Raw genomic sequence first — 144179 nt, 5'->3', positions numbered from 1 at the left:
ATTTTAATTAGTCATTTTCTTTTATTTTCAAAGCTGAACCAATATTTTGCTAAATGATATACAATTGAAAATCTATAAAAAAAGATGTTTAATTTCAGTATATTTTTATTCAAAGGTATATTAATAAAGTTTAATCTTTTAAGAATATATTAAAAAAATGAAATTAACTATTTTACATAAATTTATATATATTCTTGTTTAGCCTAAGTTATTGAAAACTCAAACCAAAAATCACCCAAAGCACTATATTGGATTGCATCCTTCTCATTTGCAGAAAGCTATTTGTATAGGTTGAAAAGAAAATGAAATACTCTCTATACACAGAACTAGACAAGACAGGGATGAAGAAATTCAAAGATATCTCTTCAAAATGATAATTCACAACAATAAGCATAAGCATGTACAAATTCAAAACATGAACTAAAGCATGAGAGTCACTTACGTAACAGACGCAACAATGATTGAATATCATTTGTAACGGGACTAATTCAGCGTTATTTTTTAGGATAGAATCAACTATCCACAATTCTTATTGTACTTGAGCCTAAATTGCCTAACTTCTAACCTACTGGCTATTGCTAACACCTGCGCACAGACTGCATAACTCTAAGGCTCACCCTAAGCACAGAAAATTAGCTACACAATGTACAGTTTCATTACAATCAAATGATATAATTTAAAACAAAAACAAGTTACAATATTTGTTATTTAAATATACCTTCCTCTCCACACCATGGCAAACCTTTAAGAACATCTCTCAAAGCATAATAATGGCTATCACATCTGTGGTCTGTGATAAAGTTTCCCGAAAAAACTATCTTCTGGAAATGCTCACCAGGTTCCCTCTTGTAAAGGGTAAAAAAATCCTTTCCAACTTCCTTTTTGGATCCCAAGTTCCTTTTAATATAGTAAACAGTCCCAGGTATAAATAACTCCTCGATTACTGGAGGTTTAGTTCCCGCCTCTTTCGTGACAACTGAATTCTCCTTTGCAGCTTTAGAGGGCATAGGAGTTTCTGTAGCAACTGTTTACACACACCAAAACATCTCATGATAAACATGTCAAAAAATGCAAAGCTAACATTTAGTTAACAATTCCTTCATTTTTTTATGTGTATATATAATACAATGTCTATATTATGAAATAACTGTTCTGTGTTTTCCTTTGGGTTCAAAGAAGCCAAAAGGATGTCCAAGCATTTAAAAATTTCTTTCACTTCTTGAATAATGCATGCACCATAAATTTATCTTGGGCACAAGAAAGAAGTTTGATTGACTCTTGAACATAATTAATGCCAACTCCTCATCAGTGGGAAGGGGTTGAAATGAAATTCTGCCTCTATACAGGGCTTAAAAGCGTAAGAAAAGTACTTCCCCAACAAGACATGGGAAAAAAGAAATGGTGCCACTGTACAAGAGGAATCTAGGTTCACTCTTCCAGAGACAATTAAGATTTGAACCAGTAAAGCAAAAAGGCTTACCAGCTAAACTTTTGTTTGTCCTGAAATTTGCATAATCAGCAAGTTTTTGAGCTACATCTTGTACTGAAGACACAACCTGCTTTGCATTTGTAACCAAATCCGTGACGCCTTTCCAGTCTTCTTTCTCAATTACACTCATCCTGAAGAAAAAATCATATCCATGATCAAACCTTTTGTTGTTTAACTACCCTATACATATTAAGCTTTGGAAGCTATAGATACCGAGTAGATTTCAGATATTGAAGCTCTACAGTGTTGCAGAAATTCTGTTAGAATAATCAGTCACCATATACACATGTTCCCCCTCACATCTCAGTTAGATATTATCCACTTCCAAAAACAACTAGTTTCCCATCTCTTTTAATAAAAGAATACGCATACAAAAACAACAAAACTATTGCAGAGCTGCAGTTGGTGCTTTCAGCATGCCCCGTCAATGGACAAGAGACGGGGGAGGGCTGCTTACTTCAAGATTATAAATTAAATGCCACTCACCAATCGGTTTGAGCAATTTCATTTCTGAATCTTGTTAGGGAAGCTACACTCAATCTAGGTATAATATCATCCTGTACATTTCCAAAAACAATGTCATAAGGAAATACAATAGATAAATACAGACAAAACTTGGGAAAAGAATATTACTCATCTCAGGAAAACCACAGATTTAATTACTTTCTTTCAGATCAAATATCGTTAAACACGCATTGAAAAATGTTATCACATACCTGCATCACAACTGTCGATACATAGCCAGAGCAGTTTTCAGCAAGTTCTTTGGAGACACATGGTGAAGTTCCATAGCCAACAGCAGATACAATGTCAGGGCTAAAACCCAGCTCCTTTGGTGATTTTCTATGGATCATTATTGCCAATAAAGAAGCTATAGCCCCTCCCAGAGAATGACCCACAAGTCTTAACTTAAATCCCTATTAAAGAGTTTGCCACATCTCATGCCATGAGAAAAACACAAACAAAGAAATGAAAAACAAAATAGATGAAGTAAGATCATCCCCACCTCATGTTTCTCCAAGCATTTTCTTACGATTTCAATCTCATTATGGAGAAACCAACGTGCAGATTCAGCAATTCCAAAGTGAGTTGAATAGCCTTCAAAGGTGACTTCACCATCACTTGAGGAAAGTATATCAGTGATAAGGTCATAAAAAGTATGTGTTCCCCTTATGCCTAAAATTACAAGCTTTTTACGCGTATCAATTCCAATATAGTATGCAGGTCTCATTACACTGGAGTTCTTAACAAATTTTTTGACATTACTTTCTCTTAGCATGCTGTTCCTTGAAAGAATGACAGGGCTATCCTTATAAGCACCTTTAGCCAACTCAATATGATATATGAGATCTTGAACCTGAAATTCAGAAAGATATATTGATAATACTAGAACATAATAACTTGCAATGATATGCTAACATTAATAGTGAAAGATCACAATGTCATGTGAACATATAAATATAATATATGCCGTCTTCCACTAAAATGCAGTTTCAGAAGTTACAATTGATTCTGACAATATCTGAATGCCTTTGATATCTTCAAATGGATGAGTAGAAGCTTGACGAAGATAGATCAAATACAAGCCAATTGTAAGGTCACTCAAGCTCCAATCCTGGATTCCAAGCTTGCTCCTTTTGATGCAGGCGATTATTTCTGTAAGGGATCGATTGCTTGGTGGGGGTTTCTTTCCAATTTCATATCCTGCATAACATGAAAAACTAAGTCAGTCTTGTTTTATTGTAAAGCAAATTGAGACATTATATGATCAAGTAGTGCTTATGGAGCACAGGAAAAGCATATGCTATAAATAATTTTTGTCATATAGTGTTAATGAGTCATGGGGACAAGCCTTAGAGCAACGGTAATGTTGTTTCTTGTGACCTGGAGGTCATAATTCAAATCTTAGAATAACTCTCTCCACTTGAAAGGGCAAAAGGCCGGGTACATCTACCTCCCTAGACCCCACCAAGAGAAGCCTTCAAGCCTCATGCACTGTGTCACCCTTTTATAATGTAACTGAGTCATATATATAACTCAACTTATTTATAAGAGATTATTTTAAAGGAAGGCACTCGCAATTTTGTAGTCATACTGACTGTCTAACTTCGTCAGATGAAAAATGTTATGACAATATGACTTAACACTTAACAGACCTGTTGGCAGAGCCCACCTACAAAATTGCAGAGCTGGTTCAAGTGTCCTTGAGAGCCAAGCCAGCTCTAACTTCCACTTACTATCCGAGGAATCTTCATCATCAGAACTGTATTTGCTAATCCCATAATTTCCATCCGCCTTCTTAACTGTAGATTTGGAAGAAATCTGTTGTGTTTCTTGCTCATCTTTTAGCTTATCTTCTACCTTGTCTGCTCTTGACCTTTGCAATTGAAGCTGGATAAAAACACTATTGTTCCAATGTGGTTTTTCACGGTTGAGAAAACTTTTTGTAGAATCTGCACATTCAATTGAATGTAATAGATATATAGCTATAAGAATATTGGATAGAATTTTCTAGCATGAAAATTGTATTAACAAAAACAAAAGAAACTTAAATACTAGGCAATAGAAACTTGGGACCCATTCTGATAATACATTTAGTGCAATCTGATCTTCATTAACCATTACGGCATCAACCCATAACCAGAGTGATAACACCAAATCTGATGTTGAAGACAGGGCATTGGGCATCTTTCAACTATTCTTTTGCATAAATGACATATACTCTACAACTATACAAATGTCCTATTGTCCTCTAGACACCGCCCAGTTGATCAAGCTATATGAGCCTATGACACGTGCAATGAGTATGTAGGTTCAGACAATGCAATAAACCCACCCAGCTTCCTTCCCAGGGAGGCCACCTGCGGGCTTCCCCAAGTTCCACATCAGTGGTGAGCCCTCACCCATGTATAATTATTTAAAAAGTAAAAAACAGGTGTTCCTATGATGCCCAATGATCATAGGATATCATCATTAGCAAAAGGCGGCAAACTGTGTTACGTGAATTATAGGTTCCAAGTATTTGTATCAGACATGTGAGTGTCCACAAAACAATTTCTTTAAAATTTATGATAAAGTTACATAAACCATATTAAAATAAAATATTAAGTGATATTCACAAATTAAAATCAATAAATTATTGTACTGTGATTTTAAGTCTTTAGCAGCTTAATGTGTATTAGGATGAGTGTTTGTAAATTTCACATTCAAAAATCTTGAATTTACAAAATTAATTTGGGTTAAAATTGGGTTTGAAACAAAGTAAATTGTGTTTGCACTAAAACATGTTTATAAGAAAGTTATCATATTTGGTTTTAAACAACGAAACACGATCTTTTCAGACAAAATCACATGCATTATTTATTGAGTAAATTAAATTACATTAACACTCCAGAGATTATTATTTTTTAAATAGAACTCGATACTTCTCTTTTTCCTTTCCCTACATTAACTCTCTTAATTGTTTAAAAAACATTACACCATCAACAATCTTTATATATCACACTAATCTCCTTAATTATTTGAAAAACACTAATCTCAGCAACCCTTATACATTTTGCTAGTCATCTTAATAAGCATTCCACTGTGTACTTTATAGAGAAGTTTTCGTCGTAACCATAGAAAATCAAGGGATTATTGTGCAATCAATATGAATAAAAAAATTAAGGGTCGGTGTAATTTATTCTATCATACAACAAGATAGAACTCAGGAAATGTGGACATACAAGAAGAATAAATGATGGTCTGGGTCCCTAAAAAAATCTCCATCCCAATTTCTAATCCACAATCTAAAAACAATGTTCAGCTTCTTTTCTACCAAATGACAATCCATGATTTTAATTTCCACAAATTGTGGGCAGACTAAAAACGTTGTTACTGAGATTGCAGTGTTCCAAATACAGCACTAGAATGAATCAAGGAGAAGTAAAATGGAGAAGAAAAGAAAGAGAACATACAGATATTACGGAGCAATTGCTTCACGTATTGGGTATTCATTTGGAAGAGGAATCGCGAATTTGATAGAACAAAGAGATAAAAAAAACAGAGAATAAGGTCTCAGACGCAAAAGGGAGGAACCGCAATGCGGCGTCGTAGAAGCAAGGCACCGCTTCAGGAATACTCTACAAATCTCACACCTGTTTTTGCAAATATACATATATATCTATTCAATTTATTATGATTATGAAATTTCTCAAAATTAGAAATTACTTTAATTAAACAAATGAATATTACGTAGTTTTCTATATTTTTAATATGACGAATTATTTAATTTTTGGTCAAAAATATTTTTTCCTTAAATAAGAAATAACAAAATATGTCACGCAATTTTTTGAAATTGATTTTTTTCTTTTCAAGGAAACCATCCAAATTAATTTTCTTCCTCTTTTATTTTCCTCCTTTCTTTTTATGAAACATACTCTTAAAAAAGATAAGTAGATTATTATAGAGTGTTTTTAATAAAATATTACATGAGAGTACATATTGTACTTGTGAATATAAAATTTGTTGAAATAAATTTAAAAAGATTGTTACAAATAGTAAGCTATTTTTAGAAGTTTAAATAGTTTATATAAAAATAATCGTAAAAATTACTTTTATCTTGAAACAATGTCATCCATCCACTCATGGTATCTATTTATATTTTATTAATTTACATTTATTTTCTCTTTTGTGTTTCTAAGTGTGGAAAAAAAAAATTCTTTTGACAAAGTATTACTCTCTTCACTCTGGTTAGTGTTGGTAGCAAATAGAAGGTTCCAAGTTAGGAATGTAAGGAATTACATTACCCATCATTTATACTCTATAAAATAATTCACCTTATTTCTTATGGATATGCATTTAAAAATTGCATATAGATTGTTTTAAATCTGCAGGTATATATGAATATATGCAGATTTTTTTAAAAAAATAATAAAATCTAAACAGAATTACAATCTAAAAATATAAGTTCAAATAAAATAATATTCCAAAGTTATATATAAAATAAAATTTAAAACATAAGTCCAAATTCATATTACTTTAAGCATAAATTCAAATAGTAATCTCAAAAACAATATTAATGTTTTCTTTATTAATATCTTCATTTTAATCACTTAATTCTTCAAACAGATAATATATAAATAAAACTCATGTGCAATTGACATATTGATATTATTAGAATTAAATATTTAAAAATATTGAGATGATTTTAAATTTTTAAATAAAAGCTTTCATGTTAGGCATCACTATGTCACTTAAGATCTCAGCTCAGCTAGGCTGACACTTCAAGTAACAACAATCATTTACCATGAAAAAAGTATTATTACACACACAAAAAATACAAAAATACGGGAGGACTAAACCAAAACTCATATGTTAACAAAAACGATACATAGGTAGACTATACCTATTCATAAAGAATTCTAAGAACAGACAAGATGGAAGCCTATTATATCAAGTTTCATCTTGTCCATTATCTATTTTGAAAGAAAAATAAAATTAATTCATTAATTATAATAATTAATTTGAATGAATATAAATATATATTTTTTTATAATTTGATGTAGTTGTTTTATTTACATCATTATGAACATGGTTATTTTTCATACACTTTCAAATTGGTTGCATATATATTAGTTTTATGGGTACATTTTATTTTAATTTTTATATATTTAAATTTAATAAGCAAATCTCATTTTTCAATTGAATTTTGATTACACTTTTACCCTTTTTAATTCGTACTAGGAAAAATATTTCCACATCATTTGCAACTAATTACTTTGATATATTCAATTTCAAAAATTATATACTTTTTAATATTATTTTCATTTTACAAATCAATTACTTTATAATTAATATTTTTAAATTTTAATTTACGTTCGTTATTATTAAATTTTAATCAAGATAATTTTATAATTAATTATATTATACTATTAATTTAATTTTTTATATATAATGAAGTCTATTACAAACTTTTCATTTATTTTTAAACTTCATTTAACATTGTAGTTTTGTTTTTATTTTTTTTATCAGATAATGCATATTAACTCCGTTAATGAGCGGATATATTTAAGATATCCATTTCTTATCCATAACAAAATTTATTTATGAATATTTATGAGTATATTTTTTTGTCATTAGTAAATAAAGATTCCAAAAATGTAATTAAAACATTTAAATTAAATTTTAGTTTCATTAAACATTATATCAATATATTCGACATTGATTCACACCCAATAATTTTCAATTATAGATTGAAAATTGTATTAAAAAAGTTTCACAACCATGTTCACCGGAACCTAAAATTTAAGATGAATTTAGTTTTGCATCTAACATTAATAAATGATTTTTTAATTACTTGTTTTATACCTAATTTATTATTTAGGTAACAGTTCTTTTAAATTTAAGTACTTATCCAATTCACAGTAAAAAATATCACCTATATAATATAAAGAAATCACCTACAATAAAATTAAAAAAAATATTTATTTCTATAATTAATTTTAATGAATTTATTTTATAATTTAATAATATTTTTTTCTTTAAAAATCATTGCAATAATAATTATTTTTTCATTATGATAACAAAAATATGACACAAATACAAGTAGGCACATGCACTTCCACTAGTTACAAATATTTTAGTTAATATAAAAAAATATTTTTTAATATAAGTAAAATCTTATATTAGAAAAATCAAAATAATATATTAGATAAACTATTTTCTATATTTAATCAGTAGTTTGACCTTTCTTATGTGCTAATATTTTTTTCTTACTAAAATATAACTTTTCAATTTTTAAAAAATGTTAAAAAATAATTAAAAAAATTATTATTACTTGGACTGGTTGGATCCAAGGTTGAGAAATTTGACTCGTAGCTACCTTAGAAAGAGCTTCCATAATTCCATACTTACCTACCAAACATTTAAAAAATCAAACTTTGTTATGTCATCACGGTTTTGTAGTTTGTGTTAGAACTAAAAAACTTTGTACATTTTTTTTATTATTCTCAACTTTCATTTTTACTTAACATGAAAGTATTTTTTTAAAGAAATAAAAAATTTCTTTTAAATTCCCACGATTATTTTTAAATATTAACTAAATTTTTCCAACAATTTCTATACACAAAATTTTATTCAATTATATTAAAAAATTAAAAAAGTACACTATCATGTTGGCCCAACAAGAGGCCCAATTGGGACTAAAATCCACGCCCAGAAAGGACCGTATTACCCTTATTCTCTCTTTTAATTTGAAATCTTCGTCTTTTTCTTTCTTTTTCTGTCTGAGGAAAAGTAGTAGAAAAAACACAGTGCCCTAGATTTGCTCTTCTCTGCTTCGGAAGAAAGTGAAACAAAACAACGCAAAATTGCAATGGCTTTCGCTTCTTTCCTTGGCAGAGTCCTCTTCGCTTCCGTCTTTATACTCTCTGCTTATCAAGAGTCAGTACTCTCTTTTTTTTCTTCATTTTTTCATATATTTTTCCTCAGTTGATTTGTTCCGTAAGATGTTGTTTGTGTAATTTTAATTCAAACAGATGAAGTAGTAAAAAGTTGTGGATTTTTCGTATGTTTGTTTAATAGATTCAGTTATTTACATGCTGCAGTAGTTGGATCCGTAACGTTTAAGGTTTGGAACCGTTTCTCCGAGTAAAATAACCGCGTAGATCTGCGTTTAGTTTGTGTTTTTTGTTCTACTTAGATTACGTAACGTTGTTGTCTTAGATTTCTTGTTTTTAATTTGAGGGAACTTGTGAACAAGTTATGCTCAGATTTGGTAGAAGTGCGAGGAACTCGATTCTATTTTTGCTTTTTAATATTCTTAATTGTGAGATTAGCCGTCAGTTATTGTCAAGTCTGCAGATTTGTATTTCTGGATTAGTTTTTATGGTGAAATATGGTATAGTTGTCGTTATGTTTGAAAGTTACCATATTTTTCCGTGTTTTTGTGCAATTCTGCGTTGACTTTATCCTGTTTTCTTTCTTACTGAATTGAGTTACTTTGAATTATTGAGTGTGACTTCATTATTACGATAAAATTGTGCTTGATTTAGAAATTATTCATTGTGAGTTTGGTGGGGGTGACGGTGTTGGTTGGTTGTACTAAATTATTCTTTACCTTTCTTTTTTATACAAGTATATATACAGTTCATCCCCTCTTTTTTGTGCTGAAGTGAAGTTTCTTTTTAACTCTGTCCTCTTCTTTACTATAGATTTAATGAATTTGGAGCTGATGGTGGGCCTGCAGCGAAAGCACTCAGACCAAAGTTTGATGCATTTACACATCGCGTGCATTCTCAAGTTGGCTTTCAACTTCCACAGATTGATGTTAGTCTCCCTTCTCTCTATCATTTGTATCTTTTTCTGGAAAATTAGGTCTGTTCATCGTGTCTTCATTTCAAAGTAATTGGTGAGTTAATTAAATACTATAATAAATATCTATTTAATACTTTCTCATAGAATTTGCAATTTATCTTGAACTTTTGCCCATACCAAATTTAGGGTCCTCGCCAGGCAAGATTTTTCAGTCTGTGTTGACCATGAAAAGTATTAGAGCTATCACCTTAGTTTACATAAAAAAATGTACTTTGTATCTGGCATGCATATTATATTATCTTGTATGGTAGAATTTATCTGATATTGTTGATGTCCTGAACAGACGAAACTTTTAATTGCTGGGGCTATTGCTCTGAAGGGCCTTGGAGGAGTTATTTTCATATTTGGCAGCTCTTTTGGAGCTCTCCTTCTGGTTTGTATTCAAATTTTCTTCAATACATTGGATTTCATATTCTTCTCACATGCTCCTTATTCTAGTTTTGACTCTTTATTTAATTTATTTATTGTGGCTGCAGCTCCTGCATCAGCTTATTGCGACTCCTATTCACTATGATTTCTACAATTATGAGAGTGAGGACAAAGAATTTACTCAACTTTTCATCAAATTTACACAGGTCAGAGAAGTAACTTATTTTTAAAAAAAATTATTTTCAATACAATGTTCCCAGATGTATACTTACACTTGTTAAATATATTATAATTCCTTGCAGAATATGGCTCTTTTTGGGGCTCTGTTGTTTTTCATTGGCATGAAGAACTCCATCCCTAAAAGGCAACACAAGAAGACCCCAAAAACAAAAACCTATTAGTAGCAGCAGCATTGGAGGACCCCCTTTCAAGGAGTGGGGGCTGTTGTTTCCTGGCTCTTCATCATATCCTCACAAATGTCCAGGATTTGTGTGGATATTCTCTTCTCTGGTTCAGAATCAATCTTCCTCCCTTTGAGTTTTGTAGTTTTTGGTTCACTTGGATTAAATTATTGTCTATTATTTTGTATGATCTTGTTATCACGGCTTTAGGAACTATCTTTCAGTTGCCCTTGTCTGTCAAAAATGAAAACAAAAGAATGAGAAGCCTTTACGCTTAAACTTCAGAATGTCAATTTCATTCTGTTCTATCTTTCTTGATGTAAGTCTTCAATGCCTGGCATTTGAAGTTATGTAACTTAACTAGAGTTCTCCACTTCAGCCCATGAGTGTGTGCCCGCTCTTCCCTTTTTGTTTCTTGTACCCATGTTTTATTTTTACCTACCTGTTGTTCTTCATTTCCAAAACAAGCTTATAATGTGTTGCGAATCGTGGAAAACTACGTGGACGGTTTGTATAAGCAAATTTAACTAGGTTATAACTTAATTTGGGAAATTTAGTAAATATCCGAAGAATTAATAATTTATGCCATTAAAATGAGAAATCAGAGATTGTCCTTTTTGAGTTTGTATATGCTAATTTGAATTTATGGGAGATATTTTATTTATATTATTTTTTAATCATTTTATTTTGTTCTCTCATAAATATTTATTAAAGTTTGTGTGAATTTTGATGTTGTATGTTTTGGCTTACGGTTTGGTTTAATAGTATTTTTGTTTCTTCAATCGTACTTAATTTTTTATTGTAATAATTTCAAATTGAATTTAGCTCTTTCGGTTTGAACCTGTTTATAATTCAAAATTTACAAATTTATCTTCTTCTTTTTTCTATGTAAAACGCTTACTTTTTTTTATGAGCTAACCTTATTATATTATTTTAAAACTGTTTTTATAAAAGATCAATTTTTAACCTTGCATTGATATAAACTTAATAAATATTTAAGTTTTGAAACATTTAAACGTTTTTAATCTCAAATTTATGTAACTTAGCTCTAGTAGTTAAGATTTTTCACTTAATTATAGTAATTAAAATATAAAGGAATTAATTCCAGAAAAGCTATATATCTAGAGATTAGAATAGTATACTACACATCCTATTAAATATTTTGCTCTTTAAAAATGAAGTAAAGTAAAATTTAGAGGAATTAATTCCAGAAAAGAAAACCAGAGATTAAAATTGTACATTTAAAACAATATAATTCAAAATCCTAACAAATCTTTTGTTTTTTAAGTTATAAAAGTATTTATAAATGAACAAGTTCCCAAGTTCAGTTAGACATGTCAGTTCTTATTCACTTGTATATATGAATTTGTGATCAAGTTCAGTTGTTTTTTTATAAGTATAATCAAGATCACTTAGGTTTGAAATTATTCTTTTCACGGGTTTTAGTTCATAACTTCTTTAACAGGAAGACTATATTAGATATGTCAATTCTTGATTCACATGTGTTACATGGATTTGTGATTTAAAAAAATGTTCCTTTTAAATTCTTCATATTAAAACAATTTGATGGGATTATTATGAAATGATTATCATTCGGTTTGGATTAGTGTTAATCTGATATTAAATTCATCTAATCTAATTTCATATTTTATGGCTTGAATCAGATTGAATAATTTTCTTATTAAATCCATTCAATCTAATTAATTTTTTAAGGTTTTTAGATTAAATAACTACATATTTGTATCAAATTTTAAATAAGTTTTGTACTAACGGGAAAAACAAGAAATTGTAACATCCTATAAATTCTATCAAATATAGTTATTGCTTGAGCGAAGATGTAACAGTAAATAACCTTATGCAACAACTCACACTACTTTCAAATTTCAACCAAAACCAATTCCATCAACTTCAACAATCTTAACATGTTCAAATTTAATCATATACCGCATTACTTCCACATTCATTCTTCTTTAAACATAATTGACCATACATGAGTTAATGTGTCATTCAAAATCAATTCAATTATGTGATGAAATCCTACATTTAAATTAATTTATCCTAATTCACAATTCTCGAACAAAATCAACTATATTAAAACTCATTCGCACATTAATTTAACTCAAAACTCCATTCAAAACTCAATCTAACATCTACTTCAAATTTCACAAACCAACTATTCAAAGGGTTGTGTTCAAAGAGGGGGTGTGTACTAAATTATCACAATTTTTCACTTTTTAGAATAAGAACCTTATCAAATCTTTTAATTTCATAATTTGATGATGACTTCATAGTAGTGCATTCAATAAAAAAATATAATAATTCAAGAATATGTGAAATTGTGTGATAGAGAGATGAAAACGACAAATTTTATAATGATTCACTTAATACCATACTAAGAATTACTATGGTTGTTCAGTTACAATCAACTAAACTTAGTATAATTTCAAAGTTTTACAAATACACAACCACAAAAGTAAAAGTTCAAACTATATATTTAACCCTACAAGATTTTACGGTTCACTTAGTAACACCATGTTAATACTTAGAAAACCTTATCCAAAAAGGATAGAAAGATTGAAAAATGATTTAAGAAACAAGAAAAAAGTCACCTCGAACATAATCATCACAACAAAAAAGAAAAACTCATGAGACGCATTATGCTTTTCAAATTAAGATATAACCATTCTATGAAATTTTGAACTCAATTTTTAACTCATTTTAATCTCTATCTCAGAAAGTAAAATATTTATAACTCTAAAAAAAATTATTAAAAAAAAATTAATCTTAAAGAAAAAAAAATAAAGGTAATTAACTAAAATCTTGATAATTAATTAATTATCAATTTAGAAACTATTTATCAATAATAAAAATAAATTTAAATAAATTCAGATATTTTTAATCTTTTAAAATAATCTTTTAAAATAGTATCTAATTTAATCAATATAACAAATAATTTTTTAGTTGATTTTGAAATGAGGAATGTATATAAGATCTAATATGACAATTTTAATAAATTAAAACACTTTTAATCAATTAAAATAAAGCCTCCAAAGATAGCAGAGTTTTAATAGATTAAAATTATGTTTTACATGAAATTAATTGATTAATTTATTATTTTAACATTAAAACAGAAAGGTCAAAACCATTTCACATCATCCATGAACACTTTAATAGATTAAAATACATTTTAACCAATCCAACAACAAAAATCTTATCATCAAATCAAAAGTATATATATATATATATATATATATATATATATATATATATATATCTCCAAGGGATTCCAAAATATTTAAAAAAAATAAATTAATCAAAATAGTAGGAGCAAAATATTTACCATCTTTGGTTCTAAAGGGTATTTGCAATGATACTTAAACATAAGTGAGAAGAAATTCTATATATAAAATCTATACAAAGTAGATATGAAAATGATAAGTCTAACTATTGATAATATTTCATTATATAATAAGAGATATTTCTTTTCATTTGTGGAAAAATAATAACCTCAAGGTTACATCTCTTTTACCATGATTATCCTTTAAAGTAAAATAAGCAAGATTACCAAACTTATATTTACCCCAACGTTTGTTCACAAGGTCCCTATATATGCAAACAGGTTATCAAAAAACTCCATGAATCACATCACATGTCACTCCTCCAACAGTATACATAACACAAGTAGTGAACACAGAAATGATACAGACAATAGATTATGGTTCGTACAAGACAATATGCACTAAAGGTCTTCTCAGACAGATGCATCGAACCATCTTCACCAAGCAATTCATAAGAGCAGAAACCTTACATGAATACCAAATAAAATAATTGCAAACTTAGCACCATCTTCAAATAACTACAAAAAGACTTGCCAATTAAAATTTATTACAAGGTAGAATATTAGAATTTGCAGGACCTCTTGAATCAATTAGATTCAGAAGCAAAAACCATACACAAATGGCCACAATCTTTGTACACCCTAACTGCACAGTTAGATACTTATATAGAAAAAAAAGAAACAAGATGAAAAAAAAGACTTGCAGAGCAAAAATACAAGAGAACAAAAGAAGAATAAGATGAAAACCTGGATACTGATAATGCACGCAGTGGGGCTTGGAAGGATGGTAACTTGAAGAATGGTTGCATTGGAGTCATTTCACTCACGGTAGATTTTTCATCTTCAAAATTTTCCGTAGAAAACAGGAATAACATTTTATGTATTTTCTGATTAGGGCTTAATTTAGAAAAAAAAAAATTGAGATTCCTTTTCTAAAATTCAACCAAACATGTATACATACATGTTTCTACTTTTATTGAAAAAGAAAAACATAAACAGGTCCTAACATTTGGAGTATAATTTCAAAGATTGAGTTACAACAGTCACTGAAGTAGCTTTATAAGTTTCCAAGAATCAAATGGATTTTATGAATGCATTGTGCTCTTGGATTGCAGTAATTGAACAAGCGGCCACAAGATATCCAATCTGTGTAAATTTCTGTTGTTTTGGCCCTGTGGCAGACAATTCACTTTGCATCAATCACTTGGTAGTTGAACGTAATGCAGTGAGTTTGTTTAATTGAATTAGAAATAAAGCTTACTTCTGATCTTCCCTCAACCACAAAACATATACATGTCTTCTCACCATGAGCTTCTGTTGCACCATTCAGTATTGTCAGCCCCATGCTTCTGATGGCTTCTGCTATCTCAAGAAAATGGCTGCACTCCTCACACAGCATCTGCACCATAAGTCATAATTAGCATATACAAGGGACATATCTGTGGTTAGTACAATTTTAGAAGGGATTCTTGCCTCCATTTCCCATATGGAGATTTTCTCTTGTTTATTCTAGAAAAATATATTAGATTATAATTTTCAACTCCTAACACACCTCAACTAGCATCTGGCCATTCTTATTAAGATTCTCCACTAATATGGAACAAACTTTCAGATGGCCTCCTACTTCCATTGCCCAACTTGAACCTTGTTGATAACTTGATGATCCGTTAATGTCTTTTTGAATGTGATGCAACTGCGCAAGTTCAATAGTGTGAAACAATGGAGATAGTATAATAAAAATGAAATCACTCATTCATAAATCATTCAAATGGAGCAAACCAAACTTTTGAAATGGGTCATTCGACAATCAACACTATAAAAACTTGCTAGCTTAAATAGCAATTGAACAAATACATAAAATTTTATGATCCTGCTAAAGGGAAAATGTTGAGAATTAATATCGTTTCTAGTAAAACACATTTTCTTCTGAGGCAAAAGATACGTAACTCAGTCACAGCATAAATCAATACCAAAGTTAAATATTCAGTAAAGATTATATTTTAATATATTAAAAAATAATTTTGAATTTAAAAAACTGAAGTTTTAGTGCGGAAAACACAACAAGTGTCCTCTAAAAAATGCCAAAATCTTATTTGTGCAAGACAAAGGCCAAATAAGAAACAAGTGTATTTATAGGAATTAAATATCAATACTCATTAACTAAAGTATAATCAGTGAACTTCTTTTCAGCCCTATGAAACAGAGGCAGACTTCTAAAACTCTATCAAACTGTACCTTCGTCTTTGTGTCCCCAAATTTATTTAGCTTGTCAGCATGCTTAGTTACATTCTTGAGAAAGAGCATGTGTTTTATGGTGCACTCCAGTAGCGAATCAATACTGCACTGTTGACATGACCATATGAAACATTTAGCTATCTGAATTGGAACAACCATAAAAAAAAATCAAAACTTACTGAGACAGGACTATATACGACAGATACCTTTGCTCCATTGGGTACCAGTTCCCTCAACTCCTTAATACGATCTTGGATAAGTTGTCTGTCCCTTGGTCTAGGCCTACAACTTTCACCAGGCCTAGCCCTCTTCTTGCTGTTCTTAGTTGGTTCAGAAGATCTCTCAAACTGTTCACTACATGAACTAGGACATGTAGAAGAAAAACCCTTTGGGGACATTATACCACATATCCCAGATGAACTCAAACTATAATGTTTTTCCTCTCTACCAAGATGAGGCTGATCTATGGAACAGCTTTCAGAATTAATAGTGTGCACAGTGTGGATGGAACCCTCAGGATTACCTCCTGAGGCTATTGCAGCCTGCATTGTTGCCGAAACTGACAACTTGCTATTGACATTATTATTATGGCCTATGTTAGCCACCATAGCTTCCAAGAGATGCTCTCGCTGAGGTTCAGACGTCAATTGGCTACAGCTAATCTCATCTGATATCTCAGTGGCTTTAACATCTTGATTTGCCTTCACAGCCCAATCAAAATATTTGCTCTCTTTTAGAAAACTTGGCCCAAGTGCTTCATGTAACTCATAGCCAGCAGGAAACTTCAATGTGTATGTGGTATCCTTGGAACAAGGTTCAGTCTGAAACTTTGACATCCCAGTATCTTTTTGGGAGTATGCATCTAAAGGTCTGGACCAGTTCTTCACTCCTTTTTGGTTGATATCTACATAATGAAACTTTTCACTCTCACAAACAACTGTATCAAGAAAGTCTGAAGAGAAGGATACAGAATTAACTCCAGCATTTTCAGATGGACATACTAAATCATTGACACCATTATTATCTGTAACCAAATTGTGTAAAAAAGATGACAATTTTTTTCCTGATTCCACACTTGTATCTTCACGGCCACTACTGTTCCCTTCAAACTTTCTCTCATTTACAGGTCTCATCCCTAAAAGTTTCTGCTGCTCCACATTCATCATATTAGACATTGACTGAAGCAAAATGGAACTTCCATCACTGTTTAATTCAGGCCCCTCATGCTTGGCCACATCAACAGTCGTTTTCTCATATACAGCATGAGGTGAATCATTGTTCCCAGGACATTGAAAGGGCATTATGTTATCCAGTAATTCATGCTTCATGGTTTTCTCTGTAGTCTGCAAGTAAGCAGGCACACTTTCTGAAGTTTCTGAATCCATCTGAAAGAGAAAGATGAAACAAATCTTATGATTATGCTCAATGCATCCGTGATAAAAAAAAAAAAAAAACTTTATACACATCATTTGCTCTGTTAGTGTGTGAAAAGATGTATATGTCAATGGTCACACAAGCACATTCATGCAGACTGAAGACACATACACAGAAAGAATGGAGAAAAATTACCACAGACGAAGAATTCTTCAGACTATTTTGTAATTGATTAGGAGCATGGCAAATTGTGTAATCTTGATTAGACAAAAAGAGACTTCGGATACATGTTATAACCCCCATATCTTCAGCAACCTGATATCAGGGATTACAGAAAAGGGGCGGATTATTAAATATTTCAATAATAAATAGACTTCTGCTTAAATATACATCTGAAAATATTCTAAATCTATCAATCATATCCATCTAAATCTTAATCAGAACATTAAGCACAAGGCCTACAAATTTACTGAATGCTTCCTTGTCAACGTGTTAGAATAGATCATAGAAGTAATTTCAGGAGTAAAAGGAACAACTAAGCACAAGTCTGTAATAAAAGCTAGAAAGCTTTCCCTAGATTAAGCAATCAACTTTCCAGCCAATTTACATAACAAAGAAAACAAAGACATGCCAAAAGCAAGGGGTTTCATTACCATTTAAATATGCAAGCATGTGATTTTCATAGTAGTAGCCTCAGTATTATTATATGTAGAATTGTATCCATAGAATCAGCACTAAAAAATCCATTTACATTTTATGGCCAACATGGACTACTAAGTTTACACAAATACAATTAGTGAAAAGGATTGACAAGTATTCAATCAATACCCTAATAACCACTCAAGCAGTTACCAAAATTAGATGGAGAAGAAATAAGAGGCAAATCATATTATTTGAATACTTATATTGTGATGGCAAATTACAAAAAAATCCAAACAAACTTTAAAATACTGAAACCAAACGTATGAAAGAGAATAGTGTATGATAACAGATGTGTTACTGAACTACAACAGCAACCACATTCACCAACAGCATGGGATTTAAGCACAAAAGTAAAAGAAAGAAGAATGTAGTCATCTTACTTTATTTAAGGAACCAAGTTGAACAACTCCAAGGGGGACTACGGCTATAACAACAATGGTCTACAATACAAAACAAAGGTCTGTCAATGAAAAATAATATTGCAGAAAAAATCATTCTCCAAAAGAGAACCACAGGTTTGCTAACAGAATACACTAGAAGTCCAGATTCCAGAAACCTAATTTTTCCTCACTTCATTACTATGCAACTACAGCAATCCGTCTATCATAGCACAAAAATCTAGCTCCATCTCCTTTATTTAAAAAATATAACTTTTAACAAATGAAGAGTCCTATTTAGGATCAAGTGAAGAACTCTAAGGCAAAATAATGTTACAAATTCATTGGCAATAGTGCAATACATGTGATTAATCAACATTTTATATAATTCTAAAATATGAATCACCAAAGCAGACTTTAATGCTCAGCAAGGTAAAATGATAACATGCAGATATCATTTGTTCATCTGAATCTACCAACTTTTGCAAATGCAGCACTCTAAATAAAAATGTACGGATGGGTTTGGTTGCAGCAAGTGAAATAGGAGCCAGGGTTCTTCTATGGCTAGATGATTTGTCATATCATCAAGTCCATTATCATAATAACTACTATTTTCCAAATATATTATTCAAACCAAACCATGCATTGAGCGTCATCCTTAGAAATGATAGGCAATTCCAATTTCTGGGTAAACATAGGAACTTCTGTCTAGCTATTTTCATTGAGATTGATTTCTTCACTGTGAGGATTATCTTACCCTAATTCCAGCAGAAAACTGAGATTGCCATCCATCAGCAAACTGAAAACAAACCAAAGAAGAGGGATGGAGATTGATTGGACGATTAGTTATGTACATTAAGCATCTTAGGTGTCAAGTTTCAATTATAGAATTTCAAATCTTACAAGGCAAAGAGAACACTAGTGTCTAGTGATAACATTTAAGAAGAATAATCTTCACCTCAAAAGATGGGACAGAGCTTGTAACTTGATTATCTACACAGATCCATCGATGTTTTCCTGTAACAGCTACCTGTCCAACAATTCTGTAAAAAGGAAGACATCAAGCTAAGAGCTGGAGCTACATAAGGATTATTTTTTTAATCTTAAGTATCCCACACATTCATTAGTTAAGTCATATACCCTTCCCCTAACGAATATACATGATATGACATCTTTGCCACAGCTAACCCTAGAGGATCATGCGAAAAATCTGCACTGCCAATCCGCTCCCATGTATTCTGGCAGCTCTTATTTTCAGAAGAGTCACAAATATTAGGATTGTCATAGTAAGCATCCTCCCATGTCAAGATCCTGAAGGCAAACATTACACCCAGAAAATAATTTGAGGAAATACGTTGAGTTTGAATCTTTAGCCTAAAGTACACGCAAGACCAACAAATCAATAGATGACTACACCCTACACAGTATCATAATAAAAACAATAAATGCAATCAAAAGGACGAAAACAGAGGACATCCAAGAGCAAACCCCTCCCGTTTGTCTCCTTCCAAAAATATTATGCATTCATGGATTCTGCATACTCAAGCTACGCCCTTTAGTTTAAATTCCAAAAGTAGATAATTCGAGCAAGTATCGTACATATATGCTCATACATGAAATCACCAAACTAAAATGAAGAAAACGTACTAAAAAGATGCAGTGAATAAATAAAACTAAAAAATAAGGTCAAGTTAAACTGAGAACATAAACCATACATCCGAGCCCGGTGTTTGAGCTTCCAAAAGATGGCATACTTCCAATCAGTACCCAAACAGAAGCTTCTGAGCAGTCGGTGCAAGTTGCTACCCATTTTCTCCTCCTTCACAAAATCAAAACTTTTTGACACCCTAAAAAGGGGTTGTCAATCAAAACCTCCAAAAAACCAAAACCACAACCACAAAACCAAAAACAACAACGACAACAACAAAACCCCTCCAAATCCCACTATACCACCTTTGCCTTAGCTTCCTCTATAAGACCCTCTTCCAGCCTGTTTCCTCCGCAGCCCTGCTCGCCGTTTTAATGGCGGTCCAACCGTCCCCGGTAGCAGCCGATCCCTACCCATTACTACTCACTCCACCAAGCTTCTAACTTTGCTACCTTAGGAGCTTCTAGAAGGACTCACACTGTCATTTGCTGCCACAAGAGATTCAACCAAACCCAACACACAGACACCAGCATTGCAAGCTTCCATGGCTGAATGCAGATTCCAAAGAGGTGAATGAAAAATCAAACTTAGCTTATATCTGAAGACATGGATGAAGCCAAAAAAAGAGAAAGCGTGAACTGAAGCCAGCAAGATATGTCAACTTAGAAAAAGAAGGTTATGGTGAAGATGGAAAAGAAAACACAAAGTTCAAGGCTTTATGGAAACTCAAATCATTAATTTCTACACTTTATGCTTCAATCGTTGGAAACAAGAATGCTGATTGTTTTACTTTCTTTCTCTAGAGAGAGAAACAGTTTCCTTCCGTAGCTAGAAATGCAGAAATGGAAGTGGTGGAAGAGAGTGTTTTATACTGGAGTTAACATGCGCACTTTGTTTCTTTCTAGCTTCTCAGTGGGGGGAAACGTGAGCACGCAGTGCACTTTAGCAAAGGGCAAGGGCATAATGGGCAACACATGCTTAACAATCAACACTACTGCTAATGAAGGGTTACATTAGAGGCTATAAAAAATTGAAGTGTAACACTGTAACCATGAGGCAAAAGGTGAAGGGAAGAGAGAAAATAATGAAGTTGTGGAACAACCCAATTGGGTTATGAGTAGGGTTTATGGTGTCAATTGATGTGGCCAACAACATCATACCAAATTGAGGAAAATGCATCCTTATCTTTTTCCATAAAATTTTCCCATCCATTTTTTTGAAACCCTGGTGAAGTTACTCCCTCTTGAGCCTTAACGTCCTTTTCAACAATGATCTTATAGCAGCAATGATCTTATTGGCCTAAAGTTGACACATTTTTCATCACATGTTGTAACCTTTTCCTACTTTATGCCTCATTATAATGTATATTCCTTAAGGATTCCTGGTCTTAATAAGTCATTTTTATCCCTTGAGGGTTCTCTTTGGGCCTACCCACATTCCATTTGTAGCGCTAGCAGCCATGCCCTGTGATCATGCCATGCACAGGTTTAACCGGGCAACTTCAATTTGATCCTGCTTCAAATGGGATAAGTCAAGCATGTTCGTCATTTCATTCAACAGGTTTTTTTCCAAGATGTTTTTCTCCTACCACCACCTTCAAATATGTACGTTTCCTTGCCCCGCACTAAACCCAACATCATTTTTTAAATCCCATTATTTGTTTTGACACTGCTTATTCAAGAGGGATTATTGCCATTGATCTTTAATCATTATATTTTTCTTCATCACATTGGTGATATATTAATTCATTTTGTTTTGGAGTAGTCTTTAGGGCAGTACTTCAAGCAGTATTTTAGAGATTCATAAACTTTCTAACTTTTTTTATATGGTTGAGTGTTTGATATGCAACTTCTATCATATACATTAAATGATTTTAATAAATTATTTAGTCTTTTATGGAATGTTGATTTAGGTAATGTAAAGATTCAATCTGTCGGGAGCAGTTAACTCATGGTTTCAGCAGTATTAAGGCACAATCACGCAACCTTGTATCTTGTTGCTTAAACATCTCACTGGACCCTAATAATGGCCCAGCATCTATCATCCCAAATTTGACTGCGAGAGAATGCTGCTGGAATTCAAATGGGTGTCTAGATATTGCTTCAAAATCTTATCTTGGTCAAAACCCACAAACAAAATAATTATACCAGTCTATAAAATATATAAACAAGCACAGCAGAGAGAAAAAAAATCATTACTATTATTTACCATAGCAGAATGAAAAAATAAAACAACTCTGAACAGCTGTTATTGTTGTTGTTATTATTACTTTGCAACAAATTTAATCTCAGTGTGATGAAAAGCTAGCTACAGGGTTGTGGTGATTGGATAAAGTCAACTAGGCTACATGCATGAATAAGCTTAGTGATAAGAAATGACTGTGGTTATCATGAATAATGCAAAGAGACAAACAACAATGATTTCTCCCTTGTGTTTTTTCTCCCTGTTTTCACCTAGAAAATTGAGTTTTTCTCTACTTTTACACTTTCCTTTTCAGTGGATTTCAATTAATTACCATGAGAAGGTAATGTAGTGGCAATATCATATCTGAGTTTTTTTCTTGCTTTTCCCTTTTTCTCTTGACATGGTTGGCAACCCAAATCATCGAAGTAGATCTTGTACTTGATCTTTTAACTAACACGTAATTTAAGGATGAGTCCTTAGCCTACAAAGTCATGAGTGGTAGTTTGATCTTCCTCTTCTCTCTCCTAGTCAATATAGATGGGCGTGAAAATGAACACCCATATGAAACTCAACCTTAAATATGATGAAACAAGTGACATTAGTGGCCACTACCTCAATCAATAATCTTTTACAAACAACTTAAGCAACCAACATTTACACTTTTAATGTCCAAACAAGATTTTTCTTTACCCTAACTTCCTTTTGCCAACACACTATCTTCAATACAATATTTCATTTTAACTTTTGCTTGTTTATTAAGCCCGTCCAACCAAAGTGACAAACACAGGGTATAAGGAATCCAAAGACTATCATCACCCTTCAAAATACTACACTCCTTCTTTGAACGAACTATGTTTCAAGTTTTGAGTGTAAAAGAAGATAGAAAAAGAAACTTAAGTTCTTGTAGGCCTTTGATTTATTTAGAAGAAAAAAAAGGTAAGTTTGATTAAAATTTTAAAAAAAGTGATTTTGATATATAATAGTCTATTAATTATTTTTTTTAGATTTAAAATATATGTATATATAATTTATGTTTGTTTACCAATTACAATAATAAAAATATTTTTTAAAAAGAAAGACCCTTGAACTTAATCACATCCAATTTTTTTATAATGGAAGATAATCTTTTTTTTATGAGAAAAAAAATAAATTTTATAAAAAACAACTGATTTGAATCAAAATGTATATTTATTTCAGCTTCGGTTTATATTAAAAAGTTAAGAAAATACTCGAAAAATTAAAAGAAATGGTATTTAAAAAAATTACAAAAGAAATTGTAACAGTACAAACATTTAATTTGAATAAGTTAACCATGCAAAAGAGTTGAGAAATGTTAGGAAGCCGTTTTCTATCCAATTTTTAAACAGGTTCTCTTTTATTAGTAAAAATTTATTTAAAAAATATGAGTAATACTGATCATTTTTATTATGATTTTATAACTTTTACTAAATTTTAACAAAAAATTTGAAAGTTATTCTTAGCATTCCTAAAAAATATTATATGTGTGACATTATTTAATTATAACTAGTATTACCTCATTTAATGAAATTATTGTTTGATGCATAAATTGTTGAAATTATTAGATGTGACCAGATATGTTGTGTTACTTAAAATTAAACTCTATAAAATGAATTTATTTTAATTTCCAGAAGGAATATCATAATTATATTTGCAAAATGTTGTAGTCCATTCAAGGACCACTAATAATAGTGTATGATGATAACAAGGACAGTTAAAATGGTCCAAAATCGAGTTGTCGCTTTCATGAAAGCTATATTTCTAATAGAATAATGAAGTTACTATTGATTTTTATTAGATTGTGCACAAAGTAGACATTGACCATATCCAACACCATGTTGTAATCTTAAATGATACAGTTGCAAGGAAAGTCAAGCATTATGTTGTTTTAAATTGATCAACTTTGGGCTAAAAGAGCTTATTCCTACCACCATGAAAGCTACAAATCCTTCTGTAACCAAACGTGATTTTGGCAAGATAAAGTGCTTCATAATCACATTCATCCCATACAAGACAAGCTAGGTTTAGTGGAATTTGTCACTTGTTAGATAGTGTCACCGATATTGTATACATCATATGCTCTCTTCTTTGTTTTATGTTAACTATTCAATGTTATTCACTCTCTTCTATATTTCTTACTTTAATAACTAAAACTGAAAATATTAGTCTTCTTACTTTAATAACTAAAACTGAAAATATTAGAATGCAAAGTTTTTTTCTTTTCCATGGTTATATCTAAAAGTTGAACTGTTCTTTCACATTATAACTAAAAATAAATTTGAAAATCTCACATTTACTAAATATAAGACCAAATTATAATATATAAGTGAAATAAATCTTTTTTTTATTGAATTCATTTAATGACGTTGAGTTAGGATTAAAATCATTATCCTTAATATGGTATTAGAGTCTACTATTATACAAGAGTTTATCATAGTCGAGATTTTGGACCTATGGTGCAACCTGCTATCGGATCCCATCGATTCTCATACTCGATGTCCTCAGCATGAATCTCACTTTAGTGAGTTGGTTTAGTATTAAAGTTACTCATGTGATGGTGTGAGAGTCACTACGAGTTTGTCCTAGTCGAGATTTGAGTCTAAAATATCATCTGTTATTGGGCCTCCATTGATTCCCACGTTCGATATCCTTGACGTGAGAGAATATATTGAAAATTTAGCACCATCTAAAGATAAGAGCAATTTGAAGTATATATAGATTAGGAAACACTTCACCTTATTAAATTAGGTTAGTGAGGTTGAATAAGGCATAAACTTCTTACATAAAATTAAAATATTTTTTTATAAAAAATAAATAAATTACTTTATTATTTTTAAAAATAATTTTAATTTAGATATAATTATTTCTTTGTAAGAGTAAGGTTTTGTTTTTTTCCTTCAAATTAAAAATTTATCCCCCTATAGATCTTATAGTTGATAAATTACTGTCTACTCATTTCACATTACAAGAAAATCATTAAATAGAAATTAATTTTACAGACCAAAATAATTAGTTATTATTTGACTAAATCAGAGATCATTTTTATAAACTAAAAAAATTATTGGTATCTAAAGTAGTTTCAATTATTAATAATAAATTATAAAATAGTTACTAAATTGTTATCTAACCATTAACTACCAAGATTTTAGCTACTTATTACTTTTTATTCTAAATTAGTTTTGTTAATATTTTAGAAACTAATTTATATATTAGAAACTAATCTTGGTATCTAATTTAGATACCAATGTTCAAACCATTTTATAAATTTTTATAAATAATAGAAATCACTTTAGATACGGTTACTTTTTTAGTTTCTAAAATAACATATAATTTAATTAATATAATGATTAATTATTTTTATCTTTAAATTTTATTGTTATTTAATGATTTTCTTGTAGTGTTATAGTAAACATAGTTAAAGATTTGAACTTATATAATTAAAAAGTTTTAAATTTTTTATTTAATAATTCACTTTCATTTGTATTTTTATCACTAAATATCCAATAATATATTTATTTTTATTTCAAAATATTTGCTTTGGGAAGAATATAAAAAACATTCTGGCACAGGACTAAACCAATTTCTTTTTCAAATTATAAGAACTAAAAATATTATTTAAATTTTAAAAGAAAAAAAAAACTTAACTCAAATATAAAGATTACAAATATATTAACTCATGTATAAGTTAATTTTAAAGTTAAATACATTTTTAAATTTCTCATATATAAGGATATTATGTTTTAGTTCTTCAAACTGCTTTTCTTTTATATTCTTTCAAAAAATTTAAATGATTTTTTCAAATTTTTGAATACTAATACCGTTAAAACGTTTGTGACTGACAAAATTAATGCCCGAATGTTGAATTTAATTATTTATTTACTATTGGTAATTTGTATCAATAAATTTCCAAGTGCAAGATTCTCAAGTTAATTGATTATTAACTTATATACTCACGTACGAAATTAATTAATTGATTATTTAATTATATAATATATTACTTTCTTCATAGGTTTTATAAGTACGTCTTAAAAGAAGTCATCTATATTGTTTGATATTGAGGTAAGAAGATCTAGATTCTCTGATGCTGAAATTGTTAAGTAACGGGTTTGTTTATTAACTAAGGACTATTCTAAGAGAGAATGTGTAGATACGCATCCATTAAAATTCCGTTTGATTTTGTGGCATTCATGGATATAGAGTTGCAGCAGTTTAATATGGGAGTTTGAACAATTGGATGGAGTTGGAGCAGTTTAATGTGGAGTTTGAACAATTTGATATAAAGTCATCTTCCTCCATAGTAATGTAGAAGAAAATATTCTGATGTTTTAATGAGAAGGTTTTGGAAAAACACAGAAGGAGAATTCAGCCTACAAACTGTAGAGATTCTTGTATATGATTTGGAGTCTCAAATAGAAGTGCAATAGATTTCATCAATTTATTGTCTCTCATGATGCATGTATTTATCATAAAATAGTTGAAAATCATTTCGAGATTTATCTTATGTCGTATTATGTATGATATGTTTAAAATGTTATTCATAAGTTTGAGATTTAAAAGTTGAAGTCACTATCCGTAAAATTCTAGGCATGAAAATCAGATGGGGTTGTGCTAAAAATAAGTTAAGTTACATTTAAGTATATTTAAAAGTTCTTGAGTTGTTTTGGCTGGTGTCAAGTTAGTTGCAATTTTTATGCTATTGTCTATTCATATATTTGTAATCAGTACCACTCTATTAGAGTCAAAGAAGGAATACATGACTTGTGTTTTTTATGCTAGTGCGGTATGGAGTTTGATGTACGCAATGGTGTGCACTAAACCAATTCTTGCTTAAGTAGTCAGTTTGATGAGTAGGTAAATGTTTAATCTTGATAAGGAGAATTGGTTGGTGGTGAAATGTATACTAAGGTACTTAAGGAGTATGTTTGACGTGGGTCTGATCTATAAGGGTGATATTTTGTGTATTCTCGTTGGATATTCTAATTCAGATTATATTGGTGATTTGGATGCAAAACGATCTATAACTGGTTACCCTTTCATAATGAAGAATTTGTTGGTCAGTTTGAATTCAATTTATAGTTTAAAGTGACTTTGTCTACTACTGAAGCATAATATATGGCTTTTTGCAAAGGTAATAAATAAACAAATATGGTTGAAGGGTCTCTTTAAAGTAGTTGAAGAAGATGAAGAACTAGGATACGAATTAATTCACACTAAAGTCATTCAACATCTTTAAACATTCTTTCATTATGCAATGTATGATCAATCGGTAAATCCGAGTCAACCGAGTCTTTGTTCATCAACTTTTCCTGCGACTGTTCTTTTTCTTTTCTTTACTCATTGGAACCCCATCAAACGTAAACTAGAACACCCTTGTGTGGTTGCAATGTTCAGAGACCTTCAGACAACATTACATAATGAACACTGTTGTTCGCCTCCGCAGCTTCCTCCTCCTCCAATGGCTCTATGTTACTTACCCACTCCAATCCCTAAAATCTAACAATAACTCTGAATGTTAAAGAAGAGTCAGAGATTTTTTTTTAAATAATAATAATAAGTATTATTATTAGGGTTACTCATATTTTTCGTGAAGGGAATGCATATGTTGATAAGTTGACTAATTTAGGATTTATTCATAGAGAATCAATTCATTGGTATAATAGAATTTCATCTAGTATGTGCTTACAATTCTTTATAAAAGAGTATAGTTATTACGAAGTGGACTTTAAACCTAACTCAACCCCATAAAATCGGCTCATGAGGTTCAGGTTTGCACCCACTTATATATAATGAAAGACTCTAATCTCTAGTCGATGTGAGATCTCCAACAATAGTCTATCTATGTATCGTTTTTGTTAACATATGAGTTTTGGTATAGTTTTCCCATATCTTTGTATTTTCTTTTTTTTCTTTTTTAATAATATTTTTTATGGGATGACAATGATTGTTGTTACTTGAGATGTAAAATTACATAGTAACACCTAACATAAAAACTTTTATTTTAAAAAAAAACTTGTCAAACTAGTGTGTTGAAAGTCAGTTTTTTTGTTAAATAATCAACTTGACAAATGACCCTAATTAAAAAGATAAAATATTGAGACATGATGTTAAAAGTCAATACGGATGAATGAAGAAAAAGAAAATACAAAGGAGATAAATAAATGAAAAAGAAAAAAAAAATTGACTTTTTGTCCCACAAAAATGCTTTTACCAAACTACACGTATTTAAAATAATGACTCTAGAGGCAGCTAAGTTTATGTTTGAAAAAAATATCTACATATACGATGCAAAACAAAAATAAGATATATGAAATAAATTAAAATTCATCCAATGGAAACAATGCATACACAATTTTATATTTTAAGTACTAGAATATTATAACGAGTTATAAAAATATCTTAATTTAATATCACAAAATTTTGTTCCCTTTTTTGAAAAAAAAATTCTCCAATTAAATACATACCAAAAAATTATAAAAAAATTCATTAAAATATCAATTATACACGTTTGACTTGAGATATGTATGGTTGAAATCTTTTAAATATTAAATAATACGAATTTTCCACTAGTTTTTTTTTTAATCTAAAAAATTTAGTTGATCTTTTAATTCAGAAGTAAAAAGTTGAATCTTATATATTTATTGCATAGTGATGTATTGAATGTGTATTTTTTTAGTTCCGATCACATGCATTGGACTAAAAACAACAATACATGATAATGATGACATAAAAGGCAACACATGCCAAACATAAGAATTACAGTTTGTAAAGTGTTTGGAGGTGTATTTAGCTTAAGTGTTAGGAAGTGTATTTTAAGTCTAACTCAACCTCATAAAACCGGTTTAATGAGACGAGGTTTGCATCCACTTATATATTATGAAAGACTATAATCTCTAGTTGATATACGATCTCCAACAAGTCTCCATCCAATTCTTGTACTGGCTTCATTGTTCTAGCATTGGAGAAAATCCAAAGTCACAACAATCATCTGCATAATTCTGAAACAATAGTTGTCACTACGTTAACTCAGTGGAAGCGTGGCACAGAACTGTGTAAGATGATGAGTTTCTGGTTCTGTCATTAGAGTTTAGACTGTTCAACATTCTTTGCCCTATGTAATGATGTAAATAGGCAAAAAAGAAGAAGCACTAGCCGCAAATATAGGTTTTTCACTGTGTAGATTCAGCTGTGCTTCTTTTTATTTACTACTTTTCTGAAATGGGGTTTTTGTTTTAAACAAAGTCATGATCTCAACAGTGAAATTCCTTGGATTTTAGCAACCCAAGAAGAAACTCTAGTTATGCAAGTTTTTAAGTATTTTTTTTTGTGTGTTTTCATAACTTATTATAATATTTGACATAATATTTTGTGTAATTACAACATCAACACCAAAAACATTTTATAAATTCTATCTACATTTTATTCCCTTGTTAACAAGTCCTTCAAGTTGCTTAAGATTTTAAAGGCAAAAGGATTTACTTAAGCTTTATATATGGGTAAAGTATTTACTTAGGAGTGATTTCATCCCATTAATCATAAAATATATTTTAAATATTTCACTTATTAAATGTTAAACGTTATTGTTTATATATTATATTCTATCAATATTTAGTAAATATAATACTTAAATTTATAAAAAAAAATAACAAATCACATTCATCAAATAATCTTAAACTAATATAATCCTCACTTTATATGTTAGTTTATAATGACAAGATTGATAAAACATGCAAGTCTTCTCATCAACTTTCCACTATCTTAAAAAAATATTCCGATATTACTCATGAAAAAATATTCTTTTTATCTTTAATATAAGATGTTTCTAACATAATCAAAATAAATCATAAAATCTAAACCAATTAAAATAAAGGTAAAAAAATATTTTAGATCCATATAAATTCTTAAAATATTAAATATATTTATAAAAAGTTAGTATTATTTTTATCCTTCTAAAAGTCAAACATATTTTTTCCTCTAAAAGATTTTCCACCTATTACTACTACTATTACTATCACTATTATTATTATTATTATTATTATTATTATTATTATTATTATTATTATTATTATTATATAACAATCACATTAGAAAAATATGTTTCAATTTTACAGCACAAAAACAATAGATTTTTTTTAGAAAAACATATTTGATACATTTGAATTTTTAAAAGGAGAACAAAACACATTTTACCCTAAAAATAATTAATTCAATTTATCTCAATATACCAAAATTTTCCTAATTATTAATCATTTCTAGAATTTTCTTATTGTTATATATTAATAAAAATGATCTATTAATAAAAATAGATATAATTATAATAGTTTTAATAGTAAAACTTAATATTTCATAAAGACAATGAAATGTATTATAAAAATAATTATCAATTTCTTTTAAAGTATGCTAAGGAGTAGATTATTATTTATTTCTCATATTTACACCACCGATCCTTTTCCTGTCATGATCAAATAACAATATTGCTCAACGAAAGAACATAAATTCAAATTAATAAATGTTAATTAGTTTCCATTGTGTATCTTAATTATTGTGAAACTAAAAGTCACAGGAAAGGAAAAGAAAGAATGACATTACAAAGTGAGCAACTTTTGAAAAGAAAAATAAATATATATTTTGGGTTATATTTTTAATTATATAATCTAAAAATATATTTTTAGTTTTAGATTACACAATTTGAAAACATATTTTGAATTATATAATTTATACTGAAAATTAGGCAATTGAAAATGTTTTCAATTCATCAGACAATTAAACTTTTTTTCACACCCATAAAGGTGCATAAAGAATATATGGAGGTGATAAAAGAAATTGTCCAAAATGAGGAAAGGAGTGTGTACATAAAGAGGGATAAAATAGAAAAGGGAAAAAAAAGTGGAACGTGAAAAGATGAACAAGGGGTGTCAATAGCATGGCCGTTCCTCATTACTCTTTTGGATCCAAGGAGACGTTTCACGTGCATTTTGTTGTGTTACTGTTTTTTAATCAACAACAATAACAATAATAATTATTATTATATTAATTATTATTATTCATCCGTATTTTGATTATACTAAAATTTAAGCTTTGTAACAAAAGTTGTTTTAAGAACTAAATTTTTTAAGAGAAATTATGTAGATAAAAGAAGACCACATTTGATCGAGTACATGAAACAACTCTTTTTATAAATGAGTATATTGCTTAATAAGTAATTATTAATAATTTTAACGTCCTAATTGTTACTTTAGTATAACAAATTTCAAAACTAAAATTAAAAAAAAACTACTTAAGAATAATAGTTTAATAGTCTCTTGAGAAATATTAAAATAATTAGCGTTAATGAATCATTTTAGAAATATAAAAAAACAATTGTAATTCTCATAAATTAATTTTAGAATAATTATTTTTAAAATTTTCATTTAAGGACGACAAAACAAATCATTTATATGTATCCATCTGATTCATTCATAAGAAAATACATTGAATCTCTTTATTAAAAAAATATAAAGAAAAATTATATCAAATTCATTCATTGAATTTTATAGATGATTAATATTTCATCAATTATTTATTAAAATCCAATCAATTTTCCTGTCAATACTTAACAAATAAAACAACCCAGCTATTTTTTTCATAATTAAACTGTTTTCCATGAATATACTTTTAAATTTGTTTTACAAATCTTACTTTTGAAAATATAATCTTTAAAGATATTTTAATTTTTTAAAATATTATTTTACCAATAGATTGAATATCCAATGAAAAAAAATCTTAATGGAGGATTGGAATATATTTTGATTAAATGAATTATGGACTTTACTTAGATCTATATGAATTATGGACTTTACTTTTATATTTTAGTGAAGAAAGGCTTCCCATGTATATCAAGAAAAAAAAAATCATATAATACACGAATGATTAATTATTATGCTTAAAACTAATCACACACATAAGATTGAAATTATAAAATTAATTCATCTTACATTCTTAGTTATGATTTCGCCCAAATGAAGCAACTCTCAAAATTGAGAAATTGTTGTTTCTATAGCATACAAATTGTGACTTAAGAATAACAGCATTTAGTGTGAATGAAGACATGTGATTCAATTTCAATCAAGACAAATTGGAAAACTCAAATTTGCTTGTTTGGGAATGATTAAAGGTGAGAAATAATAAGCTTTTTTTTTCCAGAAGTTCTCACAGGAAATTGCAAAAGTTAAGTGATTTTTTTTCTCAAATTATGTTGATAGCACGCACTAAATTGTTCCGCTGAGGTATCTAGCTAAAGCAGATATGAGAATAAAAACTTTTCAGGATGAAAGAGATTAGTTTTTTTTACAGAAGAAAGAGAGATTTAACAGCTGGATGGTGCAAACTTCCATTTGCATTAGGTGAGAAAATAACGTCATCAACTTAATGGAAGAAAGAAAGTTCTGATATAATTTTGTTCCTGATTTTATCTTTGATACACTCACCATCCATATACTAATAAAAATTGTAATAATATATAATCATTTCCTTTTGGTTGGGTGGATTTTGGTCCCTCTCATTTCAAGTATATTTTAGCAACACGAATTTCACTTAATGGTATAAAATTTTTAGATGAACCAGGAAATGTTGCAACTGCAGGAGAAATAGGAACATATTCCAGCGAATCTACTGATAGAAAAGGAAAGATTGCAGAGTTGGGAACTAAAAGCAGGAGAAGGGAAGGGAGAAGAAATGAAAAGCAAAGAAGAGTAGACGTTAGAAATATACATATTAGCACAAGATGTTCGCACAGATGAAATTTTGGCCTCTAGATATTTTGAATAAAAATGTTGAAAACAATGATGCACTAAAGAAAGAATCTGTTTTCCATCTTAGTTCTCTAGCCTAGATATTCCAACCAAGAAGAAATAACAATTTCCAGAAAATGGAAAAAGCTATGTTCATGCCATGGAATAAAATCTTTTGCATTACTTTGCATATTGGAGAAGCATAATTCAACGGCCTTAGTTTTAACTTCTACCTATGCATATCTGACATTTGCCACTCGGGAAACTTCAAAAGACCTTGAATCTGCTTTTCTTAATCACTACTTCCTCTAGCTCCTCTATATACCTCCGACAGAATATTTTTCACTTCACAAAAGACACAAAATATTGCTAAATTAAGGAGTAGTAAACTAGAAATACATTTGATAAACAATAAATAAATTACAACTCCTTTGTTTTTTTAAGATGTTGAATTTGTAGTATGTAACTGTATAATGAAAACTCACTTCATGACAACAAAGTGTACAACTTCTGTATCCTACTAGTTACTAGTGACAGTTCTTAACTCTTTGCATCTTTTGCTCTCTAATTGCTTAAGAATTAGTTCTGGGATGATATACATATACTTAAACTAATTTAAAACATTTTGCAGGACAAAGTAGTTAAATTTTAGTTTTTAATTAGCTGTTTTTATGGCAATTTGCTTATCATGAGAAGACTTACTCTTGGTGGATCAATCTAGAAGTTAGGGTGTAGGTGAAATTATTGGTACTAGTGTTTTAAATTGTTGTGGTGGTGGAGGTTATGTTGCAATGTTTGATATTGTGGAAAATTGCAAACAAATGCAAATACAATTGATGTTACCACAAACCAGATGTGGTTGTACAGAGCAGTTTAAAACAATGGTGACGAGACGACTAATTATTTTCTGTGATGACTATGATATGTGATCGAATCAGCCATCAACTTTCCAGGACAGTTTAAAGTTGAGACAAATATGCAAGAATATTATGAGAAAAGATCTTGCGTGTGTATAAATAAGTCTTAATATTTGCATCCCATGTTCACAAATAACCAGGGAGACCTAAGTTTAGTGCAGCATTCTTAAGCTATGTCTAACAATGAACGTGCATTTGGGGTGATGTGTGTGAAATTCAAGCCTCACCTTCTCATGTGTGTAATTCAGCTGCTTCTTTCGTTTCTCTATTTCCTAGTAGAGGCTTCATTAAACAAAGGGATGAACCCTCATGTCTTTGTTACCTATAGGCATGTTGTTGGGGGCATAGTTGTGCTTCCTTTTGCTTATGTTCGTGAAAGGTACATCCCATATATGTGTGTCATGTGCTTCCGATTGTTGTACATGCTCTTGCCTTCAAAAGTTTGCAAGAATAATGCTAGTTCATAGTTTATACTGCATATAAGTACTTTTTTCCATTTTAGCAACTAGCAAGTTATGTTTCAGCACTTGAAGAAGTACTCATGCTAGACCTATGACATTGTATGTTGATTAAAAGAACATACGCTCTGATCTCACATTTTCATCTTCAAGTGTTACCAATCATTCATATCTAACTTCCTTCTTTGCAGAAAATTATGGCCAAAGTTGACTATGACAATGTTCATTGAGCTATTTTTTCTTTCCCTCTTCGGGTACTCTTCTTAAGTCACGAGCTTTCACAGAAATACACAATTTAGTCTAACCAATTCAGGAAGAAACTTACATTTATCTTTGTTTTCCTTCATTGTGAAAAACAGGACCAGTCTTACCCTGAACATGTTTTTCGCAAGCTTGAAATATACCACTCCATCCTTTGATGCATCCATGACTAACACAATCTCATCCCTCACTTTTATAATTGCAGTTGCACTCAGGTGAGTAGCTGAAGTTAATATTATCAAAGTCTGACTACGAAAGTAGAGTTCTATTTTTGACTATTTTCATTCTTGCTTTCATGAATCTTGTAAACAGATTAGAGGTTGTTGATGTTAAGAAGCCTCGTGGAGTGGCTAAAGTTTTTGGAACCGTGTTATCTTTGTTTGGTGCATTCATAATGACTTTGTATAAAGGGCATACGATACAAAGCTTACGGGGTGCCCCGTTCCATGTCAGAGGCAATTTTGTTCATAATAACTGGATTAAAGGATCACTTTTGGCTGGTGCAAGTTGCATATCATGGTCTTTATGGTTCATACTACAGGTACTTTTATTTATCTATAATCAAGCTATTCACAGCATGGAAAATTGTGCAGTGTTTCATGAAGCAGCTTCAGAAAGCTTACAAGGGATTAAAATACCATTTATCTTAAATATACATGCATTCATAGATTTGGAAGAGTTTAAAATGTATGCACGTGGTTTTTGCTTGATTGTAGGCAATCATAGCGAAGAAATATCAAGCACAACTGTCACTTACAGCTTGGATAAATTGCATGGGTGCAGCACAGTCTGCTGTCTTCGCTGTACTCGTGCAACACAAGCCTAGAGCATGGTTCATTACATCCACTGTGGAACTCTGTTGCATCTTATATGCTGTAAGTAAAAAACATTAAGACGCTGAAATTGAAAACTAAGATGAAATTTTGAAAGAATTCTAACATAATCACACGTGAGTTATGGCAGGGAGCTATATGTGGCGGTTTGATTATATTCATCCAATTCTGGACTGCAGAACAAAAAGGGCCCGTCTTTGTCAGTATGTTTAATCCCCTTGGAACAATTTTGGTGGCTATCCTGGCATATTTTCTTTTTGGTGAACAACTCCACACGGGCAGGTAGAGAACATTTCAGATTTCACTGTTCAAGCACAACATCATGTTTTCGATTCAACAGTTTTTAATTGTGTTTGACTGTTACAGTTTATTGGGAGTAGTCATTGTCATTATTGGTCTGTACTTGCTGTTATGGGGAAAAGACAGTGATCAGGATTACAACTCACAGCAATCTTTAGCAACACACGTTGAGCAGAGAGAATGTAGGACACAAGTAAAGATTGCGATGGAGAAAGAGGTACCGCAGAGGAACGTATCACAGGACACCAATTAACGATGCCTGGTCCAAATAAGATGTTTTTGCTATACGATGATTACTAGACGTTGTTGGTTGACGGCACGATCAGTTGGTGATTATTAAATGTAACGTTAGGACTTAATGTGCACTTAGATGGAAAATATGGCCAAGGGACAAAGTGGTAAATTCAACTACCATTATTGAACCATGTGCATGTTATATAGATTGAAAAAAATCCCCGTGAACCTCTTATTCCTACCCAAGAATTCCATCTGTCCACTGCAGTTTTCTTTCTTTAATTTAAGTTTTTATTTAAGTATTTTCAATCAAAATTCATGAATAATACAGCTATTCAAAAGATGTACCAAATTATAATCATAAAGACAAAAATAACGTTTTAAAAATTGTAAAACAATTTTTTTGTTTGTTTGAACATTCAACCCAACATTACTCGGTTTAGTTCAATTAGAATGAAGTAAATATAAAGACAAGTATATTGAACAGCTAAAATTAGGATGCACAATATCCTGTACAAATAAAGGTCAATGATCAGGCTATTTTGCGACTCACCATTTACAAAAGCACAGCCTCATAAACTCCTAAAGGAAAATAAATTGTGCATCAAGGAGCAGCCCAAGGACTTTACAATACAGAATTTGCTTCCTATGTTGCTTCTTCAAGAGATGCCCGAATAGTTTCAGCGCTCAACATTTTGTTTATGCTACAAAAAATACAAGTCATAAAGTCAAAACAAGAACAAAGGGCAAGGTACATGGTTAAGATAGTAAATATAAAATAAATAACGCACTTAAACCAAAGCAACTTACAAGAATAGAAAATCTCCACTAGAGACCTGTTTCTCAGAAATCCAATCGGGTGCTAATTCTTGCAGCAAGCTTAGCTGCTCTTCCACTTCACCTAAGAATACAAACCAGACAAAATTGGTATATAGAAAAACTATAAAATACTAAATCACTTTCGCATAAAACAGAGACTTACTTCTGTCCACAATATCGCTGTGGCTTGAAATTATCTTCATTACAAGCTCATCTTTAGTGATACAGTTACGCTGTCGAAGCAATAGGCGAATCATATCAAAGAGCCTAGGGAGGTTAGCTATTATTTTTTTCCTTTTCTTTGCTCGAGTAATATCTGGGTCTCTTTCCTCCATCGCTATTCTTTCCTTTTCTCTAATCTGCAAGAGGCACAGTTAATGATGATCTCACTCATGCAAAGGGTTCATGAAGTAGACAAACAATTAGAAGTAGACAAACAAATATTGTTTTACTACATAATTCATCTATGCTTCATGGCACAATAAGTGGAGAAGCAAAGACTATAATACAAACAAGCAACATGTTTACTGCGAAAATAAATAAATAAATAACGATTATGTAGGGCATACCGATTGGATAAGTTTTCCAGGGAGGATGTCAAAAACGTCATCATCTATTGGTAAGGCACCAGCATTGCCTTCATTCACAGCCTCCTTGTTCTTCACTGGGGTGTCGAATTTCAATGACCTTGACCGAGGTGGTCGCCTAGCTAACTTGTTCAAAGAACTGATAGGGTGGTCATCTGGGCTCATATAATGTCTTTTGGGTGAAGACAATGCAGGTGTGGCACTCATCAACCTTGGAGTAGAAATAAGTTTGGTTGGTGTTGACATGGCATCAATGATTTTGGGAGAACCATCTTTGTTTACTGTGTATTCAATGACTTTTCTGGCTGGAGTAGAGAACGCATCTATGGTGGGAGACTCATATTTGTTTCCTGTGTCCTCAAATGTTTTTCTAGTGGGAGTTGAGAGGGCACCAATGCTGGTGAAAGCCCCATCTTCGTTTTCTGTGTACTCAATGGATTTGATTGGAGTAGCAAGGGGAGCACTGGATGATTCCAGAGAAGCGCAACTTGTTGGAGAATTTACAGAACTAGCTGCTTCCGACGCCAAATCGGATGGGGAAGGTTGTAATGAATCTAATGCAGAATTTTGTTGTATATCATCTGCTCCATCTAGTTTACATTTCAAAGAGAATCGAGCTCTATAGGATGGAGCAATGTGAGAAGGTGCTGTCAGATTTTCATTAGTCAACAATTTTTCATCTATATCAGCAGACTCTGTATTATTGACAATGTCAATGTAGCGCATGCAGGTTGACAATTTTGTTGGGAGACGAGTTTCCAACATGTCCAAAATATTATCTTTCTTCGGGCGATTGAATGGCTCAGGCAATGTTCCTTCTGGAATTTCATCACCCTACACATAGAAGAAACATTCAGAGCAAATAATACGCATGATTAAAAAGTAATTGATCCAATTGAGGTCGTGATTGCTCACTAAAAAAAAGCGGGATCGAGAACAAAGTAATTATTCTCATTGTGCTTATCATAAAAAATAACTGAATTCATTAAAAATCATCATATAAACTGTGAATTTCTAAACAGAGGACAAGACTAAAGTTGATACAACATCTCAAGCGCTTGGCCCCAGCAACAAAGAAACTTCAAGCAAACACTATACCATTAGGAAATCATAGCATTGCACACCCAAAATAATGTTGCACAGTAATCACAATCATGAACAAAACCAGTCAACCACTGAGTAATGTTAATCAAGGCAAATTTCAATCCAATTCAATCCAAAAGAAAAAATGCTTCAGGAAAAATTTCATTAAGCAGCTAAATGGTTTGGATGTGACTCACATCGGGATGAGATTCCAAAAAATCCCTTAGTCTCGCCTGAAACAACTTCTTTAACGACACTCTCCTCCGTTGTACTCTCGTATCAGACTCTACCGCCTCTACCGCCTCGGGGTTTAAAGAAATGTGAATGTCGGGCTTCATACAACAAGTCCGTTCGTCATGCACAAGAAACTTCTTAAGAACAATAGCCTCAGGTAAGATGTATTTCAATTGGGCTAGATGCCCAAGAGTAAACCTCCTAAACAAATAAAACACAATTTCATGATCGAATACGAAACTTAAAAATAATACCAAAATAATAAAAATGCAAAAACAATTTATTAAAACATGCACATCAAGAAAAACAAAAAAAACAACCCAATTGATCAGTACCTGTCAGTTAAAGATTCAATTCTAGAACTGATCTCTGTAAAGGATGGAGTCTTCCCTTTCAGGCGGAACATAGAAATCAAAGTATCCAAACGATCGAAGAACTGATTCAAAATCTCATATCTGCACACCAACCATAAAGCACAACAAATATCAGCAAAAAATTTAAAAAAATATCCTAAACTTTAAAAAATGAAAACGAGAGTTACTTTTCAGGAAGTTTGGAGGATTCATCTTCAGTAATCTTGGATTTACTGGGAGAAGAAGGCCACAGTGAGATCTGTCTCCTCACACTCTTGCTCTGCTGTGACGATGTCGCTTCACTGCGTCGGTTCATTTCCTGCAACCCTTTGCCGACTTTTCTTATGTCAGCTATTGAGAGCGCGACACCGCGGTTACGGATCCGCTGCGGCGGTTTCTCCGGCGTCTGAGAGGCGAAGCCAACAGGGTTTGGCGATTGGACCTTGGAGCTTGGGACATTGGGTTTCTTGGATCTGCCTTTGCGAGAAGGGGACGCGGCCATCGAGAATTTCTCCATGGCGCTGAAGAATCAGTGATGTGTGAGTACGGAAATGAAAAATTAGGGTCGATTCTTATATACACTACTTTTTTCGCGGGAAAACTGAGGTTGCGCGCCTCTTGTCTCGTGAGAGACGTTGCTTCCCGCCAAAAATGAACGTTGCCCTATAAATCCCCAAGCTAATAAGCCCGGCCCAGAAAAAGATGCCTCTTGTTTTGGGCTTCAACTTACCTTGATATTCGTCTCAAAAAACAAAATTATTATTATTCGTGTATATATAAATAAATATATATAACAATAAATAAAAACATTTTTACCCTTCAACGTATAATCAACACATTTATTTTAATAAATCTATTTTATCCTTCCATGCATTCGGTATATTTTATTCAAGAGATAAATTAATCCAAAATTTTGTTTTTTATTGATTCATTTAATAAATTTCAATTATTAAATTCTTTACGCTCCATTTATGTGACTCATGTTAAATCAATTTTTTTTTCCCAAACGCATGTAAAATTTTATTTATTTCATTAGTTGATTATAGATTATTATTAAAAAAATTTCATTTTTCATTTTTCAAATTGATGATTTGTATTAAATCAAATTTTTATCAAAATATTCTAAAAGTTTGCATGATAATAAATCTCAAGGATTAACTTTTATATGTTTACATGAGAACTGATATTAAATCTACTTATTTTCTTATCAAATTAATTTAATTAAAATTAAAATTATACTAAATTAAATATTTTTATAATATGTTTTTAAATCAAATCAATCTACTTTATACAGGAATACTACATCAAAGAAAAAATTATTAAAAAAAATATATATTTTGTTTCTTAATTTAGAATTCAAAATTCATTACTTACTAAATAAATCATATAATTCAATAAGGCGTTCTTTGTCATAAAAAAAATTCCAAAAAAAATACTATTATTTTACATGACCTCTAGATAGAATTATAGTATAACTATAAATACTTTGACATAGTTATGCCTACATCTCAAATAACAACAATTATTTGTTATTACATAAAATAAATATTATTAAAAAAAAAGTCAAATATTAACTTAAAAAAATAGATAGAATATTCACTAGTCATCTTAATAGGTTTAAAATTGAAACAAATAATTTAAAAATACAACTAAATCGAAATCAACTTTTTTATTTTTGCATCTAAGTTTCCTTATCTGTTGTTGATGGTGTCTTGTGCACAGTTTTAATAATACTGTATTAATAAAAACACAAATTTAATTTCTAAATATTGGTTTCATTTGTTTAAAATTTTATATTAAATTAAAAAAACTAAGGTAACAGCTTCAGTTTAATATTCTGTTAACAAAACAGATTATCATATACTTTTAATTAAATATAAAAGTAACAAATTATCATATTCTCTCCAACCTTATATTTTTAACTCTCAGTCTTTCTCTCAGAGTCTGTTTCTATATTTTCAACTTTCCTGATTTTCTGCTGATTTTCTATGTAATTTTATCTCTTCCCATCTTTTTTTTCCTTCTTCAGTTGTGATCATTCTTGTTTCGTGCAAGTTTCCGGATAATGTAACTTTGATGCCTCACTGGATTTTTCGGCTAATTTGTTTATACTATGCCACAGTCACTTCCCATTCTGAATTTCTGTTTTTTTATTTGCAAACAGAAAATCCAAATGGTTTTTCACCTGTGAAATTGAAATTTGCTACCTGTATCAGCCTCTTCAAGTTTCGGGTAGATGTGATTCTATTGTTTAGTCTGTGTACTTGTAGCATCATTGGCATATTGTGCAATGAGACTGTGCAATGATAGTTCTTTGCGGTTGGGTCTAATGTGTCCTATTATAGATATATATTAGCATGATGTCTCTATACAATTTTCTAGCCTCATTGTCCTTGTAAGATGCTGATAATGAACTGTGATGGTAATGGTTGGGTAGGATGCTTCTTGGTAGATAACACGGCTTAGAAATCACTGGTAATTAATGTTTTTCATGTGCTTGTTGAGCTGATTATATTTCTGTTGGGATTTGAAATTTGTAGCTTTTATTACATAAAATGGACCCAGTGCATTGGTAGCAACACCAAGCTTTAACAGTTGTGCTCCTAGTTTAATTTGGCAGTTTATTAGGCTAGAGTATGAAATACTTTCCCTTAATATCTCTCTCTAGAATGGAAGGCTAATATTGATTCTGTTGTGTTTGTAGAATCCTGTAATGAACATTTAGGTCTCTTTATGCCAATTGTCTGTCTGAAAAATGTTTAACTGGCCAAGAGATGTTAGTGCTTTTAATGCATTCAATTGGAAACGTCAAGGTGAATCATCTGAGAGAAAAGGTTTACTTCAGGATGTTCCAGCAGAGATTGAAATGTCGGATTATACAAGCATCCCAATTGCAGGTAGTGAGAGCCCTTCAAGCCTACTTGATGGTGAAAGCCTTAATGTGCAACCAATTGCCGATTTGGATTTCTTCTTTGAAAGGCTTTACAGCTATTACTGTGAGAAAGGGCTCTGGTGCATCATCATAAAGTGGATTGTTGAACTTCTGAGTCTCGGGTTCACCATATGTCTTTCAGGATTTATCTTTCTATATGTTGACTGGAATGGACTCCGTAATGCAAAGTGTGGAATGAATGCAGTTGAATCTGGAAGGGAGCCTTGTGATCTTGTTAAGGAAGCTCTTCATCAACACCCTTTAACCCCATTAACTTTAGGCAGAGCTATTATTGTTGGATACCTGGGAATATTTTTTGTCTTTTGGATATTTTGCTTCTTGAGATTCTTTGTTCAACTGAAGCATACACTGAAAATCCGTCAGTTTTACTACAACAAGTAAGTATGCATTGATAAACAATTGAAATATATTGATAAATTTTGTATGTGACTAAAGTTTTTCTGCCATAATTTACCTTGATCTTCTTGCAGTCTTCGTCTAACAGATAACGAAATTCAAACTATGCCCTGGGCTACAATTCTTGAAAAGACTGTTAATTTGCAAAACTCACAACAACTCTGTGTGGTAAAGAATCTTTCTGCTCATGACATTGTGATGAGGTTGATGCGAAAGGAGAACTACTTGATTGGGATGCTCAACAAGGGTGTGCTTGCTTTCCCCATTTCTAAGTGGGTTCCAGGTGCTGGATCAACAGTGAAATCTGGTCCTGACGGAACACAATATTGTGCAATACTAACCAGGACCCTTGAGTTGGCTTTAAATTGGTGCATCCTGCAAAGCATGTTTGACTGGTATGTTAATTATAGTACAAGTACCTTTTCATGCATAATCATTATATTCAGTATCACTTGATCCTGAAACTTGTAAATGTAAGGTCTTTCATCATCTGAGGTGTAGTTATTCATTTTTCTCTTTTGACCAGTTTTAGAATGGATGGGTTGGTCGGGCCATTTAGGTGCAGAATTATGACTCAGAACTTGATATAATAATAGAGTTTGTTCTGCATGTTTCAGGTTGAAAATTAAAATTTATTGTGGTGACAGTGGTTACTTTAAACAAGATTCTGGAAATATTGTGATATAAAGCTATTAATTGCCATTATGGAGATAAAAATGAGGTACCAAATGGCAATATCACAATAGCATGAGAGAGTAAAGATGGATATGGTCACCAAAGACTAATATGTGGTCCTGGGATTCGACTTCTGCTGACCAAATATATTAACACTTCAATTCTGGTAAACCTTACAACCACTAGGTCCAGAGGCTTGGTTAAGACATATTTAAGTCTAAAATTAAAAGTGAGATACCAAATGATAAAATCACAATCATAACTTGATGTTAAAGACATCTTTGAGGATAAACATTTGTTGTTGCACTATTTACTGGAAATAGAGTAAACTTGTGAACGTCTGGGTCTAAACTCACTTTGCAAGTTTTAAACAATCTAAAATCTGCATGCTGAAGAAACAAAGACAGGCTTAGGATATTATTATTTTTTATTAAAATATTTTTTTTAAGGAAAATTATGCTTTGATCATGTGAGAATTGTAGTGATAGATTTAGATATAAATATATATAATAAGAGATAAATTTGTAATTTAATAATATGAAAATATTAAAATTTTGTAATGTGATTGTTTAAAAGTTATGGATTATGTATTATGTATTATTATTATTTTTTAATTCTTTTATGTATAGATGGACGAAGGTAAATGAACTAGAAAAGTAGTCTCTATTTTTCTTTTTTAACTATTGGACTTTTGATATATTTTTATTTAATTGTCATTTTTAAAGTTCGATACATAAATTTCTTATATCATTTATATTCTTAGTATTCACCTAATTTTTTAATTAGTTTATATATATATATATATATGTGTGTGTGATTTATTGTGATATAGAAATAAAAAATAAAATAGAAATATTATAAAAGAAATTAAAATTAAAAAATTTGTTGCATTTTTTTGTTTTTCAGAAAATATCTTAAACGACACCTAAAAAGAATTGAAGAAAGTATTTGATATATTAATTTCTTGCTATCAAATGCTAAGGGGTTTCTATCCTGTGGTGAACTTATTATGGATTTTTAAATGAAAAGTAAAGCTTTTTAAGATTCCAAGGTATTAAATGCTCTGACTTTCATTAACTACTTTTTTATTTATTTTTGAGCTCCTTCTTAATAAAGTCTGCTTTCTGATATGTTTATTTAGAATAATTGAGATTCAACTAGTTTAAATGCAGTTTCTTTTACTGTCATTTCTCTACAGTAATTGGGACTCAACTAGTTTAAAATAAGTTCAACTGTAAGGCTTAAGTCCAGTTTGTTTTTGGTCTTTGAAAATATGATGCTGCCATTTTGTTTTAGTTATTATGGGTTTATAATTTTTGAGTAAAAACAAATTGAATTTAATTAGATACTAGTTTAAAGAAGACTTAATCTGAATCTCCAAGATAAGGATCTTAGCAAGAATCTTAAAGCTTAAAAGAAATCTCTATTAGAAGCTGATTTGATGACAGTCCTAAATTTCAGATTCTGGATGATAAAAATAATTCTATAACTGCATTAAAGTATAAAAAAAAAACTATAAAAAAATTAATTTTATCAGATCTTTGTCTTGGAACAATACTTGAAAAAGTATTAAAAGTGATGTGGTAAATAAGATTAATATAAAATAAAATAGCACATGATGATATGATATGATATAATATGATCCTTTCATAGAAGATAAACTAAGCAAAGACATGTTTAAGCCTAATATTAATTATACTATTGTGTTTTTGATGTTCGTTTTCTCCTTTGAATGTGCTTTGTCTGCAGGAACTTTTGTGTCAGAAAGAATTTTGTGTCAGATTCAAAGACATTAAAGAAAAGGCTTATGGTAGTAGGGATTGCAATGTTTTTACTTTCTCCATTTCTTGTCATATTCATGCTGGCACATCTCTTTCTGAGGTACGCTGAGCAATTTTATAATCAACCTAGCACAATATCATCTCGAAGATGGTCAAATTTGTCACGATGGGTCTTTAGGGAATTCAATGAGGTGCTGTTTTCTTTACTTTCACATTAATTAATGAATGGAATTATTGAAGAAATCCAATGAGTAACTAAACTATGTTGTATACGACAGGTTGGAAATTTTGTTGCATGCGTTTTATTGTAGTTTCACGATAAAATTATTACATTTGGAAGTGGTATTATTTATATATTAACCATTACTATTAGAAATTGGTTATAATTCCAAGCTCAGCAATAACCTGTTTTATAGGTTGATCATTTGTTCAAGCATCGGATGAATACCAGTGTATTTCATGCTTCTAACTATATCAAGCAATTCCCTTCACCAATCATATCTGTGATTGCAAAATTCATCTCATTTGTATCTGGTGGCTTTGTTGGGATTCTGATCAGCCTTGCTTTTTTAGAGGAGTCTCTGCTGGAGGGTCATGTAATATCTTTTTCCTTCTTTGCCAAAGAGTATTTGCACAGAGTTCATGACTGTCATTAATAATAATTTTTCTTTTTTAAACAAAAAATCAATGCAGATATTTGGTCGGAACTTGCTGTGGTATGCTGCTATTTTTGGAACTATAAATGCTCTTAGATGGGCTGCATTTACAGATAAGGAGCTTTTAGTCACTGATCCCAAAGGAACAATGTCAACAGTAGTTGACCATACACATTATATGCCCAAGAGATGGCGGGGCAAAGAAAGTACTGAAATGGTCCGGAATGAGTTTGAAACCTTATTCCAGGTACTCGGATGTCGGTTTAAAACATTTACATTAAACTAGACCCACCATTCTATGTTGTCATTGTGTTCATTATAACATAGTTTTGAACTACTACAATACTACTTATTATGCTAATAATATTTTTTTTGGTGGTGCAGTATAGTGTGATGATGTTACTTGAGGAGATGACTTCAATTTTCGTTACTCCATTCTTGCTTTTGTTTGTTGTCCCAGAGGTTATTGCTGTACTAGGACATAATAAGTTTCCCTATTTTTTATGCAGAAGAATAGAATTATATCTTAATTTATACACCATTTAGTATATTAAATATGTTTTGTTTTCATTTTGCAGCGGGTTGATGATATCTTGCAGTTTATTGAAAATTATACTGTATATGTCGAAGGTGTTGGTGATGTTTGCAGGTTGGCATGCAATGCAATGATTTCATCATTTAATTGTGTTTTTGGGACTTCTTATGTTAATTTGTCCAGGGTAAGCAAACCATATTATTTATCTTTTATTCTTTATTTTATCAGCTTTAGTGTCTTCAATTTTGAAGAGCATGGAAACAGAAGTTATGGCTCTCCATTTAATGTGCCTCGTAGCCAGAGGAGTTCTCAGGGGAAGTTGGAGAAATCATTCTTGAGGTATGTTCTTGGCAGAACTCATTACAGTCATGAGATTGATCTTTAAAAAGTTCCACTACAGTCTATTTTCATATATATGTATGTTGTGTAAAGGAAGATAAAGTAAGGCTGAAAAAGTTAATTATGATAATATTGAGTAGCAAATGAGGAGAAAGAGAGTAAGAAGGTTTTCTCTAGATGGAGTTTGGTATATACATCCAGAGATAACTTAAAAGTTTTGTTTAACTTCTGCTGTCATTGCAGCTTCCAGAGTAGTTACCCTTATTGGGAGCCAAATGCTGAGGGAAAGCAGTTTCTACAAAATCTGAGAACATTCAGAGATGATAAGTTTGTGACCAGCAATCGAAACAATCACCCTTATCTTTTAGATTGGTACTACATTTCCCAACCTCGTTATGCAACTCCCAGACACGTTTCAACTAATCATTCTGAAGTAACTCAGCATCGTTCCCCAGATAGGATGCTTTCCTTATTGGAACAAAATGAACATGAATATGAAGAATACATGAACAAGTTTTGCAATGAACGTGCTGGTTCATATCTAGGGGCTTCCACATCAACTTCCATCTTCAAGGAAAGCCTAATTGATGATCCACATTCCATTGATGTGCCTCTCACTACCAGGAGTCATTGGTGGCATAGAAGTCAACCCCGGATTGAACATGATCAGACGAGCTTTATGGATCCACCGGATTTCAATCACCAAAGAACATACAATTACCACGATAAATTTTCCGATAGAGGGTCAGAAGATCAATGTCAGGAACCTAGGTTTTTGGAGCCACCAGATTTCAATCACCGAACACCAGACAATTACCATGATAAGTTTTCTGATAACTGGCCAGAAGATCACGATGAGAAGCAATACTTGTACGGGGGAGATTATCACGAGCAATCTAGTATGGCACAAGCAGATAATTTAGATGCAAGAGAATTGAGTCTTCATTTTGGTGATGTTTATTGCAGCCCCCCCTAGAAAATCCCACTGTAAATTCAAGCACTGACTGAACCTTTTGAGTTATGACTTTGCCCTTCGTTATTTATTTTAGCTGGTTCTTTGTCTCTGGAATGCAAGAGTTCCCATGTCTAGTCCTCATTTCTCATTTCTACATTATTTATGTGAAATGGGAAAATGATAGATTAAGAATCTTTTATGCTATATTATTTTTTTTATAGGATGAGTTTAAAAATAAATATATATAATAAAAAATAAATTTATAATTAAATAATATAAAAAAATTAAAATAATAGTATTAGGAGTTATAATTTGATGATATAAAAATTTGGGATTGTGAAAATGAAAACTATTCTTTGCTTTTATGGACATATTTGAAACAAATTACATAAATAAAATGATAAGTTGGATTCCGATAGTGCTACGTCATTTTTAAGAAGTCATCATTTTCTAATACTTCTTTAATATAGTTGCAAAAATTTTCACAAAAGTTACTTAGACACCATACGAGTTTGGTTTGGTGGAGACCGAAGAAGTCGTGCTCACTGAGGATAACTTTATATAGTGTTAAATAATGTTAAATTTTTTATTTATTTAAAGTCGTCTGTAAAAAAATACACAAAAGTGGTGCATGAGACAAATGGGATGAATGACAGTTCCTAATGCAAATTTTTATTTTTTTATGATAAAAAGTTATTTTAATGATTTGTGGCAATATTGAAATGTCTAAACAGTATATTCATTAAACGAAGTATTTTATTAAAAAAATATTTATTAAATTTTTTAAAATTTTAATATAATTCTAGCATAATTTAAAAAAAAAACATTAATTTTTAAAAAATTCAAATTTATTATATCAATTTTATTATGATTATAAAAATAAAGAATAAATTAACATAAAAAATATCTCCTATTCCAAACAAAATTTAAAACTTGTAATAGTTATATAGTGTACACTTGTTTTGAGATAATAAAATGAATTAATTGAAAATTTAATAATAAAAAATGATGATATTCGTTTCTTTAAAAAAATTATTTTTCTTTCTAACTGAGTTTTATTTCTTTTTGTCTCTAAGTTCAAATTTAAAATAAAAAATAAAATATAATTTAGAAAATTATGAATTTTGAGGTACATAATTTGTCATTGTTATGAGATGTTATTTATTTAGAATTGTTATCGTTAATGCATAAGTTATTCATGAATATTAGTAAAAGTAATTTTTAATAATAAATTAACAAGAACCAAAAGTTAAAATTAACCAATTTTAAGTCTTTAAATTCCCAACTCATTCAGGCGAAGCACAGCATAAGTTTGAACTATATTTTTGAGATAAAACATGTAACATACGAGAAAACGACAGCGTTTGCAATGTTTTTCTACTCCCTTCCTTCCCTTTTACATTCTCCTTTCTCTCCCTTCCCTTCAATGGAGGGTTTTACGAAGGTTTAACCCAAACTTGAAGTGAACGATAAAGCTCCACAATTCACAAATATGAAAAAACTTTGGCATTCGTTGTCTCTCCTCGCTCGTCGGAGATCAATTTCTTCCTTCTCCAAATCGTACGCTTCCGATGCGCCCTTCAACCGCTGCACCAAAACCCATGAGTTACTGGTCCGACCCAACAAGTTTGTCACCACCCCATTTCGAAACATGGGCACCCTCGTCCAGAAAACATCTCCAATCCCCTCCAGACAGCGCAAAATCATGGAAAAATCGCAGCTTGAGGAGACTTTTGAATCCGCAGAAACCACCGAAGAAATGCTCAAGGCGTTCCGTAACATGGAAGAGGTTTTCGATGAGAGAGAGCTTGGCTTGGCTTCTTTGAAAATTGGCCTTAAACTTGATCACGAAGGTGAGGATCCCGAGAAAGCTCTTTCCTTTGCTAACAGAGCTTTGAAAGCTTTGGATAAAGATAATACCAGCCCTTCTCTACCTGTTGCCATGTGTTTGCAGTTATTGGGGTCTGTTAGTTTTAGGTTGAAAAGGTTTAGTGATAGTTTAGGGTACCTTAATAGGGCTAATAGGGTGTTGGGTAGGTTGCAGGATGAGGGTCTTGGTGTTGATGTGAGGCCTGTGCTGCATGCTGTGCAGCTTGAATTGGCCAATGTTAAGAATGCCATGGGGAGGAGGGAGGAGGCTCTTGAGAATCTTAGGAAGTGTTTGGAGATTAAGGAAATGACTTTTGAAGAGGGTAGTGGGGAGTTGGGTAAGGCCAACCGTGACTTGGCTGAGGCTTATGTCGCGGTTTTGCACTTTAAGGAGGCGCTTCCTTTTTGTTTGAAGGCGTTGGACATTCATACGAAGGGGTTGGGGCAGAACTCAGTGGAGGTTGCCCATGATAGGAAGCTTCTTGGGATTGTGTATAGCGGGTTGGAGGAGCACGAGAAGGCGCTGGAGCAGAACGTTTTGGCGCAGAGAATTTTGAAGAATTGGAATCTTAGTGCAGATTTGTTGCGCGCTGAGATTGATGCTGCAAATATGATGATTGCTCTGGGAAGGTATGATGAGGCCGTTGGTACTTTGAATGGTGTTGTGCATCAGACGGAGAAGGATAGTGAGACTCGAGCACTTGTGCTTGTGTCAATGGCGAAAGCATTGTGTAATCAAGAGAAGTTTGCGGAGTGCAAGAGGTGTTTGGTGGTTTCACTTGGGATTCTTGAAAAAAGAGAACGGATTTCACCTGTGGAAGTAGCCGAGGCATACTCGGAGATATCAATGCAGTATGAAACCATGAATGAGTTTGAAACTGCGATTCTGTTGCTGAAGAGAACACTAGCTTTGCTTGAGAAACAGCCACAAGAGCAGCACTCGGAGGGGAGTGTTTCTGCAAGAATAGGTTGGTTACTGTTGTTGACAGGCAAGGTGCAGCAGGCTATTCCTTATTTAGAAAGTGCTGCTGAAAGATTGAAAGATAGCTTTGGTCCCAAGCATTTTGGAGTGGGTTATATCTACAACAACTTGGGGGCAGCGTATTTAGAGTTGGATAGACCCCAGTCAGCAGCACAAATGTTTGCAGTAGCAAAGGATATCATGGATGTATCTCTTGGTTCACATCATGCTGATACAATTGAAGCATGCCAGAATCTTTCAAAATCTTATGGCGAGATGGGAAGGTATGACTGGTTTTATTGTTTTGACTTCATATGTTGATATCATTTCTCTTTATTTGTTGATTATGGGAACAATTTTTGTGTGTGCACTTATGATAGTTGTTAGAATAGGTTAAGTAGGTTTTATTCAAAAACAGCTTTTGGGTAGTACCTATCTGTTCCTAGGATTATTTGTCTTTTACTCTTTCCTTTCCCATCATTTTGTCACATATCCGTTGTATATAAAATGAGCACCCAAGGGAGACATTTTTAAGCTCTGTTCTCTTTTTGTTTATTTTCTCAAGTTGGTATTAGAGTCTATCCTTGGAAGATTTGGTGGAACAATCGTTCTACCTGCTATTAGACCACTCACCAATATTTAGTTTCACGCTCGAGATGTCCATTTCTTGACATGAGTCGGGTATGTTGGAGATCTAATATCGACTAGAGATATGAAATTATAATATATAAATAGGTGCAAAACTCATCTTACGAACCGATTTTGTGAAGTTGAATAATGAATCGAGTTAAACTTTAAGTCCCCTTTCTAAGAATAGTATATGATGTACTGCATCTGATGTAACTTTTCGGGTCTATCTAAACTCTAAACACTATACTTTTGAACATATACCCATTACCGTGCTATCCAGATTCCATTAGAACTACTGTTTTGGACTTGTGAATACCTGGATGGCTGAATTCTCATGCATTCTCCTTTAATAATTTATTACAGAGAAGAGTTTGTGATGATTAATAAGTCTTCTTGTGTTTTCACATTATGTTTACTGACAGCTTCCTTATAAGAATTATGCAACACTCATAGTCCTATACTTTGTGTCTTCCACTCGCCCTCTTATTATTTTTCATCAAACTACATTTTAGACTTTATTGCACTCTAAAAATGAATTAATTTGTAAACCATTATCCTGTGTTTTGTACTTAGCACAGGATTTCTGATTTGGGGCTACTGTAGAGTTCTATTCTTCAAATGTGAGATAGAATGTAATTGAGTTGAAAGAAAGGGATTATGTCCTTAGGAAAGGCTGCAAATGTAGACACCATACACGTTTTGCTTCTGTTCTGAATTTTCAGCCTAACACATCTCATGATTGAGCTTGGTCAGTTTGAGTGCCATTGCCAATGTTATTTTATTTAGTCTACAGAATTTTATTTTTGAAGTTGTTATGTAATGATCCTATACTGGGAATGTACGTTAGAATTATATCTATGTGGTGCAATTGTTGTTTGATGACCACACAATGGATGGATATAGAATATAAGGGCCTGTAGGAGAATCTGTTTGCCACCATCTCTGCATGTGTTTTTCCATATTTCTGCTAGTAAATGCAAAATGTCGTGTTAATTAAAAGATTGACGAGTTAATTTCTTTTGGTAAGCTACCTTTTATGTATAAAGTTTCTTGGGTGGTTCAGTTGGATGCATTATTTTAATGGAGATAGAGAAATAATTAATTGGATGACAAATTAGGAAGAAAAAAAAGTTACTACTTCATTGGAATGTGAAAACATCAGTCAATTTGAGAAATTTTTAGATGGCTAGAATTGCAGTCATTGTGAGATGGAGTAATATGATTTTAGCTGTTCTACCTGGTTACCTAAGATGCTTGAAATTGTTTAGTTTTGTTCATTGATGGATATATTTTACCTATTTTACGATAATTTTAGGAATTGGGAGGAATGCAATTATATTTGAATTTAGTTGTTCTTAGTTCTCAGCTTCTCTAGTAGTGATATAAAATGTAGCAAAACCCTCCTATTAGGTGAATGGAATGCACAATCATGTTCCTGTAACTATTTTTTCTCTGTTGTCCCTCTGGGGTATCTGATACATCATGCATATCTGACGAAAGGGATAAGTTCATACTTTTCTAAACAGTTGAATCTTGGAATTGCAGTTATGCCCTTGCAATTGAATTTCAACAGCAAGTCATTGATGCTTGGGAAAGCCATGGAGCAACTGCAGAAGATGAACTTAGAGAAGCCCATAGGCTTCTTGAACAATTGAAGAAAAAGGCCCATGGTCCCTCTGCAAATGAGCTTCCTATGAAGGCTTTGCCGTTGGGGAAAACACCTGCAACATCCAGGAACTCCAAGCTGGAATCATGACATAAATCCTCAGCAGTTTAGAAGACACTGCCATTCCTCATTGTAATGAACTTCTATGATACTGGTAACTGTTTACCAGTTTTGAGGCTTCCTCACAGATTTGTGGGGTAATTACTGAAATTAATTTGTTATACCTCAATCATATATATTTTGGATTTGCCATTATACCATTTAGATTTTATTTTTCTTTTAAATTCTAAGTCAGTACTCAGTTGTTTGTCACTAATAATATGGAAATTCCTCTCCAAATAATATACTTCATTCGCTAGTTGTTTTATAATGTTGCTAGTGTTCATGGGTTATATTGGAGTAAAATTTGAATTGATAGTGTTTAATTTGATTGATTTGCTTTGGAGTTTGGATATTTTTGTATTGATATGTTGATTTGGTTCAGGTTATTGGATTGTGATAAAAATAATATATTAACTTTTTATGTTTACTTTTTGGTTGTTTCTATATACTTTTTAAATTTAATTTTGATGTAAGGTAAAAATATTTATTATTTTTATAATAACTATTTATTATTTTGCTTTTCTATAGTTATTGCTTTTTTTTTTTTCTTTCTAAAATATGATGAAATGTTATATAATAAACATGACAATTAAGATATTTGGTAATGCTAGATAAACTAGAACAAAATTAAAAAAAGTATAAAAATAAAAGTTAAATATTAAAATGTATCAATTTAGATGTTTGAAAACCATCTACTTCAAGAAGATGAAGAATGAGAATTAAATAAATTGTAGTTAGTTCAGTTGGAATTTAGCGATAAAAACATCAAAACATGTCTCTTGCTTAGAATAGTTGAATTTATGGAATCTTATTGAATTGATGAATACCCTTTCAAAAGGGACTAGGATTACTCGCATTTAGAATATTGATTCCTATTTCTTCTAACACGAAGAAGGATATTAAAATGTACTTACTACAATATCAATGGGGTATTTTTTTAGCTCAGTGTGTCATAATTTTAAATGACCATTATTTTAAAATGGACGAAATATTAAATAACGAAGAACATTATTGACACTGAAATTTATTGAGACTGTTCATGACTCTCTTATTTTTTTACTGTTTACAGAATCTGTTGTATAGATATGGTGTAATGTTTTACAAATAAACAGTTAAAAAATGTAACCATAATGTTTCTCTTACGATTAAAGCATTGTAAGTGAAAGTTATTAGGAGAAATTTGATTAAAACATTTAATAGAATCCTATGTCTGAGAAGGTAGTTTTAACAGATGGTGAACAAGTAACAGAAGAAGTATTCATGAATGGAGTTTCCAAAACATATTGTAAATGGCAAAGCTTCATCTAACCATGAGAACTATTTACATATTATACCAGTCCGCAGCCTGACGATCCTACAATCTGAAGGATAGAAATCAATTGTCGGTTGCATGTATTCTCTTAGCCATTACAAGTACACATATTATTAAAAAAAAAATTAAAGTCCTTAGTTATTTTGTATCAGTATCCTTATGACAGTAGGATTGCAGTTTTTTGATTTGTGGGTGATATCTCTGGCATAAATCAGCTGGCTGCAACATTCCTGAAAAGTTGTGACATTAGAAAAGATGACTAACGCCTAGCCACGGGGAGATAGTGGTTAGGACCTATAAAGGGACAAGGACAAGCACAGTGTTAAAAAATTAAGCTACATTGAATGCTGTATCATGCAGTTGCCCCTTGTCCATATGATTGCAATGAGGCAAAAAGGTAGTATTAGTGATAATTTCAACAAAAGACATTTCTCATGCTTCTACTTATGGTTGCTCATTGCCTGGGTCCTATGCTCTCTGGCTTCCAATAAATAGCTTCTACTTATAACACATGCTTGCTTCTTCTACCCCCATACACATTATCCGGACCCAAATACAATGCACTCAAATCAAATAAAGGAAATGGAATAATGAGCATCATAGCATGCAGAAAAGAAGGACCCGGAATTATAATTCCCAAGTACTAGTGTACCCAGTGAAAACAATCAGTGTGAAAGTGATACACTCCTAACAATAATTTACATTCATCTCAGGGTAAAACCAAACTTTAGAAAAGAAAAATGCCCACGCCTTGTAATTTAAGCAAGGTACTAATTACTTATTCTAAAAGCAAAGCTTTTTGATTTTCTTTTTCACAACAATTCCACTGTCAGACTCACTAAGTCACTATCATTGCAAAAGTCACTCTACACTCAGCATTTGCTTCTGCCAATTTTCACCACTGGGATTCAAAGATCTTTGCTTCATTTGAATGACTAAGCCAACCCAAACTTGAAGATCTCCATTTTGATGACTGAAAGTAGAAAATAATACAAACTCCAATTCTGATGGAAGAACAACATATTTTTATAACTGCATCTAGGTTTTGTCCAAAAAACGCAAGAGATGAAAAAGAAAGGAAAACCTTCTCACACTAAACATCATTTTCCAAAGGAAGAACTGTCTTTTTGGATCCCTTTCCATAACAAAATGGGAAGAATGCTCTTCTACATTTGCTGTTACAGTACTCACTTGCACTAGCCTCATTCTGATGCCTGTTTTGTTGTATTATGACTTGAGCATCCAAGTAAGTTTGTCTATCATGTGCTGAATCCATTGAGAAAGATCTTCTAATTGGCTGAATGAAAAACTGGTCATCTTTTTTTCTGATATCAATACACTCATCACCCATGATGGAAACATGGTGGCACTTCCTTGGTTTCAAGTGCTCCACCTTCCTTGTAGAGTGGTTTCGATGTGCCAAGCTTCCCCTTGAGTCATTCCTCTCTTGTTGCACCTGTGGAAGCACTGCTCCAGGCTCTCCCCCCAGTTCAATAACCACAAAATCTTCATCACTACCCATATTGGAGAGCAACTGAGAATCCTGAGGAGAAGAACTTGGAGCTATGATATGATCCAATGGACAGTGTGAGTTGCCTGAAATGCTAGATCTGCAAAGCGGGCAATTGGAATTGGCCTGAAGCCACATATCAATGCAGTCCAAATGAAAGGCATGGTTGCAGTTGGGAAGAACTTTTAGCACATCATGTTCCTTAAACTCAGCCAAACAAACCACACAGCCATACACACTTTGGTCCTCACCTTCTCCTTTTATGAACTGAAACGTTGGGATTTCTCTGATGACAGATTCATCAAGCCCTCGGTTCCACATAGCAGGAGAAAATGCTATGAAGGGATCCTCATTGTGTCGCATTCGCAGGAGGGAAATCCATCTCATTGGGTTAACTTGACGCCAGTTTGAGCAGTATCTTGTTAAGAAAGTGAAGTAGCTGAGGAGCAACAAAACAGTGGCCAAGACACTGAGCACAACAATAACAAATATGGGAAAAGCATAGTCTGATGAAGCAGGTTGTGGGGGGTGTTGGAGTGTTTCAGCCTGGGCTTTGATGGGTGGGAGAGCTTCATATCCAAGCTTGTTGTTGTAGGAGTGGTTCTTGTTCAGTGCCATAAGCAAAGATGTGAATGAGAGATATGGGAATCACTTCATAAATAGCTTTGACTAACGTAGTTACCTTTTTTTATTTGGTTGAATGTAGATTAGGATCAAAGATTAACGTTATCTGTTAATCTTGTCACACCATGTTAATACAAATGATATAGCTAAGTAAAGAAAAAAAAGTCATGCCAGCAAGTGAATTACATTAATAAGAGAAATGATATTATATTAGTGATATTATTAGTCAAAGAAGAGTTGAGGAAAGTGTAAATAAAAGGTATGAAAGAAGAAATGGATTAGTTGTGAGTAACAACAGGTTAAGAAAGACACATGTGGTGATTAATTAGAAGGAAAAAAAAAGTTGTGAGATGAAGAGAAGCACGAGGGGTCAATGTTTGTAGCATGTTTTGGTCTGTTTTCAATGGTTTACTTATTCTTGGAGGTTTCTCTTTTCTCTTATATGAACCTTGCCTCCTCCTCAATCTCACTAGTGAGATCACATCTGATATCTATGATGGCCCTACCACCCCACAATTAATCACTCAACATGTTATCAGATCACATTCATCCTTCACAATAACATCAAATAACATGAAAATATGAAAAATTATGACACATCATGCTCACAGGGCTTCTCTTGTCTAACTATTCTTCTTTTAACAGAGTTCTCGGGGGACAAACTTTTTACTGCATCTTTGTTTGGATTCAACGTTCACACACTGCAAAATATTTTATGTTATCCCTTAATCATACAATATTATTACATTTATTAGGAACAACTTCTCACTGCCAATGCCTTTCACACACTCTTTTAATAATAAGATAATATCTGATTGAGTGGTAAGATTTGTAGTAATAACAGTCCCTGTGACTTTCAAATTATTTTTATAAGAGTCTCAAGTTTTCAATCATTATCAACAGCAGCAGTTTGTTTTTGTTTGTCTTCAATTTAATATGGGTTGGGCCGGCCAAACAAAAGTCTGGTAGCCTGAGAAACATCTTCTTGAGATAATTTTCTAAGCCTTATACAAAAATATTATATTATTTTAGGTATCAGATATCAATCGTGGACCAAACAAAATCGGAGGTATTTCTGATTTACTACCCAACATAAAAAATAATATAGTTTTTTAAAATTAGACAGCCGGCAAATGATTCTCTGCAAAAATAAGGAATAAATCATATTAATTGGGTCTCAAAATATATACTTCATTGGTTAAATCAATCGTTAATATTATGAATTGAGAAAAATACCTTAACATCGATTAATACTTAAAAAAATTATTATTTTATAGTATAATATTTTATTTTAATAAACGTGTCAAAAGAAACTTTATTAATAATTTAATGTACTTGATGGATCAACGTTTTCATCAAGTAGAGTCAAAAGGATATAGAAATTCACGACATGTATTTTTCTTGTTCCTCTTCAACATCAAGACATCCAGTTTTGGCTTTATAGTCTCACTGGTGAAACACAACCAAACTACTAAAATTAGATGGATAAACTTCTTTCAAGCCGGTTCAATCATGAATCTCTCCCTGGGGACTACATATTCCCACCAGAATTAAGACCAGGAGACCTCAAAATCCCCTTTAGCAGCAGTATTTCTGTAATTGATCTCAGTGAAGCACAAAATGGTGATAGAACCAACACAATTCAGAAAATTATCAAAGCTTCTCAGGAGTTTGGATTCTTTCAGGTTCAGATAATGATTTTTTTTTATTGCTGTTATGATATTATTTTGGGTAAAGATTAATATTTCTATGCAGAAGTTGAACATGTTATGGTATGGTAATGTTTAATGGAAAGTTATATGTATGATTAGAGCAGGTTATCAATCATGGAATTTCCGAGAATGCGATGAACGAAGTAAGAAGTGTTTTCAAGGAGTTATTTGAGATGCCCGAAGAGGAAAAGCAGAAACTGTGTTCAAATGATCCTTCCAAGAAATGCAAGATGTTCACTAGCAGTGTCAATTATGCAACTGAAAAGGTTCATCTGTGGAGAGACAATTTTAGGCACCCATGTCATCCTTTGGAGCAGTGGCAACACCTCTGGCCTGAAAATCCATCTAGATACAGGTAAATGAAAGTGGGAAATTATAAAACTTGAATCTTTTCATTTGAGTTGAAGAATTGTTTTTGCTGCATTCAAATTAAAAAGTTCTATTCAATCAAATAGTTACTACTAGTGTAGGGTTGTTTTCAGATAAATGGAGTTCAAGTCTTAGCTGTGTAAATATTTAAATGATTTGTCTTCTACAGTAGTCTTGTTCATCTTTTGCAGAGAGTGTGTTGGGTCGTTTTCAGTTGAAGTAAAGATGTTGGCTTCTAGGATCTTGAGTTTGATAAGTGAAGGGCTTGGTCTAGAGTGTGGATATTTTGAGAAGGGTCTTACTGAGTCTGTATTTCTTTCAATTAATCATTATCCACCATGCCCTGAACCAAGTTTGGCACTGGGAATAACAAAGCACTCAGATCCTAATCTCATAACCATTTTACTCCAAGATCATGTATGTGGCCTTCAAGTGTTCAAGGATGGAAACTGGATCGCAGTTGAGCCTATTCCCAATGCATTTGTGATAAACATAGGCTACCAGTTGCAGGTACATTTCTCTTAATTCATCAAACACTTTCATCAAGAAAATTGGAGATGTGATAAATAATGTGCATGATGGAGAAACACAGATATATAAAATAACACTGTGCTAGAAACTTTGTATGTTTCCACTTGTTATTTTTTTTCAAGTTGCAATTTCTTTCACTAAACTTGCGGTGGGAAAATTTTGTTGATGTGTTACATTGGAATACAGGTAATAAGTAATGGAAAGTTAATAAGTGCTGAGCACCGTGCTGTGACAAATTCACATGATACACGTACCTCTGCTGCTTTCTTCGTTGCTCCTTCAGATGAATGTATCATAGAGCCAGCAGAAGCTCTCACTGATGAACATCACCCTCCAATCTATAAGGCCTTCAACTACAAGGATTTCAACTCTCACTACTTTGCCAAATATGGTAATACAGACATAGTGCTGAAATCATTTGAAGTACAAAAGGGTTAAGTGAAATGTGGAAAGGTAAAGGAATATGGAGTGATGTAATAAAGGGAAACTTCAATTTGTCATCTTTCACTCTGTTGGCTTTGCTTAATGGTAGAGAAGATCCTTCATGAATAAATGAAGTTCCTCAGTTTGGTATAGTAAGAATTTCTCCTATTTTAAAGCACTGTATTTCCATTGTTTGCAAATTTATAGATGCAAGATATGAATATTATTGATGAATATAGTTAACCATGTGATATTCAGTCTTATAAAGTACTATCCACCTGTACAATTAGAGTTGTTTATTAATATATATATATATATATATATATATATATATATATATATATTTGGAAGCCTACCTTCCTATTACAATTTCAAAAGGACGGCATAAGTTTTTTTTAAAGAGTTTAATTGAAATACATAGATAATGTAAACATTTTTTACACCATTAGTCAATTATAAAAATATCATATATACTAATTTATAATTTTTTTTATAATAATTATCTTATAAATTATATTTAAATTATTTTCTAATTGATTGTAATGTTTACAAAATTCACACTTTGATTCTTAACAACCTCCTCCTCGAGTGTGAGTATCTTTCACATTGGCGTTTTCAACCACAAATAGTTAACTAGTTCCCTTTATTTGTATTGTCATTTTATCACAACAATGGGCCACACTTGTTGAAACCCGTACTAGAAAGACTTTCAATATAAGAAGTTCACCGTCTATGATTCTTCACCCACGTACTTTTTCGAGTTGGTCACCAAGATGAACCAGGATTTGATACCACTACTAAATCTTTCGAGGGAGACACACTAAGGAGATTTGACATCAATGAGCTATGAGTCAAACTCGTATAGAGATCATGGTACCACCTTTAACCTAAAACAAATCACTACAAAAAAATTATTAAATAACAACCAAATTTAGAGATAAAAAAAATTAGTCACTATATTGACTAAATTATATATTATTTTAGAGTCTAAAAATGTTCGATATCTAAAGTAATTTCTATTATTAATAAAAATTTATAAAATAGTTTCTAAATTGGTATCTAAATTAACTATCAAGGTTTTAATTACTAATAGTTTAGATTCTAAATTAGTCTTTAAAAGACTAATAGAGACTAATTTAGAATATAAAATAGTTAGTAGCTAAAACCTTGATAGCTAATGATTAGATACTAATTTAGAAACTACTCTATTAGTTTTTATTAATAATAGAAACTACTATAGATATCAATAATTTTTTAATTTATAAAATGATCTCTAAGTTAGTCAATGTAGTAACTAATTATTTTGCTCTCTAAAATTAGTTTCTATTTAATGAATTTCTTGTAGTGATTAAGGCAATAAGTTTGTGGGTCTTTCTCCTTATATTGCTCAACTTTCTCATTTCTACTTAATGTGAGACTCAAACTCACACTTGGATTCTTAACACCATTAATAATAAAATATTACAAGTATTGTTTGATCCCATTCATGGCTTGCATTGAGTATACAAAAAACTACTCCTAATTATCCCTTTATTTCCCCCTAAAATAAACATAATATTCTTTGATGCTAAGACACTTTTGGAATTCCCAAATACTTTATATCTACCACTCCTAACTTACAATAAAAGTTGTTTATATAGAGATTACAAGAAAAATCTTAGTAGAAAGGACATGATTTTTAAACACTTCTTGCTAGAGCGAAATACTTCATGAAGTGAAGAATTTACAAATAAAAGACACTCTTTATACCGTCTAATAGATAATTTGTATGATTTTTCACTTAAAAACTTTTCAAATGTTGTTGCATGTAGAGTAATAAATAGTAATATAGAATGGTTAAAATTTTCTTGTCATTTTTGGATGGAAATTTTTTATTTATAAACATTTGTGAAAGACTTTGGGGTTTGGATTAAGATTCTTTATCCTTGTGTCAATGTTTTATCATAATATGATTTTCTTTTGGTAAACATATTTTTTTGTAACACTCAACTTGCTATGCGTAGGACAACTTTTTCTTTAAAAACCCTTTTTAAGTGCTAGCAACACTAAATTGAGCATATAATAATAAAAAAAGATTTGTTCACTTTGTTATAATCTACTTGACATTTGTTTCTCAAATTGCATACATAATATACAAGCTATTTATTCAAAATTACGTCTTATGATATTTACGTGTGTATAATATCTACTTTTTATGGTTGATATCATCTAGTCACTTTGTGTTTCTTATGCTTTGTGTCTAGTCTTTATCCTTTTTTAGACTTTCATTTCTTTTGTTCGTGTTGTTTAATATTTATGTAGTCTTTTATAACATCTAATTTTCATCTAGCATCTAGTTATTTTGAGCTTTAGAATAAACATATGATCTTTCATGGGTTTTTCTAACTTTTATCACAAAAACTTATTTTTTATTATCATGATTACACTATAAAAAAATATGTTTTATGGTGACGGTTATTGTTGTACATATTGTAAAGAGAGATGCTTGTAAACGTCATTATTGTTGTTAGTATTATTTTATCGGCAAATAAAAATCATGAAATGAAAGTATTTAAGGATACATCTGTTGAACAAGATGCTTTGATGTCTCCAAATCCAAGAGAAAAGCTTGAAGACCTTGCTGCTGGGTGTTTGTGTGTGTTGTCCAGTTGTTTGAAACTTGTTAATTCACTCCTTAAGATGATCCAAGTTCATTTGAATCTTTAACCTTTTGAAAAGATGAGTTTTATAAAATGTTGTTGAAATTTCAACAAGTTGTTTTTTGAAACAACAGGTTGTTTTACCTTAGTAGTTTCAACATGTTGAAATTTCGAAAACAGGTTGTTTTACTTTAACAGTTTTTGTAAAGGTTTTGAAAAACTTGACTTTGTTGTTAAGTCAATTCAACCGATTGTTTCAACAAAACAATTGATTGTTTTTATGAAAACCTTAACATAATTCTGTTAAGTGGTTTTAATATGTTTTAAATGATCATAACTACCTTGACTCCTTTATTAAATGTTTTTGACCACTTGGTTGGTATATATAAAGGTAGTTTTACGCTCCTAATCTTGGAGTAAGAGAAAGAGTTTATCAAAACAGTTTTTCCAAGATTTGAAAGAACTTTGGATCATTCTGAAGTGTGTGGAATAGGATTGGGTAGTAATTCTGAACTTTAAGCTTTGTAATACCCAGGTGTATTCTATTCTCTTATTCATTGATTACTGTATTTCTGTATTTGTGTTGCCAATGAGTGTTGTGTGTTCTTGAGGTATTCAAGATCAACATTCTTGGTGTGGTTTGCCAAAGGTAGTGTGTTTCTTGAGGGGTTCAAGGTCACTACTTTGGTGTGTGGTGTTTGTAATTTGGTTTTGATTGTATAGTGGTTTTCCCAGTGGTTTCTGGAGACTGGATGTAGCTCTTGGTGTAAGAGTGAACCAATATAAATTGCTTGTGTGCTTATCTCTTACCCTTAACTCTTTAAATTCTATTTTTAAGTTGTTTAAGTTCTAACTAGTATAAACAACCGATTGTTTTTATGATATCATCTTAAAACAATTTTGGGTCTTTGTTTCCTTGATTCTTTTCTCTGTAATTCAGCATTGAATTTCATTATACCTTTAAAGTTTGCGGAAATCTCTTATAAACAATTCACTCCCCTCTTCTTTAAAGCCATATATTCTAACAACTTCAATCATGATTAAAAAAGCCATATATTCCTACATAAAACCCAAATAAGATCCAACATGATCCAAAGAAATAAACCCTCAAAGACTAGATGCACACGATTTGTAACGTGCATCAGACATAAAAATCATGGTCATTGTTGTTATAATCTGACTTTTTTTTATAATAAATTTTAAAATGTAATACGTGATTTCCAACTAGGGTAATTTGAATATTAAATTATTAAATTTTAAAATGTAACATGTATAAGTTTTTTTCAGTGTAACTATTAAGGTATTATTTTCATCATTTAACTATAAGAAAATCATTAAATATAAATCAATTTAGAGACAAAAATTAATTAGTTGTTATATTGACTAAATTAGATATTATTTTAGAGACTAAAAAATTGTTGATATCTAAATTAGTTTCTATTATTGATAAATAATTTCTAAATTGGTATCTAATTAACTACCAATATTTATCTAAAAACTTTGTAGGTAAATCAACATTACCTACAAATTACCCACCGATCAAAATTCATATGTAATGTGGATGTAGGTAATTTACCTACAGACAGTGTGTTTGTGGGTAACAGAAAGAGTAGTTACCTACCAACTTCAGTCCCTCGATAAATTAATAGGTAATTCAACATATTTTATTTTTAATTTTTTAATTTTTTTTATTACATATTATTAATATTAATAATATTTAATATTATAAATATTATTTATATTATTACCTATTATTAATATTATTAAATATTATTTATGTTATTAATATTATTAATATTATTCTATATTACTAATATTATAAATAAATAAATAAATATAAATATAGGTGGATTGGGATTCTTTTCGTGCAGCATAATGATCCGAGGAACCACTTTGAGAGTTTCTCTTTAGATCACATCAACTCTAAACAAACAAAATAGTATTTAAGTTACATATGGCGCAACTCAAGTCTTGATTATGGCTGGCTAAAATACAGGAAGAAATCATTCACGTACTCCCTCTCATAATGGATTATTCCTAAGTGTATTAAAAGTTGTCATTAAAAAAGAAGTTGGGCAGGGGTGTGCAAAGGAGTAGAAAACAGCAGGGGAGGGTCTGGTCTGAGGGGGCTGGGGCATTTAAAAACGCACACAAGTGCTCTTAAAAGTGTGTATGCTGTTATGAGTGATTTTAGTCTTAGTAATGATCTTAACTAAAGACTAGGAAAGGTTACTTATTTGTGCAGGGTGACAAGGATTGGAAGGAAGGGATCGTGAAGTAAAATAAATGAATTAACTTATCAAATTCTTCAAGCCGCAGCAGAGGACGATGTGTGCGACTATGGTTGGCGATGATTAACATGGGTGGATGAAGGAGTGCTGGGCTGCATTGATAATATCAGTCTTTTTTTGGTGTATTTTTTAGGTTGGACTGTATGACTAACATAATTTGTATGTTTTGGTGATATGTACAGGGCCATAAGTGAAGCCAATTAAATCATTCCCAGCCAAAACAACTCCATTTTACCACTGTTAAAATGATTTTTTGTGGCTAGGAATGGTCTCTTGTAAACAGGTGGTAGTTGGGGAAGGATGAGGAGATGAAAAGGATGCATATCTTTTGCAGCAACAGTAGTTTCAAACAGTAGAAAGACTTTGTAGAGTTGGTGCTGTTGCTGTAGGAAAAAAGGAAAGCTATGACTTAAAAGAGAAGAATTCCTGGACCAATTACAGGGATATCACAAGGAGAAGGTTACAGTGATCAAAACCCACCCAAATTTACGAAGAGGAAAAAGAGAAGGGTAGTTCCTTTTGATGCATAGGCGTCTAGTGCTCATATGGGGAATGCCTAATAACCCTCATTTGGTTTGAGCAATCTTGTTACAAGTGTATAGAATACCTAAAAGGTGGAATGTATAAAAGGATTGTGAGACCAAAAGTATCACATTTTAATTTAATTTATTTTTGTTGATAATTTTTTTTAATATTATTAAATATTAATAATATTATAAATAGTATCAATATTATAATAGTATTAATATTATATATAATAATAATATTTTTTTATTAATATTATTAATAGTAATATTATTCGTAATAATATTATTAATAGTAATATTATTTTTATTAATATTATTCGTAATAATATTATTTTCATTAATATTATTAGTAATAATATTATTTTTATTTTTATTAATATTATGATTAATATTATTTATATTATTAAAACTTTTAAAACTATTAAGATTATTTATATTCTTAATAAAAATATTTATGTTAATAATTAATAATAATATTTAATTTATTTTAGATATAGATTCGTGGTTAAAATTTGTAGATAATGTAAAATTTACCTACGAATAGAGATCTGTGGGTAATAATATGTAAGTAATAATCTGTAAGTAAAGTTGAATTTACTTACATATTGAGATTCGTGAATAATATCAGTAGGTAATGATTCGTGAATAATATCGGTAAATAATGATGAATTTACCTATGGATTCAAATCAATAAATAATATGTGTAAATAATATTAAATTTATTCACGGATTTAATTTAGTTAATAAAAACTAATTATTTTTAATTTTTAAAATTATTTTTTTTAATAATTTTCTAGTAATGTTTGTACCTCTATTAAAAAAAACTTAGTTGTTGTATACATATAGTTTTGTCTGCTCATAAATGTAATTGGTTCACTACACAAATTTGTTTGAGAAATATTTAAAGCTTTGTTAAAAAAATTAATTATTTCAATAGAATTTTCAATGGATGCCCATTATAACAATTTTTTTTCAGTAAAAGTAATGTTATGAAAATATTAAATTCATCAGTTTAATGCAAATTTGCAGGTAATTATAATACGGGATAATTATGGACAAACATTAAAGAAATGATTTTTTTTGACGAAATTAGTTATCAATTAATTTTTATATTTGATTATAACAACTACCTTTTTATGTTACCAAATGTTTTATATATTTTCGAATAATTTTCAGTTTTTTCTGTTGGTGAAGATATACTAATTTTCAGTTGCTTTTTGACCAATGTTTGTGGCATAGTTGGTCGGTCAAGTGGCTCTGTAGTAGGGCTCCTTTGTCGGCCCTAATGGGCCACAAGTGAGAGAAGATGAAGCTGGAAAATGGGTGGCTGAGAATGTATGCAAGGACCAAACTTAGTACTTCTTTCACTCCTAAAGTCATCACATATAGGTACCTATAATAGTTGCCTTACAACATTCACCTTCTGTTCAACTACCATAATCTTATCTAACTATAATAGTGAAAATTATATTTCTGATTTATAAACACAATGATCACTTACAATACAGTTATAATACGATGTCTGTTACAGAAAATAAACCATGTTTTGATGCCCTTTTGTATTGCTTAAAATTGAAGAGCAGTTTATTGTGTTTGCATATGTTTGAACAAAGCTACATCGGAGACAGCAAAATCTCTGAGGTGAAAACCATGACGAGGACCGTTCCAATTTCCACCCAAATCCAATGATGTAAGACATGATGCTACAGCTGCTACCGAAGTTCAATGTTTCACCTTAGAATAATATATTACCCACACATGATGAACAAAAAGTTATTATTTTATTAATTTCATGATCTTTGTCCAATCCAACCCTCAGCTTCACAATGATAATAATATTCAGGTAACCCAATCAGAACTCTACAACAAAACTTTTTGTTCCTTAATTCACTGCAACTAAATTCTGGTTGAAAGAGATGAATTAATTTGATCATTTTCTATTTTCAAACATTTTATTTGAATGACTCACGTAGCATAACCCCTTCTGTATAATGTATCATCCTTGTGACCTCACCTTCAATCTGGTTGAGAACCAGAAATTCTAACATTCATTTATGAATAACTCCAAAAAAATTGTTTGAGGTGACCCTCCGCAGGCCTTTTAGCCATCACCAAAATTTGTGATACATCCACATACGTTGAACTCTCTAAAACAATCTCAATCACAGGGTATCAGCATATTCATTACTTTTCCAATGCATTGAACCTATGGTGAATTTGGCACTTATGTGTAGCAAGTATAAATAAAATGGTAGATGTAACAAGGGTTAATAATTTTTTGGTGAGCCACAATGGAAGAGGACTCCTCTAAGGACAAAAACTTGCACACCAAGAAAGAGCCACACTATAGAGGAGTCCGGCAGCGGCCGTGGGGGAAGTTCGCCGCCGAAATTCGGGACCCCACCAAGCATGGTGGCCGAGTGTGGCTGGGCACATTCCTCACGGCGGAGGAGGCTGCCAGAGCTTATGACCGTGCTGCCTTTGAGATGAGAGGTGCTTCAGCCGTTCTCAATTTTCCAAATGAGTATCCTTCATGCTCTTCTATGAGCTCCTCTTCGTCATTAACACCTTCTTCTTCTTCTTCAATGCTTAAACATGATCATGGTAAACAAGTTATTGAGTTTGAGTGCTTGGATGACAAATTGTTAGAGGACCTTCTTGATTTTGATGACTATGCCTACGAGAAAGACTTGCCTAAGAAGTGAACATTAATTTGTGTGATCAAATTTCTATGCTATAGATCATTTCAATGCTCCTACCTACCATAATGTCTTCATCATAAATAATTTTATTTTAGCCAGTATTTTACTTTAGTGTGTTCTATTTGTAATATATTTAATTAAGAATGATATGACTGAACCTTTTAATTACTTTTATTGATGTCTCCAATTCTCAGAATAAAATAGAATAACTTGCATATCTGTTCACCATTGTGTAATATACTTAATCTTCCCTTTACCATTAAATTTCAATTTCTTTATTATTATTATAACATATATAAAATAAACATCTATAATAAAACAAAAACTACATCTTCCTATGGCAGGTGACATGTATAGTTTACTTTATTTTAATTAAAAATATTTAAGCACTATAGTATTAAAAATAAGAAAGTCTGCATATAAAGGTATGAGTCGGTTTTCACTTGAGTCACCTGAGCAATCAGCATCACAGAGAAGTCAGCAAGATTAAGAAATTGTATTAACTTTTTTGGACATAATATCAAATCATTCCGTTATTTTCTATTCATTCTTTACTTTACATGTCTTCTCTTTATATATAGAGAGAGATAAATAAATAAAATTAATTATTTAGTGGAGAATCACAAATAATGTTGGTTGTAGATGTGGCATTTACTAGTGATATATTCAACATGTAAGTTTTTAATTCCGACGTCAGTAAATATGATTAATATATAACATATGAAAAAAATGGGGCATGAGAGAAGTGATTTCCAGTTAGATAGATAGATAGATAAAATGAAAATGAACTAAAATAGTATTGGATGGTAAAACTGTGACAATTTTTTTTTTTATTGAATTATCCTAAGGTAAGTAAGTAATCATAGTTGAATCATAAAAAGCAAATTTTATTAGCTTTTAAAAGAAAATGTGATATAATTAAATTTATATTGATTCTACCAGTTTAATAGTCAATAAAAATATCATACTTAATTAAGTTTTAAGAACTTCATAAATTTAAGTCTTTTAATTAAGTTTTTATTGATTTTTTATTTATTTATATTTTTCAATTAAGTATCTTATTGTATGTTGATTGAGTAACATTATCCTATCTCGTCATTTTATCTTTTGTAATTAATATAAAGTGATGTGGTTATTACTGTAAACAATCAAAGTTACATGTTATCTTAAATTAACTAAAATATTTATCACATAATACATTAAAAAAAATCATTAAATAAAAACCAATTTTTAGAGATAAAAATAATTAGTTGTTATAGTGATTAAATTATAAACAATTTTAAAGACTGAACAAATTATTGATTTCTAAATTAATTTTTATTATTGATAAATAGTTTCTAAATTGGTATTTAATTAGCTACCAAGTTTTAACTACCAATTATTTATATTCTAAATTTGGTAGCAAAAACCTTGATAGCTAATTAGATACCAATTTATAAACTATTTATCAATAATAAAAACTAATTTAGAAAACAATTTTTTTAGTCTCTAAGATGATTTCTAATTTAGTCAATATAGCAACTAATTATTTTTTATTTGTAAAATTAATTTCTATTCAATGATTTTCTTGTAGTGATATTATTTTATATTAATTACAAAACATTTTATTTCTTAACACATAGAAAATAAATATGTATAATAACGGGATAAGATAATAACCACATCATCCAATTAAATAAAAACAATTAAGACTCAATTGAAAAATATAAAAAAATTTAAATATTTAATTGATAACTTTTTAAATAAAAATCCAATTAAAAATACATAAATTTATAAATCACTTAAAACTTAATTAAACCAAAATATTATAACTGTAGATATGCATGTTCTATTGTAATGTGGACTATAATATGAGCTAGTTAGTTTACTTTTCAGGAAGTTTGAATAGGAATAGGAGGGCTTAAATAGTAATACCCATTGGTGTCCGCCATTCCTAATCGGGTTATAAGTTCAGGACTCAAAACATAGGATTATTTTTTAAAAGTGGACCAACATGTTCATGTAATTGAAGGCAATTGCTTCCTGTACCATATCACTACAACCAATCACAGGGGAAAAACCAAAAATACCCTTGGGATACATATAAAATTACATTTCGGACTCCCTTTTTCAGAATACAATAATCTCTTCTAGATAAATTTTTTCGGAATGTATTATTTTCAGTTCCAGATTTTTACCCTTGATTGATTTTCCGAATTTTTATATCCGAAACACAAATATCTCTTCCGAATTTATTTTTCCAGAATACATTATTTTTAATTCTAGATTTTTATTTTCGGAATAAAGGGTATTTTCAGAATTTTTGAAATTATGTTGGGTGGAGGTTCAAAATGTTCAGGGAGCATTTGCCATAATTGAAACGTAACAAGCTTACAGATTTAGAGGACGATTCTATTTACACTTTTTATGTGTTTGGAAAATACTTTAATTTTACCTTCTTTAACGTTGTCCCTATTTTAGCATTTGCCTTATTCATTTAAACTAATTTTTGAAAGCCTAAAAATGTTAACAATTCCACAACTTAGTTATGCAAGTATTGCAACTTTTTACCTTTTTATAAATTTATTTATAAAATGTATTAAATATATATTTTTAAATCGAGACATATACTTATTTCCAAAATATTTTGAAAACGAGTTGTTAGAACATACAGAAACCAAAACCAGAGAGGGTGTGAAGAGAAAAAACAGGGGTGCAAGTAAAAGAACCCTTACCTTAAGTTAGATTAGGAGTTATTCTACATAATAATCAGTCATTATACACTATTTGAACGTGCATGCATGCACCCCAACTTAGGGTGTGTTTAAATAAACAGCTAAGTGTTTATTGAATTATTATTTATTACGCCAACACTTAAGTAAAAGCTATTTTAGTAATTAAAGAAATAAACTATTTTACGTAAGTTATAAGCAGTTTTCATAGGATATTCTAAATGCTTATAAAATAAGTCATTGTAAGTTGCACACTTCTAAACAAGTACTCCCAAACATTTTCACAATTGTTTATGATATAAAATATAAAAAAAAATCCAAATAAATTGTAAATTAACTCTTTCAAAGTCACCCTTATTTATGCAGCCTATTTGGATAATGCAAAAATAAAAAACCATTTGAAGATAAAAACACTAAGATTTTTACTAGAGAGTCATAAATTAACCATACAAATAAATCTCACACACCAAATTAAATTCAAAATCTTGAACACATTTTTAAAAACATTATCGTAAAAAGCATTGTTAACTGTATGTATAATACAGGTTGCAGTTTGGATAATTTATACACTCCGACAAAAACAGTTAACATTGTGTTGTTCATGGTTGTATGTGTATAGTACATCTAATACCGTATGGAATTTGTTTCATTTTTTTAAAAATTAAAATAATTTATGCTACGACATCTCACAATACACACAGGTGTGGCCACATGGTACTTTGTTTGGATCTCAAATCTATTAAAAATAAAATAAACTTTTGTAAAATTCAAGTCATAAATTATAAAACAGATATATTTTAATAAAATAATATTATGTAACATGGTAGCTTGAAGGAGGTATTATTAATTTACTATTGACAAAAGTAGTAAATTAAAATTATTAAGAGGACACAGAGGTGTATGCACATGGTGCTTTGTTTGGTCTGAATTCTATTTTAGTCAACATTTATGTAAGATGCAAGCTTCTAGATCGTGTTATTATACATTACTCCCAAAAATATTTAAAACATCAGCGTACCTGTTAAGTTGTTCTTCTGTACGATAATACATGATAGATACTTTTACCACTCTTGACCAAGAATATAGGGAGAGTATATAAAATAATATACTCAAATAGTTTTAATGTTTATTTTTTTTTTATGTAAAATCATTAAAATTCATTTTGTTTATTTATTTTAATCGCCATAATTTTATATAATATATTGGAGATGATATTATTTGCATATTTTAATAAATAGTTTTGCTTCTCTTAATAAATAGTTGTGCTTTTCTTTATTGCAGTGATTTGTTTATAAACTTTGGCGATTGATTTTTTGCAAAAACTATTAGTCAAGTGAAGACCTTTTAAAGAAAATTTTATTATGTCTTTTTAAATAGATAAAATATATTATTTAATTGTTTATATCTTATATAGACGAAATATTTGTTATAATTTCCTATAAATAATCTCTACAAAACAACTTGTTAATGAGTTCAAGTGAAGTTTCTTCTTTTTACCATGTTTTTTTATACAAACTTAAATTCAAACTCAATATTGTATATAAACAAACTTAATGGTGTAGATAAATCCATAACAATAAAATAAAAAGGGTCAGGGATTCACGTAAATTATTATTTTTAACTCAAGAAGTGAATCTTTCATAAAATTTCATATTCATAATAAATTATCATTAAGATGTTTACCTTAAAAATCCAAATTAATTAATACCTTAAAAACTGTGCTTTGAAACTTGGCTAATAAATTATAGCTGAGAGGGATGAAGAAACGACAAAACAGTTTCCTATTATGACAACTTTTCCTTTGTTTCAGAACCAGATTGGAACACGTTTCACGTGCCTTCAGAAATTTTGTTTGAATCATTGTCAAACAATCTAGATAAAGTCCACGTTTGACTTTCTTTCATTAAAAGAAAATAAGTACTTAACATCGATCTGTTAAAAACTGACAAATCTGATGTTAATTTGTTAAAAACTTACATTAACAGGTAAAATCTTTTCCTGATGATATTTAGTTAATAATGTTGGATATGCGTTTCATATGTATTAGACTTTAAACTATAGATGTTACTTTATTATTATTGATTGTTGAAGATTGATTCTAATTAATTTTAGTTAAATTGATACTAATTTATTATTAATTTATCATTAATTTTTAATTAAACAATTTAGTATGAATTAAGTTGACATTAATATATTTTATTTTAAAATTTATTTAATTTACATAAAATATATTTTTAATATTAATTTAATTTATATCGGTTTAATCGATGTTAATGATAATAATTTTTTTAAAAGAAATCTCAATGTCTTCATCTTTAACAAAATAATATCATTTTTTTTGAACTACTTGAAATGAGCATAAGTTTACCTCAGGACGTGTAGAACTCTGAATAAAATCAAGTGGCTCAAGTTGGGGGGATAGTTTTCGAAACTAGTAAGAAAGGATATGAAAACCCAACTTGAGACACTTGAACTAGTTTCAGAATTTTGCAGATTATGCAAACTTGTTGGACGAAATTCAAATATTAGAAAATCCGAGAGCATTAGGGTGGATTTGGTCCTATGGTTTGGTCGATTCGAGAGCAATGTTCTTGTTGGAAAAAATTCGGAGAATTAAAAACTTGAGAGCATTGGCTGCTGGGTGAGCCACTCTCATTGGGTGAATCTGGTTCCAATGGTTTGGTTGCTAGGCTAGCCTGAAATTCACTGGGGAATTTGGTTCCAGGGCTTGGTTATTAGGCGAGCTTGAGCCTCACTGGGTGAGAATGTTCTGTAAAGGGAATTATGATTGTGAAAGGTTCTAGTATATTTTAAAAGTTAAACTTGTAGATGATTGTATGATATATTGAGGTAGTGAATAAATTATGAATCATGTGAAAGTGTGATTGAGACGTAGTATTTTTAGGAAAGGGGAAACACCGTGTTGAGATTGTTTAGGATATGCATTGAATTAGAGATTTATCTAGAAGGAGATATCCCGATTATACTGATATATTTGAGTTATATAGATGAAAATTATTAGGTGGTGAGAGTTGAAGGAGGTTCATATGACTAAGTCTACAATTTAAAAGATAACTCGTCTGAAAAGTCATATGGATTTATCATGTCATATGGCATATGAGAGGACTTAGTTCCTTTGTTCATGTAGTTGTGTGGAGAGAAACTTAGTACGACAAATGTATAACTTTGAGTCAAATTCAAGACATGTGTCTTTTGGAAGTAGAGTAAATTGTTTATGTATGTATATCAGTTCTCTTATGAATAATATTAAATATAAATTATTTGTAAACACTATTGTTTAGTAAATCGTAACAAATAAACTATAAAATTTGAGATGTTTGTAACTTGTTTGAATTGAAATTGATGTTGATATCTTCTGAAATCTCTAGCTTATATTATTTCTTGTTATGTTTTTTTTTTAAAATATATGATGATCATGTATTAAAAAAATATGTTGCAAAGTGATTGTACACTACAATAATAGTAGTTAGAGTTTCAGTTTTTTTTTTGTCTTGTTTTGAGTATATATACATATTTAATATATATATATATTCAATAATTTAAAATAATTTTTGCATTCATTATTTTTAATTAAATATTTTTAATTCAGATGATTATACCAGTGATAATTTGTATTCACATATAATATAATTAATAGTACCTATTAATATTTGCAAGTATATACATTCAGAAAAAAATATGAATTTAAATAAATTTAATATTAATAATTAAATTATTATTATTATTATTATAACATTTTGGACTGTTATTTCCAACAAGAGCAAAAATTTGTCCATATAAAATTAATTTTAACAATTATCAAGTAAAATTATTTTTTAATTAAACAGGTATGCTATTTAATAGCAGTTGCAGATCTTTTTTCCATAAAAAATAGTGTTATTTCTGTAGTACAATTTTTAAATGAATACGAACAATTATAAAAGATAAAAGGATAATAAACTAATATTAATTATATTAATTTTTCTTTCTAGTTTTATAGTATTGACAATGAAAAAAGAATCATACAATAACATTTTTAAAATAGGAAAAAGTAAAAAAAAAATAGTTTTAATTTGTAAAATGATAGGTAATTAGTTTTTCTTTCAATAATATTATGTATTATGTAAAAAAATGTAATATTCTTCGTAATTATTATAAATTATTGAAATCATTGTTCGTATTAATTACTCCATTAAACAGTAGATACTAGTATAATGAAGGATTCAAATTGTAAAAATTTATTTGTCTAAAATAGTGTGAATGTTCACGTGTGCATTATTCCTTGCATAATGTTGTAAAAGAAATGCATATGGTGTCCAGAAGCAAGATATTATTATATAGAACAAGAAATTTTTTGGTTCAGCGATATTTAATGCATATGACGGCGTGGATGATAATTTGGAGAAGCAAGAAAGAATGAAGACAAAGAGAAGAAAGACATGACAAGTTGGCTAGATCCTCTTCCTGCTGCGCTGGGAATGCTAAAAAACTAAACAATTATACAAACCAAAAACTTCATCACACACTCACTTACTTATTTTATTTCAAACTCTTTCTACATTTTCTTTTGTATTATTTAACAATTTTTTTTCAGTAATGGAAAATATATTTTGTTGTTTTATGATTGGAATAGTAAGAACAAATTTTATTGCTAATATTATTCATAAAAAATGAATTCACAATAATACAAAATTACCAGCCTCCATTTAATCTTTGATTTATTTGACGAATGGGTCTGATTTTTCACCTTCAAAACATGATAAGGGAAAAATTACCTTCAAAACATGATAAGGGAAAAAACAAGAAAACAACATTACAATAAAATCATGAAATAGAAACCAATTTTTAGAGACAAAAATAATAATTAGTTGCAATAGTAACTAAATTAGATACCATTTTAGAAACTAAAAAATTTATAATTAGTAGTTAAAACATTGGTAACTAATTAGATACCAATTTAGAAACTATTTAACAATAATAAAAACTAATTTAGAAACCAAAATTTTGTTTAGTTTCTAAAATAGTTTTTAATTTAGTAACTATTACAACTAATTATTTTGGTCTTTAAAAATTGGTTTCTATTTGATGATTTTCTTGTAGTGCAAGAAACATGATAAGGGAAAAAACAAGAAAGCAACACTACAATAAAATCATGAAATAGAAACCAATTTTTAGAGACAAAAATAATAATTAGTTGCAATAGTAACTAAATTAGATACAATTTTAGAAACTAAAAAATTTATAATTAGTAGTTAAAACATTGGTAACTAATTAGATACCAATTTAGAAACTATTTAACAATAATAAAAACTAATTTAAAAACCAAAATTTTGTTTAGTTTCTAAAATAGTTTTTAATTTAGTAACTATTACAACTAATTATTTTGGTCTTTAAAAATTGGTTTCTATTTCATGATTTTCTTGTAGTGCAAGAAGCAATTGACTGTCAAAATACGTGTGATATAGGGATAAATTAAGGAAAAAATATTCCTAACACCGAAGAAAATTAATAATTTTTCAAACTGTACCTAATTTAAATTATTAATAATATAATAAATGGGTTGAGTTTGTTTAGAAGAAAATAAACTAGGCAATAAAAATAGTAAAAGGAAGCATGTTTTTTTTATCAGCAAAAGGAAGCATGTTGATTATCAAACTTTTTCAACAATGAATTCTTCGTGAGTTGATAAATATATATCATCATTAATCATCTAAATAAAATTGAATTGACCAAACATGCATAAGTTAAAGACAATTGAATATAATTAATGAAACATGTGCCTACTAATTTATTTAGTACCTTACTCATTTTCATACGTGTATTCTCTCTTGCGGAGGTGTAATGTACGCTTTAATCAGTTTTACAATATACACTCTTTACATAGAGTACTTACTTGAGCGGGAAGTACCTTTTTGAAGTCCACGACCTAACACCAATAATAAAAGGAGGAGACTTGAAGGAAGGAGCAGGGAGGCTACCGGCACATCAACAATTGTACAACCAGTTCCGGGTACTATCTAGACCCCTCTTTGTCCATACAAGTACATGGATGAAAGAGATGAGTGTAGATGAAAAAGATAAGTGCGGATGAAAGAGATGAGTGTGAGGAGATTTATATACGAATTGAGAGACGAAAATTATGAGATTTGTGATCTTTAAATTTAGACATTTGAATTAAAAAAAAATTTACATTCGTATTGTCACAATGACATACAAATTCATAACAATGCTTAACTGACACCAACTTTAATAAATATTGAAGATATTAATATTAGTAACCATAAATATAAAAACTTCTACTTAACCAACACTAATATTCATTTGTTTTACAAAATTTAAAATTTAAAATTTAAAAATTAAAACATTTAATATTATTAGGGTCGACTAAACCAATATACTATCTTTTCTTAAGATATTTTTATTATTAAATTATATTTAATATTATTAGAATTGATTTTTAAAAATATATTTAATATCATTAAAATAGGTTAAAATGATTTTAATATCTTTTATACATATTTGTAATTAGTAAAATATATATAATATTATTAGAATTGGTTAAAGTGAATTTAATATTTTTTAAAATATATTTAATAATATTAAAGTTATCTTAGCCAATTTTAATATTTTTTGAAATATTTTTATATATTATGAAATTTATAATAATTGTATATATTATATATTATTAAAAAATTATAAATATTTTGTGTTGAATCAAAGACAGTTTAACCTAATGTCTCATATACATCGACACTAAATTTTAAAAATGATCTGTACATTTTGTTGTAGCTTAATATTTTAACACTCATCTATGATGGGGTTTGCAGCCAAATAAATTAAAGGCAAAAATGGAAAGATGATGAACCGACAGAAAACAGTTGCCTTATACGACTTTGCCTATTTTTTTCAGAACCCAGATTGGAACATGTATGAGGAATCAATTAAACGATAAACAAAACAAAATGGGCATATTAAATTAAATATTTTGAATGATATTATTTAATAGCTTTGGATAAATGATATAATCCCTGAATTAAACAAATCAAATTAATATTGGAGCAAGAATCTGTACTTTGGTCTGAGGCAAATAAATTGAAGTCAAGAGGAGAAAGAAGACGAAGAAAGAGACCACAGTTAGTTGCCTACAAGCCTAGCTAGTAACATGACTTCTCCTTTCTTTCAGAGCCCATATTGGGACATGATCATGGAGATGCAAGAGCCTTCAGAAATTTTGTTCCAATCATTGTCAACCAATGATGTTCTTGACCCTCTACACGATTCTCTTTCCTTCGACATGGTTGACTTCTCCACAGCACCAACAGAAGGAAACCACAACGAGGCAAAGCAATTGGTGGTGGAGTCTCAAGAGCAGAATAGGGAAAGGTCATACATAGGTGTGAGGAAAAGGCCTTGGGGGAAATTTGCTGCAGAAATCCGAGATACAACCAGAAGGGGCACAAGGGTTTGGCTTGGAACCTTTGACAGTGCAGAAGCTGCTGCATTAGCTTATGACCAAGCTGCATTTTCCATGAGAGGCCATAATGCTGTACTCAATTTTCCTGTCAAAAGGGTTAAAGAATCTTTGCAAGAGATACAATATAGCTGCTTCAGTGGGTGCTCTCCTGCACTTGCACTCAAGGAGAGGCACTGCAAGCAAAAATACTTATCAAAAGCTAAAAAGTGTAAAGGGAAAGAGAAATCAAATTCAAATGTGGTGGTGTTAGAAGATTTGGGAGTTGACTACCTAGAGCAACTTCTAACCATATCTGATCAAAGTGCAAGCCCTAGCCACTTCAACTAAATCTTGCTCACTATTCTTTTGTTTCTTTTTCCTTCTTGTTTTTGGCCTTTTTACATAATCAACAATTTCCAGGTAGGGAGTGTGTATCTGTTATGACCTCTCTTTAATATACAAGTCCAGTGCCAATTCTTCTGTGATGGTTTCCACTTAGAAAATCCCTAAATGTATTATTTGATCTTTTAACAAAATGTTATAATAGTCAGTGATTGATCAATTGAATCTTTACTGCAGCAAAAGTGAATTAAATTTTGTCGACTCTCCTATTTGGTTGAACCTGAATTCATTCTGCCCGCAAATTTATGCTGGCACCTACATTTTCGATGCCCCTCTTATCATGATTCATATTTCAACACCCATCTCAAGAATTCTAATAAAGTCACTATCCACTCATGCAGAAAAAACCTTTCATCCTATTGCACCACTACTAAGACTTATAGTATCAATTATAGAGCATGAGTAGCAGAAACCTTATTGTCGAAAATGGTGTTTTTCCTATATGTAACTAGACTTCAGTCCAAATCACAACAAACCAAATCACATACCATGTTTTCTCAACTTTCTTTCCGTATATAGCACTTTTTAGATAGTAATTGGGAGAGAAAGATTTGATTGAAACATATTGAAATTGCTTTTACCATTCAGACCAGTGATTTCTCAAGCCTTTCTAAAAGCAAAACAAAAGGTTAAAAATAATTTGTTTATCTAACATATGTGATATAATCATAACACATCACAGATACAATTAATTAAAGATTTATATCCAGATAGAATCGAGTAATTTACTAATGATTTTAGGGGCCTTTTGTGTTATATCTAATATCCTTGTCCCTTAAACTTTGTAAATTGTGGTCAATCAATTCAATGAGGATTTTGCAATCACTGTAACCAGAAAGTATAATACTACAAACAAATGTTCTTAAACTCATTGAATACTTCAAGTGTAACGCAGGAAACCTAAAAGTCTATCGAATTAAGAAACTCAAAATATTGTGTCTGAATATATGAACACAGTGATTTATCATTTTCAACAAACACATATGACCCCCCAACAGTGTATTCCGTTCATAACACCACAAAAAACATAAAATAACAAAAAGCGAAACTTCATTATTTTCAGCTGAAGTATACATAATGGAGAAAATCTTATTTTCATAAATTTGTAATAAATCTTTAAATAGAAAATAAAGGAAAATAAGAAAATATTTCTGAAATAGGCCATCACTGCAATAAGAACCAATTCTGTATATACATTTCTTTAGCAGCACTTTGTAATTCAATACTTGTATCCAGAAAGACAAATAGATCTCAAGCTTCATATTTATGCATTCTACTTGTCAGCAGACTTGGGCGTATAACTTGTTACTGATTTGGAAGATGTTCAACTTAAATTATTTCTAGCTTTTATCAGTAAAAAATAAATTTAATTAAAATAAAATATCTGAGGAATACTCCAAATCTTATAAAGAAATGGTAGGAACAAACCAACCCATACCTATACATTTTTTTTTATCAGCAAATAGCACCCATACCTATACATGTTTCAGCTAAATCCTGCAGTTATGTTGAGCACTCACATCTAATCATTTTCTCTCTTATGATCTAGATCTCAAGAAGTAATATATAACAGTATAGCTTCATGAATTAAACAAGGGCATAGTAACATTTTACTCAGAAATAAGAATACTAGACCACAGAATAAAACTGACGTTTATAACGTTATAAGCACCAGATTTCTCAAACAGTTGTGTAATATTGGAAGAAAATTTTAAGGCAAATCTTAAGTATATTTATTGATTCAGAAGTTGCTATTTTACTGCTGAGTATACTAAGCATTATGCCTGTAAGAAACTATACATTCAAAATAACGCAAAGAATAATCAATGAAACCCCAATATTACCGATTCTCAAAATTTGAATCAGTAGGTCATTCCAATTCCTCCAGATATGCAACAAAAAAGAATGCTATGTCCTCTTTACGATGATGAAATTATTCCATTTCCTGAAATACCTGACAGAATCAACAAAAAAATGAACGAACAAAAAACAAACATACCTCTTAGTCCAACACTGTTTCTGTTGTTCCAGAAATATTTTCCTGAAAACGTTAAACGAAATAAATTCGCATCATTAATTTGACTTAGTTTTGAGGGAAAAATATTAAGGGTATCCTGGTTTGTAGTGAGGGATAGGGTTTAAAGGAGGCGGAAGAAGATAGAAGAGAGTAAGTTTCAAGTCCAAATCCCACAGTCAAGACAAAAGGTAACAGTTATTATTGTTTCCGTCTCAGAAAACGAAATTACTTAAAGAGAGTTTAATATTTATTATATATTATCATATTTATAATTACTTTTTGGGTACATACATTTATAATTAGTTCCCCTAAGAATACATTTTAAATCCTCGACTTAAATGCTAATATTTTTATTACTACTTATTGTACTGCTATTAAAAAAACTATTTATTGTACTGAGTAATGATTAAGGTACATCCTATTTCTGGGCGCGTAAACAGAGAAATACGAGGAAAAAGAGAAAAAAAGTAACAAATATAACAAAAGAGAAAAATATGATTGAAAATAGGGATAAGGAAAAAAAATGAGTGTATTATAATTGTTGTTTATTATTTTATCTAGTGAAAGGAAATAAAACAATCGAAAATGTTTTATTAACTCCTTCTACAAATTTGACATCATAGACGTAAGAATGTGGTAGTAGGATTTTTTGTAATTTTGATGGAAGTGATGTGTCATTGAGAGTAATTTTGTATAAGTGTATGAGTTTAGTGTTTGAGTGCGAGTGCAAAAGCGAGAGAGTTTGGAACGAAAGGAAGAAAGAAGCAACGAACTCGTCGAAGGGAGAGACAAAGAAGCAGCGAGAAACACAGACCATAACACTACAAGAAAATTATTAAATAAAAATCAATTTTAGAGACAAAAAATAATTAGTTACTATAGTGACTAAATTAGAGACCGTTTTAGAAACTATTTTTTTTTTGGTTTCTAAATCAGTTTCTAATATTGATAAATAGTTTCTAATTTGGTATCTAATTAGGTACCAAGGTTTTAACTACCAATTATTTAGATTCTAAATTTGGTAGCAAAAACCTTGGTAGGTAATTAGATACCAATTTAGAAATTATTCATCAATAATAGAAACTAATTTAGAAACCAATAATATTTTTAGTTTCTAAAACGGTCTCTAATTTAGTCACTATAGCAACTAATTATTTTTTGTCTCTAAAATCGGTTTCTATTTAGTGATTTTCTTGTAGTGTAAACGTCTTTCTTGTGCGGTTGTCGTTGCTTTTTTGTTTTTTGTTCAAGTGCTCAACATCATTGACTTCACTCATCAATCAGAACTGACCCTATATTACACCAATTACTTGACCCAACCACTGCAATATATGGCATAGCTTCCTACAGACCTACTGTCACAGCTAAAGTGGTTACCTGTGTGTGTAAGTGGCCACCTGTGTTATGTTTATGGCCACCAACTCTTCACAACATCAACTATCTCAAATGAGCTAGGAATTACTTTTGCATCACCCCCACAACATTAAAAACTCACTCTTACTCCGTAATCACTTTCAATTTCGTCATTACAACCCTTTCGGCTAACCACATGGTTACCCATGGCAGAACTGGACACCCACCCTACCAGAACTGGTTACCCAACCACAGGTTTCTCCACATGTACGTACTGGGACACGAAAAAATGGTTACCTGTGTGCTCGTAAGTGGTCACTTCTATGATGTTTATGGCCACCCACAATTCATGAAAAAATTCAAAAAGTTTTTGAATATGGGCCATATATTACACCCATGGCAGAACTTGACACACACCCTATCACAACTGGTTACCTAGCTACAGGTTCCTCCACATGTAATGGCACACACGCAAAACTGGTTACCCGTGTGCCTGTAAGTGGTCACTTTTGTGACGTTTATGGTCACCCGCTCTTCATGAAAAAAAATTCAAAAAGCTTTTGAATATGAACCATATATTACACCAGTTAGATGACTTAACTAGTGTAATATAGGTCATTCTAAGTAAAAAAAATATATATTACATTGGTTGTTACTAAGAACCAGTATAATATATTCATTTTTACCATATTTTAAAGCTCGCGTCTCACTGCTCATTAGCGCTACTACCTTATTTACTATGTCACATCATTGCCACGTCTGCAGTGTCAAATGTGTGTTATAGTGCGGACAATGTCAATATATCAAGACTCTAAAACAATTTAAGAAGAAAGGTTGACGATTCTACTTACTTTTGTTACATAAAAAGAATTATTTTTACTTTTTTTTTCCTCTAACATATCTCATCACAGAATATATTTTTTCTTTTCAAAAACGCATTTTGAAATGAATATACATAATAAATTTTATAAGAATTAAAACTAACATTTCAAATTATTTTAGAAATTAAAACATAAAAGATTTAAAGATAAGCCATAAGATAAAGAATGGCCTAACCCATCAGCATAGGTCTTTTGTAGAAGTTGGTCCTAATGCCCAAAAACTGATCCTACACAATCAACATGACCAAAGAGGAAATTTGATTTAAGAAGGAATATAGAATCCAAACATAACACCTAATCAAACAAAACTTAAAATAATAGAAGAGATCTGCAACTAAATCCTAATTTGTTCTTGCAGGGAAACCAAGCTGAGGCAAGGTGGAGAATGAAATAATAATCTTGAATGGATGTGGAAGATAGGATGGAGAAGGTGTTTGTTTGAATGGTAAAAGGAACAAGAGCAACAACTGATAATGTTGTTGGGAAGGAAAAGCTTAAATGAAGAAAAAGCGGACTCGTGGTTTGGAGAGATAGGGAATCCACAAAGTTTACAGTTTCAATCAGCTTACAGAGTGTTGAAAGGTGAAGGGCAGGTTGAAGGTGTTACTATGTATGAGGCGGGGAGGAATAAGGCACAACCATCAACTCATTTTATTGCTTGGAGAGTGTTGGAGGATAAGATAGTATCGAAAGTTAACCTGGTGAAAAAGGGGATAATTGTGGAAAACGGTGTTTGTAATATGTGTGGTGAGAGGAAACAATGTCTCACCTCTTTTGTACATGTCGAGTAGCTTGGCTTGTTTGGTCAAAATGTTATGAGTGGGTGTGCATGACATTGATGGTACACCAGGAGCCGAAATGCATTTTTCTCAGTTTAGGATGATTGAGCAAAGTGAAGTTGTTAATCAGATATGCATGTGTGTGTGGATAGTTATAGGGGAATTGTGGAAACAAAGAAATAACAAGATTTTAAAAAACGAACGCATAGATCATACCGAAATTTTACGATGGCGCAGCTGAAAGCTTGGTCATTAATAACCTTGAAGGTACAATTATCATGTTTTTCCTATTCTGATTGGTGTCTGGAACCATTGATGTGTATGAAATCTATTAAAAATAATATTGGTTAGAGAAGCGTGGGTCAACTATTGGATGTATGTAAGAGATTGGAGGTAAGGTAGGGAAGAGAAGGTTTGCTTAAATCTGGGTATTTTTTGTCTCTTGTATAAGGGTTAAGGTATTCCTGAAATACCTCTATTTATATATTCTTTTCTTGCTGTTAAAAAATCTGGAACTTAATGAATTTTTCCTAGTTCAACAATCATAACACCTAATAATCATAACTTAATCAAAATAAGAATTTTGCACCTAGAGCATAATTTTTCAACAATAGCGCAGTGGGAGAGAATTCATGACACCTAAACTCAACACAAATTTTCATTAGGTGTTCTCTCATTGCACTTAAACTTTCTTATTTTGACCTCAAATCTAATGCTTTGATTAGGCTCATTGCATTCAAAAAAGGGTTAATATTTTTTTTATAAGTCCCAACAAATTTTCTTCTTCCCAACTTAATTAAGGGGTATCAATAATCCAGCTCCCCTACAACAATCTGTTAACTTCTTAGCAGAAATTTCCTTGATCAACATGTCAGACTAGTTGCATTTGTATGAACCTTCTCTAGGTACAACTCTCCATCCTCCAAATCATTTCATATCCAATGATAACGATAATCAATGTGCTTTGTTCGAGAATGAAATGTAGGATTCTTAGTTTGGTGGATTGCATTTTGGTTGTCACAATGGAGAACATTCTTGAACATGACCCAATTCATGCAAGAAAAATTTCATATATTATACCTCTTTTCCAGCTTCAAATAACACATCTTTGTAACTTGGATTATCAAGATACAACTCCCCTACAAAAGTAGTTAGACCCGATGTGGATTTTTTGGAATCTACAAAAGTATTTCTTCCAATTGTAGTTCATGTTAAAACATTCCTATGCTTTGAAACTCATTAAACAGCATGCCATTATAACTGACTACTCAGGCATATGTGCAGGAAATTTTGAATGAAGGAATCAATAACCAGGTTTTCTACTTCATATACATACAGTGGCTGCAGTGCAGGATCGACAACAATAACAATAAGCAGCTTTGTGCCATCTGATTTGCTGGTTTTTGGTGTTGGAGAAGTTTGTATTTTGGTTCTGGTTTGTTGAGTTTTCTCTAATCTAATTATATGAGGAAGCCTAAGGTTGTTATATGTTATGTTACATCTTTAAGTTTATACTAGATGTTAGACTTTTGTTTTGATATTTGTAAAAACACTTTTTGAAATGACTCATTTACTTTCATTATTCTTTACTGATAAAAAAAAAACAATAAATATAAACTAACAGTACAATCAGAATACAAAGATAAACCAGCTTTTTAATCCTCCTAGTCCTGTCTTCATTCTTTGAAATATCTGACAGGGTTTATCATAGAAACATTCTAGAAGAAACAGAACAGAACAAAGAAAATTAGAATAACTCTTCAAGTTTGTTGATTATACTTACAAGTATATGTGTGTGCCTGGTTGCTGTAAGCTCCGTTATCATATCCAATGCTCGAAGTGCTGGTTGTCTTCATGGCACAACGCCTCTGCCATAGTTTTGAAAAGTTAACTATGACAAACATGAAGATGATTAAGACTAGAGAGCCTTCAATATAGGATTAGTGCTTATTACCTTTTTGACTCAGTCTTGGTGAACTTATAGCAGCCAAGTTCAGACAAATTAATTGTGATTGCGAACCAACCAATTTATGAGCGGGTGCTGTTACATATATACTCTAACAGTATGAATTGGAAAATCAAAAAGTGGCAATTACACAGGTGCATGCATCATTCTCGAACTTTGAAAAGGATTCAATTTGATATAGAGTGATGAGATGATGACGAGAGGCTGCGCGTTTGTGTAGAGCGTCCAGATACAGATTCATTCATTTGGGTGGTATTGCATGGTTCATAGATTTAGGTCTAAATCTGGCGAAGTCCACAATTTCATTTCAAAAAGCAAAAGCCCCCTTTGACACTAGTGCATAGGTGCAACAACTAGGTATATGTATACGATGAAACAACTGCTCAATACCTTGCATGTATCCACAATCTTGCACCCAATTTCGATTCTGACAATCCTATATATTGAAGCATGTGCTATAAACCATCCTACTAATTCTTCAGTTATTACCTTTAAATAAACAAAAAATTACAAGTTGGAGGGTTATGTGCAGTACCATATTTGTTACAGTATTACTTTTGATTAATATAAGACAAAACGATGTCTGCATCGGGAAATTTATATCTGCCATATAAAATATTTGGCACGCACTATGCAGAACTTTTTTTTTTCCTGCTATGCGCTACCTTTCTTTCTTTTTTCTTTCAAAAACCACTGTTTACGCTTAGTTTGATTCATCTTTGTTAATATTTTTATTATAGTTTAGTTAAAATTTTAGTACATATAAAATATTTTGATTCATCTAAAATATAATTTAAAGATAAAAATATTATTTATAAGAAAATTGTATGTAAGAAGAAAGAAGATGTTTTTATTATGTGTATTTACATCACTTTATTAGAAAATATATATTAGTGTAGGAAAATTTTCTCTTTTCAAATTACAATCTAATTAGATAGATCCACTCATCATGATATTCTATCATTATTAAATTATTGCATATAATTAGGTATCGTATTACAATATTGCATATAATAATTACGTATAATTTGATAATTTATTATTTCTTTAATATTATTTACGGTAGTTTTATTATATAAATAATTTATTACTCTATTTTATTCTTATTTACAACTCGGTAATGGAAGAAGAAGCCAAAAATAATACATATAGAAAAATATGCTTTTCACAACTTTGAAGTTGCATAAAAATCGTGATGTGAAGGTTTTAGAAATATATATATATATATATATATATATATATATATATATATTATTACAGATTCTTTTTCTTCTCTCATTTTCCCACTAATTTTGGTGAATATATACGTGAAAAGTTTTCAAGAGATAGGAAAGAAAGAGTAGAGAAAGTGTTCATAGCCAAGAAACTGAATTCGAGGGGAGAAAGACTTGGCTTCGTGAGATTGATAGGGTGCAGAATCCAAACGAACTAGAAAAGCAGCTAGACTCAGTAAGATCGAAAATACGAAGATTCACATGGAAAATACTATTAGAATATCATTAAATAAAAATTAATTATTAAATAAAATATAATTAGTTATTATATTAATTAAATTAAATATTATTTTATAAACTAAAAAATTATTAAAATTTAAAATAAATTTTAAATTTTTAACTTAACTTTTAAATTAGTATTTAATTAATTATCAAAACTTTAACTTCTAACTTTAGAATATAAAGGAATTTGTAGTTAAAATTGTAAGGTAAAAGTTAATCATGAGCGTTAAAAGATAAAAGTGTGAAGTATGAATTCATGTATGTGGTTCCTTTTCTTTGATATAATCATGTATCTAATGCATCATAAACAAGAATACAGGGCACATTCTAATGCGAAAGTGGGCTTTAATAAAAAAAAGGCATAGACCACAGTAGGCCCTAATGCAGGTTTAAGCAAGTGGCTCATTATTTATCTGCAAAATCTTTCCATTCGTTTCAATAAATAATTTTAACTCTCTCTTTCGCACTTCATTTTTTTTATTTCTTTTCCTTTGCATTGATGTAGATTGTAGAGTGAGTAGATTCAGGAATAGTATTGCATCACCATTGGACAATGATGACGATGTTGATTAATTAATTTGGTGACTAACGGAACCAACAAAACATGACCAATTTCACTAGATCCTCTGCCTACACAAACAAACAACACAGTTATCGAAACCTAAAAAGTTAGTGACACGGACACAATTCCAATGATCTTTAAAGTGTTTCCACATGTTCATCGTACCTGTATTATGTTCTGTTAAATATTTGAATTAACTACCCCCGTCCATCACCTTTCTAAATAGGCTCATTCTACTCTTTGACTCACGTGCTTGAAAATGAAATTAAGCAAAACTGAAATCAAGGGCCATTGAAATTCGTACATAGTTTGGTAGTGGACAGTGGCTGGACTTAAAAGTTTGTGGGGGAGTTTGTGTTGGAGTTTTTTATTTTCTTTAAATATAAATTATATTATAATTTTTAATATTATTATTTTAATATTATTTAATTTTAAATTTATCTTTTATTATATATATTTATTTTTAAATTAATCACAGAATTGTATATCATTTAAGAGTTATTAAACTATATTTTTTAAATAAAAACTTGATTTTACATTATAACATATATCAATTAGGGATACCAGAGAAAATTTCTTCACACAAAAAAATCATAATGTAGGTTTCTTGAGTATAAAAAGGAAGAAATAATTACCAACTTATAGTCCATGCTCTTCCTAATTTGTTTTCAAGGTGTCACATATATTATTATTAAGTACACTTTATAAAGTGAGATTTGCATTCATTTATATAACGGTTCGATAGCAAGTGACCTAATAAGTTCAACAATTTTTTTATAGAATAACCTTTAAATGACATTGATATCATATTAAGATTTAAACTTTAAGTTTAACTCAACCTTATAAAATCGGTAAAATATTTTTATCTCTAGTTGATGTGAGATTTTCAACACACAACGACAATAATAATTTCCTACAGTGTCACTTTATTAAGGAAAAGAGAAAGACTTGGGTGATTTATTTGCTTTACTTCACTATCACTATGGTTGATTTGGATTCATGTAAGCAACACTATATTCAAAGGAGAGGTGCATACAATTGACGTGTTTTTTCATCTCAAATTTAGATTTTGGGCATGGGTATTCAACAAAGTTGATGGTTTCTCCTATTTTTTAAAAATGGTCCTCTAATCATACATGATCTATACCGTATGGACTAGTTAAGTGTCGAAACGTTAAAGAAATAAAGTTTTATTTTCTGAATTTAATTCTAAATCTTTACATGCTTTTTGTGTTCGGAAATTGAGAGCTCACTGAATCGTATATACCGACTAAATGATGGAATGCTAATGAAATGATTTTTTTCCGAATTTAATTCTGAGCCCTTTGCACGCTCCTGGTGCTCGGGTCTATAGGGCCACTATACCGTACAGTTCGGCTATGTGCAGGGACGTTAAAGAAATGAATTTCTTTTTGAACTTGGTGCTTTTTGTCCTCGCTTGAGCCTAGAAAAAGGAAAATTCTCTAAACCGTTTTCAATAATTTCTTGAAGATTCACTCTTTTTTAGAAGTATTATTTGAACTAAATTAATAAAAAATGAGCTTTGTTGAACCAAATGACATCTACAAGTTTTGAAGGAGAAGTTTGTTTTTGCTCTTATTATTTTTGAAATTAATCACACTTCAAGTGATGTCTCTCTCTCTCTAATACATTGTCTCATTAGTTGTTTTAGTTTTTGCATAGGTTTTGGTGTATTTACTTAGTAGGTTTCTACATCTGGTTATATTTTTATAGGTATTCAAGAAATTTCATAATCTTGAATTTGTTGCATATTGCTTATGAATAGTGTGTATCTAGTTTGTCAAGAGTTGTATAATAAAATTAAAATTGAATGTAGATTAGGAGAGAATAAAACTTTTTTTTATCAGCAATTAATAAATTAAATTAGAGGGTTACTTCAGGGGTAACCCAACCCATATACACAATCATAAGGTTACAACCCCCTTGTGATATAGAGCAAAGTCAAATATCCAACAGTTCTGAAACTTTAGATGTCAAAAACCTACAACTAATTGATCTCAAACTGGTGTAGACAGGTGTAAATTTTGCACCAGCTCTACCTAACATTATTACCAAAATCAGCATCAAAATAAGATAATAGTAGCTCAAAATCTTCCAGCACAACAATTGACCATAAGTTCCCATTTTGCATCATTCTGTCCACGCAAACCAGGATACCCTGTTTCAACCAGAAAAACCTTTCCTAGCTTTTAGCTAAGATATTAGTAATACAAATTGATAAAAAACGGTTGTAACAATCTTAGAAATGATTCTATATTACGCATCACCCATCCCTCCTTCATAACCCCTCATACCCTACCACCATTAACCTATCTTCCTTTCACCTTGACTACTTCCCTATACTCCTTCCATCTACTATAAGCTTTTAATGCACAAGATAGGATTTAAAAGCCAATCAGAGAAACAATAACTAAAGGACTTCATTCTATACCTCAACCATAACAAAGTTTTAAGTTGAGCCATATGAAATATTTCCTTTGTATCAACACTATCTTGTTTAAAGATAGTTATGTTCCTTTGATCTCAAATGCTCCATACTATAGCTGCCCATACACCTTTCCACACAAAATTTTGTTTATAATTCATCTGCATCAAATAGAAGCTCTCAAAATGGTCCCTATGGATTTTTTGTTGTACAAACATAATTCCAATCCATCTAAAACACCAGTTCCATACCTGTATTGCAAATTCACACTCTAAGAACACGTGCTGAGCCGATTCAGATCACTTCTAACAAAGAGCACAAAAATTTCTTGTATTTCTTTGTTTATTTCCTTCAGCAGCAGTTTTTTTTTTTATTGTTCTTTCCTCTTCTTGACTCGTGAAAGATTTCTTCTAAAATCTAATAATATGTGGTTAAGATTTAGAATAATTGTTTTTTTTAAAAGATCTTTGAAACTAATTCACCTCCTCTTTTCATATTGTATAAGTACGTTCTTTATTCTTACAAGACCAAGTTAGTTTAGTTTAATTGAGATCAATTGAATCCAAATATAAGAAACATACATAATTCTGTTTTAAAAAAATGCATAAATTTATCCAAAACAAATGTTCATATATAATTATATCGTTGAAAAATAATATTTATATTATAATTGACTTACGTGAGCACAATAATAGAAGAATTATATAACTATATATAAAATCTTATATATAAAAATAAATAATACCAAAAGTGTATTATTAATTTCATTAAGAATCATTGAATTTATAAATTATAAATTCCATAAATTCAATATTATAATTAATTAAGATTAAATTCGATTGATTTGGTTGACAACTTGACGACAAATCTTATGCAGTCAAAATTCAAACTAATTCAATTTAATTTGAAGTATCAATTAAGTAGTCTATCCAAAAAATTTACATACTTTGACCAATGTGTGCCTAAGTGGCTTGTTTGGACAATAATTGATATGTAATAGGAGATCAAATTTTGTTCAAACTATATAACTGATTTTTTAGAAAAAAAAAACTTAAATTAATCAAAAACTGACGTTTAGCCGCCAGTCGGCAAATAAAAGTTAAAAACCGTTGCGACTTTACCACCGTTGCGACTTTACCAAAATAATAATAATAAATAATGTTGATTTTGAAATCGGGAAAATTCTAGAATCACGACTAATTTAGTCAAGAATCCTCACAATCTTGCTTTGCATTATTGACTTTACTTTTTTTTTAAAAAAAAAACTGATTACCACGTTTCTTATAAAAGAGAGCAAGTCAGAACAGAATTTATGTGAAGCTGTATTTTTAGATGATGATGGAAAAAGTAAATGGGAGAAATTTTTTTAAAAAAAATACATGGAAGGAATGATTTTTTTCTATTATATAGATAAAAAAGAAAAAAGTATTTTCCCTTTAATGGTTAAAAAGATAATTGTTAAGAATATTGATAAATTTGTTAGATATAGTTTTTTTTTACTCAAAGTGATGTATTTTTTTTTTCATATTTTTAAAATTGTCAAACAAAAATTCTTCAAAATAGATGAATGATTAATACGACAAATTTAACAAAGAAAACTCATCAACTGTATGCACAAATTTTAAAAAATAAAAAAAATCATATAAGCAAAATACGATTTGAATTTAAACAGATGGGACTATAATCTACATTTTACTACGATATGTGAATTTGCTCTATTGTAATCTTGAACATTGAATTGATTTATTTGAAAGTGATTGAATAATGATTTTTCTATTTTATTACGTATACAATTATATTGTCATGCCAATATTGGTATGCTTTCAGTTAATGTCAAATTTTGATATTTTTAAAATATTCATTTTCGATTCTATTATCTGCTCCAACTTTCTGATTAATTTTTTTTTTGGTTATTTAAGATTTATTAAGAATTCAAAATAATTTTAATGTATTAAAAACCAAAAATTATATTTAATTTTTTAATCATGTATAATAAAAATTCACTCACACTTTAATTATATATAATAAAAAAAATTAGTTAAAATATATTTTTTAAAAACTTAATTTTCTTTAATTATATAGAAAAAAAGTTATAATAGTAAATTAAACTTATTTAATTTCCTATTATTTTTTTAAATTTAAATACTAAAAAATGTACATTAAATTATTATATATTAATTTATATTATAATATAAGAAATCGTAATATATTAATTTAAATTATAATGTAAGAAAATGTAAAGTGAAATACGATTTTTAACTGAAATAGTGTTTTCTAAATACCTTTTTGGTTGTTTTTTTTATAAATTTTATATATTAAAATATATTATAATATTTTGAAATTGTATTCGTATATTTTTTTAAAAAAAAATTGTACACGGAGTTGACGAGATTTTTTATTAAATTTGAATTTCGCATTAAGATTTATCTATTTGGGGGGAAAAACATTTACCCATTTTAAGAAAATCGAGAAAAAAATTAAAGACCTCGGATACTTTTATAGATTATTTATTTATTAAAAATTCAAATGATAGAAAGTATGGTTTTTCATCAAAGATTGAATTAATACAAAAATAATTTTATATTAAACAAAGCGTAAGTTATGTGAATAATTTATTTACAAGAATGTTACTAGTACTATAGGTTTTACAGCAATGCAAATTCCCTTTCTCTCTTTAATTAATAATATTTTATTATCACTTCATTCAACTTGGTTTTCTCCTTAAGAAGGAAAGTTTGTGGTCCAATTAATCAGTAAAGGTTGGATTTCAAGACACTTCTTACGACTTCAACGTTGTCATGCACTTTATTAATGTTAAACCGACCCTCAGTTTAAGGAAAACATTCACTTTTGGTGTTCTCATCTTATATACTACCAACAAAAATTAGTGATGGATTAAATACATTAAAATAATAACCATGGTAGCCATTTCATATTCTACTATAAGTTTGACAGAATATTCTTTACAAAATGGCCAATTAAAAAAAAAAAATTGCCAATAAATTACGCTTAGAACTTTCATCCATAAGTTTGTCGATAATGTTATCTTCAATAACAAAAATATGTGTAGTAATGCTATGGATAAAAACTTAAACTATAAATCTAAAATTATTAAATTAATATATTTTAATAAATTATTATTGTACCGGTCGGCATCGGACGACCGCATAGTTCGAATTAAAATTATCTAATTAATTAACGTGGTTACGCGTGGGACAAACAGTTACAATTCCCACTGAACAACAAACACACGTGAACACTCCCTGGATTTTCGGGAACATCCCCTAGATCCCAGGAAACCATCTAACACGATCCAAAAACCACAAAACACGTCGCGAACCACTAACGACCCAGAGGGCCCAAGCCCAAGGGGAACATACAAAAGAAGAGAAAGAAAGAGAGAAAGGTATGTTTTTTCAGATTATTAAGGATTCTCACTGAGAGAGATTACTGACTTGAGCGTCGGAGCACAATCGCAGGTACCCCCACCGGCCGACCGAGGCACGCGAGGAAGAAGGAAACTCGAAGGACAAGCAATTAAGAGCGGAGCAGACACCTTGTATCGACGTGGACCAACATTATTCAGCCCCCAATATCCATACAGGTACAATTGGCGCCCACCGTGGGGCCGAGTAATCATTATTCCCAGACCCAAAGATCCCAACGCTCGAAGATGGGCTCAACGGCAAACAACAACAATGATATCTCAGAAGAGCATAGGACCATACTCCAAACCCTCCAGATTCAGATGCAGGAGTTACTCCAAAAAGGAGTCATCGACTAACTTCGCCAAGATGAAGAAAGGAAAAGACGAGAAGAAGAGCGCCAGCAACACGCAGAAGAGATAGCCCAATTGAAAGAACAGAACAAGAGATTGTTGGATAGACTCGAACAATCTGAACGTGAAGGGCATTCACGTGCGCCTTCTCCATCACCGTTCCAATCAGGAACGAAAACAATGGCCCAGACTATACCTCACACGTCACTCATTCAACACACCCATCAGAGTGTAAAGCCAGTAACCCCAAACGAGGTAACAAACCCGAAAGGCCATCCGTTCACTGATGACATCATAGCCACTCCCCTCCCTGACAAGTGGAGGGGCCTAACGATAAACCTTTATGACGGATCCACAGATCCAGACGAACATCTGAATATATTTAGAACTCAAATGACCCTTTACACAACCGACCGAACAGTATGGTGTAAAGTCTTCCCCACCTCTCTCAGGGAAGGACCCCTTGGATGGTTTTCTGACCTTCCACCCAATTCCATTACAAGCTTCGACGCTTTGGAATTGAAGTTCACCACGCAATACGCCACAAGTAGACCTCATCGGACATCCTCCATGTCCCTTCTAAATGTCAAACAAGAAAGGGGGGAATCATTGAGAACATTCATGAACAGATTTAGCAAAGTGTGTATGAGCATTCGTAATCTTAATCCAGAAATAGCCATGCATCATCTGGTCTCAGCCATACTACCGGGAAGGTTCACTGAAAGTCTTATCAAACGGCCTCCGTGCAATATGGATGAATTAAGAACAAGAGCAACAAAGTTCATGCAGATAGAAGAACATATTGACTATCATCGAAAAACTTATGCTGAGAACACAGACAAAAGCAAAGGGATTCGTCCCCCCATAGTACCGACCGACCGAGAACGACATCGCCCCAATAGGGGTCCCCGTTTCCACAACTACACTCCCTTGATTGTACCAAGGGGTAAGGTTCTCGACGAAGCACTGCAGATTGAATTGATTCCGGCATTGAAGCAATCACAAACCCCTCCCAATGCCGACACTAGTAAACGTTGCCAATACCATCGTAACTATGGCCACACGACCGAAGGGTGCCAAGCACTGAAAGATAAAATTGAAGAGCTCGTCCAGGCCGGTCATCTCCGCAAGTTCGTGAAAACCACCATCACTACATCCAGGTCACCCCAGCGTGAGCATGATCCCCGAGAACGTTCGGGACGGAGAGACGACCGGACCCGTGACAACCACTATCGTTCAAACAGAAGAAAAAGAAGCGAAAGTCTGATCAGACGAATGAGGCCTAAAAGCGAAAGCCCTGAACGTAGAAGTCGAACTAAACAAAAAGTTCGCGCAGTCATCAATACAATCGCTGGACCGGTGTCGCTCGGTCAGCCCCCTTAAGAAATTAATTACATTGCAGGTGGCTTTGCGGGTGGAGGATGCTCTAATTCAGCAAGGAAAAAACATTTGAGAGCAGTTCAATCCGTTCATTCGACCTACACAAAACGCCGACCGCATATACCACCAATCACTTTCACTGACGAAGATTTCACAGCAATTGATCCATCTCAAGATGACCCCATGGTAATAACTGTGGAGATAGATAAATTTGCAATCGCAAAAGTTTTGGTAGATCAGGGCAGCTCGGTCGACATCCTATACTGGGAAACGTTTAAAAAGATGAAGTTCCAGAAGCAGAGATACAACCCTACAACGAGCAGATAGTTGGTTTCTCAGGGGAAAGAGTGGATACGAAAGGATTTATCGATCTATACACTACGTTCGGCGATGATTACCTTAGCAAGACCATCAATATACGATACCTACTCGTTAATGCCAATACATCATACAATATTTTGCTCGGTCGGCCATCTATCAACAGATTGAAAGCCATTGTCTCAACTCCTCATCTAGTTATGAAGTTCCCCTCGGTCAATGGAGATATAGCAACAGTGCATGTAGACCAGAAGATAGCGCGAGAGTGTTATGTAGCTAGCCTGAAGGTGGAGCCGACCCGAAGGCTTTATACCACGTCAGCCGAACGAACCACAGAGCGAAGAGGCCGGTCGACAGAAAGACGCTCTAGAGGAAGAGAATCCAGAAGACACTTGGTCGCTTTAGTCGATCTAGATCCTCGATTGGATGATCCTCGGATGGAAGCAGGGGAAGATCTTCAACCCATATTCCTCCGGGACAAAGACCGAAAAACGTACATGGGAACATCTCTCAAACCAGACGACCGAGAAGCGATCGGTAAAACATTAACAAAGAACGCTGATCTTTTCGCTTGGACGGCTGCAGACATGCCAGGGGTAAAATCAGATGTGATTACCCATCGATTGTCTGTTTATACAGAGGCCAGGCCGATCGCTCAAAAGAAAAGGAAACTAGGTGAAGAACGGCGCAGAGCTGCACGAGAAGAAACAGACAAGCTAATTCAAGCTGGTTTTATTCAAAAGGCCCACTATACGACATGGCTAGCCAATGTAGTGATGGTAAAAAAGGCGAATGGAAAATGGAGAATGTGCGTAGATTACACAAACCTTAACAAGGCGTGCCTAAAGGACTCGTATCCCCTCCCTACTATCGATCGACTAGTCGGCCGTCTCACGTCGTTGTCTCGATTCGTACCTAAGCTTGCCGAACGAACGAGACCCATCATAAAACTTTTGAAGAAAACGACTAAATTTGAATGGACAGATGAATGCGAACAAAATTTCCAACAGCTAAAAACATTTCTGGCATCTCCACCGGTCATCCAGAAACCGAACGCACGGGAACCCATTGTGGTCTACCTCGCTGTCTCCAATGAAGCAGTGACTTCCGTTCTAGTACAAGAAATTGAAGCAGAAGAACGTCCGGTATATTTTGTAAGTCGAGTCTTACACGACGCGGAAACCCGATATCAAATGGTCGAAAAAGTTGCCTTAGCTTTGATCATTACCGCACGACGGATGCGGATGTATTTCCAAAACCACAAGGTTATTGTTAAGACTAACTATCCCATTATGAAGATTCTCACTAAACCTGACCTCACCGGACGAATGATAGGTTGGGCAGTCGAACTGTCAGAATTCCACATCGAATACCAACCCAGGGGGGCTATCAAGTCCCAAGCCCTCGCCGACTTCACAGCAGAACTCACTCCCTATCCGACCGAACGAACTTCCCAATGGACACTGTACGTAGATGGGTCATCAAACAGTCGTTCGTCCGGGGCGGGAGTTGTACTTGAAGGACCAGGGGAGATTGTTGTCGAACAAGCCATGAAATTTGAATTTAAAACTTCCAATAATCAAGCCGAATATGAAGCTATAATCGCAGGTTTGCATCTGGCGATTGAATTGGAGATAACAAATATAATTTGTAAGAGCGACTCCCGTCTAGTCGTCGGACAGCTTACAGGGGAATATGAGGTAAGAGAAACATTACTCCAACAGTATTTTCATTTCGTGAAAAATCTTCTAAACAGGTTCAAGGAAATCTCATTCCAACACGTACGGAGGGAAAATAACACTAGGGCGGACGCTCTATCGAGATTGGCTACCCTTAAAAAGAAAGGCGTCCACCGGTCGGCCATACATGTGACCCTTGCTAAACCGAGTGTTGGTACCGAAGAATGCATGGCGACCGACACGCAACCTAACTGGATGACTCCCATAAAACAATATCTGACCGATGGTGTATGCGATCCACATCTGGAGAAAACGATGAAACTACAAGCCGCCCGATACGTACTCATTGGCTACAGGAGAGGGTACTCCCGTCCCCTCCTGAAATGCCTTAGTCCAGAACAAGTCACCTATGTAATGACCGAGTTACACGAAGGGATATGCGGAACCCATTCAGGAGCGCGGACTATGTCCGCCAAAATTCTAAGAGCTGGGTACTACTGGCCGACCTTGCAGGGAGACTGCACTGAATACGTTCAAAAGTGCGTGAAGTGTCAAGAGTTCGGCACCTTATTGCACCAAAAACCAGAACACTTGCACTACATCCTATCCCCCTGGCCGTTCGTGAAATGGGGAATGGATATCATCGGACCTTTCACACCCGGAAAAGGGCAATGCAAGTTCCTACTGGTGGGTATAGATTACTTTACCAAATGGATTGAGGCCGAGCCATTGACAGCCATCACCGCCCGTAATGTACAGAGTTTTGTATGGAAAAACATTGTCTGCAGATTCGGCCTACCTCAGATCATTATCACAGACAACGGTCGACAATTCACTGACCGAGGGCTAGCTGAATTCTACGAGAAACTTCATATCAAACATATAACAAGCTCGGTCGAACACCCTCAAACCAACGGTCAGGCGGAAGCAGCCAACAAAGTTATTCTCAACGAGTTAAAGAAGAGACTTGGTCCGTCCAAAGGAAACTGGACTGAAGAATTGTTAGAGGTTCTATGGGCCTACCGTTGTACCCCCCAATCAACGACTCAAGAAACACCGTACAGCCTGACGTACGGCACAGAGGCCATGATTCCGGTCGAAATCGGTGAGCCTTCACTGCGTCGACAGATATTAGACTTAGACTTGAATAAAGAAAGTCTACTGGTCGGCCTCGACCTCATCAACGAACTAAGAGACAAATGCCAGATAAGAGAAGAAGCATGCAAAATACGAGCAGCACGAAGGTACAACTCCAAAGTGAAGCCACGAAGCTATCAGAAGGGAGATTTAGTTTGGCGCATGCGCAGCGACGCTCGGAAAGATGGGGGAAAGTTTTCAAGTAATTGGGAAGGACCATTCCGCATCTCCGACACAGCAACAGGAGGAGCTTATTACTTAGAATATTTGTTAGGAAAATCTATACCGAGAACGTGGAATGCCACGCATCTCAAATTCTATTACAGTTGATGAATGAATTCAGTGCACTCTTTCCTCGCTCGGTAGTTTTATCCCTAAGGAGGGTTTTCTACCGAGAAGGTTTTAACGAGGCACTTTAAATTACCAACCTTGGTCAGAAATTAATTAATTAATTAACCGTTCATTCGGTCAGAATATATAACTAAAGTTATCCGAATTATAACTTAAACGTTATTCACCAACCTTGGTCAGAAATTCAATTAAATTATTGATTAACCGTTCATTCGGTCGGAATATATAACTAAAGTTATCCGAATTATAACTTGAAACGTTATTCACCAACCTTGGTCAGAAATTCAATTAATCTATTAATTAACCGTTCATTCGGCCAGAATATATAACACGTTATAACTTAAACGGCATCTGAATTATAACTTCAACGTTCTCAATTAACTAACTGGTCATTCGGTCAGCACATATAACTCACGTTATCTACCAATTTCGGTCAGATATTAATATTTCGGTTTATTAGTCAAAAGTTCGGTATGTATCAACCGTTCGTTCAGTCCGATTATTATATAAATGTCCAAGTTACGCGAGACATCAAATTCTTCATCAAAGTACCATCGTTCGGTATTAAACTGCGTGGTAATAGGAACATGAAAATAAATTCGATAGCAAAAAGTAAAATGGTTCAAAACACGTCACAGAGCAGTAAAATTGTCTTTAGCCCACACCCCGGGCTCAGGTAATGAAAATATTAAACAATGTCAAGGGTATCATCCGGTTGCATCGACTCCTCCGGCTGTACGGTATCATCTACACGAGGCATCTCAGCTACAGGACAGATGGTTTGATCATTCTCTTCGGCCTCCTCATCCCCAAGAGGCATCAGACGGCCGTCCACGACATCCATGTTCGAGTCGTATCGCTCATCGTCGTCCGGCACCCCATGGAAAAAGGCGACCTGCCGAACGCCCTGCCTGAATTACTCCTCGTTGATGCTCAACATGAACCCTTGAAGCTGTTCAACTTGAGCAGTCAACAATTCTTTCTCCGTGGCCAGTCTTTCCTGCTCCTTGATGGCATCTGCCCGCCCAACCGCTACTTCTTCTAAAGTAATCTTTAAAGCCTCATGCTCCTTCCTGGCCAACTGAGCGTCAGTCCGAGCCTCATCCACAGCCTTCAGGGCATCCTTCAATGAGACAGCCGATTCATTAAGCTGAGATTTCAGTTTTGGAATCGATACTGTCTTCACTCTCCTTAGCTCGTCCCCAAGAGCCCTGGTCGCCACAGCCGCACGACATTGCAGCTCGACCGTCTCCTCGACCATATCTAAGGTGGGAATGTTAGCAAAAATTTCCTCGTCCTCCGGACGCAAGTCAAATTGCATTGTAGGTGCCACCCTGACGGATGACACCAACAAGCTAATTGGACTGCCCGACGAAGACGGAGCCTTCGTACGAGGCACCTTAGCAGGCCGTCCCCTCTTCTTTCCTTGAGCAAGAACAGGAACAACCTCCACCGGAACGACCTCCCGCTCAGTCGTCCGCGGGACAATCCCAGCGATGGTGGCTATCTTACTCTTATTAGCCTGCCTCTTCAAACTATTCATATGCTTCTTCAAACTCGGATCCATGCTCACAACAATTTCTGCAACATAAACACGAAGGTAAGAAACAAATATGCTATTAGCCGAACGACCGCAAGAAGAAGGTGCTCACCATTTAGGTCCGCCCACTGCTTGGACGACCCATAAAGGGCTATCAGTTCCCGCGTAGGGAGCCTACACGGTAGTTGATTCACGACCATCAAAATTTCTTGGTCGATGGGAGACAAAGATTCCCAAAGCCGATGGTCAAGGGAGGTGGGATTCTCCGTCCAATGGAATGGAAATTTTGTGCTTCCATCGGCATTATAGAATAGATCCCGGCCGTCCGGCTCGACAAACACTTTAAAAAAGTAATCCTTAAAATTCTTATAAGAGGTAGTAAAAGCAGCAAAGCGTACATTCCCCGGACGACTGGATAACGACAACCAACCTACTGGGGTACTCGGGTACGTGTTATAATAATATAAAAATGATTCGGCGGTCGGCATGAGTCCAAATATCTGACAAATAACTCGAAAGGCTTGTAAAATGGCCCACGAGTTAGGGTGCAATTGTGTCGGTGCGACATTGAGAATCCGAAGGATACTCATGGTAAAATCATCAAAAGGTAAACTTACGTGCAAATGGGAAAACAAGGTGCTATACACAAAGAAAAAGTCGTGCGGAGCATTCTCCCGGCCATGACACACACGGTCGGTTATACCGCATATATCGACATATAACGCATCGGCCGGGCAATCTGAGGTTAGAAAATTTTTATGGGTTGCTAGAAACTGATCTAATTTATCCGAAGACTTTATTTTACTGGGAATTCGAAGAACGGCAGGATCAACCCAATCATAACTTGGGCCGTCCGATGCCTGACTCGCACCGCAAGTCAAAGACGAACCCACGACACTCGAAGACTCCTCAGAAGAAGGCATGACTAACCTTGAAATGAAGAAGAGGACACTGGCAGCAAAATCGACACCTAGCAAAACAAAGCAAGCGACGCAAAACTCAGAGCAAGAGAAACGAAAAACCCTCAACTCTACAAATGAAGTACTATTTATAGGCAAAGAGATGAGAAGCAAAACCCCTGCGTTCGTCTAGCACCATTAGATCAAATCTAATCTAACGATCATACACGCTCGGCATATGAAACGGCACGCAATCCCTACCATTCAATCGATCTAGATGTGGCAGCATCCCCAAACGGCAACTCTGCCATGCGTCACATCTCTGCCACACATTAATGATGCCAGCTATCACGCATTGTTTCAAAAACCCCCTGCGTCTTATACGACTCTTCGTCCTTCCATGACCTTGAGCCTGGGGGGCAAGTGTACCGGTCGGCACCGGACGACCGCATGGTTCGAATTAAAATTATCTAATTAATTAACGTGGTTACGCGTGGGACAAACGGTTACAATTCCCACTGAACAACAAACACACGTGAGCACTCGCTGGATTTTCGGGAACATCCCCTAGATCCCAGGAAACCATCTAACACGACCCAAAAACCACAAAACACGTCGCAAACCACTAACGACCCAGAGGGCCCAAGCCCAAGGGGAACATACAAAAGAAGAGAAAGAAAGAGAGAAAGGTATGTTTTTTCAGATTATTAAGGATTCTCACTGAGAGAGATTATTGACTTGAGCGTCGGAGCACAATCGCAGGTACCCCCACCGGCCGACCGAGGCACGCAAGGAAGAAGGAAACTCGAAGGACAAGACAATTAAGAGCGGAGCAGACACCTTGTATCGACGTGGACCAACATTATTCAGCCCCCAATATCCATACAGGTACAATTACTTTAAAAAACATTATTAATTTTTTATAGTTGTTTATTATAAAACGTACACAAATAATTTTATATAACAAAGTTGAAGTAATGATTAAAATATTCATTTAATTATTTTATGTAATAAAAAATAAACCAAACTTGTTATTATAATCAGTTAATAAATATAATTTTTATTATTAATTGAAAATTTGAATTATTATTGTTATTATAATTACAAAATGCATGTTTACATAAATTCAATAAATGTAAAATATTTATTTAAATATTAAAATTATTATTAATTTAAAATATAACCTTAAAATTATTATTAATAAAATTAATTAACCATATGTTTAGTTATTTTTTGTTAATATAAATTAAAATTAGAAATAATAATAAATATTTGGTGAATTTAGTTGAGTATTTTTTAAATTATGAAAGGAAAATAGATAATATTTATGAAAGCCTTTCAAGAAAAACCTTCATATTATACAACTTCAATATGAATGATAACTTTGAATACTTAGTACAACCTTCATATAATGGTTCGTTATTGTCCTTCAACAACGCATCAAAGTTCGTATTTCCTTCACCATGCAACATATCATCTTGTATACCATCACCTTGAGTACCCTCATCAATGTGATCATCGTGGTGCCCCACAAACCCAAATGCATCGTTCAACATGTCTTCTATTGGATTATGAGATTCTATGAAATCTTCAATGACACGTGCACTTGTAACAATCACAAACTCATTTCCACTTGCTCCTTCACCGTGCATATACCAAGTTTGGTAGTTTTGAGGAAAAGTTGTACATGTTAAGTGTTCTTGAACTACATCCCTTGTTTGCCACTTTTTGAAACCAGACTTTGAACATGGACACTTTATGACAACACCATTAGCATGTCCAAATGCAAATTCCAAAAATTCATTCTAACCATTTGCATATTCAATGGTGTTTCGTGGTTTAGAAATCAAACTTTTATCAATTGGCATGACTACAAAACAAAGTACCATAACAAAAACGTACTTATATTAATGCGTTAACTACATGAAATAGTTAACCGAAACCTATATTTATCAAACTAGCTTTTGGTAAATTTTATGGATCATACAAACAAAAATTTAATTTTACAAGTACTTGGATCATACAAACACATCATACAAGCAATCAGTACCCTTGAAAACAAATGTGGATGCTTGAATATAAAATTAGACCCAAACCAATTTGCAAGTTAGTTTGGATCGATTGTTGTCTCTATAAATTTCTTAACCATTTTATAAATATCCATTATCAAATAGAGAACATGTTGATCATGCAAAAAGTTATAAAATACCATTAAACTTGGGTTGTTGTACAAATACAACTCTTTTATGATATTCCAACAACCAACTACACCATGTGATGATACTATTTTGATCAATACCATTTCGTTCTTTCTACCAACTAAAATAAGCACATAATAGACACTAAAATGCCCACAAATAAGAACATTCTAATGATATTCATGCAACTAAAATACCCAGAAATAAGTACATTGTTCTCATATAAGCACACAAAGATACATGAAATTCGAGATATAATATGAGAGAAAAAGTATGCTACACTCAATTGCAAGTTTATTATGCATATATGTCTTTGTGTGCATAACATGAACACTAGCTTAAAATCAGTTTAAAAAGCAAAGATTATTTTTTTACTGTTATTTCAGTTTATATTGATATTATTTTTTGTACTGTTAGTTGATAAATTACAAGGTTAAAAGTATATTTGTACCGGTATGGGCGAGGCCGAGGTCCACCTGGCTGATCGAGGCCGAGTTCGCTTGACCGAGACTAGGGGAACTTGGCTGGGACTTAAGAGATTTGGCCGGATGACGAGGCCGATGACCTACCTGGCCGAGACCGAGGTCCACCTGACCGAGACCTTAGAAGGCTTGGCCGAGACGACCGAGACCATTGGAATTTGGCCGATGGCCGACCCATGCCATAATGACTTGGCCGACGGCCGACCCCTATTACAGTTAACACTCAAACCAAGATCAATGAAGTTAATCTATCATTAAGAATTAGGTAATGCAAACCTAAGAGGTATCCACCTCGATAAACGGGCCCAACAAGGTAGGCCCACTAGAATAATATAAATAACACGCATCCCAAGGAGTAAGGTATGTCATTTATTACTGTTCACCTACCTGAGGGTTGACCACCCGCTTTACTGACTTGAGCGTCGGAGTGCCTTCGCAGGTACCCCCACCATCCGGTGTTCACCCGAGGCCGAGTGCCGAAAGAGAAGCAGGAGGACAAGAAGAATCCCAGCTCATCATCCAGTCACCTGATCGACCGAAGGAAGGAGAATAAGACTTCAATAGTTCTCTAGGTCCCATCTCCCTAGCAGGAACAATATTGAAATAAAATAGTATATTGTTACTGTAATCCTTCTCCACTATGTAAAAATCATGATGACATTGCAAAAGAAAAATGTTTAAATTTCAACATGTAACATTGAAATTTCTATCATTAGGCGAGGCACATAATACCTTTTCATTTGGGAAAAGCTAATGTTTTTTGTTGAGTAAAACCAAGCAAGAGTAAAACAAAAAATTAAGACACCTCTATGCACCAAAAGCAAAAACAAAACAAAAAATTAAAAATTGTTGAATAGTGGAAGACAAATTTCAACCATTCAAGTATGATAAATCATAATCCAAGTTCAAGGGTGAATTCACAAGCAATGAAGATTCAAGCATTAAAACACACACACATGCATTAGTACAAAACACATAAAATGAATAAAAAAGTACAAACATGCAAAATGAATATTTAAGTAACAATTTAATAACAACATAGATAGAAACTTAAACAACACATACAATAACTACATACCTTAATGTTGTAACAGTAGTAGTGAGGTCTTTGCCTTCACGAAACTTTACCAATATATCAAAACCATATTCAATGCATTTCAACCCATCCCTCAAACTGTATTTATCAATCCAATATATATTCAATCCAAATTCAAAATCATATTCAATGCATTTCAGCTCATACCTCAAACTGTATTTAACAAAATAAATACACACAATTTCAAAATATATACACGCAAATCAATTTCAAAATCATATTCGACAAACATATTTACACACAGAAACATATTGGCAGCAACGTACCTCTTGCGACAAGCGATGGTAATGGCGACCAGAATTTGCGCTGAGAAGAGTGAGAGGGATAAGATGGTTTGCGATGAGGGTGAGAAAAGTGGTTTTCAATGAGAGTGAGAAGAGGGGTTTTCGATGAGACTATGAAGGGCTTCCGGTGAGAGTGAGAATGTGAAGGGTTACGGTGAAAGTAAGAAGATAAGGATTGCAATGAGAATAAGAATGATTTTGCATTGAGAACGAATGCGAGTGAGAAGAGAACGATTGCGGTGAGAGAAAGGGAATACGAATGGGGCAAGGTGTAAGAAATACGAAATGGGATGGTGAGGGTTTACGAGAGGTAATGTGAAGGAAATGCGAAATGGGATGGTGAGGGTTTACGAGAGGTAATGTGAAGGAAATGCGAAATGGGACGGTGAGAGTGAGGGTTTACGAAAGAGGTTCAATGAATGAGGAATGTGAAACTTGATCAGTGAGGGTTTACGAAAGAGGTTCATTGACTGAGGAAAGTTAAGGTTCAGTGGGGAATACGAAAAAATAGTCAAAGAGGTATATTTTTGAAGAGTGAAATAGGGGAATATGAAATAAAAACTTTGGGAAATAGGAAGATTATGGCGGTTCTACATGCCACATTTCGAATGGACATTATGGCCCTTATAAAGTTGTCGTATTATACAACTAATTATGATGATTTTTAATAACCGCCATATTATAACGGCCACCACATACACGTTTTTTTTGTAGTGTTTTCATTATTCTCTTTAATCTTTGTTTAATTTTTTTAATGGTTGTTCTTTTGCTACACAAATTTTATTTTCTCTCTCAATGTTCGACTCATCCAATATCCACCAAATTCACTCTAATTCTCAAGGTATTTTTCTTCTTATCATAACCTTAATTACAATTTTTTCCCTTCATAAACTTCAATTTATTGAATTAAATCGATTTTAGAAAACATAATTGATATTTTTCCTTTTTTTATATTTTTGTTTGTTGTTTAGTTTTTTTATCACATGAGGGTATCTTAATATTTATTTCGAGTGTTCAATTGTATAAACCCTCAGTTTATTAATTATTTTTTAAAAAAAATATCTATTATTTTATTTTGATTTTTAGTTTCATTTTATGTATAGAACTTATCTTTCGCTATACATTTTTTCATTCTCTGCTGAATTCGTTTGATATCCATTAAGTTTACTTAAATTTTCGATGTATTTTCTTTCTCAACATTTGTAAAAGAATAGATGTTATACTCTTTTCTATAATTATGTATAAATCTTTACTCTGTATATAATTATTTGACATTTATGCAATTATTATTCAATACTCCATTTTAAGATTTATGAAATTATAATTTTTTATTAAAATTTGAATTAAAGAAAATAAAATGTGTACTCTTTTGACTTTAATTTTTTTAATATCATATTTTTTTTTTATTTTTAATAAAATTATTTAATTAATATTTTATATACGGTTTACCCGATAGATATGTATGAGACAAAAATTTCATACTTAATAGAGAAGAAGATAAAGATAAGATCAAATTTTTTACTTTAGAAATGAGAACAAATTTAGTCATACATTTATCCGTCTCGTCCCATTTTCATTCGTAAAACGAAATGATAGACTTAGAAAAAACCAAAAAAAAATGCTTCAATATTTGTTCTTCAACACATTTCAAAGTTCACATGGTTTCTTTGCTACTTTTTTTTAGCCTTTTCCTAAATCTAAAAGTATCAATTGTTATCATAATTTACTTATGTGAAATGATTGTTTAAATCAAAATTCTTACAAAATTAGTCCTCCTATAAAGAACTATGACAAAAAATGCATGTTCTCACCCAAAGGAAGAATTAATTGGAGAAGGAAGGAGACCACGACGAGAAGCAACAATGCACACAAGTGAACTTCCATTAGTATAGGATTGGAGTTGTTGGTGTAGAGAGACAACAACTGTTGGCTTTCGTCGACGTGCTAAACTGTGCACAAATGTGAGTGTCCTTTAAGTATCTTGGGATTCAAGTCGGAGGCAATCCGAGAAAAAAGGAGTTTTGGAAAGAAGTTCTTGACAAAGTGAGGAAGAAACTCTCTAAGTGGAAAGGCAAGAATTTAATCTTTGCAGGGAGAGTATGGTTGTTCAAGTCTCTGTTTCACAATTGTAACTGTACTACATGTACCTCTTTAAAGCACCAACATTGGTATGTAAAAGATCTAACAAGTTTGCAAAGGAAATTTTTGTGGAGCTGGGGCAACAAGAAAAGAAAGATTGCATGGGTAAAATGGGAAAACATATGTAAACCAAAGATTGAGGGAGGCCTGAGGATTAAAGATATTAGAAGTTTCAATGCGACGCTCCTTTCCAAATGGATGTGGAAGTTGAAAGTTGATGTATCTCGGGTGTGGAGAGAAGTGGTCTTGTCCAAATATTCAGAAAATGGAAATAATAGGATAAATTCTTTGAGCAAAGCACAATCCTGGTGGTGGAGGGACCTATGCAACCTTTGTGAAAAAAGGCAAAAAAGCTAGATGGTTCTATAAATAGGTAGCTTGGAAGTTGGGATTAAGAGATAAAGTTCTTTTCTGGGAAGACAAATGACTAGGAGACTACACGTTGAAACATAAATACCCAAGGTTGTATCTCATTTTTGAAGATAAGGGGAAACACATCCAATAGATGGGTAACTGGTCAGAATTAGGTTGGTCTTGGAATTTGATTCAGAGAAGGAACTCTTTGTATGAGAGTTAGAACAATAATCACAATTTTTAACAGACCTGGACAACCTCAAGCCTAATAAAGACTCTCACGATAAGGTTGTATGGTTAGCTTAGGAGGATGGTATGTTCTCTGTTAAATCCACATATGATGTTTTACAATCTTTTGTACATCTTGAACCATGCCTAGCCATGGAAACCTTATGGGATATCAAATTTCTACCCAATTTCTTATTCTTAGCTTGGAGAATCCTCAAAGACAAGATTCCAACAAGGTGAACCTTTCTAGAAGAGGCGTCGGCCTCCCTTCTTTGTCGTGTCCTATATGTAATCAGGTAGAAGAATCGACCGAACATCTTTTTGTGAAATGTGGGATAGCTTATCCGGTATGGTCGTTGGTATCTAGGTGGGTGGGGATAGAGGCAATTTTTCATAATGACCTTAAAAATCATCTGTTACAGTTCTATTTGTTTCAATTCAACTAAAAAAGAAACAGAGTCGAGAAATGCATTTGGATGACAGTTTTATGGAGTATTTGGAACCAAAGGAATGAAGTTGTGTTTAAAGGGAGAAGAGTGAATGCTGACGTTTTTTTAGCCTAGCACAACTACAAACTTGGTCATGGTTGAAGAAAAAAATAATCAATTTTAGCTTCTCCTACTCCGAAGGGGTTCTTTACCCCTTGAATTGCTTGTTCTCCCTTAGCTAAAGAGCCCTTTTGGCCTAAACTTGTATAGACCTTCTCTTATGAATAGATGGAGCAGCAGGTTTTCTGATGCAAAAAAGGGCTTCTTAGTGGTGCAGCTTTGACCTCTGCTCATAGTTTTGGTGGCTTATGATGTACCAGAGCCTACGCTGGGTTCTATTTTGCCCTGTTCCTACTTGAAAGCTGTTATGCTGCTAAGGAATACTATGAGCTTGGCATGACTCAAAGGCAATGTTTCAAGGAGCACTTGGCAACGAAAGTAACAGAATTGCAGTAGAAGGGTTGTATAGATAGTGTTGCAGGTGCATCAGGTGCATAGGCTTTGGAGGTTCACGCAGAACCTGAGGCGGCGCTTTTCTGCTGCATAATTCTGGTGCTGCATAATTGAGAAGCCTAGGCATACTCTGCTATAGGTTTTGTTTTGCATTGCTCCTATCTAAAAGGCAACACTTTGTAAGAGCTTGGTATGATCTCTGAATGCCAATCTCTCTGGTTTTAGCCTAGATAATTTAGCTGCACCTTATCTACCAACCCACCAATTGTGGTTGATCAAATATGAACGCTGGGGATGTGCCATATCTACCTACTCAGATCTTGACCGTACCAAGCAAGCAAATGAAAAGAAGATATATCTGCAGTTCATCAAGATAGCAGTTTAGCTACAAGCAGCAGTGACGGTTCTAAGAAGCCTAGTTCATGGTTTCTTAAGCTGTAACGTTCTTATGCTCTCTTGAGATAGGCGGTAGTTCTGCACCTTGTATGTTTGGAAGGTTAATGGTTGGAACCCAAACCAAAGATCTTATTAGAGTATGGAGAACTAAGGTGCTCATGGCAACAAAGATTCTGATGCTCTCCAACCCACTTCAAGTGCATAGAAATAGGCATGTGGAACAGAAGGGACAGAAGTGTTGTTGAACAGGAGGAGGTTATGCAGTAGATGGACTGAATCAGCTCTGCAAATCTGGAATGGAAGTGATACTAGGCAGAAGTTTAGAATAATGACTAAGGTGTGGAAGCAAAAAGAAGAAATGAAGATGCAGACTTTGCTAACATGAAAGAGCGCAGTGGTAATAGCTCACGGGATGAAGGATCTTAGCCAATTAGGAGAAAAGGAACGACTTGGTTTGTTAGGAAGTCTTATTGGAACTTTTTCTACTGTTAGTGGAGTCCAATCAAGATCAAATATTTAAAGCAAGTGGCATGAAGAAGTGGAGAGAAATTGATGCAAGCAACATATGAAACGCTTTAGTGCAAAAGAAAACATGATTATGCATAAATTCTCGATCAAGGGGCATGATGGAGTGTAGGAGGATCTGATTAAAGATAAGTGAAGGAGCAATAGAGAGGTAATGTTGTACATTAAGACAACATGCAATGTGTCTGTCTGCAAAGTAATTTGGACCAAAGCTAGTGTCTATGTATTTCTTTAGCAGACTTATGTTTCTGTTTTTCTGGTATTTTTAGGCTCTTTGACATCCCTCTTAAGTTATTTTATGATCCTTTTGTTCAAAGGAATGCCTCCAAAAGCATATAGCTTAGTAAGGACATGTATCTGGTAAAGTAGGATCTCTGTTGTAAAAAGGTTTGAGCATCTTTGAAATGCTCCGTTCTATTTTTTTAATTTTTTATTGATAAAAAATCTTAATTATAATAAAATATACCACATAAATATGTTTAATATGTTAAAAGTGTATAATATGTATTTAATATTTATCACTAATCTTGTTGGAATTTCAATTAGTATATATACATATTTAGCGCATTCATTTTTAAATAAAACAATATTGTTTTCTCTCTTTATTTCTTTAGATCATACGTCTATTAGAATACAAATCATTTTTCATCAGAGTTCGGTCAAGATTCTGTGTATTAGGTATGATGACAAGTTTTTGGCATATACATGCGTCTTTCCTTAATGCATTAATAAATATTTTCTAGTTTTTGTCTTTATATCTTTAAATACCAAAATGAAGAGTTAATAAATACTTAATATCAATAACATATTTTTAAAAAAATTCTAAAATCCTTCCTTTTGTATGCCCTTTAATATCGGAGACATAATTTAGACTACCTGGTTTAGCACATAGTATAGTTTTGATTTAGCACATTTTGCATAACTTAATATTTCATAGAAATTAATTTGCAAATAGTATTTTTATAAAAATTAATTATTAATTAGGATTAATATAGTGTCCGTTTTTTTTAATAAAAAGTTATTTTATGAAAAAAAATATTATATAATAAATAATAATAATAATGTAACTACAACATTAACTTAATAATTCAAAATAATGTAACAGTGAAACAATAATCTGAAAATCATAAAGATAAACAAGATTTACGAGTTTTCTATTATTATTTTAAAATTTTAAATATGAATTTCATATTATTTTATAATATGAATAACTTATTAAAATAAGTTAAAACTATTAAAAAAAAGTACTTCATTTAACAGGAATACAAATGAAATGACTTCATTAAAAAATTATCTTTCAAATTCATTTAGATGAAACACTACCAAATACTCACTTAATAATCTATAGTTGGACCTGAACATTAGATAACTGAAATTAATATTTGAATAATAATCTATGACCTGGGTTGAGGGGAATAAATAAAAGCCATGATGGGAAGATTTTGAAGCACTCAAATAATTGGCTACTATGACTTCCCCTTTCATCCAGAACCAAGACTGGGACATCTCGCATGAGCCCCCAGAAATTTTGTTCAATTCTTTGCCAAGAAATGCTGTTCTTGACCCTATTCACGATTCTCTTTCCTTCGATATGGTTGATTTCTCCACGGCACAAGCACAAGGAAATCACAACCAAATGGTGGTGAAGACTGAAGAATTGGAGAATAAGGAGAGGTCGTACAAAGGTGTGAGGAAAAGGCCTTGGGGAAAATATGCAGCAGAGATCAGAGACACAACCAGGAATGGCACAAGGGTTTGGCTTGGAACCTTTGACAGTGCAGAAGCTGCTGCGTTAGCTTATGACCAAGCTGCATTCTCCATGAGAGGCCATAATGCTGTGCTCAATTTTCCAGTGAAAAGGGTGAAAGAGTCTTTGCAGGAGATCCAATATAGCTGCTTCAGTGGTTCTTCTCCCGCACTTGCACTCAAGGAGAGGCACTGCATCCGAAGAAAGTTGTCATCAAAAGCTAAAAAGTTTAAAGGGAAAGACACATCAGAGGATCCAACACAAAGTGTGGTGGTGTTAGAGGATTTGGGAGTTGACTATTTAGAACATCTTCTAAGCATATCCGATCAAAGTCAAAGCCCTAGCTGCTTCGACTAAACCTGTTACAGTATTTTCTTTTCTATTTTCCCTTCTTATGTATGGCCTTTTCACAACATCAATTTCCAGCCAAGGCCTGTGTATGTACTGTGTTCTCTCTTTAGGTAAACCTGAATTCATATGCCCTCTCCCCAACGAACTTATGTGGCTACTTGTGCATTTAGGTTTCAAGTTGAAGTACTTATATGAATCCATTCTTGCACCAACCATTGTCCATCATCCAGAATATGTTCATTTTCTTCACATTCCAACTTCTCAATTTCAACTATATGGATAAAGTTTATGAGAAATTCTACGATATCCTAAAAAATTCTTAATTAGTTTTGGTAATATTACTGAGAAATTTGACCTTACCCTTCTTCTGTAGCATGCTTAAACTCATTCAACTTTTGAATATTGATTAAAAAGTCAATTGTACCAAAAAAAATTAGATATATCTTGGTGCCATACATACAGCAAACTCTCAAAGTTTAAAACATTACTCGCTACCTGTTTATTTGTATATCAACACTAGTCTTGGATTGTTTTTATAGGAAGAAGATTTATTCAGTAGCATACAATAACCATGCAAACAGAAAATCAAAGATTTTACCTAATACAAATTGTAGGACTGACACAAATCTGAAAACAGATTGATTTTCATTTTCTTCATTAACCATGCCCAAGATATAAGTTTTACAAGATATTCTAATCCCAACAAAATAAAAAACTTATTGACATATATACGTACTGTGTTTATCATCTTAGATAAAGGTTCTTTCTAAATATATAACACACTACCTGATATAAAACCATAGAACATCACAGATATGAAAAGATTTTAATCAAGATAGTTGAATGATTTGTAACCTGATATAAAACCATAGAACAGCATAGAATTAATTTATTAATTCTTTGCTAATAAAATAAAAAGTAGTTGAATGATTTGTAACCTTAATTTCTTTGTTATATCTCCCATCTGGCTTTTTTCAAATACGTCTCACCTGTGCTCAATCCAAGAAAATGAGAATTTTAAAACCGCAGTAATCAAGAAAGCTTTCAATGCATAATTGAAAAGCAACAAATACAAAGAAATGTGCTCAAATTTAATAAATACATCAAATGTAAGCTTGAAGCTGATAAAAAAAGGTAAGCTTGAAGGTCCTAACGTACTTGAAGAAATTAAAATCTAGTTACAGATAATACACATTTGAGATTTATCATTGTTTCAACCTAATTGAGGGCTAATAAGGAAATGAGGGTTCATCATTGAAATCTCGTATTGTTCCTACCGATGAATAATATGTTAAAGTCAATTATTGCATTCGAAATATTGTTGGTTATAGAGTTCGTAGTTTTATCACGATTTTGTTATATCAATTCCTAAAGAATATGAAACTATTGGACATACAATCATATTTTCAATAAAAACTTAACTACACATACCAGAAATACCAGTAAAGCATGAAATTATACAACACCCGTCAACAGCATTCCTTTCATTACACTTCCAAGAACATAAAATAACAAATTCGAAACTTCACACAAAAGCATATGATTTGGCTATCCATAGTTATAGCAAAGTACAGCTTTAGTGTCCATAATGGACAAAATATCTTGTTTCCCTTTTGTACAAATCTTAAAATGATTTTTTATAATTATTTGTGAAAATAGAAGATTGAAACAAACTGTTTTCTCAGATGAAACAAGTTGTAATGTAAATTGTCTGAAACTAAAACTATTTGACTTATAGCAAAGCCATCACATTCAAGTGATATTAAATAATAATTGAATAAAAGGCCTCAGTGCAATGGGAACCAGGACTATTTGTAACTCAATACATGTATCCAGAAAACAAACAGATCAAAATTATTCATTGTACTTGTTAACAGCAGTGCTGGGGTGATATACACCTTCACATGTTATGGAAGAGGTCATTCTACATTTTATCTTGTGCTTATCCTGGTCTCATGACATGGAATGTTCTTGGTCCCATTATCTTGACTTATCTTGTGCATGCTTATCTTGGTCCCATTATACTAAGGAAAATAAGAATGAGGGGATATAGCTGAGTACTACAAGATTATCATGTATACCATTCGCTCCACTAAATATCGTCAGAAACATTCTAAAGTTACTGATCTCAAGAAATTAAACATTCTCATGTGAAGATTTTACTCAGATATCAAAATGGTAGATAATTAAAGGCATTTATAAAAAATTAATAGACAACAGAAGAAAGATGAAACTGATAATGTCAAGTTTTAAACAATATAAATTAAAAGAAACACAAAGAATCAATCCCCCACAAATGCACCGAACCAGCTTATAAGAATTCTCATAATTATCAACAGGAGAAATTCCTTGACAGATACAAGAAATGCTATCATCCTCTTTATGATGATCCAACTAATTCCATTCCCAGAAATAATTCCTGACGATAGAGTTTTCCTTTTCACCCATGAAAATGGAATGAAAGAAATCACACATACCTCATATCCAATAGTGTTTCCATTGTTCATCACCATCTTTCCTGAACATTTTCCTGGTTTTACCAAAAGGACAGCTGAAAAGTGAGACAAGCATCGAAGAAACAGTAGCATTAATTTGACTTAGTTTTGAGGGAAAAGTACTTAAATGGTGTTGTGGTTTTGTGGGTGAAGGATATATAGGGTTTAAAGGAGGCGGAAAGAGGAAGAAAGAGAGAGAAGGAAGTAGGCTTTCTTTTCCGAATCCGACAATGAACAAAAAGGCAACCAAAACCTTGTACTCTCTTTATTATATATTTCTTAACAATTTTCGTGACTTAAATTTCAGTCTGTTTATAATTATCATCTTGTACTGTTTATCGTTTTAGAAAATAACTTACATACAACACAATATATATTGTTGATGTTATTTTCTAATTATATTTAAGATTTCTCTTAATTTTAAGACACATTGCTGCCATAATATTTTCAAAGTGAATTATAAAGCAGCATTAAAATACCAATATTAATGTAAGTTTTGTCCTTTTCATCCACCCTCACTTTCTCCGTAATTTTCTGCCCGACACCTGGAATCCCTCATAGTAATACAGGAACAAAATTTGAAATTACCTCTTACTTTTGTGGGAACTCAAGAATATTTGAATCCTATAAATCTTTTCTCCATGTAGAACTATTTTGCTGCAATTTTTTAAGCCTTTTGCTGCATAATAGTTGCTTACTTGTGAAGCATAGGGCATATGTTTGGGCCTACTAAATTTGGTTCTAGTGCAAATTTGGAAAGCACTTTTGTATTGGAGTACTGTAGTTAAACGAAAGCTAGAAACAAAGTATCTAGGTTAGAACTAAAGTACCTAGGCATGTGTGTTGATTGAATTTCGGTGGATTGTATTGGTAGAAATAATCCATGTATAAGGATTGCAACATCTCTAAATATATTTATTGTTGATAAAAAAACTAGAACTATTTAAACATATAATTTAAAATCAATAATAAACCAGAGAACAATTTTCATCATTCTCATGCCACTATGCAATACACAAAACAATCAATAATTATATATTTAGCTGCTAGTTATGTGGAGTCGAGGAAAAGGAAGTAGTTTCACTGAAATTGGTGGATGGAGTATTGCTAAAAGAAAAAAAAAATACTATGTTCACTAATATTTATAAATAGATTGGGATATTCTAAAATATTTCTTTTTAATTAAATTAATTTTTTACTTATAAAAAAAAATATCACAAAAATAGTCTCAGCAGACTATTGAACATATATCAAACATATCAAATGATGGACGGTGCCTCCAACTTAGATGTGATGGCATTCTCAAAGATTACACCGTGTAAGATAATGCCAACTATCATGTGTTTGAGAATACTAAGTCAACGGGTAAAATAGAAAAAAAAAACTAAAATTGTATATAAGTGGAAAAATGCTTGAATTTTGTTGGCCTAGACTTTTGGACAATTACCAAGCAATTTTTTTTCTCAAACGATTATTCGTTGAAAAGTCTGGGACTAATAGTTCATCCACACTTTGCTATTGGACTCACACTCAACAATTTAAAGGCAATAGTACTTTCTGTATTTTAAAATTTTCTTCTTTTACTTTTTTCACATTTACGATTGACTAACAATTAGAAATGTAATTTATATATAAAATTGATGACTTTCAGATCTAGCCATCTAAAAAGAAAAAAAAATCCAATACAGGTAGAAGCAATTGCCCAATTTGAAATGGTATAAGAGCACACTGGCCTATAACTGTTGATATCCAAACTAAAAAAAACAGGAAATAGGCTTTGAAGCTTAAGAAACATAAACTCATGTAAGTGAATTTCTTCCTGCACTCAATATGTACCCAAGAAATATATAAGGTGCAGGAAGTTTAACTCCTGGTATAAACTAAAAAAAAAAAAAGTGTCTTTTAAGATAATTTGAACAACATAAAGATAAGCCTAACTTATTGAAAAAATTACAACTAAAACTTGACATCACGTTAAGGTGGTATTTATTTGTCAACCTTGAGACTAAGATGGTATGTGCAAGTCACAATCAAGCCAACAAATAGATCAATTCAATTGAAGAGGGGTCTTGGTGAATATACAAGTCTCACATACGACAAAATAGAGAAAACTAAAGTGTATGCAAGTTGGACTACATGAATATAACTTGTCTAGACTTTTTGGACGCACTCTATTGCTGGCATCACCTTATAACAAAATATATATATATATATATATATATATAATTTGTGTATTGTTTTTCCATGGCATGAAATAATTCTTTAGATTACTTTGCATCTAACTAAAGAAGTATTTAAGAGAGTACACAATCTTCGACTTACAAATTACAAATGTTCTTCAACATGGTGGTGGTTATAATCGATTTTTCATACAAATCGTACAATTTAGATCCTTTATTGTGGATATAGATAAAAAAAATATTATGAATTTAGACAAGTTATATCTCCTCAAAACGATTTCATACAAAGAAATTGTGTTAGGGACACATGACTTTCATTCAGAAAGTTATGATGAAAGTTGTGCCATAACTAAATCAATTTGTACATACATCATATAATGCTTGCATGACTTTGATTAAGTTTGGGATTTATGTTTAATTAAAATCGTGTAATGTTTGGGATTTGTTTGCAAAGAGTACTTGTTATTTGTCTTTTCTACCACAACAACAATTTTTCCTTTTGAATAAAAAGCTTTGCACTTCCAATTCTCAAATCAAAGTAAATAATTGCGCTACAAAAGTTGTGTAGTGCTAAATAAATTTTTATCTTATTTTGACACATAAAAGAGTATCATGAATCACTTTGGCCGCCTCTTGCTTTATTGTGACTCCAATGTTTCCTTTTCCTTCTACTTTGACATACTCTCCATTGACTAATTTAACTTTTGAGGAAAATGATGAATCCATGTAAACAAATGCTTTTTTTTTTTATCTCCGGTCATATGATTGTTGCATGCAACCGTTGTCTAAATACCACACATTTTAATGTTCTTGAGTTGTCATATTAATACCACTAAATACTCTTGATTGACATTCAATATGCCTTCAATCTCCTAAAACCTAAACTTTGTAACATGGTATTCAACAATTAAACCTAGGATTAGCATGATATGATTGTAGAAGGGTACCATCTACAAATGTAAACTTCTTCATTTTCCCTCGTATGGTTTGAAATTTGTAAAGTAATAGTTTTCCTTGCAATTTTTATTTCTTTTGTTGGTTAGGTCCTGGTCACAAGGAGAATACAAGTTTGTTTGCATTTAGCTTAGACGCAAGGGTCTGGAGTTTGAACATTTTCCCCCTCTTCTATAAGAGGAGTTTATTTTTGAAATAGAATGGAAAGTTTATGTAATATGTTGTGGATCATGGATTTATGCTTTATAGACAAGTGTATTGCTCTAGTTAAGAATCAAGTGATGTGACATTTTAGAAAGGGATGTACATGTAATATACCTTTTTACGCTATAGGATTTTTGTATATGGGTTAGAGTATCTCTAGTAATCATATTTATTCATTATTGTAGATAAAAAAAGATTCAAACCAAGATTATTAAAGGGGTATACCCGATCAAACAAATGATATGATTGTAGATGGTACTCGTCAAAAATATAGTTTGTTCGATTTCAAAACCAAATTCAACCTGGATAACCTCCTTCCTTGGTGACTAGTACAGAGAGTAAATGAAGAATGTGAGAATTTCTTGTATCGAAAGTTTGAGAAGTTTTAGGAAAGCATATCTCATTATGGTAAACAATACTACTAAAGTAAAGGTAAGAATCAATGAAAAATATACCAACTTAAAAGGCACTCACACTTAAATAGAAGACGGTTAAAAAAATGTGAAGCTAAGTCTCACATTGAATAGAAATAAAAAAGTAATTATTAAAAATTTAAATATTAATATAAGGCTGATATTGAGTAAAAATAAAAAAAAATTGAACAAAAATATAAGAAAGAAAATCACTAACCCATTACTTAAGATTTTTGGTTAAAAATTATATCAGATTTTTTGGTTAAAAATTATATCAGATGTCTTACATAAGTTGACTCATTCTTGACACCACTATTTCCGTATGATAGACTAACTATATTTGTTAGAGAACTTATCGGCTACAAAAGCAAAACTTCCACTACACTAGGTTTGGGAATGCTAGAATCTTATACAAAAAAACTAATGAAAAAAGACAGGAAAAAGAAAAAGAAAACCGGCAAAAACAATAACTGAGAGAGAAAAAAATGTAGACAAAAAGAAGGGTTAATGCAATGAAAAATTATAATTGAAAAAAAAAAGATTATCTCTTTTATATTATTTAACTAGTACGAGGTTTTCTCCATATAGTTATGAGCAACAATAACAAGCCAACAACACAATCAGACTACAAACAAACATTATGGAATTTTTACACTTGGTCAACTTCGCATTCGTATGAATATGGCAGAAAAGTGTAACAGGGTTTAAAGGATTTAGAAGGTATTGATACAAGTAATTAGAAGAAACTCTTAAAGTTGGTTAATTAGTACGAACTTACACGCGGTTGGTTAGGCCCGCCATAGTGTGCTTGAAATGCAGGTCCTGGAAATTGAGTTATCTTGGTGTCAACGCCATAACCATTATCTGAAAGTTATGACAAACATGTAAGCACTAAAGAGATAATAAGACTAAAGAGCTTGCGGTGTAAGATAACTGCTTATTACCTTTTGACTCACTCAATTCCTCAACTTAGCAGCCAAGTTCAGACAAAGTAGATGTGATTGCGAAGCAACCAATTTGTGAATGAGTGGTGTTACATATATACACTGTAACTGTATGAATTTGAAAATTAAAAAGTGGCAATTACACAGGTGCACGCATTATGCATACAAACATGCATTATTCCCGAACTTTGAAAATGATTCAATTTGACATGGAGTGATTATGACGAGAGGCTGCGCATTTGTGTAGAGTGTCCAGATACATGTGCAGATTCATTCATTTGCCTGGTGCATTGAATGGTTCATATTTAAGTCTAAATCTGGCGAATTGCACAATATCTTGCATTTCTAATTTCATTTCAAAAAGACAAAAGGAAGAAATCTAGCCCCATTTGACACTAGTGCATAGGCTCAACAACTAGGTATATGTATAGGATGAAACAACCTGGGTATTTTCTGAATACCTTGCATGTATCCACAATTTTGCACCCAACTCTGATTCTGACACTGCTATATATTGAACCGTGTGCTATAATACTAACTTATGACATCGTCTACCACCCTACTAATTGTTCAGTTATCATCTTTTAATAAAAAAAAAATTACAAGTTGGGGCGTAGCATATTGTGATTTGTGACACGTAGTAATTAAATAATTAGTTAATATACGATTTTGCAGAAAGCCCAAGATGCATGTACGTGAATGTGCACATCTGGAAATTTTGCATTATATTATATATGTATATAATCTTAGTGATGGTTACTTTTTGACTTTGTACCATTTTTAGCTATTTTTTTATGTGGATTGTTTAGTTTAAATTTTAGTCCAATGAAAGTTTTTGTTTTCTTTACCAAGTAGTTACTCTTTAATTAATTTTCAGTTAAGTGTATCTTTTTGTTTTAAGTTTGATTTCTCTAACCCCATCTTAAACGAAATGAAAATTTTGTGATAGTTAGAGATCGGAGGAACAATGTCTAAAATAATTTTCGTATATAAAACTAATTAAAAATTAAAAAAGATAGATGAAATAAAATATCACATTTTTAAAAGACATAAACTTTAATTACACTTTTATTTAACATCAACATTTAATTACTAGAATTTTAATACCCGACTATACTCCAAATTATATACAGTCAAAAGGGAGACGGAAAGTTAAATATTAATGAAGTGATTCTGATTTGGGAAAGTTGCGGCCAACACTGGCTTTCGAATTAATTAAAAACCTTATTTTATGTTTTATGCAGAATTTCTAAGACTTGCTGCTTCGGCTTATCCTAGGTTAAATTGTTAATCTTTTTCTTCGAACACTCAATTTCGATTGTCCTGGGTTTCTTGTAATTAATTATCTTAGAGAAAATGTTCCCAGATTTAATAGGGATTATTTCCAGACACGCATGTGTTTGTTTATGGTTACTAATTTGAGATTAGAGTTAGGGACACTCTCTAATAATTTTTTAATGTATTCTTTTTTATTAATTAAATTTTGTTGAAAACTACCAAATTAATTGAAGCATCAAATAAATTGCTAAACGATACATTTTTTTGACACAATTTATACCGATACCAAAACGCTGATAAAAAAAATACTTATACCAAAAAACTAATAAAAAAATACTGATATTGAACTTTAACACTGCATGATACACTGTACCAAGATGCTAATTACTTTTTAAAACATTCAAGCAAAAAAAAAATAGACGTATAACAAGAAAAGGTAAAGTTAATCAAGAACGTTGTTTTTTCTTCTTTTTTTAATCAGCAATAAAGAATAATATAAATGAGAATATTTGGGGTATTCTAACCCATGTAAAAAAGCCTAGTTCTTACCCAAAGTTTATACATAAACAACAATAAAAAAATAAAGCAACAATATAATCCATGTCAATGATAAATCAAGAACGTGAATAGATAAAAATATAAATTATTAATTCATGTATGTGGTTCCTTTTCTTTGATATATATTGATGTATCTAATGCATCATAAACAAGAATTCAGTGCACATTCTAATGCGAAAGTGGGGATTAATAAAAAAAGGCATAGACCACAGTAGGCCCTAATGCAGGTTTAAGCAAGTGGCTCATTATTTATCTGCAAAATCTTTCCATTCGTTTCAATAAATAATTTTAACTCTCTCTTTCGCACTTCATTTTTTTATTTCTTTTCCTTTGCATTGATGTAGATTGTAGAGTGAGTAGATTCAGGAATAGTATTGCATCACCATTGGACAATGATGACGATGTTGATTAATTAATTTTGTGATTAACGGAACCAACAAGACATGACCAATTTCACTAGATCCTCTGCCGACAGAAACAAACAACACAATTATCGAAACCTTAAAAGGTTGGTGACATGGATACAATTCCAATGATCTTTAAAGTGTTTCCAAGTTTCCACATGTTCATCGTACCTGTATTATGTTCTGTTAAATATTTTCAATTGAATTACCCAGCCATAATCTTTCTAAATATGTTGACCAATTCTACTCTTTGACTCACGTGAAAATGAAATTAAGCAAAACTAAAATAAAGGGTTTTTTGTTTTGCGCCTTTTAGTTTGTATCTTATAGGTTAAGCCTAGCTCTATGTATTTTATTTTACTTTAAATACTTGTGTTCTGCATATATAAAAGACACATGTTTTTCTGTTAGAATAATAAATCTCTTTCAATTTCTTCTTCTTTCTTCCTTATCTTATTTTTTATCCTTTTTATCGAAATTATCAATAATATGTAGAAATTCAAGATGGTATCAGAGTGGGTCTGAACCTGTTTTGCTCTACTGCTATTCTTTTCGTTTTCTTCCTTCTTTCATATTCTTGTTTTTCTTCTTTAGTTTTCTTGCACCTTTCGATTTGCACCTTATAGCTAAAGAAAAACCCTCACAGCAAAATGATCAACAAAATTCAACCAATGCATACTATCTTCACTCTGGGAAAAAAATTTAGGTATGGATCTTGTAACACCGCAATTAGATGGATCGAATTACCACTCGTAGAGTAGGGCGATAAAACGTGCTCTGCTTTCGAAAAATTAGTTCAAGTTTGTTGACGAAGATATTCCAAAGTCATCACGCGGTGAAAGTCAATATGAAGCATGGGAGAGATGCAACGTTATGGTTATCTCATGGATTGCGCACAACATCTCAACACAAATTTCACAAAGCATCGTTTATATTGACAATGCGAAGGAATTGTGGGAGGATCTCAAAGAGAGGTTCTCGAAAAGCAACCATTTCTGAGTGTTTGATCTTTTGCAAGATATAAATTTTATTAATTAGGGAGAAAGAAGCATCACGGAATATTATACTGACTCCAAAACATTGTGGGAAGAATCATATTCTTTACGGCCATTGCCAAACTATTATTGTAAAGTGAAATGCAGTTGTGATATGATGAAGATCATGGCAAGTTATAGAGATTCGAAGTGTGTTATGTGTTTCTTGAAAGGTTTGGGAGAGGTTTACAACGCTGTCAAGACACATATCTTATTAACAGAACCTTTGTCGGTATTAACAAAGTTTTCTCTTTGGTTCTACAACAAGAAAGACACATGAATGAAATTTTAGGAATGGACACAAAGATTTTAATCAATAGCATTGATCAATAATACAAAAGAACAAATAGAACCAGTAATCATGGGCAAGGTTGACGCAACTATGGAAGAGGAAGAGGAAAAATCTATGAAAAGTAGTGTTCATTTTGTCACAAAATGAACCACACCACTCATGAGTGCCACTTGAAGTGTGGGTTTCAACCTTGGATGAAGCAGAGGGTTAACTACAAATGCTACTGAAAATGATGGAGGCTATGAGAACGACAGAGGAAAACATAGACCCAATGACACTCTCAATTAGCAAAATTTTAAAGCTATCAATTCTGAGCAACTTCAACAACTTCTAGATATGATTCAGAATTCAAAGGGAAAAGAAAAGGTTGTTAACAACACCATAAGAGATTCCTCGACACAAAACAACAACATAGGTAAAAAAAGGTATGAATTATTCAATTCTTGATACTGGAGCCACAAATCATGTGGTTTGTTCCATCTCTGCTTTCATAAGTTACTACATAATAAAACCAATAAAGGTTAAGCTTCCTAACAATCAAAGTGTTACCGCTCTTTTCGCTAGAACTATTTTTCTAACCAAAGATATTATTCTACATAATGTTTTGTATATACCCGAGTTTATGCTAAACATAATATTTGTACAAAGACTAACAAAATCTTTGAAGTGTCAAATTGTTTTTACCCGTGATGTTTGTTAGATACAGGAGAAGCCTACCTTGAAGACGATTGGTCAAGCTGAAATCAAGGATGGACTTTATCACATGCATGCATATAAGAAAGATATCCTTGTTTACTCCATGCTTAATGAAGCTGTTTTTAAAACTGCTGAAAATCTTGATGTTTGGCACTATAGGATAGGCCATCCTTCGAATAAGGTCTTAGAACTTTTAACCAAAAACCATAATGATATACATTTTAATCATGAAAACGTTTGTTCTCATTGTCCTCTTGCAAAGCAACATAAATTGCCTTTTTAGCTTAGCAAAAGGTTTAGTAAATCTGCTTTTGATTTGATTCACATAAACATATGGGTCCCCTAGGTATTTCTTCTATTCCAGGTCACAGGTACTTCTTAACCATTGTGGATGATATTAGTAGACATATGTGGGTTCATCTTAAGAAAAATAAGAGTGAAATCAGAGATCTTTTGCGACATTTTGTTACTCACGCTAAGAATTAGTTTCATAAAAATATGAAAATCATTAGAGTTGATAATGGCAAAGAATTTTGTTGGAATGATTTATATGATAAAAATGGTATTATACATCAAAGTTCTTGTAATGAAACTCCACAACAAAATTCTATTGTGGTAACAAGTGTGGTATTATTGAGTAGTACAAATTTAAATCCTAGGCTTTATATGGGTTCCTTTAAAACACCATGCATGTACTTTGGAGGTTTGGTAAATCTATATTACCCATTATTATGGGTTTTGGAATAGATTTCAGCCATCTCGAAATTAATTTGTTGATGCTCAGATTCAGAGGAAATTACTCCAGTAGCTCCTCCTAAATGCACTGATAGAGACCAAACTAGTCCTTCATAGCAGCTAAACTACTCAGCAACTTTAATGAGTATGCCAAGCTAAAGAATTCTATTAAAAATGTTTATTAATTTTTATGCTGATTTCCATATTTTAGTAAATATTTCATTTAATTTCCTCTTATATAATGAGATTCTATATTTCAAAACAGTAGTGGTGACGACTATGTGTACAACTTAAGCAAGTATTGACTTGAATGATGAAAGACTTGAAATAGAATAGTCTTGATAGATTGTTAATTTTACATCTCATGGTATATTTGATTGCGATTTCATTATGGGTCATTTTTTACTGTAACAAAGATAAATGCATGCTAAGAGCTAAATGTGCTTTGTTCTATTGATAAAGTTTGTGATAATGAAGAGACTAGTTCCCATAATATACACTATGGTATGCCATTTTCCACAAGAGATAATGTGGCCTATTAGATATCAAATGAGACCTGGGACCTAATGAGTGATAACCATGATATATGACACAATGGGTTGGTATTGTTTCCTCATTTACCAGTGTAGTTATTCACAATGAGTTTTATAGAAAAATGCTAACCTTAGTTTTGAGTTATATTTATATTTTTTTAATGAGTTCTCAGGAGGAAGCATTGGCTTTATATGAAGATTTATCTTGTATCTGATATTTCTTTCTCCTTTTGTTACCATAAATTCATATTTTAATTTGAACATTCATGCAATGTTTGTTTATCCGTTCTGACTACTTTGTTTACTAAACTCTTAATAAGACTCCATGACTCACATTTCCTTTCTCCTTTTCCTCATATTCTCATATTGCCAAGTAGATTGTTCTTGGGCTTGGCAGGTTTGTCCAGGAGTTCTCTCATAAAAAAATATGCACTCTATCAAGAAACTATCCAAAAAGAAGAAGCTTAAGCTATAAAATGAAGGACCATGAATGGTTTTACTTCTACCACAAAACTTTAGGCAAGAGTCCTATGGGCTTGATGTGATGACAATGCATCAGTCCACAAGAAATGTCATACATATTAACATGTACCTAAAGTTGAACACCAATTAAGTGAATGTTTATGAATAGTTATACATCAAACTCATACCTTTTCCAAGAATAGTTTCAATCTGAAACTCATGTCTATGGTATTAGTGAATATTAGAACTTTCTTTTGGACCAACCCCAACTTCAACACAGCAAGGATGTAAAGTAACTTATGAAGAAGAGAGATCCAAATCAAAATTTTCCTTGCTATAATGGTTCATTTCCTTCTAATAACAATGAAGAAGAGAGATCCCAAACACAAAAAACCAGTAAACCCCCCTTCTTTATAGAAAGAAATTAGAAAATATTTTCGAAGACAAAACGAAGAATTAACTAAACTGCAATTAAGTTCATAATGGCAAGAAAGACAGGTAGAAATATATTACCCATAACTACTGAACATTTTTAGGAATGATCTCTTCCTTGTCATTTCCCACTTCAGGCAAAGTCAAAATAAATGGGTTGTGTAGAATCAACTTCTTTAGTTTGTCAATATCCGCACTGCAGCAGACAGTACATTAAAATTAAAAGGCAATAGATGCCCTAAAATAATGTCATGAAATGATCAATGAGAATACAGAGGAAAACGCTTTACCAGTGAAACTTCACAGAAATAATATTTTATTTAATGTGTAACTAACATACAATATGATCTATAAATGTGCAAGAAAAATCACCATGATTGCTCTCAGTTTCATATGATGAAGATACAACAAACAAGCACATCCTTACATAGGGGACAAAAATGAAGTTGATCACACTAGTGCAAGCTACACTCACTCACACTATTGAATAAATTTTTACTAGCTAATTTTATCCCTAATATATAAATATGTGCAGAAAATTCAGATTAATCCAAATGTAATTCATATCTCATTTATACACAGAAAATAATGTAATAAGCTTGATTCTTTGTTTTACAACTATGATTTACGTGCATGAACTGATATGATAGAGGCATTCTTTGTTTAAATTAACTCACTAGCCATATTAGCCTACCTTTATGATAATCCATTTGTTAGCCCCTTGAGCCTATAGCCTTTTTCTTATTTTTAAACCTCATTACAAGCCTCAAAACAGAAAAACAATGTTTGTCCCTACCTTAGAAGATAGATAAAGGAGCTTTGAAATTATTTGGGAATAGGTTTTTGAATAAGTGTGGGGGTGTATCTCATTTTCATAATTTACCTCTTCAGTTTTAAAGAAAAAAAAAGGGTAGAAAAAAAAGGAATACAACAAGAAAAAGAAAAGCAAAGCAAAATAAAGAAAATAAGAGTGGATCCTCTAATACATTGGATTGATTGTCTACTATATGAAAAAAATTATATCTTGAAATAAAAAGAGGAGTTGAATTGTTATAATACTTACACTTGTTTTTATACCTATCGTCCATTGCTCCTTTGTTTTTCTATGGTTTTTAAGCCTCTTTTCCCCATTTTACCTACCTTTACCTTAGCCTCATTACATCCTTTATGAAGTCCTCTTGATCTTTGATTGCATGTTTTTTCAATTGTTGTGAATATTAGAGTCTTGCTAAGCATATGGTAGTGTTTGTCTGCATGGGTGTTGAGTGTAAATACAAACCCTAAACACTTGAGAGTTTGAGAGTGTCCAGTGAAGTTTTGTCAATTTTGATTCAACCTTCGATTTCAATTACCTACTTGTATATTAAAATATATGAATTTCCATTCACATTTTTCTTGATTCCTTGATTTCTTGAAATTATATCATGTTTGTCATTATGCATTCTTAGAATTTGGTATTTGTTATTTGCACTGCTTTTACTTTTTTTTAAACCTTAGAATGTTTTGCCCGGGAGTGCAAAAGGATAAGTGTGGGGGTATTTGATGAGCATATTTTATTCACACACAATAGCCTTAATCATAGATTATTGGACTATAATAATAAATAAATTCATTGTTTTAATTAATATTCTTATAATTGGGTTTATTTGGGCCTTAACTATTATTATTGTTAATTTTGTGTTTTTAGAGTAAATTATCCGTAGGAAGCATCTACCTTTGTGAATAGGCCAAATATGCAAAAGTCTAAGTTGCTTCTTGAACCAAAACAGAAAAAATATTCTGAGGAGAAGAAAGAGAAAATAAAAGCTACAAGATTCCAGAAACAGAATTTGAAGCAAATCTTCTGCAAAATAAAAAGAATTATGGAAAGTGGAAACTGTTTACAAAATCTAAAATGCAATATTTTCCCAAGATCGTTGGAGCAGAAAAGCCTATAAAAGGACACAAGCATCAAGGAGAGAAGGGAGAGCTTCATAGGGTTTTCTTAGTTTATTTTCTTCTTAGTAATTCTTTTGTTTTGTCTCCGCATGGAAGGCTAAACCTTTTTGGTTGATTCCTTTGTAATTTCCCATTGAGTTCTGAGGTTTTGTTCAATAAAAGTTTCGATTTTTAATTCTCTATAGCAGTTGTTTTTATTGTCTAATCTTATGAAAAACTAGTTTTTGGGAGAGGTTGTACTTGAACGCATGATTGAGAGTCTTCCTTATCTTAAACTTTGATTTCTTAGTTAGTTCGCATTGTTCTAATTAATTTCTTGGGCGCATGATTCAAGGGAAAGGAGGTAAGCATTCTCATGGAGTATACGCAAGGAACAAAGTGGGTATGGATTAAATCAGTAGACGCATGCTTTACTGGTGAGTTTCAGTTGAATCAGATCGGCGCATGTTCAATCTGGTTTAGCTCTGTTGGAGGATTGAGAAAAGATTATTCTTTAGAGAACCTGTGAAGAATTCAATGGTGGAAGAACTTGGCATCAACCGCTTTTTATTTGCTATTTTAATCTCTTTTATATTTTCTGCACAACTATCTCAAACCCCTTTTTTATCTTTATTGTTATTGCTAACTTTTATTGTTTGCAGATAGATTTTAAACCCTGATCAATTGATTTTACTATTGGATTCGTTGGGAGACGACTTGGGGACATTTGTCCACAATTATACTATCATCTCTCTAGTGTTAGACAAGTCTACACTAGAATCATATTAATTTGACAGCAAAACGACAGCTATCAGCGTGCAACCACGTCCTTGAGAGTACACAATTTTAGTTTGAAGTGAAGTTGAATGGTGAATAGCGAAAGGTGAAGTTTGAAAAAGTATAACCAAAATGAGTGGAATGGCGACGTCCTGAATTGGAGTGGGTTTCGCAATCCCTTTCTTGTGTAAGGCGCGAAGGAGACGAGCGTCCACGCCGAGCTCTTCGAAGCTTTGGTCCTCTGCTTCTTTTTTCTCTTCTTCTTCGCCAATGCTTTCTTTCAACTTGGTTTCCGCCATCACGAGTCGGCTACCGTTGGAAGTTTGAATGTAGCAATGGTTCATAATACGATGCCACGACGATGCCAATCTTTGAATGTCGGTGGTTTGAGTTTAGCACACCTGCAACTGCCTTTTGTTTAGGTCTTCACAACCGAGACACACTTTCTTCAATGCATTCTAACTCCCGATCAATGGGCATCACACATGGGTGCTACCATGCGTGATCAGGCCCAGGCTCAATATATATAGGTGATTGCTTTCTCCATCCGACGACTTTTGAACCGATATTTATGTGAAATAATAAAATGTCCTTTTACTTAATCTCTATTTAGAAATGCTTTTTTAGATTTACAGAATTTATTTTCCAAAATTTTGTTTTTGGAATGTCTTTTTTATTTAAAAATTGTTTTTCCATAATGTATTTTTTTTATTCCAGTTTCTCAGAATGAATGGTAGTTTTAAAAATTTAAAGTGGACAGAATCCATATTAAAAAATAATAGGGTGTAAGAAGAAATAACCTTAATTTAGCCATAGTTTTGTGTGTGTTGATTTAGCCTGGTTTGGTTGTATTGTTTAGAAGCTAAATATTTCGAGTTTTTTACCACAAAGAAACAGTAAATATGATATATTCTTTCTTCTAATTTTGTATAGTTGGTTTGATATTATATTTAATTATATACCCATAAAAAATATAAATGGTGATTTTGTTATACTTTTATGCATTTAACAAACTAAACTATTTAAAAATGTATAAATAATATTTTTTTTTACCATATTATTGTTATACTATATTTCCTATAATGTATTAAAACAATATCACTATTTAAGCATGCCCACCTTAAAATAAACAATTTTTATTAGGTTATTTAATGATGATAAATTTATTTCTTATTTAAATTCTTATTATAGCCATTTTATTGTGATTTACATGCATATGCATGGAGAGGAAATAGCTTGGGTAAAAAAAAAAGTGCTTATGCAAAATATGGTGGATTAGTGGAAGCTTGAAAGTGGAGGAATATTAAATACAATTCTTTTAGTGGAGGGATATTTAGAAAAATCAATGAAAAGAAGAGAAAATAGTTTATTTCAATAGTTTAATATTTAGTTCTTATTAGACTTAATTTGATAGATGTTATATTGCAAACTCATATTTTGGATCTACAAAATTTGTATATATCTTAAAATATAAAAAAGAATTTCATGAAATTACACACTCATGTTTTTAACCATTACAATGTTAGTGTAGTATATAAAGGACATGATAGTAATAATTTCAAAATTAAGGAAGTGTTACCCACCTCAAGAACTTAAATACCTTCTATTTAGACCAAACATGTAAAGATGTGACATGTATTGATTGTTTTAGAATTAGGCATGGATATGATCACATCTTTAATTCTTTGTTTCCTTCAAGTGTTCTAAGTGTACCAATTTAAACTTTTTTAAAATTTTGGAAATGTAACCTATCACACTATTGGGTAACTACTACAAAAATATTTATTAAAAAAAATTAATATTTAAATTAATTTATGTTATTAATAAATAGTTTATAAATTAGTATTTAATTAGTTATCTATATTTGTAATCACTAATTATTTAGATTTTAATTTAAAAACTATTTATTAATAATATAAATTAATTTAGATATCAATATTTTTTTAATTTTTAAAATAACATCTAATTTGGTTCATATATCAATTAATTATGTTTTATCTCTAAATTTAATTTCTATTTGATGATTTTTTTTTTACATCAACAATAGTGAAAATCATGGTAAACCCAAATTAGTGATTATAATTAAACAAACTTTAATAGTAGTAAACACGTTAGTTTTCATTTATATTTTTATCATAAAGAATTTAAAGTTTCTGTTTTCAATTAATTTACGTATTTATCATAAAAGTGAAAAATGAAAAATAACTAATATCATTCATCGTAGAGTATAAATGAGAAATGGTAAATTAAGAAAATATATAACTATTTATGAAAAACCAAAAAAAAATATTGTATTTTTTGTCGATGTACAAAAACCTGAAACAAAATTTAAAAACAAATGAGAGTACTACCTAACTGTTTTAAAACTATAGAAGTTAGTGTGTCATTTAAAAAAAAATATTAATAAATGCAAATGTAACTTTCTCCAATATGTCTAACAAAAATTTTTATAAAAAAAAAATATAATTTTTCTCCATAGCGCATTTTCAACAAAAGTTTAAATATTGATTAATAGAATACAATAATTATATGAAGGGTAAAAGTTGGCAATAAAATTTTGTCTATGTATTAAATTTGTTTTCATAGTCTAAATTTATTGGAGTGAGTCTTGGTAATTCTTTTTTATGACGAAATTTGAATGGTAGATTACTATATTAAAATTTTGTAATTTTTTAATGACAAATTTTGGTTGTAGATTATTATATTAAAATATTGTATGATAATTTATTATTGATATGAATATTAAAATATTATAATACTTATAAATTTGTTTGTTATATAAAAAATATTAAAGACTATTTTATTAATTTGACTTTTTTACTATAAGAATCTAGGATTGAACTATACAGAAAAAATAGATTTTGGAAAAAAAACATATTTAATTTTTTTATTAAACTATTTAGAATTTTAAAAACAAAATAATTAAAAAAACTTTAAATTTAAAATCATAAAAGACACTTCTTTACAATGAATAAGAAGCATTATTTTCAAATACAAAAACATACTTCTTACAGTCACGTTGAATGTTACTTGGCTTGTTAAGTTAACTAATAATATGATGTTGCAATCATGTGTAAACTTTTTTATAAATTATTCTTTTGTTCCTAATTTTTTTAAAATTCAAATTTGCTCTATAATTTTTTTATCCCTCTTACTGTCTTATTAATACTTGGACAGATGCTGATAAAAAAAACTTGGACTGATATAAATTCCTAAAATATTTTGTTTAGTCTATCTATTAAATATTATTTTTAATTTTTCAACGAAATAGTCATATGATTAAAAAATTTCAATTTAAAAACATTATTTGTAATTATGAGGAACAGCGCATTTTTATTATATATAGATAACAACTAAACAAAATAATAAGAAAAGATAAAAAAACTATAATTTTTAAAAGATTTCTAAAATATTTTGTTTAGTCTATCCTATTAAATATTATTTTTAATTCTTCAATGGAATAAACCGAATAGTCATATGATTCAAAATTCTCAATTCAAAAACATTATTTGTAACTATTAGGAATATATATAATATTTAAATACATATCTATTTAAATTCATATTTTTTAAATAAAATAAAAACTAAATAATAAGAAGAAATAATAACTAAATCGAATAATAAGAAGAGATAAAAATTATAATTTTTAAGATATTTTTAAAATATTTTGTTTAGTCTATCCTCTTAAATATTATTTTTAATTCTTCAACGGAATAGTCATATGATTAAAAATTCTCAATTCAAAAACATTATTTGTATCTATCAGGAACAACGCATTTTTATCATATATATATATATATATATAAATACATATCTATTTAAATTCATATTTTTTTAGAGAGGTGAATAAATGGAAAAAAAACTTGCTTACATGTAAGAACTATTTCACGTTTAAACTTTAATATTGATAACTTTTTTTACGAAATGAGAGTATATATTAATTTTAAATATAAAAAAGAAAATCAATTTTTAATTAATTATAAAAATAATTAGTTATTTAGTAAATACTTAAAAAATAGGAAATGATTGAAATATTTAAAATAAAAATTGATAAAAATAAAATGAAAACAAATTTGTAGATAATCTCTTTTATATATAAGTATACATTATACTACACTACAAAATCTTTAAAATCTAAAACTATTAGACAAATATTTATGACAATAAATAACGTAAAAACAAGTCAAAAATATTGCTTATGAATATTTTTAATTCTCTATTTTTTTAACCCATCATAATCACACTTTTAAAACAAATGATAATCCCTCTCTTTCAATCTTGATATCAAGGATTTTTAGGCCCATTTATTTCATAAAAATAGTGTAAACACATGATAACAAGTTTAATGTGATGGAAAGGGAAATCAAAATGTCAATTTATTTGTTGTAGTTTTACATTCCTAAAATTTTGTTGTGTTTAACATTAAAAACTTTTTGAGATGTCCTAAAAAAAAGTGTGTCAAATAAATTAAAAGTGATAATTTAATATATATATATATATATATATATATTATGGTTAAACATTAATTAATTAATCATGTGCTATATAAGTATGAGTTGTCTCTAGAATTGTTTAGAGGTTATTATACAAGGTAATATAAACAAACAATAGAGTCGAACTTATTTTAGACTATATAACTAGAATAGAAAATAAATATATAGTAATAGGTTAAGATAAATATTTCAGAAGTTAGATTATAATAAGGATTTGAATATTTAATTGTAAGTTGAATTTAAACTATACTTAAAACATGGAAAGAAATTTCATTTTTATTATAGCATTTAAAGCTCTCCATTATTCTTCTTTCATTCTTCTTTTTCCATCATTTTCTTTCTTTCACATAAAACAAACTTAAGTATTTTCACCCTCCCTTGGTTGATTTAAGGCTAAAAGTCAATAAAGTCAACATTTAGAACATTAATCTTAAGTGTTGTTTTCAGTAAGTTTTTATCCTTTTTATTTTGTCCTATTGGTGACTGCATGCATGTTAGAATTTTTGGGAATATGACAATTTCTAAGTTTGAACTAAATTTAATGGTGATTATTGGTTTAAGTTAGGGTTTTGAACTGTGTCAAGGAGTTTCTTAGGGTGTTGCACATTCTTCACACCAAAGTTGTAATTCTTTATATTGCAAGGAGGATTAAGATGAATGAAATTAGGCTTTAGTTTTTAGTTTCAATTTTGTTTTTATGATAAAAAAAAATTGGATAAAATTAAGATTATTGAACATGCAAACTTCAGGATTACATTGTTTGTTTTTTAGAAAATATGTGAAAGCTTGGAGAATAAAACTATATATTTTAAAATGAAGATGTGATCATATTTGTGATCCTTCTTTTGTTTATAGTACAGTTGGTGTTTTGTAAACCACAAGGACCAATTTTCTATTTTTTTGGGTTACCTGAGTCTATTGATTTGAGTTACCTGAGTCTATTTTATTAGGCTTACCTTGACTTAATTATAAAAAAAATATTTTTTAAGGACTATCTGTACATTATGCGATTTTAAATAAGATAAATTATTCATCCATAATTGTAAACTCTAAACTTTTATATTAATTGATCCTGCCGGTTGACTTAACGCAAGAGCGTTGTCTCGTCACGATCTTCCTCACCAGCTTGACACCATGTGCCCTCCAAGTCCGATCCACAGATAGCCTCTCTGAGAACCTGAAAAACACACAGTGGCGCCTCTGCGGCCGGTGGCGCTCCGACGCTCAAGTCAGATCACAGAATCACTAGAAAAACAATGTGTATAAAAACAGCGTGTAAAAAACTATCTCTCTGAATCTCACTCTGATTCTCTTTTATGCCTCCCTCTGTACCTGCGCCTAACAGAATTCTGTTATGCCTCTCTGGCATGTGTCAGAACCCTGTTGTGCTTTTCTGTGGCAACGTACCTCCAGAATCAGTAGAACGCGGGTGTCTGCGCGTGTCTGCGATTGTCTGTACCTTTGGCGGCACGGAGTGCACCTTTGTCTGGACCGCGTCCCTCTCAAATGATGACACGTGGAGGCATGCAACTAACCACACACGTGTCATTACTTGAAGGCTCTAGCGCTTCTCACTGCGTGTCTAAGTTATCCCCTGGCGGAGTAACTTAGCGCATTCCCTTCATCTGGGTAAATCGCATACTCTCAGGAGAACGCCAGGTGTGGCTGGTCTAAGCACACTCACCAGGCATTGCTCTCTGTGCAAACGATTCCCCCTTCGCGATGTCATGCACGTAATGGGTTGAGGGAGTCACCAATCACTGATCGGTTTACTAGCCCCCCTTAGGCCACTCTCATGCACGATTCTCTGAGACATGTTCATGCGAGGTCCGTGCGTAACGCTCTTGCTGGGAACCTCAGCCCCAGCTTAACTGCGTGTAACACGAGCCCCCGATGACCATGCATCCGATGACTGATCGGTGCTCTCTTGCTTCTCGTGTTCTGCCCCCAGGTGTTCATCTGGGAACTGATCTGTCGATGACCGCTTGGTTACTGGCCACCGATCACCGTTCTGGGTGATCTGTCCCCTGACTTCTCTGCCAACTGGTCTGTCGATGGCCACTTGACTACTGACCATCGATCACCTCTTTGGATGATCTGCTCCCTGATCTCTCTGTCACCCGGTCCACGTGTCACCCTACGAGTGGTCCACGTGATTGTCTTTTGCTGACGTCATCAACCACCGATGACCGACCGGATCATTAATTGTAAAAAATCAATTTTTATTTTTTAAAAATGTTTAAATAATCTAAATGAATCATAATCTCACATTTTAAAATAATCTATGTTGTATCTCATACTTTCATACCTTCCTTAGAGTCACATATCTCTCTTTCATTCACAACATCTTTATTATTTTTCAACCATGACATTTGAGAGAACAGTTTCATCATTTAACATGTTTTAATTTACTCCATAAGGTAAATTCACATTTACATGAATGCTTAGGTCTCTTGTAATTAGAAGTTTTTTCCCAAACATCGCATAAATTCTATCAAGAAAATAACTATTGTTGCACTTGCAATGGTTTCATGAAGTGGACTATAATTATAAATTGTGAATCTTCAAAACCAAAAGTTTCTTTTACAATGTGAAGATATTATTTTTTAATTTTGTATTCTATTTCTGCACATCGTTAATTTTTTTTTAGGTTTTGTGGCTTTTGAATTATACAATAAATGAATAAAAACACGGTCACCACCAATAAAAATATCATAAAATTTACTTCAATCATCAACGTTCAACACAAACAACCACCACCACTTGGAAAAGAAGGAGAACACACCACACTCTTCATCATACTCAAAAGGGTATTATTAAAATTAAAAAAAAATATGGAGATGTTGGAAGTAGGTATGGAGTTTTGAATTAGAAGTTTTATTTAAGGTACTTAAATATCCATTGAAATTTTCTTGTGTCGTTGTCCACCTCATCTAATTTAACTACTAATTATTATTAGTGGAAGTGATGTATATCATTATATGACATGAATTATATGAATCAAATTTTTTTACACCAGCTTTTAACCTTCCTAATAATTAAACTCATAACACGCTATCCATTATATAAATTTAAAGATAAAATGATATTTTAAACATTCATACCCCAAAAGTACAACCATACTCATTATTAACTAAATAAAAAATAATATTCCTTTCATAACAGTTTAAGAATCTTTTAAAAAGTAAAAGTCTACCAACGACTAATAAGTAAAAAAGAACATTATCATCTAATAAAAAATCATTATTCATAAAGTTTTTATTTTAATAATACCATCAATGAAGATAAACTGTTTTATATTAAAAAAAACTTAATTGTAAAAGTTTCTTAGAACATATATTACAATTATTAAAGCACCTTTTTCAATGATTTATTCCTGTAATATATTTTCTTTTTTATCCTTGAGGAAATTCAAGTCATTGAATAAAATTATTTTGTTCTCATATTTTATTTTAATCATTGCAAAATACTCTCTTTTTTGTTTTCATCTTTTAATATATATAGATATCCACTTTTAGTTCATGTCCTTTTTTCCAAAGAGACTAACTCAATCAATAAAATACTATTGGGACTTACAAAAACAAGAGACAAGAGACTTTGAAGGAATGCGAAATGATAATTTCAATAAGCCAAATTTGATTTTGTAATGAAAAATACTAACTTTAGGGGGAATAATAATTCTAATACTTTTACTATTTTTGAGTTAGGATATTTGGAACTAAATTACAAGAAAATTGAGCCTGTTATAAGGCTTTGTGGGAAAAGGGTAAATCAATTAAATACCCTTATTCTTTTTGCGTTTATGTCTATCACTGCTATTGTTGCCATCGCTTCCACCAGTCTTCCTAACTTTGTGCAGTCTTTTTGATGCCTGAACAAAATGTATAAAAGTCAGAATACAGAATAATCTAAAAGAAAGTAACAACTAACGACATATTCAGCATTATCTTTAGATCAGTGCAACATTTAATTTATATTTTATATGCATCCACAAGTGTTTTTGTCCATCTTTTGTTTCCCTCCTCTCCAAAAGTCGCCTTTTCTCTTACCCTTCCCCGTTAACGATTCAAAATTGGCATAAAAGTAAGGTAAAATTGATGATAAAAGGTTAATCATACCAAAGCCTTCAAAGGGTCTCCATCTTTTTTTAATTTTCTCTTGGGTCCTTTGCGGCGATTATTATTATTTCCCATTGCATCCCTTGCAAGTTTAACCATTTCCCTTGCCTCTTTCGTTGGTTTGTCTAATAGGTAGTCAGGCACATCACGTAGGTGCGGAGGTGGGGCATTCTTGCTCAAAATTTTGTCATGCTTCAGTAGATCTGCTCAAATATGATTTTGATCCTTTAAATTCAACTTCAATATTAACAGCAACAAAGCCTTATCCAATCAGCAAGCACAATAAATGTCAATGACATATTTAACAATAATATCTACCAATTACATTACCTAGGTCTCTTGGATTAGTCTCAAAATGGGCTTTCAACCTTCAAAAAAACACAGGTATGCAGCAATAATTAGAACGGGAATAAAATTAAGATCATAGATAAAGATCTCAATAATACACCAAATACACAGTACTCACTTTTCAGAGTTCAAAATTTCATTCCTCAAATCTTGGGCTCGTGACTCTCGGACGGCAATTCTAGTTACACTCTTGGCAACATCCTGCAAGAGAAAGTCAATCATAGTATATCAACTTAACATCAGGTAAAAAAAAAGGTGCAAAGCAATATATATTCCATACGCCATTCATTCAAAACATACACGAGAGTATGTGCATCATGCAGGTCCATTACTCTCAATTATAACTAAGACATGAATAACAAGATAATCCCAAAACAAATGTCTGACGTTTTGGTGGTCAAAAACTTTTAAAATATTGACAAACATAAGATAAATGTTTGATCAAGCAGAATTTTACGTTAACAACCTAATACAGAAGGAAAAAGTATACAAGTCAAGCAAAAGAGCTCTCTTGGGTTTGATGGATCAACAGAATCCTATGTTAGCTTTCCATCTATAATAATGAACAATGACAAATATCCCATTGTGTATACAATTTTTTTTTTCAAAATTACCCTTAAGGGATGACTCTTTTTTTCTCACACGAAAGCTCCCACTAACAACAAAATTGTCTCCAATCAAATTAATTTGTTAACTTTCAGTAATCTATAAAACAGTCTGGGATATTATTCAAAAACAAAACTCAATATTTCAACTGCTACCCACAAACAAATCACTCACCCACGCATGTATGTCTATTCATTTTAGTTGTTACCCACAAGCAAATCAACCACCAATGCATCCCTATTTATAATATAAAAAAAAATTAATATAAACATTAAAATTTTAACTCAATAAAATAAGATAACATGATGAAAGTACATGCACACAAGCACGTTTATGTTTCCGCTAATCAAGAGTAAAGGAAATAATAAATCACCTCTGTCCTATACCGTAAAGATTCAACAGCATTCTTGGTGAGGAGGGGAAACTCAGCAATAGAACTTGTGCCTTTGTTTTCATCATCCCCAACAAAAGATCTTATTTCTTCTAAAGTATACATCTCATCTGGAGAAACCTGAGATAAAACAAAGCAATATCTAATGACACTATTATGCAGATTGGTGCCATTTAGGATCTCCACGGAATACCCAATGGACAGGAGAGAGAGAAATGCAACTAAGAATACATTGTTAGAATTTAGGTAATAGAAAAAAAGTGGATTCGTTTTGTCCCAGAGACTCACCAGAGAGACAGAAGCACCAGAATTGTACGCTCTACCTGTACGTCCAATTCGATGTACATATCCCTCAACACTATGAGGCATTTCAAAGTTTATAACCTGTTCATTAACAAGAGAAAGCATTACTAATGGATTTTAGAGAACAAAGCTTTGTCACCATGAAACAAGGATATAAACTAGAAGATGCAATTTACCAATTAACATAGTACACAACACTTACTAACAATAGGATATGCAGAACAATTTCAAACAAGTCAACATTACACCAGAGATACTAGAGAGAACTTGCATACCGTGAATACATTTTTAAAGTCAATTCCCCTTACAACTCCGAATTCAGAATCTAATTTAGCACGTTTTCTAGACTTCCGTGATACAGCATTACTTTCCTTAGACAGTTCATCTTTTTCCTTTGACTGACTAAGATCTGTTGCAATTAGATAATCAAACAGGCCCGCATTGAATTCCTGATAAAAAAATAGGTTTGTCAAAATTGAGTGAGAAAATAAAGATCCAAAATCGTAATGAATTGATAATAAAGTAACTTTTCAAAGAAAACATAAACTCCTCAAGCTTGGCAGGAAAATTCTGTAGCACCAGGTTAAGTAGAAAACTCTTAACAGCTGTTGCACCAAATAAAAGAAGGAATTGAATAACATTGCCTACCTCCAGAATATGGAGACGGGAATTCTGAGGCAACTCAGGATTTAAAACAGCAGATCTGATCCCAAACTACAAGGAAAAAAGGGAAATGTGAGAGAGCAAGGAATAATGACAACAAAATAATCACATTGCAACTACAAATGTTTTAAACACAAAGTTGATTCAAAACTTAATCCAAACTTTTCAAAAAGATATATTGAAAGGGGGAAGGGAGAATTCAAAGCACATACGTATTTATTAAATAATCATCATCCATTAAATTGGTACAGTATGAAAATCGACACAAATAAAAATAGGAATTTCACATGTTTAACTTGGGGAACTATCTATTAAAAAAAGCAAAGAAAAAGGAGGGAGCTTCTTTTTACAGGAATAAGGAGACATGGAGGACAAATACACACATCCAATCAGTGGTAGCAATGTACTTGGAGGAGAAAGTGAGGAAGCAATCAACTTTGAGTTTGCATCTTCTTTCATCACATTTTCCTTCACTTTCTTACATTTCAACCTCAAATTGTTTGCATCCACAAAAAGTAAAGGTTAACAATTGTTGTTTTGAGTTGAAACTGGGAGAAATACACACTCCAAAGAACTCGCCTATATGAAATTCTTTGAGATAAACCTACAACTCATTTGTTTTTTGGGAATTCGTTTTTATGGCATGAATGGGTAACAAGTGTGGTATTATTGAGTAGTACAAAGTTAAATCCTAGGCTTTATATGGGTTCCTTTAAAACACCAGGCATATACATTGGAGGTTTGGTAAATCTATATTACCCCTTATTATGGGTTTTGGAATAGATTTCAGCCATCTCGAAATTAATTTGTTGATGCTCAGATTCAGAGGAAATTACTCCAGTAGCTCCTCCTAAATGCACTGATAGAGACTAGACTAGTCCTTCATAGCAGCTAAACTACTCAGCAACTTTAATGAGTATGTCAAGCTAAAGAATTCTATTAAAAATGTTTATTAATTTTTATGCTGATTTCCATATTTTAATAAATCTTTCATTTAATTTCCTCTTATATAATGAGATTCTATATTTCAAAACAGTAGTGGTGACGACTATGTGTACAACTTAAGCAAGTATTGACTTGAATGATGAAAGACTTGAGATAGAATAGTCTTGATAGATTGGTAATTTTACTTCTCATGGTATATTTGATTGTGTTTTCATTATGGGTCATTGTTTACTGTAACAAAGAGAAATGCATGCTAAGAGCTAAATGTGCTTTGTTCTATTGATAAAGTTTGTGATAATGAAGAGACTAGTTCCCATAATATACACTATGGTATGCCATTTTCCACAAGAGATAATGTGACCTATTAGATATCAAATGAGACTTGGGCCCTAATGAGTGATAACCATGATATATGACACAGTGGGTTGGTATTGTTTCCTCATTTACCAGTGTAGTTATTCACAATGAGTTTTATAGAAAAATGCTAACCTTAGTTTTGAGTTATATTTATATTTTTTAATGAGTTCTCAGGAGGAAGCATTGGCTTTATATGAAGATTTATCTTGTATCTGATATTTCTTTCTTCTTTTGTTACCATAAATTCATATTTGAATTTGAACACTCATGCAATGTTTGTTTATCCGTTCTGACTACTTTGTTTACTAAACTCTTAATAAGACTCCATGACTCACATTTCCTTTCTCCTTTTCCTCATATTCTCATATTGCCAAGTAGATTGTTCTTGGGCTTGGCAGGTTTGTCCAGGAGTTCTCTCATAAAAAAATATGCACTCTATCAAGAAACTATCCAAAAAGAAGAAGCTTAAGCTATAAAATGAAGGACCATGAATGGTTTTACTTCTACCACAAAACTTTAGGCAAGAGTCCTATGGGCTTGATGTGATGACAATGCATCAGTCCACAAGAAATGTCATACATATTAACATGTACCTCAAATTGAACACCAATCAAGTGAATGTCTATGAATAGTTATACATCAAACACATACCTTTTCCAAGAATAGTTTCAATCTGAAACTCATGTCTATGGTATTAGTGAATATCAGAACTTTCTTTTGGACCAACCCCAACTTCAACACAGCAAGGATGTAAAGTAACTTATCACTGGCAGAACATGAAATCTGACACAAATATTTAATGAAAACAGTTAAAACCTTATCAATTCCATAGGAAAATCAGAAAGAACAGCCATAAATGAAAAAAAAAAATATTATACAAGTTGATTGCTTTCAAACATGCTCTAGGAAGAAACATAACATCAGACATTAAATTCATAAAACAACCTTGAAATATTCTTAGGATCACTGGATCAAATGACATTTTTATTTTTGTAGTGTTAAAATCTTTCTCACTCCAAATCAAAATTTTCCTTGCTATAATGGTTCGTTTCCTTCTAATAGCAATGAAGAAGAGAGATCCCAAACAGAGACAAACCAGTAAACCCCCATACTCTATAGAAAGAAATTAGGAAATATTTTCGAAGACAAAACAAAAAATTAACTAATATGCAATTAAGTTCATAATGGCAAAAAAGACCGGTAGAAATATATTACCCAGAACTGCTGAACATTTTTAGGAATGATCTCTTCCTTGTTATTTCCCACTTCAGGCAAAGTCAAAATAAATGGGTTGTGCAGAATCAACTTCTTTAGTTTGTCAACATCTGCACTGCAGCAGACAGTACATTAAAATTAAAAGGCAATAGATGCCCTAAAATAATGTCATGAAATGATCAATGAGAATACACAGGAAAACACTTTCCCAGTGAAACTTCACAAAAATAATATTTTATTTAATGTGTAACTAACATACAATATGATCTACAAATGTGCAAGAAAAATCACCATGATTGCTCTTAGTTTCATATGATGAAGATACAACAAACAGGCACATCCTTACATAGGGGACAAAAATGAAGTTGATCACACTAGTGCAAGCTACACTCACACTATAAAATAAATTTTTACTAGCTAATTTTATCCCTAATATATGAATATGTGCAAAAAATTCAGATTAATCCAAATTTATTTCATATCTCATTTATACACAGAAAATAATGTAATAAGTATTTTAATATATATATATATATGAATCTAAAGAACTCATATCGTTGTGCAAATATTGTTGGTGTAAAAGTAAGTGTAACTCATGGGTGTGAACTAATATGATGATATAATTCAATGACAGGTCAATGAAAATCGCATTTTATGTAAAGCTATTGATAGTGTGAAGGTGAGTGAAACTGACAGGAAACGTGACAAATATCATAAGTGGAAGAAACATCATAAATAACACACCTTGATGTTGCAGACATAAGAAGACACTGGCAACTTCTGGGAACATGAGGTGTAAAAGCTTTTATATCCTTTTCATACCCATATGACAGTAGAAGATCTGCCTGAAAACATTATTTTGAACATTGATCATGTCACAAAATACTAACCAAAGATTGTTCATCAACTACTTGAGTTGTTATTAATAGCTTAGACCATAAACCAAAGCATGAAAACTACACACATTTGCAAATGCTATGTGAATATAATTCATATTTAAAAAAATGCTAGTTGTTTCATAAATAGACAACAGCCAATAAACAAAGATTCTAAATAAACTATTCACTGCATCTGGTTTCACCTCATCAAGAACAAGAGTTTCAAGTGATTCGCTAATGGATTCCGCCTTAAGTATGCCACCGGACAAACACTTCGCTACACAAGTAGGAGTGGAGATCAAAATATCAGGAGGTCCAGCCAATGCTGCCCGCTGCAAACCCAATTCAAAGACAATTACAACAAAGAACATTTTAAACAAATCGTAAACATAAATAGAATATCCACACGTGTAGCAGATAAAAAAAAACTAACTTCCTCCCTAATCAATAACAACAAATAAAATTCTAGAAGACATAACCAACCAAGTCATTGGCTAGCATGTTGCTATTCAGCTGCACAACTTTTAGTTTAACTTTGCATAACTCAACCAGCGACAACACTTCCGCATACACCTGAATTTATGGATGGAAAGAAATAACACGAAATTAAGTTATACAATTCTTTTAAAAAAAGGATGACAAAAATCGAAACAAGTTAACACACCTGTTGACTGAGTTCGCGAGTAGGGACAAGAACAAAAGCATTGGGCGCCAACTTCTTCCGATCAGCCCTAACGGTAAAAAGTTTCTGAAGCAACGGGAGAAGATATGCTAAGGTCTTTCCGGAACCTGTTTTGGCGCGTGCAACCACGTCCTTGCCTTCCTGGAAACAGAGAGTGAACAAGTTTAGGTTGAAGTGAAGTTGAATGGTGAATAGCGAAAGGTGAAGTTTGAAAAAAGTATAACCAGAATGAGTGGAATGGCGACGCCCTGAATTGGAGTGGGTTTCGCAATCCCTTTCTTGTGTAAGGCGCGAAGGAGACGAGCGTCCACGCCGAGCTCTTCGAAGCTTTGGTCCTCTGCTTCTTTTATCTCTTCTTCTTCGCCAATGCTTTCTTTCAACTTGGTTTCCGCCATCACGAGTCGGCTACCTTTGGAAGTTTGAATGTAGCAATGGTTCAGAATACGATGCCAATCTTTAAATGCCGGTGGTTTGAGTTTAGCACACCTACAACTGCCTTTTGTTAAGGTCTTCACAACCAAGACACGCTTTCTTCAATGCATTTACTATAATGTATTGAAACAATATCACTATTTAAGCATGCCCACCTTAAATAAACAATTTTTATGAGTTTATTTAATGATGATAAATTTATCTCTTATTTAAATTCTTATTATAGCCATTTTATTGTGATTTACAAGCATGGAGAGGAAATAGCTTGGGTAAAAAAAAGTACGTATGCAAAATATGGTGGATTAGTGGAAGGTTGAAAGTGGAGGAATATTAAATACAATTCTTTTAGTGGAGGGATATTTAGAAAAATCAATGAAAAGAAGAGAAAACAGTTTATTTCAATAGTTTAATTGTTAGTTCTTATTAGACTTAATTTGATAGATGTTATATTGCAAACTCATATTTTCGATCTACAAATTTGTATTTATCTTAAAATTTAAAAAAGGATTTCATGAAATTACACACTCATGTTTTTAACCATTACAACAAGTGTAACCTTAATCTTTTGTTTAGAACAGGAAATACACATAGGATTGCCCTTTTGATCATTTAAACAGAAAAAAATAGACATGAAGATTGGGGAAAGCCACTCCATCAACGCCACTATTTAGTAATAATCAGAGAAAACATAAATAAGTTGAAAATAAAAAAGAACAACACATCCAATCCAACGCAGAACATCGAAAGAGAAAGTGAGGTATGCGAAGCGAAAGCAGAATCCGAAAGCGAAAACTAACCTAGCAATGCTGTGAGGGAGGGCGATTGCGACGGCGGCGAAACTAGCCAAACGCTAACCTAGGGATGCTGTGATGGAGTGCGATTGCGACGGCGGCGAAACTGGCCAAACGCTAACCTAGGAATGCTGTGATGGAGTGCGATTGCGACGGCGGCGAAACTGGCCAAACGCTAACCTAGGAATGCTGTGATGGAGTGCGATTGCGACGGCGGCGAAACTGGCCAAACGCTAACCTAGGAATGCTGTGATGGAGTGCGATTGCG

At 31.8% G+C, this 144179-nt stretch overlaps 14 protein-coding genes and 1 long non-coding RNA gene across 29 annotated transcripts in view; 9 read left to right on the top strand and 6 right to left on the bottom strand.

Annotated features, from left to right (window-relative positions):
* Positions 1 to 443: 443 nt before the first annotated feature.
* LOC137830006 (alpha/beta-Hydrolases superfamily protein) lies at positions 444 to 5633 on the bottom strand. 2 transcript variants are annotated; one of them, XM_068637075.1, is made up of 8 exons: positions 5446 to 5633; positions 3646 to 3942; positions 2994 to 3193; positions 2496 to 2846; positions 2206 to 2406; positions 1976 to 2046; positions 1481 to 1620; positions 444 to 1024 (listed from the first exon to the last, which is right to left on the bottom strand). In XM_068637075.1, the coding sequence occupies exons 1-8, from the start codon at positions 5483 to 5485 to the stop codon at positions 705 to 707; spliced, it is 1620 nt and encodes a 539-aa protein (XP_068493176.1). In that variant the 5' UTR covers positions 5486 to 5633; the 3' UTR covers positions 444 to 704. The 2 variants fall into 2 exon arrangements, with proteins under 2 accessions (XP_068493176.1, XP_090161369.1); XM_090305243.1 differs by having other exon boundaries at positions 3663 to 3942; positions 5446 to 5627.
* A 3050-nt stretch (positions 5634 to 8683) lies between these two features.
* On the top strand, positions 8684 to 11023 carry LOC137830005 (uncharacterized). Its single transcript, XM_068637074.2, has 5 exons — positions 8684 to 8911; positions 9682 to 9796; positions 10128 to 10217; positions 10321 to 10419; positions 10516 to 11023. The coding sequence occupies exons 1-5, from the start codon at positions 8844 to 8846 to the stop codon at positions 10612 to 10614; spliced, it is 471 nt and encodes a 156-aa protein (XP_068493175.1). The 5' UTR covers positions 8684 to 8843; the 3' UTR covers positions 10615 to 11023.
* A 3856-nt stretch (positions 11024 to 14879) lies between these two features.
* On the bottom strand, positions 14880 to 21415 carry LOC137830004 (transcription factor EMB1444). Of its 7 annotated transcripts, XM_068637068.1 has the most exons (11): positions 20355 to 21415; positions 19780 to 19950; positions 19598 to 19682; positions 19397 to 19438; positions 18643 to 18702; positions 17756 to 17875; positions 16393 to 17571; positions 16187 to 16294; positions 15504 to 15644; positions 15213 to 15350; positions 14880 to 15123 (listed from the first exon to the last, which is right to left on the bottom strand). In XM_068637068.1, the coding sequence occupies exons 1-11, from the start codon at positions 20447 to 20449 to the stop codon at positions 15037 to 15039; spliced, it is 2226 nt and encodes a 741-aa protein (XP_068493169.1). In that variant the 5' UTR covers positions 20450 to 21415; the 3' UTR covers positions 14880 to 15036. The 7 variants fall into 7 exon arrangements, with proteins under 7 accessions (XP_068493169.1, XP_068493171.1, XP_068493173.1 ...); XM_068637070.1 differs by lacking the exon at positions 17756 to 17875 and having other exon boundaries at positions 20355 to 21261; XM_068637072.1 differs by lacking the exon at positions 19780 to 19950 and having other exon boundaries at positions 20355 to 21201.
* A 12816-nt stretch (positions 21416 to 34231) lies between these two features.
* LOC137830003 (WAT1-related protein At1g43650) lies at positions 34232 to 36540 on the top strand. Its single transcript, XM_068637066.2, has 7 exons — positions 34232 to 34551; positions 34822 to 34884; positions 34990 to 35106; positions 35204 to 35432; positions 35608 to 35766; positions 35855 to 36006; positions 36091 to 36540. Exons 1-7 carry the CDS (start codon positions 34346 to 34348, stop codon positions 36275 to 36277), a joined length of 1113 nt encoding a protein of 370 aa, XP_068493167.1. The 5' UTR covers positions 34232 to 34345; the 3' UTR covers positions 36278 to 36540.
* A 172-nt stretch (positions 36541 to 36712) lies between these two features.
* CDT1A (CDT1-like protein A) lies at positions 36713 to 39983 on the bottom strand. Its single transcript, XM_068637065.1, has 7 exons — positions 39523 to 39983; positions 39317 to 39436; positions 38945 to 39182; positions 37647 to 38498; positions 37241 to 37436; positions 37069 to 37159; positions 36713 to 36962 (listed from the first exon to the last, which is right to left on the bottom strand). The coding sequence occupies exons 1-7, from the start codon at positions 39849 to 39851 to the stop codon at positions 36905 to 36907; spliced, it is 1884 nt and encodes a 627-aa protein (XP_068493166.1). The 5' UTR covers positions 39852 to 39983; the 3' UTR covers positions 36713 to 36904.
* A 2043-nt stretch (positions 39984 to 42026) lies between these two features.
* On the top strand, positions 42027 to 47727 carry LOC137830032 (autophagy-related protein 9). Its single transcript, XM_068637116.2, is given in 10 exon segments — positions 42027 to 42664; positions 42758 to 43078; positions 45108 to 45330; positions 45556 to 45735; positions 45833 to 46042; positions 46180 to 46257; positions 46374 to 46444; positions 46559 to 46669; positions 46913 to 47642; positions 47645 to 47727. Coding segments are annotated over 10 exon segments (2532 nt in total). The 5' UTR covers positions 42027 to 42089; the 3' UTR covers positions 47678 to 47727.
* Positions 47728 to 48927: 1200 nt separating this feature from the next.
* LOC137830001 (Tetratricopeptide repeat (TPR)-like superfamily protein) lies at positions 48928 to 53120 on the top strand. The gene is made up of 2 exons (XM_068637064.2): positions 48928 to 50738; positions 52630 to 53120. The coding sequence occupies exons 1-2, from the start codon at positions 49117 to 49119 to the stop codon at positions 52838 to 52840; spliced, it is 1833 nt and encodes a 610-aa protein (XP_068493165.1). The 5' UTR covers positions 48928 to 49116; the 3' UTR covers positions 52841 to 53120.
* Positions 53121 to 54846: 1726 nt separating this feature from the next.
* LOC137829999 (RING-H2 finger protein ATL16) lies at positions 54847 to 56392 on the bottom strand. Its single transcript, XM_068637062.2, has one exon. The coding sequence runs from the start codon at positions 56290 to 56292 to the stop codon at positions 55258 to 55260; it is 1035 nt and encodes a 344-aa protein (XP_068493163.2). The 5' UTR covers positions 56293 to 56392; the 3' UTR covers positions 54847 to 55257.
* A 1254-nt stretch (positions 56393 to 57646) lies between these two features.
* LOC137829998 (protein DOWNY MILDEW RESISTANCE 6) lies at positions 57647 to 59600 on the top strand. Its single transcript, XM_068637061.1, has 4 exons — positions 57647 to 57983; positions 58115 to 58365; positions 58571 to 58889; positions 59097 to 59600. The coding sequence occupies exons 1-4, from the start codon at positions 57780 to 57782 to the stop codon at positions 59346 to 59348; spliced, it is 1026 nt and encodes a 341-aa protein (XP_068493162.1). The 5' UTR covers positions 57647 to 57779; the 3' UTR covers positions 59349 to 59600.
* Positions 59601 to 67075: 7475 nt separating this feature from the next.
* Positions 67076 to 67717, top strand: LOC137829397 (ethylene-responsive transcription factor ERF096). Its single transcript, XM_068636200.2, has one exon. The coding sequence runs from the start codon at positions 67082 to 67084 to the stop codon at positions 67493 to 67495; it is 414 nt and encodes a 137-aa protein (XP_068492301.1). The 5' UTR covers positions 67076 to 67081; the 3' UTR covers positions 67496 to 67717.
* Positions 67718 to 77183: 9466 nt separating this feature from the next.
* Positions 77184 to 78130, top strand: LOC137829997 (ethylene-response factor C3). The gene has a single exon (XM_068637060.1). The coding sequence runs from the start codon at positions 77366 to 77368 to the stop codon at positions 78002 to 78004; it is 639 nt and encodes a 212-aa protein (XP_068493161.1). The 5' UTR covers positions 77184 to 77365; the 3' UTR covers positions 78005 to 78130.
* A 1832-nt stretch (positions 78131 to 79962) lies between these two features.
* On the bottom strand, positions 79963 to 85178 carry LOC150025980 (uncharacterized). Its single transcript, XR_016523573.1, has 4 exons — positions 85043 to 85178; positions 84872 to 84956; positions 82485 to 82536; positions 79963 to 80099 (listed from the first exon to the last, which is right to left on the bottom strand). It is a non-coding gene; the product is annotated as an uncharacterized LOC150025980 (long non-coding RNA).
* An 8338-nt stretch (positions 85179 to 93516) lies between these two features.
* Positions 93517 to 94719, top strand: LOC137829396 (uncharacterized). The gene has a single exon (XM_068636199.2). The coding sequence runs from the start codon at positions 93517 to 93519 to the stop codon at positions 94717 to 94719; it is 1203 nt and encodes a 400-aa protein (XP_068492300.2).
* A 16029-nt stretch (positions 94720 to 110748) lies between these two features.
* LOC137829996 (ethylene-response factor C3) lies at positions 110749 to 111496 on the top strand. The gene has a single exon (XM_068637059.2). The coding sequence runs from the start codon at positions 110752 to 110754 to the stop codon at positions 111385 to 111387; it is 636 nt and encodes a 211-aa protein (XP_068493160.1). The 5' UTR covers positions 110749 to 110751; the 3' UTR covers positions 111388 to 111496.
* A 24282-nt stretch (positions 111497 to 135778) lies between these two features.
* Positions 135779 to 144179, bottom strand: part of LOC137829992 (DEAD-box ATP-dependent RNA helicase 16) — an 8453-nt gene continuing 52 nt past the window's right edge. Inside the window, exons 1-16 of one of the 8 annotated variants that reach the window (XM_068637051.2) lie at positions 143918 to 144179; positions 142913 to 143180; positions 142671 to 142829; positions 142490 to 142579; positions 142210 to 142338; positions 141873 to 141973; positions 141129 to 141243; positions 140565 to 140696; positions 138597 to 138662; positions 138224 to 138397; positions 137934 to 138029; positions 137628 to 137765; positions 136767 to 136849; positions 136631 to 136668; positions 136301 to 136503; positions 135779 to 136053 (exon numbers count right to left, since the gene is read on the bottom strand). The exon at positions 143918 to 144179 is cut by the window's right edge and continues 52 nt beyond it. In XM_068637051.2, the coding sequence (XP_068493152.1) occupies positions 135958 to 136053; positions 136301 to 136503; positions 136631 to 136668; positions 136767 to 136849; positions 137628 to 137765; positions 137934 to 138029; positions 138224 to 138397; positions 138597 to 138662; positions 140565 to 140696; positions 141129 to 141243; positions 141873 to 141973; positions 142210 to 142338; positions 142490 to 142579; positions 142671 to 142829; positions 142913 to 143083 (1791 nt within the window). In that variant the 5' untranslated portion in view covers positions 143084 to 143180; positions 143918 to 144179 and the 3' untranslated portion in view covers positions 135779 to 135957. Of the gene's footprint in view, positions 136054 to 136300; positions 136504 to 136630; positions 136669 to 136766; positions 136850 to 137627; positions 137766 to 137933; positions 138030 to 138223; positions 138398 to 138596; positions 138663 to 140564; positions 140697 to 141128; positions 141244 to 141872; positions 141974 to 142209; positions 142339 to 142489; positions 142580 to 142670; positions 142830 to 142912; positions 143234 to 143917 lie in introns of all 8 variants that reach the window. The other 7 variants (XM_068637050.2, XM_090305144.1, XM_068637048.2 and 4 more) reach the window with 7 other exon arrangements.

Source organism: Phaseolus vulgaris, chromosome 7 (assembly GCF_051622355.1).
Source record: "Phaseolus vulgaris cultivar YP4 chromosome 7, ASM5162235v1, whole genome shotgun sequence".
In the NCBI taxonomy this organism is placed as follows: domain Eukaryota; kingdom Viridiplantae; phylum Streptophyta; class Magnoliopsida; order Fabales; family Fabaceae; genus Phaseolus; species Phaseolus vulgaris.
This window is presented reverse-complemented; position numbering and strand designations above follow the sequence as displayed.

Coding starts and splice junctions, on each gene's coding strand:
- LOC137830006 (XM_068637075.1), bottom strand. CDS start 5,485: ATGAATACCCAATACGTGAAGCAATTGCTCCGTAATATCT. Junction 2,407..2,495: donor AATGCTTGGAGAAACATGAG/GTGGGGATGATC, acceptor ACTCTTTAATAG/GGATTTAAGTTAAGACTTGT. Junction 2,047..2,205: donor TATCGACAGTTGTGATGCAG/GTATGTGATAAC, acceptor GGAAATGTACAG/GATGATATTATACCTAGATT.
- LOC137830005 (XM_068637074.2), top strand. CDS start 8,844: ATGGCTTTCGCTTCTTTCCTTGGCAGAGTCCTCTTCGCTTCCGTCTTT. Junction 9,797..10,127: donor TTCAACTTCCACAGATTGAT/GTTAGTCTCCCT, acceptor TGTCCTGAACAG/ACGAAACTTTTAATTGCTGG. Junction 10,218..10,320: donor CTTTTGGAGCTCTCCTTCTG/GTTTGTATTCAA, acceptor TTGTGGCTGCAG/CTCCTGCATCAGCTTATTGC.
- LOC137830004 (XM_068637068.1), bottom strand. CDS start 20,449: ATGGGTAGCAACTTGCACCGACTGCTCAGAAGCTTCTGTTTGGGTACT. Junction 17,876..18,642: donor AACTTGGTTCCTTAAATAAA/GTAAGATGACTA, acceptor CCCTGATATCAG/GTTGCTGAAGATATGGGGGT. Junction 17,572..17,755: donor TGAAGAATTCTTCGTCTGTG/GTAATTTTTCTC, acceptor TTTCTCTTTCAG/ATGGATTCAGAAACTTCAGA.
- LOC137830003 (XM_068637066.2), top strand. CDS start 34,346: ATGTCTAACAATGAACGTGCATTTGGGGTGATGTGTGTGAAATTCAAG. Junction 35,107..35,203: donor ATAATTGCAGTTGCACTCAG/GTGAGTAGCTGA, acceptor TCTTGTAAACAG/ATTAGAGGTTGTTGATGTTA. Junction 36,007..36,090: donor GAACAACTCCACACGGGCAG/GTAGAGAACATT, acceptor TGACTGTTACAG/TTTATTGGGAGTAGTCATTG.
- CDT1A (XM_068637065.1), bottom strand. CDS start 39,851: ATGGAGAAATTCTCGATGGCCGCGTCCCCTTCTCGCAAAGGCAGATCC. Junction 38,499..38,944: donor TTTTGGAATCTCATCCCGAT/GTGAGTCACATC, acceptor TTCTATGTGTAG/GGTGATGAAATTCCAGAAGG. Junction 37,160..37,240: donor CAGCGATATTGTGGACAGAA/GTAAGTCTCTGT, acceptor TTGTATTCTTAG/GTGAAGTGGAAGAGCAGCTA.
- LOC137830001 (XM_068637064.2), top strand. CDS start 49,117: ATGAAAAAACTTTGGCATTCGTTGTCTCTCCTCGCTCGTCGGAGATCA. Junction 50,739..52,629: donor TCTTATGGCGAGATGGGAAG/GTATGACTGGTT, acceptor TTGGAATTGCAG/TTATGCCCTTGCAATTGAAT.
- LOC137829999 (XM_068637062.2), bottom strand. CDS start 56,292: ATGGCACTGAACAAGAACCACTCCTACAACAACAAGCTTGGATATGAA.
- LOC137829998 (XM_068637061.1), top strand. CDS start 57,780: ATGGATAAACTTCTTTCAAGCCGGTTCAATCATGAATCTCTCCCTGGG. Junction 57,984..58,114: donor AGGAGTTTGGATTCTTTCAG/GTTCAGATAATG, acceptor TGATTAGAGCAG/GTTATCAATCATGGAATTTC. Junction 58,890..59,096: donor ACATAGGCTACCAGTTGCAG/GTACATTTCTCT, acceptor ATTGGAATACAG/GTAATAAGTAATGGAAAGTT.
- LOC137829397 (XM_068636200.2), top strand. CDS start 67,082: ATGGAAGAGGACTCCTCTAAGGACAAAAACTTGCACACCAAGAAAGAG.
- LOC137829997 (XM_068637060.1), top strand. CDS start 77,366: ATGACTTCTCCTTTCTTTCAGAGCCCATATTGGGACATGATCATGGAG.
- LOC137829396 (XM_068636199.2), top strand. CDS start 93,517: ATGGCCCAGACTATACCTCACACGTCACTCATTCAACACACCCATCAG.
- LOC137829996 (XM_068637059.2), top strand. CDS start 110,752: ATGACTTCCCCTTTCATCCAGAACCAAGACTGGGACATCTCGCATGAG.